A 125,416-nucleotide genomic window follows, 5' to 3' on the forward strand; every position below is an offset into this window, starting at 1 on the left:
TCCCAGACTGTTTATACAGTATACAGCAGTCTTATGCCTGCTACACACTCCTAAAAACTGAGGAGTGTGGGAGGAGGTCGCTGTATTAACGATGCAAATTTAGTACAGCGATCTCCCCACAGAGCTTTTGTGTTCTAACAGAGGGATTGCCCCCCCTCCCCCCACAGAACATACCAGTCAGCGATCACAGCCATTGGTCAGCCAGTTGGGTTCTTTCCTAGTGCCTTCACCCTGAGCCGCTTCTTGCTCCCAGTTCAGTGAGCCTTCTATTGATTTATACAGACTTTCTCCTTAAAGCGGTTGTAAACCCTATGGAAAAAAAAAATAAAAAAAAAAAAAACCTGCAAGACAAAGGCATAATGAGCTAGTATGCATCGCATACTAGCCCATTATGTTTAACTTACCTTAAAACGAAGCCCCGACACAGACCCCCAGACATCGATGCGGGCGCTGCCATGATCCCTCGTCGTCTCTTCCGGGTTCGGCGGCTTCGGAGCGCTGATTGGCCGGAAGAGACTGCTCCAGCGCGCTGATTGGCCGGAGCCGCGATGACGTCACTCCCGCGCATGCGCGTGGGAGTGATTTTTCCGGCAAGCTCCCGGCAAGTTAATTGAAGGTCCCCCCGGACCTTCAGAGCGCATGCGCCGCTCGCGCGAGCGGCTGCATGCACTGTAAATATCTCCTAAACCGTGCCGGTTTAGGAGATATTATTTGTACCTACAGGTAAGCCTTATTATAGGCTTACCTGTAGGTAAAAGTGAAAAAAAGCGGGATACAACCGCTTTAATATGGATTATATTTAACTAATTTCAATAAGGTCCAGAACCCATTTGCCCAAAACTATTGTTTTTTTATCAATAAAACAAACTATACGGATTCACACTATGGGGACTGCCTCTACTATTTCTATGTTCCACTGAGATTGCTGGGGATTACAAGGAGAGGCCTCCAGAGAGTTGGTCATTAACACAGAATATAACCAGGTGTAGCTGCTAAAGCTGGATACTCCTGTGGCAGGGGGAGAGCCGTCTGGTGAGTGTACTATCAGGAGGGTGGGCACGAGCAGAGACACTGCATGCTGTTGCACAACCCCCTGGTTGTAATATCATCAAGTAGCATTTCTTTATTGATGCTACCATAAGAACAAGCAAGGATAGCTGGAATGACGGACTAATTAAAAGGACACTGCACATTATCTAAGGATTGTTCGCTAAATGCATCACTTTTGCATCAATTTATGGTTTATATGTGATTACATAGAGTGTATAATGATTTGAGTGTAATTGGAAGTTCACTCCATTTGGGCACTATTTTAGTACTGGCACATTAGTAATTATTGCACACATTTTTGCAAATGTTGCACAATAACTTACATTTTAGTAATTTTTTTGCATATGTTGCACTATAATTTATATTGAGTTGTGGCTTTTGGAGAATGATATGCATACGGGTATATTATTGCACCTAGAGCAGCACCAAAACCTATTTAAACGCGCATTAACACCAATGCAAAAAGCTACTAAAAGTGTGTTTTTACAGCAGCTTTTTCTTGGCATTGATAGTAGCTTTGCAGCTCATTTTTTTCTAAAGCCCCGTACACACGTACCGATGGTCGGCATACAAATGTTCCTCTTTTCTCCCCGGGATGTCGGTGTCTGCTGAAAAGTGCAAAGACAGCACAAGAATTTTGTCCGCCGACTGCAGAAGTGATGTCATGTAATGGTTAACTTTCCCTGTGTTTTCTATTTTCTGAGCATGCCCAGTCTTGCAAATCTGCGGTCTGTCGGCCGAATTGTGTACTGACAGGCGAACAATCGTCCGTTCTGGTGTCGGCATACAAAAATTTTCATGTTTGCAAGAAAGACTTTTGTCCGCGGATTGTGCGCAGACATCTGTCGGAGGCACCATACTAACACGCGTACAATCGGCAGATCCTTCGTCCACCGACGTTTGTATGCCGACGATCGGTACGTGTGTACGGGCCTTTACACCCTGTGTGCATGAGGCCTAAATCTCCTTCTAGTGAGTCATTTTATTGCTCCTCCACATCAGTGTGTAGAACAGCATGTAGATCCTATAGGGAGGCATATGCACTGCAGGGGGTACAATTAGGTTATTTAGGTTTCTCAGTCAACTCTCTCCATAGTTCAATCTTGTGCTGCTTCCAGTTTTATTCATGATCCAGCTGTTAGGTTTTAAACATTAGGCTCTTTGGCGACCTGGTTTTCTTTTGCTGCTAAGCAATCTGAGCATAATTGACAGGTCAGGTTTTATGCACTACAGAATTTGCTTGCTTTTTTTTTTTATTCATCTTTGCTGTCTAGTTTTTTTTCATGGTCCAACTTTAACAAACGTAGGTGTGGAGGACACATTGTGGAGCAATCTGCAGTTGGTTTCCAGGCTAGCTTTCCATATTCAGTTCATGCTCATCATTGCTTTATTACAGACACCACTTTGATAGAAATATACCATCTGAAGAAAGTGAAATTTAAAAACATGCACACATTTGATCTCTTTCTTGCAGTGGTAAGGATATTGGTCTGTTGACATTTGAGGAGGAAAACGTTTGCTTACATTTTAGGCTGTCTTCAGTTTTAGAGGGAAGAGTTCTCATCAGTCAATAGATTGATGTTCTATGCTCCAAATGCATGCTCCGGCGTCACATTCATGCGGCCCTCCAGTGACTACACACTTCCCCACTGCCTCGATCAGAAGTGAGTCCCTGATTGATTCTCTTCTCAACTGCTGCTGGCCAGTCTCAGGGGAAAAAAAAAAAAATGCAGACCCAGGAGGACACCTACCCCCTTCGCAGATAGACGCTTACACCATGTTAAGTGTGTCAATAAAATTAAGCATCTGCTCCACATTGGCGCCTTTCTCAATTCAATTACTTTGAGAAAACTTTGTGGGGTTCAGTCATTTTCCGTGGCACGGAAAGTGCCATTTCAAAATCCCATGACTGTTCCAGGAAATTGACCATACGAACTCTGAAGATACCTGTAAGAGGGGTTAATACTAGCCATAGACTATAAGTAAAATTGTTTAACCTGCTTTTCAAAAAACACTCAGCGCTGAGAGCACACAATAGTGTCATTATGTAATGACCCATAAATCATTCAATGGACATAATAAATCAGCCCCCCCCAGATATACCTAGTGCAAACAATTTGGACAAGAAAACACTAACCTTTCAAATATCAGTCAGCAAAAAGTTTCCAAACTTGTCCTTTTTTAGTTTGGCTCAGCACAACCATTTGTTCCCATTAACTATCGAAATGACAGAATTTTGGCCAATTATTTTGTGTATGGCCAGCATAAGGCTCTCTTCTGTGAGGAAAGTGCAGCCACAACTCTGAGCTGACAGGAGAGACTAGAAGGGGTAGATCACTCCGGATGTAACCACCCACTCTTAACTTTCAGACCCAAGAGGACCATTACACAGCCCTAATCAGGACTTGGAATAGGGATACAGCAAAAACAGCATCAGAAGAAAAATTCTATGGTGAGGGTAGTTAATGCTGCTTGTACTAACCCATACTTTAGCCTATTAGCTAGTTGGAATTGCAATATATTTTTCTAAAGTCAGTTGTGGAAAGGAGACTTACAAGTTTTGCACTACCACTGGCCCATAGATTTAGTAACTTGTTGCACTTTAATCCCTTTGTAATGTAATTTCCATAAGAAAAAAAAAAAAAAAAAGTTGTGGCCTTAGTTGGAATAGAAAATGAAAAGCCAAGCAGTTCTTTGGGTACCTACAGTAATTGTATCGCACTCAACTACCCCTCAAAGTGATGGTTTAATGCAGCGCTAGGGTGTGCAGCCAACAGGGAACAGAGAAGGGAGGAAAAAAAAAAACAAACATATTTTGCAACAAAGTTTAGTGAATAGAATTTTTAATGTCGGCCCAAATTTCTTTCATAACACAATCTGATCCTCAAAGCGACAGATATCTTACAAAGCCAAATTCATTTCACGAATATTTTTCATTCAATAACTTTACATTTGCTGGTTGATGAGACAATCTAAAATATGTATGGACAGTACAAATAAAAATATAAACTTTAAAAGTATCTCATCACACAGGTTCCCTCCTTGAAATAAATAAGGCATCAGATTCAGCAATTAACAGGAACATGCACTTTTGAGGTATGCTATCAAGTCTTTCCTCTCTCCCTGCTTCTTGATTCCAGCAAAGATCATCTTTGTGCCAGGGATGTATTTTTTAGGGTTTTCCAAGTATTCATTCAGGGTTTCCTCATTCCAGGTAATACCTATAGGGGAGGAGAAGAGCAGTCAGACATTTTACGAACAGCCAGCACTAGGCTATAATTATGTAGCCTGAACAGACCTTTCTACTGATTATACATAAGCAGTTTTTGGCCCATGCTTGCATATAAAGTCATAGAATACCAAGTTTCACAGCGGTCATTCTGTATTTTTAGACTTTTAACAATGTCCCGTGTACATGGAGCCTAATTCTGCATAATCAATATTGTGATTTACAAAAATCTACCACATAAACCCTTTCCTGGCTTACCAAATTATTTTCCGAATTGAAATGTCAGCTTTTATTGTAAAAGTGAATCCTCATCACCTGCCCTGGCAACCACCCCCCCCCCCCCCCAGTACTCCTCCCTACAGCACCTCATTCATTTGAATTTAGCATGTGTTTGTGGCTCAAGTATCAATTATCAGGATCTGTGATTAGAAAGATTACAAGACCTATCTGACATTGTGTGGTACTGGCACGACAGACGGTCTGCATTGCATGGATAATCCACAGATGGTGGTTACAATGTTTTGCATGCTCTATTGCAAATAAAATGCACATCCCCTTTCATTAATAGGGGTTCATCCATTTCAAAGGGTGGATGTCCTCATACCTCAGTCATTTTATGCGGGCTTCCTGTCCGATTGTCTTCACTGGCCAATGTAGATACCTTCTCTACTGCACACAGAAGCCAGTCATCACAGCACGGGGACTGAAGACAGCGAGCAGGCAGAAGTTTTTTTTTTTTTTTTTTTTTTATAAGAGACATTGCATGTTTGCAATAAAGAACCTGCCTGTCTGCAGTTTGTGAAAGCAGAACTTTTAGTTCTGCCTTAAGTGAAACTCAAGCAATTAAAACGATTTCAGTTATAGCCCCCCCACAAAAAAAAAAAAAAACAAACTTGTTGCAGGAAAAAGCTTTTTTGGAGTCTGTAAAGCATTGCACCAGTGTCATGCAGGTCTCCTGCAGATCTACAGTATTTGTGCACGTACATCGTACGTAGGGGCAGGCAGACACTTATAGAAAGAAATCATGAGCTACCACAGCGCTGTGGTAGTTCATTCAGCACTATAAGCCAACAGCTGCAAAGAATGCGGGGGCTTTTAGTTCATTCATACACAGGTGTGCGAATGAATGATGTGACCGAATATGCGGAGCCCCGCACAGCCGTGCCGATTTCAAAAAGTGACAGTGCTACTACAGGGAGAAGTTACTCGTACAGGGAGTGAGGGTATTGGGCAGCGGCTGCAGCATTGGGAACATGTTTTCCGTTTGACCCTAAACACGGGTGAAACATGCAATATGTTCCCAAAGGTGAACTTATGCTTTGAAAAAAAACCTCTTGATTTTGCAGCCATCTACATCAAAAACATTTTTTTTTTTTTAATTTTATATATCTGTGCAGGCCTACTTGTAAAAGTAGTGTGTACCCTTTTTGCCCATTTAGGTTATACTTGCTTAATACCAAGCACTATTCTTTACCTGCAGTGTTAGGACACTTGCTGCTTGACTTAACACGTCGAAGACACTGTGGGGTTGATTTAGTAACACCGGAGTGCCGGTTCACACGTGCGATGCGGGAACCCTGCAAATCCACTGCAGGTTCCTGCATTGATTTCAAATGACAGGCAGTTCACACTGCCATATGCGAATCGCTGTGAGTGTCAATACAAAGTTAACACAACCCCCAGATCAGTTTGCATATCGCTGTGTGAACTGTCAGTTTAGATATGAATCGGATCGCATAGGTGTGAACACCTATGCGATCAGATTCTGCTGCTGACCCAAAAAGGGTCCTGTGCATGTTTCCGATTCTGATGCAAATTCAGCCAAACAATCTGTATGGTTGAATTCGCATCGCACAGATATTGCATGTGATTATCAGAGCAGTGCGCTCCAAATCACATGTGATGTCTGTCATCGCACTGTTGTGAACCGGGCTCAAGAGTGCAAAATCTGATGCAGCTGCACATTGTAGCCAATCAGCATCCAACTTCATCTAGAATTAAGCTTTGGCAATAAAACCTGAAAGCTGATGCAGTTCACCTATTTCTAGCTGGAGGCTCCTGTTAGAGCCTCAGGCAAACTGGGAACCACATGGTAGAGCTACATACCTAAAGCTAGTGATAAGGACTCCCATGGAAACAAGCCTACAAGTGTTCCAACTTACCCTTGTTTTTGTTTGCATCAGTATAAGAGAAGCCGTCGGCCTGACCAGTTTTGCGTCCAATCAAGCCGTACAGGTTAGGCCCAACCTTATGCTTGCCTCCCTTTTCACAAACATGGCACTGAGCGCACTTCTGAACGAAAATCTTCTTTCCCTTCTCTGCGTCTCCCATGACTATAATCTAAGGGGGAAAAAAAAAAAAAAAAAAAAAAGATTTCTGTAAGAATAAATTTACGCAAAGCGTATGTAAACTCCCAACAATACATTTTGACCCTAAAGCTCACCACATGCATATTACAATCCGAATGTTAGATATTGGGTACAGGCAGTCCCCAGATAAGAGGTTTGTTCTCAAGTTAAATTTGTATGCAAGTTGGAACAGGTAAATGTGTTTGCGCAAGCCCAGCCAAAGTAAATATACTTTTTTTGGATGGCATAGGGAAGGGTCAACACCCCTGTAACATTTGTCTAGTCTGTGCCCCTGATCAGAAGAGTTCACCTCACTTTGTCATTGGATTTCAAACATTTTGGGTTGCTGTGGAAACAAGGATTGGTGCTAAAGCTTCAGTGGAGACACCTCCCCCTCCCCCCATGATAACTTAAAGGAGTGAATTTCCCTTCCTATGGTGTAGATTTCCTCTCACCTACTGTTGTCTCCCTCTGTAAGCATGATTTGTACACAACATGAATGTCCAGAACTCAAGGACTTCATGTTACAATCTTTGTGTGCAACATGCTTTTTATTCACTAAAAGTTTGTACCATGTACTGTATGGTGACCCTAGTGCTTGTTTACACAAGATTTGCGATACACGTCGCCGCCACATGCAATTAATGCAGTTCCATGGGGCTTCGCTGGACACGCACCACAACCGTGTACAATTGACACCATCGCTGTAGGCCAGCAAACATAAGGCTTAATCAGGTGATATGTCGTCTTCTCACCACTTGTCAGACACCTCTGAAGAGCGATCCAAGCATGCAGCGCTTTCAGAGGAGTGACAGACTGACGCACTTGTGAATGAGCCCTAAGAAAACATTTAATGAGTTAGAGCGCAAGTAATTTGCTTTTTTTGTCAAATCCCTATCAGGCAGGCCTTTTCTCAAAGGATTAGTGCTGCTGGCTATAAGCTGGTGTGCTGCCAAAAACACCAACTTCACGAGTTACTTCCAGAGGGTGTACACCAGGAATAATCGGGGGGTTTCGACCACTTGGTGTGGTCACAGAACACCGGCCGCCTTTACACTCTGGTACATGATATAAATGGACATTGTTAAATCGCCCACTAGTTGTTCCTACCTTGGAGGTGGCCATGTTTTTGGTTACTAGCAGGCAGACTAACAGTGTCCTCTCATAGCGTGTACAGGAGTGTATACACTGCTGCCTGTTCAGCAAGTTTTCAAGATCTCCCAATTATTCCTGATATATGGGGTCACCAGAAGGGACGTGATTGAGTTCTTGGCAGAACACCGGCAACAGCAATCATTTTATTTTGCCGACAGGAAAGGCTCCCCAGCAGCAGAATAATAGCGCTGTGGGAGGGGGAAAAAACCAACCAATGTTCATTCTTTCCTTCCACCCATGAGGGAAGCAAAGAAAAATTTCCTCCAACCCAACAGCCTGGCAAAGTGGTACAAATATATATATATTTTTTTTTTTATTAATTTGTTAAATCTTGTATATCCAATATCATTTGATAAAGGTTATGTAGGGGGGGGGGGGGGGGAACGACCTCCCTTCCCTTTAAGGGAATAGCAGTCCTCCCCTCCCCAAGCCTATATAAAGTCCCCAGTGACCCCCCCCATGACCTTCTCAGGGTCATCAGGCTCAGGGAGTTCCCAGGCCAATACTGCCTCCAGATTGGTTATAATGGGGGGAAGGGTGAGTGGAAATCCTTGGCAGACATCACCCGCACAGCTGGTAATGAATGAGCCGGAAGCCGGCATTGCTGTGATGAGGAGTGGAAGGAGTCCAGTGTCCCCGGCTCTAACACCGAACCTTCCTCCTCCCCCACCCATACACATCCTCTACACCCCGGGAACGGAGCACACGATAGAAGACTCGGCCACTGAGGAATGTGCCGGCTCCTGGGGACGTGTGATAGAAGCGGGCACAACAAGGTCATACTACAACAGTGCACAAATCTCCGATAATGACAATGAGAACAGAGAGGACTCTGTATGCTGAGCAGCCCCCCGGCCGCCATAACTTACCTCACCCTGTATGGACTTCCTCCCAGACACTGTACACTGCAGTCAGCCGCGAACTTTCTACTCCCAAGGACACGCTGCGCCAAGCCCTTTGTAACCGGTGTCCGTGCAACCACGCTTACGTACGTCGTGCTACGTCTCCATCGCCCCGCCTTCAGCATCGCCTGCTAGCCAATCTCTTCCACTCCTCTCTCTTTTCATTGGTACGCGCCTCCGTAAGCAAACTAGGCTGACCAAACGTGGAGGAGGAGACGTCGGCTTTCCAGGGAAATACGAAAGCCCGCAAGCGCCGTCCAGTGACGTTGGCAAGGGCAGAGAGGCGGGGTCTTTCTAAGAAGCAGCTGATTAGAATGTTACGTGAATGGAAAAAGTGCGCATGCGTAATGCGCTCATATTATTAAAAGAGAAAATGAGGGGTAGGAATGGGTTGGAGTCAATTTAAAAGTGAGTCAGAGCACGTGTGTGTCTACGTCAGCCTTATTCAACCTGGGTGCCCTGGCAGCATGCCCAAAGATTGCCCAACAATGTATACAAGCCAGTTAGTGATTAAAGCCTGCCTTTTAGTTACACAAAGTCATAGGTTTTTATTGTGCACCATTTACTAGTGATAGACTGATATCGTTTTTTTACCGCCGATACCGATGTTTTGGTCATCGGATATCGGTATCGGCCGATATCTGCCGATATTTTCGGACATTAAATTATTATTATTTTTTTTTATATCTACGGGTACTGTAGTGGAGGGATCTGGGGGTCTAAAAGACCCCAAATCCCTCCTCTGCATTTAAAGCATTCAAAACGCCAAGTTTGGCTGTTTTGAATGCTGTAAGTTTTTGAATTAGGCACCGCCAGTACCCGGAAGTGATGTCATGACATCACTTCCGGGTACTCGGCGGCGCCAAATTCAAAGAAATGGAGACTCGGTCAGACGGCGGGGAAGGTAGGATGCCTGGGTCTACCGGTGGGACAGGAGACCCGGGCGAGCCACGGAAGGCGGCTGGAGGGGGGGGGGATGTCCCCTCCTGCTCCTTGGAATGACAGTCAAGCGTCTTCTCAGCCGCATCGGTTGTCATTACAAGACAGCTGACCGTTGGCTATGGACACTGGTACCGGGGTGATGCCTCTAGCTGCACCCCGGTACATGCACTTTCCCAAAATATCGGTAAATCAAAAGGCCGATTCCGATATATCGGGCAAAGTACATATCAGGCCCTCGATATATCGGCTGTGCCGATAATCGTCGATCCCTAGTTTTTACATTTTGGAATGGGGTGCCTTGAGTCCTTGAATGAATAAAGGTTGAGAAACACTGGTCTAGAAGTATGATTTTACATACTTTTTGATTGTAAGGGATTGTTTTAAGCTAAGTTTTTAGCACCCTTGCCTATTACCCCCTCTTGACCCGTGTACGACCACCCAATATATCATGTTTATGTGCTGAGTGCAAACTATCAACACAAACACTAAGATATCTGTTCCTGTAGAAAGATTGGCAGCCGGTGTCCGATCATGTGATCACTGTGATCGTTGTCACGTGATCCCCAATCCTTCCAGCATTTTCGGCATTCTGAACTATTTAAAGGGACACCATGGCAGGTAGGAAAGGGTTATAGCAGTACTAATGGGAGAAAAACTTTCCCTTTTCTTCAACAGTCCCCATCCTTCACGAGTGCCAGAATCTTCTCCTGGTTGCTGTTCTTTGACCGTCTTCATTGGTCAGGGCAGGATGAGGTCACTCCTGTGCAGGAAGCTGTTATCCTGGTACACAGGGACAGTGCCGGCAATGTAAAGTTAGCCACCCATGCACAGCTCAGTTTACATCGCTGAAGAAGACAGTGAGCAGGCAGGTAAGTGTATTCTATTGCACACGGCATAGCACGTCTCTTCTGCTGTAAAAAAAACCTGCCTGCTTGCCATTTGTAACATTAGACGTTTAGTTCTGCTCTAACCTGCAAAGGCAGCGGACGGGGATGTTCACATGCTGCAGTCGCAAAACTTTGCTTTACGGTCATGGCAAAAATGATTGTCCTTGTCTTGTTTGGCAGGCAGTGCTGCTGCTGAATGCGATCCATTAAAGTGACTGACCAGGCAATCATGGATGTGGGGATGAGTAGGTTGTGTATTCTTTGCAGCAAACCAGATAATAATAGCCACGACAGCATGTCCCCTCAAAAGTGTCAGTTAGGTGTCCGATTTGTCTGCCGCAATGTTGCAGTCCTGCTAAAAATCGCCATGTTTGTGTAGTCCAGCAGCCATTTTTTGTTGGTCGGGATGTTAAAGAGCAGCGGGCATTACAGAGGAGCCTCTGGGCGGCTGTGGGAGCTCCTCCTTTTCCCCTGGTGCTGACTCCTGGGTCTTTATCTTTCCCTTGGACGCCGCACGTGGAGAAAGTGCATTCTGGTGCAGTCGGTGCTACTCTGGTGGGATGGTGAGTCTGGTGGGGTACCTCCCTCTCTCTGCTGCAGGTTGTGAAGTGCTCTGTTTGCTGGCGACCTAGTGGCGCTAGCAGCATGGTGGGGGGTGTCCTTTTGCAGTGCTAGACACTTTTTGTGTGGGTTCCCCTCTTTATTGATGGAGTCCCTGGTGCATGTTTCCCCCACCTGACCCCTCTCAGAGGCTGCAGGGTCCTCGGGGTCCCAGCCATACATTGATGCACTGACAGCAGACCTGGAGTCTTTTGTGTCCTGGGTGGAGGTGGCTTTTGGGCAGCAGGCTAGCAAAAAGCACCCCCGCCTTCCCCTCTCATCAGATCCTGAATCTGACTGGGTCACTGCAGACGGGGTCCACCCTGTAGGGTCTACGGCCGTGCTCATTGAATTATTGGATAGTGAGGATGATTCCTCCACACCTGTAGCTGCGCACAAGAAGGCACTGGTGGGCGCACTGATTGTATCCACCGTATACATTCCAGGAGTAGAAAACTGGCAGGCAGACTATCTCAGTTGGCAGGCATTTGACCAAGGGGAGTGGTCCCTTCATCTGGACGTGTTTCATCAGATATGTCTCTGGTGGGGCACCCCCAAGGTGGTTCTGTTTGCATCCCGTCTCAACAGAAAGTTTGTGGCAAGGTCACAGGATCCTCTGGCTGATGCCACAGATGCTCTGGTGGCCCCATAGGGCCAGTATCTTCTGATCTACACCTTCCCTTCTCTCAAGCTTCTGCCATGGCTCTTGCCCAGAATCAAGGCCGAGGGGATTCTGGTCATTCTAGTTGTCCCGAACTGGCCTCACCGGTCTTGGTACACCGACCTGGTGTGGCTGGTTGCCAATGAGCCTCTCAGAGAATCCCTTGTCCCCAGGGCCAATCTTCCATCCTGCTTTACAGACACTGGCTTTGTCGGCCTAGCTGTTGAAAGCCAGATGCTGAAAGATAGAGGTTTGCCTGGGTTGGTGATTCTGACACTGCTAAAGGCTAGAAAATCTACCTCTAGGAAGATCTACTATCGTACATGGAAAGCATACATTTGGTGGTGTGAGTCATTTGGTGTTCACCCTCATTCTTTTTCAGTGGCTCAGATTTTGACCTTCCTTCAATGGAGTGTTGAGTAGTAATTGGCCTTGAGTACCATCAAAGACCAGGTGTCGGCCTTGGCGATCTTCTTTCAGCGACCCTTGGCCACGCATTCTCTTGTGCGTACCTTTGTTCAAGGGGTCCGACATCTGACTCCACCGGCGTGGTCTCCTTTACCAAAGTGGGATCTGAACTTGGCGCTTTCAGTTCTCCAGAAGCCTCCCTTTGAGAATATTCGGGAGATTCCCCTGCTTATACTGTCCCAGAAGGTGGCCTTTTTGGTAGCTATCACCTCTGCTCGCAGGGTGTCAAAACTTGCGGCTTTATCTTGTTGTAGCCCCTACATGGTGGTCCATAAAGATAAGGTGGTACTGCGCCCATGTCCTTCATTCCTTCCTAAGGTAGTCTCTGATTTCCATTTGAACGAAGACATTGTGTTGCTTTCCCTGTGTCCCAGGCCCAAGCATCCTAAGGAATTTGCATTGCATGCTCTAGATGTGGTTCGGGCGATTCGGGTGTATCTGGCAGCTACGGAGTCTTTTTGGAGGTCAAACTCACTGTTTGTGATCAGGGACAGGCCAAGAAAATGGCTGCCCGCTTCTTCTGTGACCATTTCCAGATGGATCAGACAGGCGGTGACTCAGGCTTATTCGATGAGAGGTAAGGTTCCTCCTTTCCCTGTAATGGTGCATTCTACTCAGGCGCTTAGTGCTTCTTGGGCGTTTCCGTCATCAGGCGTCAGTGGCGCAGGTTTGCAAGGCGGCCACCTGGATGTCGGTGCACACTTTCACTAAATTCTATAAAGTGGATGTGTTGGCATCTGCTGGTGCTTCCTTTAGCCGCAAAGCTTTGCAGGCTGCTGTTTAGAGGGTCTGCTCCCTCTTTGTGGGGTGTATTGTTCAAGTTGGGCTCCAGTTGTTTTTTGTTGAGCTCCTGTTTACCTGTTGGCTATTGTGTTTGGCATTGGGGTTTTTTTTTTTTTTTTGTCCCACCCCTTAATGTTTGGCACTGCTTGGGGATGTCCTAATGGTTCAGAATCCTGGAGAGCTGTGTCCGATCCGATCCCCCATAGAGAGCAGCGGGAGCTGTGACACCTCCCTCTCCGCACTGCAAGCTGTCATCCGCCGGCTCAGCGGGGATCGGCGGATCGATCCCCGCTGAGCAGCATGGATCCACCTACGGAGGCTGACCGTGTGAAAGAGCCCTTACCGTAAAATCCATTTCTCTGAGTTTATTGACGGACACAGCACCCACCCCTCTATGACACTGCTTGTTACAAAACTGAAGACCTATAGCAGAGAGGGGGAGTATACCACCTAGGACTGCCCATAGACATAGACAAGTTCTTTTTTCTGCCCAGTATCCTACTCCTGTAGAGGGCAATATAACCCAATGGTTCAGAATTCTGGAGAACTGTGTCCGTTAATGAACAAAAATCTGATTTTTAATGTTCTGGCGAAGTAGCCTGTTATTTTTGGATCTGCTCTGGAAATGCCCAAACCTGCATCTGAACGATCTGCGGATGAGTGGGTGCAGGAACATTGGCACCGCCAATGCAGGAAAGGTAGGAAGGAAGGAACTGTTTGCATTTGAGGATCGGCATCTGTCTCTGCGTACCTGTCAAACTCAGAATCGTGGGTAAGTCATTCTCCATTGATTCCTGCATGCTGTATTGGCCTCCATGTCTTCCCTAATGGGGACACAGACCACAATAAAAACCTGACAATGGTTCTAACCCCTCACCACTCTACCCTAATCTAAAACAAATTTTTGCCTTTATGTATACTTAACACAACTAGCATCAACACAAATGTATTAATGGCGCACTAATAGGTACCTAACCTGTTACTCCCTAAAATTAGTGGGTGACAAATATAAACTTTTTGTACAGTTGATGTTCTAAAATAAGCTCCTATTTCAGTTTGTAAAATTATATATTAGGTTCTGTTTAATCACAAAGAAACTGATCATTGTTCAAGCAGGTCAGGTTGTTGTAACGCTCACTGTACTAAGTTCACTGTCCCATGCTGCTGTCTCAGGAAAGCCCAGTCATTCATTTGACACTTGTTCATTTGGCACAGCAGCAGTAAATCAGCTGATAGGCTTACAGAGTAGTCTGTGATGCAATCACAGTTTCACTTTACAAGGAGACCTCAGGTGGCGTAGAGCGATATCTAGTAAAGGTCAAAACACTTTGTCCTTTTTTACTGAAGAGTACATAATAGAAGGAAACAAGAATTTCGAACTTGACTTTCTTAGATATCTGGGAGCCTAAATTGTAATCTTGTCCTCATTATGTATCATTACAGACCTCAGATGCAGATAACCCAATCTTTTCACTGCAGCGGCCTGCTCAGGGCCCGGTAGAGTCTTTGCTGTGCATAAGCTGCTCTCTGACAATGGTACACAGAGCAGCGTTTCTCAGTCTTTTTCAGTCAAGGCTCCCATTAAACGTATGCAAAATTTCAAGACACCCCAGGTAAATAAAACCTTGTTGTATTTCAGGACAAACTGATGGTGGAAAATGTTAATGAAAACCTCTTGATTTTTGTTTTCTATTATTACTAAAGAAAAAAATAGCCCAACATAGTAAAAAAAAAAGTTTGATTTAGCTGAATATTTTATGTCATTACCATGACCTGCCACCAACAAAAAAAAAAAAATCTCCTGATGTGCATGAGGATAAGGTAAGGGGGAAAGACTGATGTGAAGAGGGAACTGAGGACACTAATGTAAGAAATGGGCTGCGATATAAATGTGGGGGGGCTGCAATGTAAAGGATCTGAGTCACTGGATAAACTTGTGATTCGGACTTCTGCTGGATGAAAATTTTACTGACCGGATCTCTGTGAATTTTAATTCAATACCCCTGATAAAGAGAGGAGTGCATATCCACATTATGCTCAGCGGACAGCTATTATTTTGTACCAAACATGAATTGTCTCACAGCCAGAAGTCTGTCACTATAAACTGGCCCACTTTCTGATTAGTTTATTTTAATAGGGGGGTAAACTTTGATTAAGGGGGGAAATGCAGTTGGTTTTATGGCAACTTTGGTGCCCTTAGACACAGAATGGTTGTCCAGTGGCCCACCTTATGATTAGTTTATTTGAATTGGGGGGGGGGGGTACATTTTGATTAAGGGGGGCGATGCAGTTGGTATTAAGGTTACTTGGGTGCCCTTAGACACAGAATGGTTGTCCAGTGGCCCACCTTATGATTAGTTTATTTGAATCGGGGGGGGGGGGTACACTTTGATTAAGGGGGCAATGCAGTTGGTTTTAAGGCCACTTGGGTGCCCTTAGACACAGAATGGTTGTCCAGTGGCCCACCTTATGATTTCGTTTATTTGAATCTGGGGGGGTACACTTTGATTAAGGGGGGGCAATGCAGTTGGTTTTAAGGCCACTTAGGTGCCCTTAGACACAGAATGGTTGTCCAGTGATCTTTCAGATAATCACTTTATGGTTCTATGTCACCGGTGTACACCCCTGGCCTAGGTGGAGACTCAATAGTTGAGTTGGACTTTCCTGAAAGAATATTACTATTCCCATTAGGATAAGCTTACACCTGGGCTGCAACACAAATATAAAACAATCTTCTGAGCTTCAGTGACTAAAAGCTGTTCCTAACAATTCAATGAATGCAGATTTCCTTCTCAGTTGCCTAAATTTGCAAAATATATAATTTGCGGAAGCTGCCTGTGCCAAGTCTTATTTTTTAAAATTTTTACATATGTGAATGGCTGTTATGCTGGTTCATTTCCTATGAATGCACTGCTGCTGATGATGAAGGGCTAGTGTCTAGCCCCTGAAACGCATTGGATTCTGTACCAAATTTATGTTTGAAATAAAGTTAATTTTGGACTTGAAAATTTCAGTGTGGCTCTTTAATTCCACATCCAAATATTTTCTTCCCAACCCATATTGACTGTTTCAACCCTTTAGTGTGTGTAGAAGCTGTCTACCTATTATTTGGACAGTGTGATCATTAGCATACTATTGACAACAATTAAAATTTAAATCTAACACCTAACTTTATCGCAAGGTTTCAAGCCCATCAATCCACCCCTTTAAATTGCTATATAGTGAGTTTGATTGTCACTACATAGTCTTTTTTATCAATGTATGTCCAGACTCCTAACACTGTTGATTACTGATGTACATCACCCATATTTCTATTTTCTATTCTAAGATGGCCAACACCTTGTCTTGTGAGAAAGCCAATATCCTTCCAATCTTATCCATTCCATTAATATGTTGCTAGCTGGCTGCCTTTTGATATTCCAAATACCATCCCTGTAATATAAGTACTGTTTCTCCTAATATATTCATTTTTAGTTTTATCTAAATATTACCCTGATCCTATTTAACATTGACAGTTATGAAACTTGGTATCTATATAAAATGACATTGGAAATTTTATTAAAAATTGTCTTAATAAATGTATTTGATGTTTATAATTGTAACCATAAGAAAAAAAAAAATGTCATCTCTAATATGGCCACTAGAGCTCATAGATATAGATCCTTCTAGTACACATATATAGATCATCAATATACCTACCACACTGCAGAGATCACTAGAGTGACAGTACTGGATAAATATTCTGAGGCTTGATAAGTACCACTAAGATAATTGGTCCCACACTTTGGCTACCATTGTTTTATACCATATAGTTACATAGTTACATAGTTTGTGAGGTTGAAAAAAGACATCAGTCCATCCAGTTCAACCTATAATGTGTGTGTGTGTTTGCTGTTAACCGTACATTGTATACCCCTGTATGTTGTGGTCTTTAAGGTGCCCATCTAATAGTTTTTTGAAACTATCGATGCTCCCTGCTGATACGACTGCTTGTGGAAGAGAATTTCATATACTTACTGCTCTGACAGTGAAGAACCCCTTGCGTATTTTAAGGTTCAGCCGTTTTTCCTCTAGTTTTAGTGAGCGGCCACGTGTCTTATTATATTCCCTTTCTCTAAAAAGTTTGTTCCTTATGCTAGGGTCGCCAGTACAGTATTTGTACATTGATATCATATCCCCCCTCAAGCGTCTCTTCTCCAGAGAGAATAAGCTCAGTGCTTGTAGTCTTTCCTCATAGCTGATGTCCTCCATTACCCTAATTATTTTTGTTGCTCTTCTCTGGACTCTCTCCAGTTCCAGCACATCCTTCCTGAGGACCGGTGCCCAGAACTGGACAGCATACTCCAGATGTGGCCGGACAAGAGTTTTGTAGAGTGGGAGAATAATCTCTTTATTTCTGGAGTGAATCCCCTTTTTTAAACATGCCAGTATTTTGTTGGCTTTGCTTGCAGCGGCTTGGCATTGCATGCCACTGCCAAGCCTGTTGTCCACCAGCACCCCCAGGTCCTTTTCCATCCTAGACTCACCCAGAGGTCCCCCCCCCCCCCCGTGAGTAGATTGCTTTCATGTTTCTGACGCCCAAGTGCATTACTTTACATTTTTCAACATTAAACCTCATCTGCCATGTAGTTGCCCACTCCATTATTTTGTTCAGGTTTCCACATCATGCATGGAAGATATTGGCATGCTTAGTTTAGTATCATCCGCAAATACTGAGATTGTACTAGATATCCCCTCCTCTAGATCATTTATGAATAAATGTCTAGATGTGTTTTATTATTAAAGACAAATGCAAATTGAAACATATGTGTCAATGCCTGTTTGAAAAGGAAATCTGTTATAAATTGAATTTGTAGGATGCCATTGCTGCGTACCTTATAGAAATGCTTTCTGCTTGACTGTCTCTGACTTCAGTGCTTTCTAAGCCACTGGCCCATGACAAATATGCAGAACAGTTAAGTCAGGGTGACAAGAGAACCCCTTATTTATATACTTTTACCAGGCTGAATAGTGATGTACTAAAGGCATAACACCAGCATGACAGCAAGCAGAGGTATAACTTTGGGATTGATTTACTAAAGCAAATAGGCTGTTAACTTTGCAAGGAAATCTGCACTTTGCAAGAGAATGTTCCCCAGAGCTTAGTGAATGTGACTAAACTTCATTTTGGTAAGAAAACCCAATTGCATGCAAAGAAAACAGTATTTTTACTTGCACATGATTGAATGACCATCATCAGCGGAGCGTCACCTCATAAACTAAGCACTGGGGAATATTGCCTTGAAAAGTGAATAGTCTACTGGCCTTTAGTAAATCAACCTGTATATGTGATGGGGCCCCATAGCACAACACAATGCTTGACAAGAAAGGGCTGTGTGTGACATGTTAATCTGTAGTTCAAACCCACCTCAATAGAACCTACTGGGGTTGATTTACTAAAACTGGACAGTGCAAAGTCTGGTGCAGCTCTGCAAAGAAACCAATCAGCTTTGAGGTTCCGTCAAAGCTTAATCAAACACGCTGCAGTTAGAAGCTGATTGGCTACCATGTGCAGCTGCACCAGATTTTGCACTTTCCAGTTTTAGTAAATCAACCCCACTGCAACCAAATAAACCCAGCACAACGTAAAACAGGTCAAATGCAACCTATGAACTGCCATGTGTACTGCTGAAATAAAATCAATAGGATTTTTCTGACCTGAGTTTAATGTACATTCTAAAGACTAGAAAACATGCCCGCTGACATGAGCCCTTCTAGAGGTTTCTCAAATCACCATTTTTTTAATACCTGCTTGCATAATTTGCTATGTAATAGTGCTGGGCCCCCATAGTTACTGGGCCCCATATCACAGTCTGTTTCACAGTCTGTTATAGCTATAGTTACACCCTTGACTTGTCTATTTAGACAGGGCTAGCAATGGCAGCCTTCATATATCTACAGTACAGATTTATTTTACAACATATCCAGGATGATCAGGCAAACCTGTTTATTATTAGCTAATGAAAGTAATTACAGACTCTTACAACTACAGTTGTATTCAGCAGATTCTTTTATTTCTCTTGCATTGTTTATACAGTGGTTGATGCTTTTAATTATGGAAATAGTGGGAATGGAACCCATAAAACTTGTGCTTCCTTCCAGAATGGCAATTTTCTCTTAGATCTTTTGTCTTTTCTGGAAAGGTTTGGTGGAATGTTTTTTGAGCTGCAGACTTTGAGAAGGAATCTTGCAGCACAAGTAGAGTTGCATGCGGCAAAGTCTTTCCAGCTTTATGAATGGCACTTTGTGCTCTTAATGTGTTCTGGTGAATATAGTGGCCTAATATACTATCTTGTGGTTTAATAGAACAAGACTCTAGACTGGTAAAACACCTCTTTTGGAATGGTTTACTGAGCTCAGAAGTGTTTTTAAAAACAATATATGGATCCTGTCCACCTGTTAAGTCTTCATGGACTGTTTTATACTCCAAATCAGAATGGGTTGGTGTGGGTGTTAACTGTTTTCTGTACAATGCACCTGTTTTCTGACTAGAGTCTGTCATTTTGCATATATCAGGTTCCTTATGTCCCTGAGTTGAGGATAAATACTCTGTGTTTTCCTTCTTAGTTAAGTTACTAGCAATGTCAGAGGTACAAGATCTATGCCTAGGTGTCTCCACCTCATCATTCAAACTGGGTTTACATTCTACAGTTTCACTTTCAGGTCCTTCCTCTTTCACAAGAGTCCGGCGACCCTCCCTTGAGCGTGCAATACGTCCTTCTATTGGCCGTGCTTGAAGGACAGTCGATAAGAATGCTGGCTTCTGGAAAAAGTAATTGTGAAATTACATAAATGCATTTTTTATCCAACTACAAAGTTTTCAAATCTTTCAGTTCATGCAATTTCTTCTTTTTTTACAAATACGTCACTATACCCAAGAAATATAACCTAATGTCATTTAAATGAAATTACACTGGACACTGTGGATATACAGTGCCTTAAAAAATATTCATACCCCTTGACATATTCCGCATTTTGTCATGTTACAACCAAAAACGTAAATGTATGTTATTGGGATTTTATGTGATAAACCATCTCGAAGTGGCACATATTTGTGAAGTGGAAGAAAAATGATAAATGGTTTTCAAAATTTTTTTACAAATAAATATCTGAAAAGTGTAACGTGCATTTGTATTCAGTCCCCCTGAGTCAATACTTTGTAGAACCCCTGCAATTACAACTGCATATCATTCTGGGTATGTCTCTACCAGCTTTGCACATCTAGAGAGTGAAATGCTTGCCTATTCTTGGCAAAATAGGTCAAGCTCTGTCATATTGGATGGAGAGCGTCTGTGAACAACAATTTTCAAGTCTTGCCACAGAATCTCAATTGAATTTAGGTCTGGACTTTGATTGGGCCATTCTAACACATGAATATGCTTTAATCTAAACCATTCTATTGTAGCTCTGTATGTTTAGGGTCGTTGTCCTGCTGGACCTCAGTCTTAAGTCTTTTGCTGACTTTAACTTTGACCAGCTTCCTTATCCCTGCTGAAGAAAAGCATCCCCACAACATAATTCTGCCACCACCATGTTTTACGGTGGGGATGATGCGTTCAGGGTGATGTGCATTGTTAGTTTTCTGCCACACACAGTGTGTTGCTTTTAGGTCAAAAAGTTTAATTTTGGTCTCATCTGACCAGAGCACCTCCTTCCACATGTTTGCTGTGTTCCCCACATGGCTTCTCACAAACTGCAAACGGGACTTCTTATGGCTTTCTTTCAACCCGAGCTGGTGCTCTCTGCAGTTCCTCCAGAGTTACCATGGGCATCTTGGCTGCTTATTGCTCTCCTTGCCCGGCCTGTCAGTTTAGGTGGACGGCCATGTTTGGTAGGTTTGCAGTAATCGTTAAAAATTAGCGATCTCGATTCAACCCCCCTCATGATCTTAATTCGGTATTGCCACTAATCATACAGTGCAGAACCGTTCTCTGTTCAGAGCTGTCAAAAAAATAAAAATAAATAAACAGCCTCCGGCAAATGTTTATAAACAATGCTTAGCGCTGAGACATAACTATAAACATTGTATCATTTGGTTCTTTTAGCGCAAAGGGATGAATTTTCGGTCTGTAAATAAGGTCAGTTTAAAGGGGTTGTAAAGTTTCTCACCTTATTGCGTTCTATGCATTAAGGTGAAAAACTTTCTTTGCTGTAGTGCCCCCCCCCTAAACCCCCCCCCATTTTTCTTACCTGAGCCCATTCGTTTAACGGTCATGCACAAGCCCAGCAGCTCGAGCCACTGGCTCTCATCTCACTGGACAGATTGATAGCAATGGGAGTCGTTGGCTCCCGCTGCTGTCTATACAATCCAGTGACACAGGAGTTTGAGGCGGGGCTGAGTCCCGCTGTCTGTGTCAATGAACATAGCAGGAGGACTTAGGAGTGTGCCCCCCAGGGCCGATCATGGGCGGGTGCACGGGGTGCACCGCGCCCAGGCGCTGCAAGCTTAGGCAGAAGGGGGGGGCGCCGAGGCTCAAGTGGCACTCAGCCTCCCGCTGCCTCCTGCCTGCCTGGCGCCGCAGCGCTTTCAGTTTCTATGGCAGCGGAGGAATCACAGGGGATCGCCGTACGGCTGGGAGCTGCGGAGGGAGGCGGATGGAGAGCTGGTAGGTCAGAAGGAGGAGCGGAGGAATCACAGGGGAGCGCCGATCTATCCCACACCAATACAGGACCGGACAATCGTCCTGTATCTTACTTTGTGTCCTACCTCTGGGTGATGTCATGAGAAAGGGACTAAGGAGAACCTCAAATACCCATTGGCTGGGGAGGCAGCAGGAATCAGTTCAGCCTAAATCTTGCAGGCTGCACCGCCTACTGTTGCTTACACAGCCAATGCGTACATCGGAAGCGCTGTCCATCACATGCCTTAAATCTTCTTCCCGCGGTCTTCCTGTCTTGGTGTGGGTCCTGTGGGATGGATCAGCTCTGAACGGAGTTCCTGGGCAGCCTGCAATGACTGAGGTGAGGGACGGTTTTGGCCAAGTAGCTGAAGCGCCTGTTCTGCATGGTGCAGGGATGAGGTAAGACTAGAGAGTGGTTAGGTGGGGGTAGTGAATGTGCAGTATTGGGAGTCATGCATGGTGCAGGGATGAGGTAAGAGATGGGTTAGGAGGTTAGGTGGAGGTAGTGAAGGTGCAGTATTGGGGGTCATGCATGGTGCAGGGATGAGGTAAGAGATGGGTAGGAGGTTAGGTGGAGGTAGTGAAGGTGCAGTATTGGGGGTCATGCATGGTGCAGGGATGAGGTAAGAGATGGGTTAGGAGGTTAGGTGGAGGTAGTGAATGTGCAGTATTGGGGGTCATGCATGGTACAGGGATGAGGTAAGAGATGGGTTAGGAGGTTAGGAGGAGGTAGTGAAGGTGCAGTATTGGGGTCATGCATGGTGCAGGGATGAGGTAAGAGAGGGGTTAGGAGGTTAGGTGGGGGTAGTGAATGTGCAGTATTAGGGAGGGGGTCATGCATGGTGCAGGGATGAGGTAAGAGAGGGGTTAGGAGGTTAGGTGGAGGTAGTGAAGGTGCAGTATTGGGGGGAATGCATGGTGCAGGGATGAGGTAAGAGAGGGGTTCTGAGGTTAGGTGGGGGTAGTCAATGTGCAGTATTAGGGAGGGGGTCATGCATGGTGCAGGGATGAGGTAAGAGATGGGTTAGGAGGTTAGGTGGAGGTAGTGAAGGTTCAGTGTTGGGAGGCATGCATGGTGCAGGGATGAGGTAGGAGAGGGGTTGGGAGGTTAGGTGGAGGTAGTAAAGGAGCAGTATGGAGGGGGGGGGGCATGCATGGTGCATGGATGAGGCAGGAGAGGAGTTAGGTGGATATAGTAAAGGAGCCGTATGGAGGGGGGGGGGGGCATTCATGGTGCAGGGATGAGGTAGATGAGCGGTTAGGAGGTTAGGTGGAGGTAGTGAAGGTACAGTATGGAGTGGGGTATGCATGGTGCAGGGATGAGGTAGGAGAGGGGTTAGGTGGAGGTAGTGAAGGTGCAGTATTGGGGGGCATGCATGCTGCAGGGAAGAGGTAGGGGAGGGGTTAGGTGGAGGTAGTGAAGGCTGCATTTGGTGGGCACTGGTAGGCTGCATTTGGTGGGCACTGATGAGGCTGCATTTGGTTGGAACTGCTAGGCTGCATTTAGTGGGCATTGATAGGCTGCATTTGGTGAGCACTGGAAGGCTGCATTTGGTGGGCACTGATAAGGCTGCATTTGGTGAGCAATGGTAGGCTGCATTTGGTGGGCACTGATAAGGCTGTAATTGGTGGGCTGTGGTAAGCTGCATTTGGTGGGCACTGGTAAGGCTGCATTTGGTGGGCACTGTTGAGTCTGCATTTGGTGGGCACTGTTGAGTCTGCATTTGGTGAGCACTGATAAGTCTGCATTTGGTGGGCACAACTGATAAGGCAGCATTTTATGGGCACTGATAAGCTTGCATTTGATGGGCACTGGTGAGGCTGCATCGATACATTGATGTCTTGTATCATATCCGCAGTCTCTGACCATCTCTTGTATCAAGTCTGCAGTCTCTGACCATCTCCTATAGTATGTCTGGGGGCTCTGTCTAACAGACTCTCTAATAGAGGCCCTCTCTGTGTCCATTAGAGAGACCCCCCCTCCAGGTCCTATTAGAGTATTTGTTTATTGTTAAGAGATCGTGGCAGGGTCCCGGGGTAAGGAAGACTCCTTAGGGGAGCATCTCTGTGTTTAAGTCATTGCCATAGAAACATTTGTAAAGGGGAGGAGTTAGTAAGATGGCCACGCCCACGTGGGGGCGCCAGAAATATTTCTGCACCCAGGCGTCTGTGACCCTGGGATCGGCCCTGGTGCCCGCATGGGTGCCCCCAGGGAAAGCTTATTTCCGTGGGGGTGCCTGATGAAGAGGAGAAGCCAGGAGCACTGCCGGGGCACCCCAGGAGAGGAGGATAGGTAAGTATAACATGTTTGTTATTTTTATTTTAAAAATCCAAACCTTTGTAACCCTACCACTTAAAGACTAAGCCTTTTTCTGACACTTGTTGCTTACAAGTTAAAAATCAGTATTTTTTGCTAGAAAATTACTTAAAACCGCTAAACATTATATATATTTTTTAGCAGAGACCCAAGAGAATAAAATGTCAGTCACTGCAATATTGTATGTCACACTGTATTTGCGCAGCAGTCTTTTTTTTTTTTTTTTTTTAGTAAAATAATACACTTCAATGAATAAAAAAAAGAAATATACAGTAAAGTTAGCCTATTTTTTTTGTATAATGTGAAAGATGATGTTACGCCGAGAATTGCGATCTTTATTCTAAGCAAAAAAATTGCGATTCCCATTTTACCCAGTATTGTGCAGCTCTAGTTTGCAGTTGTGCCATACTCTTTCCATTTTCAGATGTTGGATTGAACAGTGCTCCGTGAGATGTTCAAAGCTTGGGATATTTTTTTTATAACTTAACCTGGCTTTAAACTTCTCCACAACTTTATCCCTGACCTGTCTGGTGTGTTCCTTGGCCTTCATGATGCTGTTTGTTCACTAAGGTTTTCTAACAAACATCTGAGGGCTTCACAGAACAGCTGTATTTATACTGAGAATAAATTACACACAGGTGGACTCTATTTACTAATTAGGTGACTTCTGAAGGCAATTGGTTCCACTAGATTTTAGTTAGCGGGTATAAGAGTAAAGGGGGCTGAGTACAAATGGACACCACACTTTTCATAACATGAAAAAATGAGGAAAATGTCAAGGGGTATATACTTTTTAAGACACTGTATTACTTTTTTTCTTTAAAGGCCCGTTTAAGGCCATTTCTAGTTGCATCTAAGCGAGTCACTGCTCTGCCATCTCGCTGTAAATAAACATCCTTTGTAGCAGATATGATAGTTTCCATTCATGTCTGTGGTTAAATGGATTGCACCTTTACACACATTGGAGGATAAGGTAGACTTGGACATAAACATATTGTTACCCTTGTAAATCAAGAGTGTTTATTTTTTACAGTATATTTAAAGCCAAATCTTTTATTTTAGTTGTAGATAGAGTGGTAAGGGGATTGAAGTGATCCCAAATTTAACATCAAGATCCACCTAGATGCATGGATCCACAGCTGGCTCAGCCTCTCAGTGAGCCACTTGGAGACTGAGCCAGTTACTCCTGCCCGCTGGAGGGGCAGAGCAGAGAGCTGGTGACTGACAGTCACCGACTCTCTGTTTACTGAAGACTGAGAATTAAGCTATCAGTGTTATTTGATTGCTCAGTTCTCGATCGTAGAGGCAGCGGGGAACAGATGCAGCATTGGACCGAAGCTACATCCACCTAGGTGAGTATTAATGTTTATTTTATAAATTCCCATACTCTATTAATGTCAGTGATTATGGCTTGACTTTCATAAAGGTAAGTCAGCGTGCGGTTTAGTGGCTACATTAAAGGCACAATTATTTTTATCACCTAATTTAGGAAATTATGCTTGTATATGAATTATATAATGTGTGCATACATGAATATGACTTACCATTTCTGTATTTTCATCTGTTTTTCCTGTTATGTTGCCAATTACCTTCTCATAATAATCGTCAAGTTGTAGTGGGTTCATTTCACCACGATCTGAGTATCAAAGAAAATTTTTGTTCAGAAAAGTGCTCAAAAAGTCTGGGATGATTTATCTGTGTCTGTACTGTTCTCTGTATGAGGTACTTGGCAAAACTCCTGATTTATGTGCAGGCCAGTTTTTTGTGACTGGTTTGGATCACTCCAAAGTGTTTGACATTACAATGGAATGAAGGCGATGTATGAGAATATGCAACAGGGAAGAGTTATGGAGCTTGTGAATATGTTCCTGGTCAAGGCTACATTATGGCTGCCAGTGCTACAAAAATAGTGTTGTAGCAGTGTAGATAAATGTGCCCGTCTTTAGCAGTACAGGTTGTACTTTACTTATACTAGAATAGATCCTGTAGTAGCACAGGAGGCAAGAGCTTGAATGAAAGTCATAAAAGCACTCCGCTCTGCTAACCTGTTGCAGGTTAAAAGTTTTATGAATCTGTTTTCTAGAGGAAAGTCTCGTACACCCTATAGGAAAATTGAGCAAACATTTTAGTCCAAGGAACAATCATTCAGATTTCATATAGTGTGTAAAAAACTTTCGACAGCCGATTCAGACTTTCCAAAAAAAATTTCCGAAGGGACAAACTTCAAAATATTTCTTGTACAGGAACAGAACAAACAATTTTCATTTATGTACCGTTTTCGTACGATTTTCATGCTCAGAAACAATGAACAACAAAACAGAAGCCTTTGTTGTACGAGAATTTTCGTACGTTATTTCTTTCCTCAGTTCCGACTTGCTGTGAAACAACAAGGAAAATCGGACAATCGTTCACCTGATGTTCTTATAGTTTGTACCCCACTTAAGACACCTAAAGGCCCCCTTTTCAGGCTTCAGCTATAAGGTGGCTGCACTAATATCATAAAAGCTGAAACACTGCATAATGGTATGAAACACGTCTTTCTAAACAATAAAACCTTTATATTATACTATAATTTTCTGACTATATTAAGGCAGAAATCAAATAAACTTTACTTTTGTCTGTAATAAATCCTTTATTATATTTATTCTTTTTTCAAATATGAATTTTATTCAGGAAGTACAGCTTAAATACATTAACATTTCAACAAGTAATACAATATCAAATAAACCTTTATTGCTCCCATTCTTTCAATGTTTACTTGGCTTATATTCCTTCCTTATTTTTCCTTTTCATCCCATGCCCCTTCCTCCCCCTTCCCTCCCCCCCCCCTCCCCCCAAAAAAAAAAAAAAAAAAAAAAAAAGGTTTAGTTAATTGCTCCACTGCCTTCAGCATGGAGGACTCACTATCCCTCCTCTCCATTATCCTCCCATCTATCCTCCTGTGAATTGTTTCCCTTCCTCAGAGACCATAAAAAGATTCCATGATTCCCATATCTTTTTATATTTCTCCTGTCTATCTTGGGAAAAAGCAATTAGCTCTTCCATTCTTCTAATATCCTCTACTCTGTGTATCCATTCTACCCTCGAGGGGGGTTGTGTTTTTTTCCAATTACCTGGAATACATGCCTTAGCTGCATTAACCAAATACGGGATGATAGAATTTTCATATCTCCTTACTGGTATCTCTGTCCCCTGTAGTAAGAAGAAAAGCGGATTTTCTTCAATTTTGTATTCCGTAAATTTTTGGATAATATTTTTTATTCCCTGCCAAAATGGTTTTATATCTGTACAGGTCCAGAAAATATGGTACAATGTACCTTCCTCTTTTTTGCATCTCCAGCATAAACCTGATTCCCTCGGGAACCATCTATGTATTTTCTTGGGTGTAATATACCATCTTGTTATAAGCTTGTAATTCAGTTCTTGGATTTTGACGCATCCAGAAGGTTTAAAGGTAAATCTTAATATCCTCTGGACCTGTTCACTTGTCAAATTACATCCTAAATCCCTTCCCCATTTTCCCGGCCAAGACAATTCCGGCTGATCGTCCGGATCTGTCAGTAGCCCGTAAGCGATTGATAATGTGTGTAGTAAGGTCCCTGGCTTCACACAGTGTTGTTCAAATCTCGTTAATGCTCTACCATAACTTTCTGGTCTTGGTATTGAGGCCAGATAGTGATGTATTTGAATTGCTTGCCAGAAAGGGATATTATATATTCCCCCTCTATCAATCAATTGGTTAATTGAAGGCCATCTTCTTTGTAACAGGAAAGACGAGGCCTGCTCAATTTTCTTCTCCCTCAAATCCCCGAACTGTCTTTTATCTAGACCTGGTGCAAACTGTGGGTTCCCCAAGATTGGAAATAACGGTGACTCGTTCGTTGTCAGTTTGGTGTATATATTTGGTTGTCTACATACCCGAAGTGTATTTCCTATTGTCAAATGGTTTTTCAAATACTTAGGTAACACCTGGTAGCACCATATCGCTCTCTTCAAGTCCACTTCTGTTTGTTCCTGCTCTATTTGTACCCACAATTTATTTTCCGAGTGGTGCCACCAGTCCAAAATTCTGGCCACTTGAGTGGCCTGATAATATGCCCGTATATCTGGGAAGGCTAGACCCCCTTTTTTTTTTGGCAATATTAAAATTCGTCTTGCTATTCGTGGTTTTTTGTAATTCCAGATATATTCCACAAACAGAGAGTGTATTACTTTGAAAAAGACACTGGGGATCTTGACAGGCAACGCTCGCAACAAGTACACAAATTTTGGCAAAACTGTCATCTTTAACAAATTACATTTACCAAACCATGAGTGCATCCCTTTACGCCATTGTTCTAATAGATTCCTCATTTTTGCAATCAAGGGCAAGAAATTGAGATCGTACACCCGCGTTAATTTTGCTGGTATGAATGTCCCCAGGTATCTCACCGCCTCTTCCTTCCATTTGAAACCAAAACTGCTTTTCAGTGCATTTACTTGGGAAATAGGTACCCCTATTCCCATCGCTTCTGACTTCCCAAAGTTGATTTTCAAATATGACATAGCACCAAATTTTTTAAACTCTTGTATTAAATTCGGCAATGATATACCTGGGTTAGTTAGTGAAAATAGTAAATCGTCCGCGTAAGCGGCAATTTTATATTGTTTCTCTTTTATCTTTACCCCCTCAATATCTTGATTTAGTCGAATTCTACATAGGAAAGGTTCTACAACCAAGGCAAAAAGTAAGGGCGATAATGGGCATCCCTGCCTTTTGCCATTTCTGATTGGGAAGGCGTCCGATAGTATGCCATTAGCTTTTACCCTAGCCGTTGGCTCTGTGTAAACTCTGGTGATTTTTTCCAGCATCTCTTTCCCTATTCCAATATATTTGAGCACAGCAAACATGAAAGGCCATCCCACCCGATCAAATGCCTTCTCTGCGTCTGTGCTCAACACTACGCACGGAATCTTTTTTTCCTTTACTACTTGTATTAGGTTGAGAATTCGGGTAGTATTGTCTCTTGCTTCCCTTGATGACATGAATCCCCCCTGATCTAAGTGTACTAAGCTTGGGAGGACCCTTGCCAGTCTATTTGCGAGAATTTTAGTAAATATTTTTAAATCCACATTTAGTAAAGAAATTGGTCTATAACTGCTGCATGAAGACGGGTCTTTACCTTCTTTTAGTATCAAAGATATATGGGCCGTGAGTGTATCTCTGGAAAATTTCCCATCTATATCTGATGCATTAAATAATCTTGCTAGATATGGGCCTAGGATATGGAACAGCGTTTGATAATATTGAGTCGTTAGGCCATCTGGGCCCGGCGCTTTCCCAGGCTTCATAGACTTAAGTGCTTGCTTTATCTCCTCGATGGTAATTTCCCTCTCTAGATCCTCCCGATCCGCCTCTATCAATTTAGGGAGCTGTGACTGATCTATATATCTTTCAATATCTTCTAAAGATGGTGGGGTTTTTTTTAAATTATACAATGAATTATAATATTTCTCAAATTCTGCTGTTATTTGTGTTGGTAACGTTTTCTTGGCCCCTTCTGTTGTGATGATATGCGGTATGTACGACCTCAATTTCTGCTCTCTTACTGTACTGGCCAATAATTTCCCACATTTATTACCTGATTCGTAATTCATTTTCCGACACCTTTGAATAGCTGCTTTAGCTTTGTATTGTAACAGGTCCGTTATCTGTTTTCTAATCAACTTCAATTCTCCCTCCACCGTCTCTGATAAGGTGTGTTTATGTTCTATCTCTAGTAAGCTAAGTTTTTCTAGAAGTTGTAACATTTGCTTCCCCCTTTCCTTTTTTATCCGTGCTCCATGCTTGATGAAGATGCCTCTCATCACCGATTTATGAGCCTCCCAGAGGGTCCCCGTCCGGCACTCCGGTTGGTCATTGATCTCAAAGAAGGCCTTCATCTCCTCTGTAAGCTCCTTAACTACCTCCTCTCTCTGGAGTAAATCCTCGTTTAACCTCCAGAAGCGTCTTCTCTGTGCCGAATTTGGTGTCAAGCTATATATTATTGATATTGGAGCATGATCTGACCATGTAATACTATCAATCTCTGACCTTTTCACTGCCTGTAGCTGAGCATGAGGTACGAAAAAAAGGTCAATTCTAGAGTAATTCCTATGTGGAATTGAATAAAATGTATATTCTTTTTCCGAAGGGTGCTGAAGGCGCCATACGTCTATCAACTGAGCTTTATGTAAAGCTCTTAAAATTCGTTTACTCATTCCAGGAGTGAGGGTAGTAGTCCCGGAGGATGTATCTACCGCTGATATCAATGGTACATTAAGATCACCTCCCAGAATTAATTGGCCTTCTGTATACCCCATCAGCTCAGCTAGAGTCCTAGAAATAAATGCATCCTGTCGATTGTTAGGTGTGTATATCGTTGCGAGCGTTACCTGCGTTTCCCCTATTAATCCCTTAACAAATAAGAATCTTCCTTCTGAGTCGTGCCTACTATCTTGATAAGTCCATGGTACACCCTTTGCGATCAGTATAGAAACCCCGCGGGATTTTGCTTGCGTATATGTGGAGTGATATATATGTGGGAAAAATCTATTTCTGATGAGGGGTATTTTATCTGCCCTAAAATGCGTTTCTTGTATTAGTGCAATGTTAGTTTTTAATCGTCTCAATTCTGTTAACAATGTGTGCCTTTTTTTTTTTTTCATGCTCAGAAACAATGAACAACAAAACAGAAGCCTTTGTTGTACGAGAATTTTCGTACGTTATTTCTTTCCTCAGTTCCGACTTGCTGTGAAACAACAAGGAAAATCGGACAATCGTTCACCTGATGTTCTTATAGTTTGTACCCCACTTAAGACACCTAAAGGCCCCCTTTTCAGGCTTCAGCTATAAGGTGGCTGCACTAATATCATAAAAGCTGAAACACTGCATAATGGTATGAAACACGTCTTTCTAAACAATAAAACCTTTATATTATACTATAATTTTCTGACTATATTAAGGCAGAAATCAAATAAACTTTACTTTTGTCTGTAATAAATCCTTTATTATATTTATTCTATGATATTTATTTTATGCTATATTTAGAACATATTTATTTAAATGTACTATTTATGATGTATTTAATGAATAATACAAATGGACTATTAGAATCCAGGTTTTACCACTGTATTATATTATTTATATTTAGATTCTCTTTAATATCTATTGTATCCATTCTACTGTCAGATGTGGGATAATGTGGGACTAGACAGTCTGGGGTAAACATAAGATGCAATGGGGTTGATTTACTAAAGGAAATTAGACTGTGCACTTTACAAAGTGCAGTTACACTCTGCAAGGGCAGTTGCTCCAGAGCTTAGTAAATGAGGTAAGGCTTCACTTTGCAAAGAATACCCAATCACGTGCAAGAAAAATTAAAAAACTGCATTTTTGCTTACACATAAATTGGATGATGGAAGTAAGCAGAGCTTCTGTTCATTTACTAAGCACTGGATCAACTGCTCTTGCAGAGTGCAACTGCACTTTGCAAAGTGCATAGTCGATTTGCCTTTAGTAAATCAACCCCATTGTTTCGAACTGTAGGGCCTTATGTGCATATGTTGGAGGAAGTAAAACTAAGAATGAGGGGAACGCAGTGGCGGATCTGGGGGGGGGGGGTCAATTGCCCCCCACCCTGAAAATATTACCCACTCCAGTCCCAAGTCCAGACTCCCAGTGTCTCTCCCAGGCTAGAAGCGGTGGCAGCGTCGAGAGCCTCTATTGTTGTAGTACTGCCTCTCCACTGGCCTATGTTCCCTGCAGTGCACTAGTTGCTATCGCTGCCTAGCGTCTAGCAACCAGTGATGTCATGACGGCCTGAGAAGGAGAAGAGCGAGCATTCAGAGCGGAGCCTTCTTCCTCCTCCACCGCGCGCCTAGTGGAGTGTTGGCTCCACCCACCTCCTCCCACCAGCTTCTCCAGGCTCCAGGCAAGGCCAGCAAGGTGAAAGATGCAAGCAGATGTACGATGCTGGCTCAGCCTGGCTGCCTCCTTAGAGCCTCAATTGCTCTTCCATGGGAGCTACTCCCTACCTATAAAAGTGAGTACAATTATTATACTCTAAAACACTCTAAAATCACACAATACAGTCAGGTATGGTTCCCATATTTATGAAAAAAAAGTACTTCTGAAAATCAGATGTAGAAAACACAGTTGCAATTTATTATTTGTCTACCCGCTATTCTATGAAGCTGGACTTGATCATTAACCACTTAAGGACCAGGCCTATTTCTGACACTTGTTTTTTACAAGTTAAAATCAGTATTTTTTGCTCGAAAACTACTTAGAACCCCCGAAACATTATATTTTTGTATTTTTTTTAGCAGCAGAGACCCCGGTGAATGAAATGGAAATTTTTGCAATGCTTTATGTCACACCATATTTGCACAGCAGTTTTACAAACGCAATTTGTTTGGGAAAAATACACTTATTTGAATAAAAAAATAAGAAAACAGTAAAGTTGGCCCAATTTTTTTCTCTAATGTGAAAGATAATGTTACGCCGAGTAAACTGATATTAAACATGCCATGCTTCAAAATTGCACATGCTCGTGGAATGGCAACAAACTTTGTTACTTAAAAATCTCCATAGGCTTTAAAAATTTCTACAGGTTACCAGTTTAGTTACAGAGGAAGTCTAGCACTAGAATTATTACTCTTGCTCGAACGATCATGGCGATACCTTTTCGGGCAGTGCCCCTCCCGAGACTAGACTCTGGATCTGCCCCTGGGGGAACGGGTACCTGGTTTTGTCAACTCAGGTGTTCTCCTCCCCGTCACAGGTCCTAGAAGACTGTGGGACCATTCACAGTCATATGCATGTATTAAAACTTTTTAACATTCAGTAACATGACTGGAGCTCCTCTTCAACATTACTGTTTATTCAGAAATGTAGAAACTATTGGGGGTTATACTGCTGCCTAAAGGAACACTGGCAAATGAAAAACAGTTACTAGCCCAGCTGCAAAACCTTGCAGTTGAACTGGTTAGGCTTTTGAGGTTGAGGTCTGGGTGTGTAAATAGGAACTCTTCCTGGCCTTGGAGTTGGGAGGTGAGCCTTTCCTGGCTGAGGTCTCTGCTTTTTCTGCTGCGACTAATGAGTACTCTTACCCCTAAGGACATCTTTAAAGAGAGTATCAGACTCAACATCAAACATCGCCTTTGTGGCAGAAGGCTCAGAGGCTGCTTAGACGGATCAGATAACAATACTGCAAGGGAGAGCATGGAGGTATGCTTAAAGCCCCTGTAGTCAGAATCAACAATCAGGATTGCAATCTGACTCATGAAATTCTGCATTAGCCTCGGTTCACATATATGCGGTGCACGAAACGCAGAAAATCCTGTGTGTTTCCCACACCGCAATAAAATCAAACCCTGTTCATGAGATTGACTGCGGGTGTGAACAAAGAACATCCAATGAACAGCCATGTGATTAGATTCTGGTGTGGCAAAAAAAAGATGTCTACACCTTTTTCGCGCAGTGCGATTTGAGCTCATACAAAATGAATGGGCTCAAATCGCACTGCAAAGAATCGCATTTGATTTGAACAGGAATGCTGTGCCATACCTGTCTGAATCACATGAGTTTTCCCGCAACACTCCTATGTGAACCCAGGCTAACTGGGGTGAAATCCTCCTGAGATAGAACTGAGAAAGGAGTCATGCCTGATGGGACTAAAGCTGATTAGGCTGTCAGTGTCAGTCTGTCCAGTGGGTGAAGTGCAGGAAGCATGGGAGCTGTTGGTGAATTGTTAATTAGAGAGCCCAGGTACAGCGGATCTGACATGCTGCACTGCAATGCAGGGGCAGGGATGTAACTTAAGGTACAAGACTAGGCCTTGAATACACATGAACTGGCTGCTGGTAGTCAGGGCTGCTGTTAGAAATCGCGGGGCCCCGTACAGACTACCTGGCAGGGCCCCCCCAAGAAAATATTAAAGATATATTTAGCCAAAATTACAACAAAATCACTATTATCAGACACAAATATAACATAACTCGCATAATTCCTGCTAAATCTAAAAAAAAAAAACTATGTTAAATAAAAAAGAAGATGAGATGAGAAAAATATACAGGCTGGGCAGTTGGAGCTCAGTGATCAGAGTCGGTTCACACTGATCCGACACGACTTCGGGCAACTAATGCAGTCGCCCGTGCACCGCGAATTCGGCGCGGCTTGCAACAACTTCACATTATGGAAGTCAATGCAAGTCGCTCCGACTTTGCAAAAAAAAGGTGCAGGAAACTTTTTCTAAGTCGGAGCGACTTAAGTCGCTCCTATTAGAACGGTTCCATTGCACAGCACGGACCGCTACTTGTCAGGCGACCAAGTCGCCTGACAAGTCGGAACAGTGTGAACCGGCAGTCAGAGAGACAGAGAGAGAGAAACAAAGTTACAATTTACAAATAAACTCCTGAGCAGAGATAAGTGCTGGGAGGGGGGGGGGGGGCACACAAGGGAGGGGGATTAGTGAGGGACAACTGTCTCTTTCTCAACAGATAAAAGCTGATAGCAGGGAGAGGGACAGATCAGATTCAGGTGCTGGAGGAAGATTTCTGTATTTGTTGTCCATCACTAATCCCCCTTCTCTGTGTGGGCCCCCCTGTGTGCTCTGGCCCCCTACAAGAGGGCTGGTGGTCCCCCCCTATCAGCGGCCCTGCTGGTAGTGATCCAGTAACAAAAAGATATTTCATAAACATGCAATTATATAAAAATCTGTGAATATAGTGACTTCATAATAGAAGAAATATATACTGTATACAGTATAGTGACTCCTACACAAAAAAATAAATAAAAACAATTGTGAAGAAGATAGCCCAAATAGCAAACTGTGCAGTGCATACACAGTTTATATAAAAATAGTGTCTTTATTTAAACAAACAATCTAATTATTGAAGTGAAGAAAACTCTTGTTCACACCTAAACACATGGTAATAAAGCTGTTACTAGATCACTACCTATACAGTGGGTATAGGAAAGAATCCCCCCCCCCTTTCAAATAATCACATTTTGTTGCTTTGAAATAAGGACAGACACAGTTTTTGTTTTATCCAGCTGTATTTACTCAGTGCAACTTGTAAAGATAAAACACCTACATGTCAGAAAAAACTTCAAAAACAGAATCACTGAGTTGGAAAAAGGATTGCCCCCTTGTATCAGTATTTTGTTGAACCACCTTTTTCCTTATTTACAGCCTTTAGTCTGTTGGGATAGTAGAGGCACTACTAACTCTGCACATCGAGACTTTGCAATATTTCCCCTCTCTTCTTTGCAGAACTGCTCAAGGTCAGTTAAATTTGATGGTGACCGTTTGTTGACTGCAGTCTTCAAGTCATTCCACAGATTTTCAATGGGGTTTAAGTCTGGAGTCTGATTAGACCTTGCAAGGACATTCACCTTTTTCTCCTTCAACCACTGCTGTGTGGTCATTTTTGCTGTGTGCTTTGGGTCATTGTCATGTTGGAAGATAAACCTTCTTCCTATTGACAACTTTCTGGCAGAGGGCAGCGGATTTTCCTCAAGACTTTGACGGTATTTTGCCCCATCCATTTTTCCTTCTATCCTGACAAGTGTCTCAGTCCTTGTAGCAGAGTAACACCCCCATAACAGGATATTACCACCTCCATGTTTTCCTGTAGGAATGGTGTTACATGGATGGTGAACTGTATTCATAGGCGTGAGCCAGGTGTGCCTGGGCACACCCTAATCACTACGTGTGGTGCCATCCCCTCTACTGTCCGGGTTTCCCCTCTGTGTTGCCCCCTCCCCACCCTGCAGTGCCACTGGCTTCCTCTTAGAGCTGCACGATTCTGGATAAAAAGAGAATCATGATTTTTTTGGCTTAGAATAAAGATCACAATTCTCTCACGATTCTCAGCGTAACATTATCTTTTACATTATACAAAAAAATTGGGCTAACTTTACTGTTTCTTCAATTCATTAAAGTGTATTTTTTCCCAAATAACTGGGTTTGAAAGACTTCTGCGCAAATACAGTGTGACATAAAATATTGCAATGATCGCCATTTTATTCTCTAGGGTCTCTGCTAAAAAAAAAAAAATATATATATATATATATTTGGGGGTTCTAAGTAATTTTCTAGCAAAAAATACTGATTTTAACTTGTAAGCAACAATTTTCAGAAAAAGGTTTAGTCTTTAAGAAGTTAAACTGCCCTCACTTAGAAGTTCATTCCTTTGATCTAGAAGGAAATTATACATTGTAAAGCATTGTGTTTATAGTTATCTAGCAACCTTAACAATGTTGATAAACATTTGCCGGAGGCTCTTTTTTTTGTTGAAAGCTGTGAGTGAGCAGAGAACGGCTCTGTAAGGCTCCATGCACACAGGGCGTCATAAAAACGTGCTCCAAAGCTGTTTACATAACGCCGGGAAACAGCAGCTGTAAAAACGTGCTTTCAGTAGCTTTTTCTACTAGCGTTATTGCACGTTTGGCCACAGTAGCTGTTAGCAGCGTTTTTTTCTGCCTCCATTCAAAATCAATGGTTCCCTATGTGAGCCTATTGATTTGAATGGAAGTCACACCGCAGGTCGGATCAGGGTGATCCGACTTGCGGTGCGACCTGCACTGTGAGAATCTTGAGGGGGAACTCCACGCCAAAATGGGGAAAAAAAAAACGGCGTGGGGTTCCCCCCCCAGGTTCCAAACCAGGCCCTTCGGATCTGGTATGGAATTTGAGGGTAGCCCCGCGCCGAAAAAACGGCGTGGGGTCCCCCCCAAAATCCATACCAGACCCTTATCCGAGCATGCAGTCCGGCATGCCAGGAAAAGGGAGGGGACGAGCGAGCGGCCCCACCCCCCCTGGATCATACCAGGCCACACGCCCTCAACATGGGGGGGTGTGGGTGCTTTGGGGCAGGGGGGGCTCTGCACCCCGCACCTCAAAGCACCTTGCCCCCATGTTGATGAGGACAAGGGCCTCATCCCCACAACCCTGGCCGGTGGTTGTGGGGGTCTGCGGGCAGGGGGCTCATCGGAATCTGGAAGCCCCCTTTAACAAGGGGGCCCCCGATCCCGGACCCCCTCCCTATGTGAATGGGTATGGGGTACACTGTACCCCTACTCATTCACCCCATAAAATGCAGTGTATGGAAATAACGACAGGAGACGTTTTGGAAAATTTATTAAAAATCTTCATCCGGCTCTTGTCCTCTCCGGGGGTCTTCTCCTCTCCGAGGGTCTTCTGCTCTTTTGCTGTCCGCCCTTCTTGTCTTCTCCTCTCCGGGGTCTTCTGCTGTCTTCTGCTCTTTTGCTGTCCGCCCTTCTTGTCTTCTCCTCTCCGGGGGTCTTCTGCTGTCTTCTCCTCTCCGGGGGTCTTCTGCTGTCCGCCCTTCTGCTGTCCAATCTTCTTGTCTTCTCCTCTCCGGTCTTCTGCTCTTCTGCTCTTTTGCTGTCGGCTGTCGGCTGTCGGCTGTCCTTCTTCCTCCGGTCCTCCTCCTCCGACGTCTTCAGCGATTATGCCGGCCTCTGGTCTCTGCAGCTTATTATATAGCCATTAGGGGCGTGGTCGCCAGATGACGTCATCGGGAGACCACGCCCCCTTGTGTCACAGATGACGTCATCTGTGACACAAGGGGGCGTGGTCTCCCAATGACGTCATCTGGCGACCACGCCCCTAATGGCTATATAATAAGCTGCAGAGACCAGAGGCCGGCATAATCGCTGAAGACGTCGGAGGAGGAGGACCGGAGGAAGAACGACAGCCGACAGCCGACAGCAAAAGAGCAGAAGACCGGAGAGGAGAAGACAAGAAGATTGGACAGCAGAAGGGCGGACAGCAGAAGACCCCCGGAGAGGAGAAGACAGCAGAAGACCCCCGGAGAGGAGAAGACAAGAAGGGCGGACAGCAAAAGAGCAGAAGACCCCGGAGAGGAGAAGACAAGAAGGGCGGACAGCAAAAGAGCAGAAGACCCTCGGAGAGGAGAAGACCCCCGGAGAGGACAAGAGCCGGATGAAGATTTTTAATAAATTTTCCAAAACGTCTCCTGTCGTTATTTCCATACACTGCATTTTATGGGGTGAATGAGTAGGGGTACAGTGTACCCCATACCCATTCACATAGGGAGGGGGTCCGGGATCGGGGGCCCCCTTGTTAAAGGGGGCTTCCAGATTCCGATGAGCCCCCTGCCCGCAGACCCCCACAACCACCGGCCAGGGTTGTGGGGATGAGGCCCTTGTCCTCATCAACATGGGGGCGAGGTGCGGGGTGCAGAGCCCCCCCTGCCCCAAAGCACCCACACCCCCCCATGTTGAGGGCGTGTGGCCTGGTATGATCCAGGGGGGGTGGGGCCGCTCGCTCGTCCCCTCCCCTTTCCTGGCATGCCGGACTGCATGCTCGGATAAGGGTCTGGTATGGATTTTGGGGGGGACCCCACGCCGTTTTTTCGGCGCGGGGCTACCCTCAAATTCCATACCAGATCCGAAGGGCCTGGTTTGGAACCTGGGGGGGGAACCCCACGCCGTTTTTTTTTTCCCCATTTTGGCGTGGAGTTCCCCCTCAAGATTCTCACAGTGCAGGTCGCACCGCAAGTCGGATCACCCCGATCCGACCTGCGGTGTGACTTCCATTCAAATCAATAGGCTCCCGTAGGGAGCCATTGATTTTGAATGGAAGAAAAAAAACGTATAACGTGGCTTAACGCACGTTAAGCAACGTTATGGAGCCTTATGGAGCCTTTAGCAGCGTCAGACGTTTTTTGCAGCTTGACGCTGGAGCTCCTGAACCCACAGTTCCTGGGTTTTTTTTGGAGCTGTAAAACGCCTATGCCACTTGGAGCTCCTAAAAGCTCTATGTGTGCATGAGGCCATAGAATAACATGGATGGGCGTTCTGCAGCTGCAAAAAAAAACGTCTGACGCTGCTAACAGCAGCTGTAAAAACGTCCAGTGTGCATGAGGCCTAAGAATCGAGGACATACAGTTTTAAGATCATGGGGGGAGGGGTGTATCAAGATCACGATTTTTTAACGATTAATCGTGCAGCTCTACTTCCTCTGCTGCTGCGGGGGATGTTTCGGATGGAGAGCGGGAGAAGGGGTTAGTAAATATGTAATTTACCAGCCCCTTCCTTTTCTAATTGAACACACTTGCTCACTGTGTTCATTCATAGCTGAATCATAGTTAACTGTGTTTACTATGCTTCTGTTTGGGAATGAACAGGAAGCTGCTCAGCACAGAGCACTTACCATTCATTCACTGCCCTGTGCAAGTGAGGCTGCAGAGAAAGACACGTGAGTTTGAGCTTTGGGGTGCACACCCTAGTGTAATAGGCTGCGCATACCTATGGCTTTAATGGCTTTCCACCAGACGTATCATTTAGTGTTGAGGCCAAATAATTAAATTTTAGTCTCATCTGACCATAACACCTTTTTCTATGTAGCCTCAGAATCTTCAAGGTGTGTTTTGGCAAAGCTCAGTCACAACTGCATGTTGCCTTTCTTTAGTAGTGTTTTTTTTTTTCTTGCAAACTTCCCATACAAGACACATTTGTGGAGAATTTGTGATATTGTTGTCACATGCACACAATGATCACTCTTTGTCATAAATTCCTGCAACTGTTTCTGGGTTGCTGTAGGCCTCTTGGTAGCCTCTCTGACCAGTTTCCTCCTGGTTCTTTCATCCAGTTGGAAGCGGCGTCCTGATTCAGGGAGGGTCTGTGTTGTACCAAATACCTTCCACTTCTTAACCACTTAAAGCAGAGTTCCACCCAAAAGTGGAACTTCCGTTTAAGGTAGGAATAACCCCCTGACATGCCACATCTGGCATGTCATTTTTTGGGGGGGTACCCGCTCCCACTTCCGCTCGGAGCCCCGCGGCGCCCTGAACGGAAGTTCTCCTCTCCCCCTCCCTCCCTGCAATCTTCTGGGACATGTCAGAGGTCCCAGAAGATTGCCGGCCAATCAAGACACGCAGCGCAACTCGCGCATGCGCAGTGCGTACCCGGCTGTGAAGCCGCAAACTGTCACAGCCGGGTGCCCACACCAGTGATGCCGGCGCCGCCAAGACCAGAGGGAAGAGGATTGAGGCTTCGGGCGGCCGCATCGCTGGACGATGGGGCAGGCGAGTGAAAAGGCTGGAACTCCGCTTTAAGGAGGAAGATTTTACCCCCTTCCTGACCAGGCCCTATTTTGCGATTCGGCACTGCGTGACTTTAACGGACAATTACGCGGTCGTGCGACGCTGTACCCAAATGAAATTGACATCCTTTTTTTCCCACAAACAGAGCTTTCTTTTGGTGGTATTTGATCACCTGTGCGATTTTTTGATAATGCGCTATAAACAAAAAAATGAGCAACAATTTTGCAAAAATAACAATATTTTTCACATTTTTTATATGAAATTCCCCCAAAAAAATGTAAAAATCAAAATTTTTTAACATTTTAGGCCAATTTTCTGCTACATATGTTTGGTAAAAAATATTGCAATAAGTGTATTTTGATTGGTTTGCGAAAAAGTTATTGCGTTTACTAACTAAGGGAAAGATTTTTGTCATTTTTGTTGTTTTTTTTTTTTTAACGAGTAATGGCGGCGATCTGCGTTTTTTTTTTTTTTTGAGGGACTGCGACATTGCGGTGAACAGATCGGACCCCTGACTGACATTTTTGACACTTTTGGGGGTACCAGTGACATTACTACAGTAATCAGTGCTATACATATGCACTGTTACTGTAAAAATGGCACTGGCAGGGAAGGGGTTAACTTTATTGGAGAAGGAGGGGTTAAGTGTGTCCCTAGGGGCATGCTTCTAACTGTTATGGGATGTGGCTGTTTGTGTAACTACAGAGATATACGATCCTACATAGCAGGACTGTATGATCTCTGCACTTACACAGGGGAGAATGACAGGCGGCTTTGTTTACATTAGCCGACTGCCTTTCTCCCTCTGTACTGGACGATCGCGAGTTACCGGCGGACATTGGATCCGCCGGTCACACGCGCGGAGATCACAGTGAACGAGCGGGGGCGGCAGTGCGCCTCCGGCGGCACACGCTCGCCCCCTATTGGCTCGCAGGCGAGTGACATACCCATACGTCACCTTGCCTGCACGGGGCTGACCGCCGCAGTATATGTACTTGCGGCGGTCGGCAAGTGGTTAATAATAGACTTTACTGTGCTTCTAGGCATTGATAAAGCCTTTGATATTTTTTTGTATCCATCTCCTAAATTGTGCCTGACTTATCCTGCAAGTCTTTTGACAGTGCCTTGCCACCCATAGTTGATTGTTTCATTCAGCTGCACTACCAGGGAGTGAAATACTCCAGGAAAGCTCTTTTCATGCTGAGCTAATCAAAATCACCAAAGCTGATCACAGTTGACAGTCAAATGGCTTTGTGTGCCATTGTGAGGGTGATTAGCTACACCTGATTGAGTTTACAAGTCATTTTAAGGAGAGGGGTGATCCTTTTTCCAACTCAGTGGTTCTGCTTTTGAATTTTTCTAATATATTGGTGTTATATCTTTTACTTGTATGGTATAGGTTGCACTGAGTAAATACAGCTAGATAAAACAAAAACTGTATCTGTCTTCATTTCAGGCTGCATAGCAACAAAATGTGATTATTTTAAAGAGGGGTCATTCTTTTCTATGCCCACTGTACATTTGTTTATTTAACATTATTTCATTATTTAATAAGACTGATGTCTGGCACTTAAGGAGGTGAGTGCTGCACATATTCTGGTTTGCTTCATGTAATTTTGTGTGAAAGTTGTGAGAGCAAGCTCCCAACAGGATTTGTAATTTGTCACTTCATGGAGATATAATTATTTTTGTTTAAATTTCACAAAATGTTTTCATATCAATCGTATGTACCTGTAAAGCTGTGGTTGTATGTTGTTAACCACTGAGATTTGATTGAATTCCTCTGTAAATTGATTGTTCTTTCAGATGGTGTTTCTTCATATGTCTTGTGCAGTGGATTAGGAGCCATAGTCTTTGGGGGAATTGGGTAGTAGATCTGGTCATTTTCATGATGGAATTTTGGGAACTAAAAAAAAAGTACTAAAGCTTATTATACCCATATTGACAGTATTGAAATAAAACATTACAAGCAGAAATATGGTAAGAAAAGTGTAAAAGATATTGTTTTTTCGAAAAAGATCACATACTTGACAGATCTCCTTATTAGATCTCCACCACCCCTCCTCTATATACCTCTCTGAACTGTTTCCCTCAGGTATTACCTTTACATCTCCCCAACTGCCGCCTATCTTTGTCTGGGAGTCTGGGACCTGCTACATTCAACAGAGAAGGAGCAGTGGGACAGCTCAGATAACTGGTACACTAAAGTTGAGAAACCAGTGTAGCACCCTTTAGTATGCAATTAGTGTGGGTAAATGTATTTTGTGACTCATGGTAGTTGCATGAGTCTGGTAAATGGGTCAGGGTTCAGATTCAGGTCGGGCTGGAAAGCTCTGCAGACCAGTCTTCTATCGTCACCCCCTGGTTCTGGAGGTCCCTGGAAACTTCTAGAAGCTAGTGGGCGGAGGTAAAGAGGCTGGGTTTGAATGTTGATTGAAGTTTTGACCAACCCCCTAGGCAGGAGGCCTGGCAGGGTGGCTGAATCAGCCCATAAATATTCTGAGCAGCAGGGGAGTCAGGTGGAAAATGGAGTGCTGAGGTTGCTGGCTTTTGACCCAGGAGGGAACCCTGGCCTGGGGGCTCTGTCTTAAGGCTGGAGCTGAGGAAAGGAAGGAGAGGAAGCCTAAGGGAGGAATCTCCATTACCTTTGGACATCTGGGCTGGCATGGAGTGATCAGTTGGAGGCCTGAACAGGAGTCTTGCCCAGCTCAGCAGCGAGTAAAGGACAATGTGAGTACATCAGCACACTCAGGGGCAAAAAAGGGGAGGGACTGCCAGACATAGCATACTTTCCAAGGACAGCGTTGTGCTAAATCCTAAAGCCTTGTCTTGGGGAGATCTTAAGAGCAGCCGGGTGGGCTGGTAGTCAAGGCAGCCAGGTGGGCTGGAAGCATCTGCAGACTGGGTGAAGTTCTGCAGAGGAGACAGGATACAGGATACCTCTGAATACAGTTTGCAACTTTGTGCTATTTCACTAAAGGGGACTGAGAGCTCCTGGTCTGTAAAGGATCTTTCCACTGATCCGTAGAGACTATGTTTATTCCTGAGGGAGTAGAGTTCAAGATCGTAATTTTTGTACATATAGAGTTATTCCTTTTGTACATGGAGAAGGAATTTGTCCTCATCTGTTGTTTCTTCAGGTCAAGTTGGGCATCCCATAATTCTTTTACCCTATCCAAATTGTTTTCCTCAATAAAACAACAAAAAAAAGCCCATTTCTTGTGGCTGGAGGCAAGCTAAAAAAAATGCATGTTGCCTGGATGTGCAAGAATAGGGGGAACCAGCGGCTCCTGCGGGGCTAGTGCTACACCAGAAATGCTCACTTGCAAGTCCAGTGTGTGCAAGGGAGATTGATGAACTCCATCTATGTGCCTGAAGTCCCAGGCTTATATTCACCACTTTGGAAGTCTCTAACTCCCAAGTAAGGAAAGTGAGCTCAAGAAGACCCCAACAACCACCACACTTAGGATGCAATGCTGGAGGAGACTGGTGAATTCCTGTTCAAGAATCTTTTCTCCACGCACTCCACATTGAGCACGTTTGGATTCTCAATTTTAGTATTTACGTGATGGGCATAGAAGAAGCATCAGGGGTCTAAAAGATTCCAGACTAAACCCATAAAAAAACATATCACCTCACTAAACAAAAATTGTATCCTTAGCTATCCTTTGCCAATTTGCACTTGTTTTCCTACCATGTATTACACATCATGTCTACACAATGTAGCCTATCTCTCCGCCATCTTTCTTCTGCATATAAACTGCATCTTCAATAGTGTTTGAAATATCTCCAACTTTGCCCATTATGAAACAGTTGAAATTTCAGATGTTTTTTTATCAGCATGTAGAAGTGTCTAGAGAGTAAAAGAGAATGAAGGAATGTTGCTGTAAAATGTAAAAGACTGGTTTGACTTTAAGGAAACATGACACTAGCCCCATAAAGTGTAATAGCTAACGTGTGATCTCCATGGAAACTGATGTGGAAGTGTAAGTAAAACATATGGAGCTTCAGTTAAGCAATCTTTACTACCTTTTCTACTGCATGCATATTGTTGAAAGACAAACTTTTCAAGTATGATGCAGCTATGTAAATGGCAGACTACATAGATGGGAAGAGCTGATGAATCTGTGGCATTGTATAATATAATGTATTTTCCGTCTTTATATCAGCTACAGGTATAGCTTATGTAAAAAAAAAAAAATCAAGAAGAATATCAGCAAAATACAGCTTGAAAAAGCTTAGTACAGATTTTTTTTTTTTTTTTTACTGAGCTAAAATACAGCACATTAAATGTAATGTGCCTATGCACACAGGCACATAAAAAGTACGCAAATCTGCTTTTTGGTCCGTAATTTACAGTATTCTCATTTACATATTGTGCAGAACAAGAACGCAAGAATAAGTATTCGCACAGTTGCGCGAAATTGTGTGAACGCATATACGCGAAACTGCGCGTAAGTACGCGCAAATACATACAAAAAAAGTCTGAAAAAGTAGATGCCTAAAGCGGAGTTCCACCCAAAAGTAGAAATTCCGCTCTTTTGCTTCCTCCCCCCCCCCTCCGGTGCCACATTTGGCACCTTTCAGGGGGGAGGGGGGAACGGGTACCTGTTTTTTACAGGTACCCTTCCCCATTTCCGGGGACACGGCGCCGCGGCCGTCCGTCCTGGAAGTTCGGCCCCCTCCTCCTTCCCCCGCCGCCGAGCCAATAGAAATACGCATGCGCAGTAGGGACCCGGCCGTGAAGCTGCAAGGCTTCATTTCAGGTTCCCTTACCGGTAAAATGGTGGCGGCAGCACCCGACAGCCGATGTAAACATCAGCTGCGGTGCCGACATCGCTGGACTCCAGGACAGGTAAGTATTCTAATATTAAATGTCAGCAGCGACAGTATGTGTAGCTGCTGATGTTTAATTTTTGGAGGGGAAGGCGGAACTCCACTTTAAACAGGAGTATCATGTGTAAGAGAACTTATAGAAAAATAATTCCCAAGACATTTATGATCTCCTGTACAACACTTATAAGCCCTGTGTTTACGATGCAAATGACAACCAGCCATTGTGGTTGCTAGTTCTGACCTATCCCTCTCACCTGTAGTACCTCACCATTAGCACACCATTGTGGGCTCACTATCCAATTGCCCATAGGATTTGACCAGTACAGTATATTTATGCATGCAGTTCCCCATGCTAATACATGCACAATCTGAGTGACCACCAAGCAATATATACAGTATAAAAGATTTGGGCACAGATCTACATGCTGATATCACAATTAAGCATGCTTATGTATTGATATCATGGACAACTTAGATCTGCAAAGGGTGTCTCTGTTGCCCCAGTAACGACGTCCATTGGGATGAAACGCGTAGGATGGAGTTTGTAGCCATGATGTCATCTTTTAATAAACTGAGATTTAGGATACTGCACAATGAGCATCCCTCTTCCTCATCATATGTGAATTTTGGTTTCATATGTGGCTGCGAGTATGTTGCCCTAGCCTTGCTGTTGAAGGTGGTCCGAGAAGCACAATCGAGAGTGTGTGCAGCTGTCTTTAATGTTTAGGTGTTTCCGGTCTGAGACGAGTTGCATTATCTCAATTCATCCACCCAATTGAGGGTTGTTTTCACCAGGGCACAGTTAGACCTTGTAATGAGATCTTAATATCTGGTCAGAGGCGATATTATTGCTCTCGGTGGAGCACAATTGGGTGATCACCTGAAGCACAGGAATCTTAGGAAGCGCATCAGTGGAGCACTTTGTTTTTTTGTTACATATAATTTTATCACTCATATTGGGACTGATTTTTTCCCTTTTTCTTTTGCTTTATATTGCTATATGGACTTTATGAATTACGGGATTATTGTTTTGTATATACATATCAATTTCATATGTGATACTGTATTTATTCTGTATTTATTTATTGTATTCACTTATGAATTAGAAGGCACGTATATGCACTAAAAGATAGTGCAACCCCCCCCCCCCTTTTTCTTTATGGAATCTGGTTAGTTGATTGTGTTTATGGCTTTCGATATACTATACTCCAGTTATTGCTACATGTAGAGCCAAGTCTAATTTTGTTCAGCTTCTTGTTTCTCAATATAAGTGTGAATATACACATTTATACAATATACTTACATGATAGTAACCTTGCTGACCTGGCCATGTCAAAGCCATCTTTTGTGAATCTGAAGGAATAGCAATTACCTCATGCCTGTATGCATTACCTGAGACATAATAGACAAAAAACAGTAACACAATGTATTCTCTGAAACAGATCTACATAATGGGTGTTAAATGAAACTGGCAATGTCTTTTCTGGCCAGCAGTATTTTGACAAACTGTTGCTGCATACTATTTCAAGCGAGGAATTACTGATGTTATTCACATGTATTATATCTGCAATATCTTTTTGCCAGTCAAAAGATTTTTTCTAGGCTTGACTTGTTCACCAGTTTGATATACTTATCAGCAAAACCGCACCTTTCACAATCATGATCTGGCCAGGCATATTAGCAGCTTCCTGAGCTAGTAGGCATGGATGAGTGCTAGCAACAACGTCATGCTCTATATATAGGTCCCTCTCGAAAAATTAGCATATTGTTTTTTGTAATGTACTGATAAACATTAGACTTTCATATATTTTAGATTCATTACACACAACTGAAGTAGTGCAAGCCTTTTATTGTTTTAATATTGATGATTTTGGCATACAGCTCATGAAAACCCAAAATTCCTATCTGAAAAAATTAGCATATTTCATCCGACCAATAAAAGAAAAGTGTTTTTAATACAAAAAAAGTCAACCTTCAAAAAAATTATGTTCAGTTATGCACTCAATACTTGGTCGGGAATCGTTTTGCAGAAATGAGTGCTTCAATGCGGCGTGGCATGGAGGCAATCAGCCTGTGGCACTGCTGAGGTGTTATGGAGGCCCAGGATGCTTCGATAGCAGCCTTGAGCTCATCCAGAGTGTTGGGTCTTGCGTCTCTCAACTTTCTCTTCACAACATCCCACAGATTCTCTATGGGGTTCAGGTCAGGAGAGTTGGCAGGCCAATTGAGCACAGTAATACCATGGTCAGTAAACCATTTACCAGTGGTTTTGCATTGACTGTGTTCATGAACTTTTGGTACCATTAACATTCTTATGTCTAAAGGGACTACTTCCTGGGAATCCATCTTGTTGAATTGAGCTGCCAGAAATCACCTACTATCAAGGTCTATTTCACTCACTCACTACAGACACTTCTTTGAATTACTAGCATACAGCAAGTAAATAGGCATACAGCAAGTAAAGTCAGAGTAAAGTTAGAATTCTTGATCTACGTGATTGTTTCAGGTCAGTGATTCAGAATGTTTTGATGTCAGTCACTCTATCAATAGGAAAACCAAGGAACCCAAATTTTTAGGAGAAGAACTCAGCACTAACTCACACATTCCCTTGTAACAAAGTTCATGTAGCACAGGTGACTGTTTAAAAAATATAGTTTTCACTGTAGTGCCCTGCCCTAGTCAAATGTAATAGGCATTGCTTTGCGGCAAAAAACGTGACCAAAAATTGCATAACTTTGAGGTCACAAAAGTGTGAAAAGGGCCTTCAGTAATCAAAGTATAGTGTGCCCCCATCAATGCAGAGTGACCACAGTGTGCCCCCTTCAACGCAGAGTGACCACAGCGTGCCCCCATTCAATGCAAAGTTACCACAGCGTGACCCCATTCAATGCAGAGTTACCACAGCGTGACCCCATTCAATGCAGAGTTACCACAGCGTGCCCCCATTCAATGCAGAGTTACCACAGCATGCCCCCATTCAATGCAGAGTTACCACAGTGTGCCCCCATTCAATGCACAGTTACCACAGCATGCGTCCGGCACCCCGCATGCAGATTAGGGGGCCGGACGCACTGGCTGCCACTGTTAGTCAGACTACATTTAGTTTTTGGCTTTGCTGTACTGCAGTAACAATCCATTTTCTAGGTCTGGCCGATTTCTGCTTGGTTTTAAGCTTGGGGGTTGATTGCTCCTGTCTGCCTCTGGAAGAAGCTTCCAGAAATAAGAGTAGGAGGATCAGCAATTGAAGTTTTGAAAATGTATCTGACATCAGCCAATCTCTGGGAGGGGGTACTCGGAAGCTGACTAAGGAGAAATTAAATGTTAGGCCTGTTCAGCAGGGTAATTCTCCTGGGGCTACTGCCCCAGAAGGCAGCCTATGTATTAGAAGAGAAGAGTTTCTGTTGCGCCTTAGCTTGGCTGGGGGCCCGATGAAAGTTTGCCTAAAGGATATTGCTGAAGGGTATAAACTGTGGAAACTGGTGTGGAGAAGGATTCTTCTTTCCCTCACCGCAGAGTGTTGCATGGAATCTGGGTGGCACACAGTTGTCCTTGGACACTGTAAGTAGGACCTGATTTAAGATATTAGGTGTGCTCGTGCTACGGGGATTGAATGTGAGACGTTGCTACATGGACTGGGATTGTTCATATAGAGTCTCAGATTAGCTGGCTTGAAAAAGTGTGATGGTGCAGAGACCAAGGTGCCACAAAAACTCAGGTGAGCTGCCCCTCACCAGTGAGATTGAGGCACCCCTGGGCTGCCACCCCAGGGGCACATACACCACGGGCTTTTTCGGTCTCAGCCCCCGGCCAGACCTCGTGTAGCCCTATCCCATCAGGAGGCATCAGAATTTTAGACAGCTTAGGGAGAACCTGCCTTCAACTGGGGACAAGCCTTTTGCAAGGCCAGATTCAACCCAGGAGGAAAGGTTCCCCCACCACCATCCGCCATTCCTTACCAATCACATCCAGGAGCAGTACTAACCGGAAAATTGGCGAAACCGGCTTTCCCGCTCCCTTCAAACTGACAGGGGCGGACCTATTCAAATCAGAAGGCAACGGACCCATCCGGCTTTCTCTGACAGTGCCTACTTCCCGGTCCTCCAGTTACGCCCAGAGCGCCCCGGTTCATTTCAGCCCCTGCCGATACTAACCATCAGGGTCCATACCAACTGATAAGAACAGATACTACACTTGATCTTAGCCAAAAGGCCGAGAAGCCTTTGTTGTGTGTCACGTTTGTCCCTTTTTTTTTGGTTGAGCACTTTGCACGACTTTGATGGCGTAGGTCCTCGGGCCTGCCCTGTAAGTCTTGGGAGGGGGTGGATATGGCCTTTTGGCTTAGTTCGCCCTCTCCCATGGGGTCTCCCTTCGGGGGAGCCCTACCTAGTACTCGGGGTGGGCTGTTTCGGCAGTCCCCCTGAAGAATGGGGTCCGCCCGGTTTCGGCTGGGTGGACCTAAGTGAGTACCTCAGTCCCTGTCAGGAGCTTCGTGCCCCGGGGGATCAGGGTCAGGGCCCTTCCTCTTCGGAGGAGGGCCATGTGTGTACGCCTTGTGCACTTTTTGTGTGTCCACGTTTGCGTGTGTGCACTTTTATATGCACCGGGTGTTAAGTCTTTTGAGTGTGTTTCACACACCACAGGCTTTAAAAAGACACTCAGATTAGCTGGCTATTCCCTTTATCTTCAACCAAGTCTGCTGCTTAGGGATTTTTTGCTCAACAATCTGTCCACCTGTATCTGTTCTGCGTTTAAAAGTATCCTGTACCTTCATCCTTTTATCCTGTTTAAGACACTGCAATAAATCTACATAACGACATCCCCTGGACTGAGTCTGTGTTTACCGGTGTGCTTGGAATTGGCGTCTGGGGTAAGTGCTACACTACTTTAGGAAAGATCTATAGAGTCTACACATACTAAATTAAAATGCAACAACAAATACAGTTCTTCTTTTATAAGACAAACCTTTTGTTTTCTTTACGACAATTGTAGGATGTCCACATGCTGGTGTCTGCGGATGGAGTGGAGTACTGCAGCGCACAGGTTCATCTGCTGGTCTGAAGCTTGGAAACACGGCAAACTTAGATATGTGGGAATGGTATGGATGTTCTGCTGGGAAATCAGCTTGTATTTGTTTCCCACTGTGTTGAAAATACAATATACCAATTTGAAAGGTGAAGGATAAAATACCTCTATAAGGAGATGACTCATTAATATGTAGAAGAAATGTTTTTTTTACTGGATGTGTTTTAATTGTTTTTAGCCTTTGGAATTTACGCATAAAGAAAAATAGTTACATCTCATGACTGCTCTGGATTTTATTTTCCTGGAATGTTGGATTTATCACATTTACCTTGAACTTTGCAGCCTTATATGCACCAAAGATATATTGTATCTACAATGTGATTTAATTATGGGACACATGCAAGAGTAGAGTATAAAGTGATCTTATTAGTATGGAAAGAAAAGAAAACAGCTGCAAAATAGGCTTTAACTATTTAACATAAAAACATATAAAAACAATAATACAAATTAGATAGATAGATAGATAGATAGATAGATAGATAGATAGATAGATAGATAGATAGATAGATAGATAGATAGATAGATAGATAGATAGATAGATAGATAGATAGATAGATAGATAGATAGATAGATAGATAGATAGATAGATAGATAGATAGAGATATACAGTATATACAGCGGGTATAAAAAAAAAACCCTTTTAAAATAATAACATTTTGTAGCTTTGCAACCTGAAATGAAGACAGACACTTTTTTTTTTTTTATCTAGATATATTTACTTAGTGCAACTAAAACAGAATCACTGAGTTGGAAAAAGAATCAACCCCCTCCTAAAAATGACTTTTAAACTCAATCAGGTGTAGCTAATCACATTCTTATTGGCACACAAAGCTTTGACTTTTAACTGTGATCAGCTGTGGTCATTTTGATTAACTTAGCATTAAAAGAGTTTTCCTGGAGCATTTCAGTCCCTGTCAACTGCAGCAGATAAACTATGGGTGGCTAGGCACTGTCAAAAGATCTCCAATACAAAGTTGTGGACAGGCAAAAGTTGGGAGATGGATGCAAACAATCTCAAAGGTTTTATCAATGCCTGGATTCCTGGAAGCACAGTGAAATCTATTATTAAGAAGTGAAAGGTATTTGGTACAACACAGACCATCATTACGGTAGATCAGGACATCACTTCAAATTGGATGAAAGAGCCAGGAGGAAACTAGTCTGTGAGGCTACCAAGATGAATGTCCTTGCATGGTCTAGTTGGAGCCCAGACTTAAACCCCTTTAAAAATCTGTGGAATGACTTGAAGACTGCAGTCCACAAACGGTCACCATCAAATTTAAAGTGATTGTAAACCTTGGTTTAAAAAAAAAAAAAAAAATAACAAACATGCCTATACTTACCTGCTCTGTGCAATGGTTTTGCACAGAACAAACCCAATCCTCTTCTTCTGGGTTTCCCCACTGGTGCTCCAGGCCCCTTCTCTTCATTGGGTGCCCCCACAGAAATCCGCCTTCCCTGGAGGGCACCTGTGTGGGCTCGCTCCCGAGTCCCGCTGCTGCGTCCATTGACACAGACAGTGGGATTTTGCCCCGTCCCCTGCATCACTGGATTTGATTGACAGCAGTGGGAGCCAATTGCTCCCGCTGCTATCAATCTGTCTAATGAGGAGAGAGACAGGGGCTGGGGCTGCAGCACTCGTGCACATCTCTGGATCGGATGGGCTCAGGTAAGAAAAAGGGGGGGGGGCTGGGGAGGAGCTGCAGCATGGAACGTTTATTTACCTTAATACATAGAATGCATTAAGGTGAAAAACCTTAAGGCTTTAGAACCACTTTAACTAAACTTGATAATTTCTGCAAAGAAGAGTGGGTAAATATTGCAAAGTCTAGATGTTCAAAGTTAGTAGTATTTCTACTATCCCAGCAGACTAAAGGCTGTAATTAAAGCAAAGGTGGTTCAGCAAAACACTGACACAGGGGGTGATCCTTTTTCCAACTCAGTGAGTCTGTTTTTGAAGTATTTTTTATTTTTTTCTGACATGTTGGTGTTATATCTTTCACTTGGATGTTATAAGTTGCACTGAGCAAATACAGCTGGATAAAACAAAAACTGTGTCTGTCTTGATTTCAGGCTATTATTACTTTAAAAGGGGGTGATTCTTTTCTATACCCATTGTATATACACCTTTACAAAATATAGTGTAATCATTTGGCAAGTTCTAATGTTCACACCATCAGTCTTTTGCAACTTCCAAATCTACAATTATCTAAATGTTGACTCACCTGAGAGAAGCAGCAGGGGGTTTTGGATACCTAAAAAAATAAATATGAAAATGTACTTATTTTGCTGTGTCGGCAGTATATACTGTAACTCTCCAACATGTACTGCACTGAATATGGTTATTTATCTGTTACACTGCTTTAATGTAATTATCACTACGTAATGGGTCAAAGTGAGCCCATAAAATAATTGCAGTTGTGGCATGGTCGTTTCAACCTTTTTATGGTTAGAACAGTTACATGCTCCCCAAAAAGCAATCCACCACAGCAGACTTTTCAGAGGGGTGGCCAGGGCTCAAGAAAACAAGCCTTAATACTTTTTTTATTGTTACCGTTGTAATGTGTTCATTTTTTGACTCACCTTCACTTTAGACAGAAAGAGTAACTAGCGCCTATAAAATGTGTTAAGTAAAAAGAAGAAAAGAGGCATTCATAACATTCCATGCATGTTACAACTATCTGCACAGCTGTAGATTATATAGCTTGATAACAATGAGTAAAAAAGTCTTTACATCAGAATCTTCATCATATGTGTATATTTTAAGCATGTTTTCTAGGAAAGAGGAAAAACTCTTTAGGGCTCTTTCACACGGCCGCTCCGATTTTTTAGTCCGCTGTGGCACTTTTTTTTCTTTCACGGACACGGATGACACTTGTGTCATCCGCTCTGTATGTCCGCATATCATCCCATTCGTTTGCGGATGATATACGGACATAATGTTAGTCTATGGGGATTGCGGATGTCAGCGGATGACACCGCTGACATCCGATTTTGCATCCGTTCCGTTTTTTAACCGCTTGCCGCCCGCCCGCCGTCATATGACGGCGGAGCGGTGCGACCATTATCCTGGGCCGCCGTCATATGACGGCGGCACTTTAAGCAGGGCAGGCGCGCGATCGCGTGCGCGCCGCCCTGCACTGCCGGTGTCGGGGTGTCCCCGGACACCCCCCGTCACCGGCAGGGGGGAAACAGCCAATGGGCGTGGCTGTTTCCCACGTGATCGGCTGTGTTCCAATGACACAGCCGATCACAATGGAGGCGCCCGGGAGATGACCGCGCATGCGTGATCGGGAGCGCGCAGCGCGGTCATGTCGGTGGCACTGTGTTCCGTAGGAACACAGCTGTCACCGGCGGTAGTAAACAGTCACTGACAGTGACTGTTTACTATGTGATCGGCTGTGAATCCATTCACAGCCGATCACAAAATGTAAACAAAGAGCAGTAACTGACTGTTACTAGCTCTTCTCTCCTCATACAGCTTCCAGTATAAGGGGAGAAGAGCTAGAAATAGTGAGTTACTGCTCTGTACACATGTAACAAAGTAAAATCACAAAAATAAATGTCCCCTCACAGTCCTTAGCCCCCCCCAATGTCACCTGTCACCCAACAGTCACCTCATCAGTGCCCAGAAATTGACACCCATAACGTTCACATGTGAGCGCAGCGATCGCGGGCAGAATCACAGCGATTCTGCCCGCGATCCGTAAATCATTGCAAATCGCGGGACGCCTGTGCGTTGCCGCTGATTTGCAATAGCACCCCAAACGCTGTGCGATGTTGCCGCCATTTCCGCCTGCTGAATCGCGGTAACATCGCACAAACATCGCATGACGCCCAAAAAAGGTACAAGAGTTTCTTTGGGGCGTCATGCGTTGTTTGCGCGATGTTACCGCGATTCGGCAGGCGGAAATCGCAGCAACATCGCACAGCGTTTGGGGTGCTATTGCAAATCACAGGCAACGCACAGGCGCCCCGCTATTTGCAATGATTTCTGGATCGCGGGCAGAATCGCTGTGATTCTGCCCATGATCGCTGCGCTCACATGTGAACATAGCCTAAAGTGCACCTGTCACCAGAGACTGCCATCAGTACCGCCGTGCACCATCGCCCGTCACCTGTCACCCATCAGTGACCATCGCCCGTCACCTGTCACCCCATCAATCACCATCACCTGTCACCCCATCAGCCATCGTCATCTGTCACCCCATCAGTCATCGTCATCTGTCACCCTATCAATCATCGTCACTTGACACCCCATCAGTGATCGTCACTTGTCACCCCATCAATCATCGTCACATGTCACCCCGTCAGTGATTGTCATCTGTCACCCCATCAATCATCGTCACTTGTCACCTCATCAATCATCGTCACCTGTCACCTCATCAATCATCATCACCTGTCACCTCATCAATCATCCTCACCTGTCACCCCATCAGTCATCGTCACCTGTCACCCCATCAGTCATTGTCACCTGTCACCCCATCAGTCATCGTCACCTGTCACCCCATCAGTCATCGTCACCTGTTTGCCATATACATGCAATTACTTACTGACCGCCTAACGACTATATGCGTCGGCCATTAAAAGCTAAATACTGGGGTTATGGCAGCAGATAGCCCCCATAACCCCGGTATTTTTTGAAACGGCGGGCGGTCGGCTTTCAGATAAGGGTGGTCCCAGTGGCGGATTTGCCACGGAATTACCCTTACGGTGCAGGGGAATAGGTGCCCCCCCCCCCCTCCTGCCGCGTCTCAGACATTTTCCCAGCTTACCGGACCCGCCGGCAGCGGGGAAAACTATCCGGTCCCGGATCCTCAGAGACAGGAAGTCGAGTGAGGGCAAGATGGCCCTCACTCGACTCCATGGTCTTGGAGGACCGGAGCTACGTCAAAAGACGTTGCCTAGCAACCGGTTTAAAGGGCCGCTTTTTTTTTTCTTTTTTTTTTTCCTCTTTCAACAATTTTTTTTTTTTTTTCTTTTTTAGTGTAGTTGTGAGGTCTTTTTGACCCCAGATCTCACAATAAAGAGGACCTGTCATGCCTATTTCTATTACAAGGGATGTTTACATTCCTTGTAATAGGAATAAAAATGATCAAAACATTATTTTTTTTTAAACTGTGTAAAAATAAAAAAATAATAAATAAAATAAATAGGAAAAAAAAAAAAAAAAACGCCCTGTCCCCGTTAGCTTGCGCGCAGAAGCAAACGCATACACAAGTCCCGCCCATATATGTAAACGGTGTTCAAACCATACATGTGAGGTATCGCCGCGATCGTTAGAGCGAGAGCAATAATTTGAGCCCTAGACCTCCTCTGTAACTCTAAGCTAGTAACCTGCAGAAATTTTTAAAATGTTTCCTATGGGGATTTTTAAGTACTAATGTTTGGCGCCATTCTGTGAACATGCGCGATTTTGAAGCATGACATGTTGGGTATCTAATTACTCGGCGTAACATTGTCTTTCACATTATGAAAAAAAAATGGGCTAAATTTACTGATTTCTTATTTTTTAGTTCAAAAAAGTGAATTTTTTTAAAAAAAAATCGCATTTGGAAGACTGCTGCGCAAATATGGTGTGATAAAAAATATTGCAACGATCTCCATTTTATTCTCTAGGGTCTCTGCTAAAAAAAAATATATAATGTTTGGGGGTTCCAAGTAGTTTTCTAGCAAAAAAAATGATTTTAGCTTGTAAACACCAAGTGTCAAAAATAGGCCCAGTCTTAAAGTGGATAAATGGACGACTTTGTGTAAAGCGCTACTTGGATGTTAGGCCTATGTATGTGGCCAGGCTGTGAAAAAGTGTTATACATGTGGTATCGCCATACTCAGGAGGAATAGCAGAATGTATTTTGGGGTGCAATTTTTGCTATGTACATGCTATGTGTTAGAAATATTGCATAAATGGACAGCTTTGTGTAAAAAAAAATGTGTTTTCATTTTCTTTCCACATTTTCCAAAAACTTGTGGAAAAAAATGACATATTCAAAAGACTCATTATGCCTCAAAAATTATACGTTGGGCTGTTTGCTTTCCAAAATGGGGTCATTTTATGGGGGTTTCCATTGTCCTGGTGCTCCAGGGCCTTCAAAAGTGCGATAGGTTGTCAGGAAATTATATGTGTAATTTGTGCTCCTAGAATGCGGGACGGTACTACTTGGATGTTAGGCCTCTGTATGTGGCCAGGCTGTGAAAAAGTCTCACACATGTGGTATCGCCATACTCAGGAGGAGTAGTAGAATGTGTTTTGGGGTGTAGTTGCAAGTATACATGTGCTGTGTGAGAGAAATAACCTGTTAATACGGCAATTTGTAAAAAAAAAAAAAAAATCTTCATTTTGCAAAGCATTGTGGGAAAAAATTACAACTTCAAAAAACTCACCATGCCCCTTATTAAATACCTTGGAATGTCTACTTTCCAAAAAGGGGTCATTTAGGGGGTATTTGTACTTTCCTGACTTTTTAGTGTCTCAAGAAATGAGATAGGCCTTCAGTACATCAGGTGTGATCAAGTGTGATCAATTTTCAATGATTCGCACCATAGCTTGTGGACTCTATAACTTTCACAAAGACCAAATAATATACACTTACTTGGGTTATTTTTACCAAAGATAAGTAGCAGTATACATTTTGGCCAAAATTTGTGAAGAAAAATGACTAATTTGCAAAATTTTATGACAGAAACAAAGAAAAATGCGTTTTTTCACGATATTTTCAGTCTTTTTTTATTTATAGCACAAAAAATAAAAAACCCAGTATTGATCAAATACCATCAAAAGAAAGCTCTATTTGTGTGAAAAAAAGGACACAATTTTTGTATGGGTACAGTGTTGCATGACTGAGTAATTCTCAGTCAAAGTGTGAGAGCGCTGAAAGCTGAAAATCGGTCTGGGCAGGAAGGGGGTGAAAGTGCACAGTAGGCAAGTGGTTAAACAGAAGAAAAATAGGGTTCTCTTCTGTTCCAAAAAACGGATCAGAACTGAAAGGACGAAAATCGGATGTCAGCGGATGGTCATCCACTGACATCCGCAATCCCATTGACATGCATTATGTCCGTATTTCATCCGCAAAAAAATGGGATGAAATACGGACATACAGAGCGCCCGTGTGAAAGAGCCCTTACACTGAGGGTCCCTTCGCACCACATGCATTGGGCTTTGTTAGGCTACTTTGTTCAACACAGACCCGGCGCAATAACAAAGTGGAATTGAAATGCGTCACAGTACTCTACAGGGCATGTTAAGGAAAGTAAAGTATTTTGGATCTTACTGTTAAAAAAAAAAATGCGACATATGCTAAATAAATACAAACAGTAAACCTGTACCTACAATATTAGTGTAGCACTACTCCCTTTGGAGCTGCTGGTTACGGGTTCCCCTGGGTTACCATTAGCAACAACATAACAGTTCAACATTTTCCCATGTGTTTTAGCTCAGTCAGGAAACAGTCCAGTAGCTTTGTTTTTTGTGTTTTTATTGATAATTTGGATAGGAGAAGGGAATGAGTGGGATACTCCAACTTATATAACTATGCACAATCTGCTGGGGCGACTGAATATTGCTGAATGCGGCAAGGCTGCTGCTTCACCTTGTCAGTAGCGGTGAAGAGGTAGTTAATGAACTATTGAGATAAACTTTACTATACTGCAGAACAATTTCATGGCCCTTCCTGGCACCCCCTTTTGTTCCTACTCTTCAGGGCTTTTACCACACGGTACTCCCTTTACTATGATACTCCCCGTGTGAGCTAGCTCCTTGATCCCTTGACTTCACTGGAGTGGTCTCCCTTCCTGGGCCAGACCCTTTGGCAAGTCCCCGAGTACTCACAGACACTGTTTTTCCTGAGAGACTCTGCCAGCAACTCCACTGTCAGCACTCTGGATCCTCTGCAGCTCAGCTCCACACCTGGTTCACTAAGCCGAATGCCTTAGACCACCTTTCTCTCACTGCAGGAGGAGAGACAGGTTATATTGAACCTGTTACACTATAAGGGGTAGGACCTCTCCCTGACCCCCTGGGGCACAAAACTCCTGACATGGACATAAGATTCAACTGGTCTGCCTAGCCAGGTGGCCTGGCAGACCCTGTTCCTCTAAATCAGCTAAAGCCGACCTCCAAATACTAGGTCGAAGGGCTCCCATGAAGAGAGACCCCCTCAAGGGCAGGGAAGGAAGGAACCAGAAGGCCACACATCCTCCCCACAGACGCCAGGGCAAGCCCAAGGACTCACACTCTTCATCCTAGTAAGAAAAAAACACACACAAAAGTGAAAGAGTGACAAACAGTGAAGAAAATAAATTAAAATAATTAGGTGACTGTGCAATTTGCAATGGCCATGCCCTGAGGACTGGGATACAAAAATTGCCCCAGACTTAGACAAAAGTGCCAAACCTAAAAGACGCAATGGATAAAAAGTGTTTGAAGCTGTGACCATGTGCGGGTTCACACTGTGAACAAGTGTTACTAAGAAAACCCCTAGGGCAACCACGCCCATGGGGGCACAGACACCGTAGACTCTCTGCCTTCCCAGCCCATGGCCAGACAAGGTAGATCCACTCAAATCAGGAACTGGGCCCATCCAGTTTTCCTGGGGGAATTACTCCCATGCCCTGACAGCCTGCAGGTGCCCTGGTTTCTGTTCCACTCAGTATTCCAGCCATGCATTTCTTTTGCAGGTGCATGGTGGTGCCATTAAATCTTCTTGCTATGGGTGCTCCAAATCATGCACCAAAGCACATAGTGACAAAGTACCAATCGTTTTGGTGCTCTCGATAAAAAAAAAGATGCTTGCACTTCTGCCCTAAACAAGACATGCAAAAAGGCATGTGCACTGCAGCACCTGCATGGGTGTGAATGGAGCCTTAGGCATTGTTCGCAGTGGAAAATGAAACTGCTAAAAAAAATAAAAACTCTAGCTTAGCTATTATATTATCAAGTTAGTCTGGTCTATTGGTCTGTTAATTATACCATTGAATGTTTCATTTCTGTTCCATTTACACAAAATCTTGCTGATCTTACCAGAAACTGAGTACTGTTCTGTGCATTATACAATATTATCAGGAAGTGTGTTAGGGCTACAGAATACCCCCTATGTGTTATGGAAGAGAGGAAAGGGAGGTGTTCTGTATTCCTAACATTCTTCTTGGCCTGGACTGACAGTTCTGTTTCTCCACACAGTATGGTAAGTGAGCATTGTTGCCCTGGGACAAAAAAAAAACTGTTCCTGGCAGGATCACCAGGTATAAATCTAAAAAAAAAAAAAAAAAAAAATCAAAAAAGAAATCTAAATCAGCCATCTCATCTAATTACCAATAAGCTGCAATATACAGTAATACAGGTTTAGATACACTTTAAAGTGGTTGTAAAGCCTCAAGGTTTTTCACCTTAATGCATTCTATGTATTAAGGTGAAAAACGTTCTGTGCTGCAGCTCCTACCAGAGCCCCCCATTTTTCTTACCTGAGCCTGATCCGATCCGATCCAGCCGCTGTGTCACTCCTCATTGGACAGATTGATAGCAGCGGGAGCCATTGGCTCCCGTTGCTGTCAATCAAATCCAATGACACGGGAGCAGGGGGGTTAGGGCAGAGCCCTGCTGTCTGTGTCAATGGGCACAGCAGCGGGACTCAGGAGCGAGCCCACATGGGTGCACCCAGGAAAAGTGGCTTTCCGTAGGGGCACCCGATGAAGAGGAGGGGCCTGGAGCATGGACGGGGCACCCCAGAAGAAGAGGATCAGGGAAGCTCTGTGCGGTAAGTATAGGCATGTTTGGTATATTTATATATATAAAAAAATTAGGATTTACAACCCCTTTAATGATCTGAGGGTTGTGTATTACTGAACAAACCCTCTCTATATGTGGAGAACTTAACATTTAAAATACTGTCAAAATTAATTATCCAATCCTGATGGCTTTTAAAATATTTTGTCACAGGAGAGGAATCAGGTTCACCTCTTAACAGGGTTTATAATGCATCTAATTTAGCTTTATGAGGAGCATTTATCATATCACCTTTCCCATTTTACAGCCATTATATGACAGCAATGATGAAAACCTTGAAACTGCCAATTTAAACCTCAAAGATCAATAGAAGAAAGAGTGTGTGGGGTGAAAATGAGTACACAGAGATTGTTTCCTTTAGGTGCCCAGTTGGTAGGATGACTACATGTTCCGGATTGACGGGACAGTCCCGCAATTGGCAGGTCTGTCCTGGGTCCCGGGCTACTTCATTCCGGGACACTGTACTGTTGTTGGCTATAGGTGGCAAGTGGCACACTGCATCTAGTGGCAAGCTGTGGGTGGCAAGTGGCACACTGCATCTAGTGGCAGGCTATGCGTGGCAAGTGGCACACTGCATCTGGTGGCAAGCTACGGGTGGCAAGTAGCACACTGCATCTGGTGGTAGCCTATGAGTAACAAGTGGCACACTTCATCTGATGGCAGACTGTGGGTGGCAAGTGACACACTGCATCTGGTGGCAGGCTATGGGTGGCAAGTTGCACACTGCATCTGGTGGTCGCCTATGAGTAACAAGTGGCACACTTCATCTGATGGCAGACTGTGGTTGGCAAGTGACACACTGCATCTGATGGCGGGCTATTGGTGGCAAGTGGCACACTGCATCTGGAGGTAGCATATGAGTGGCAACTGACGTACTGCATCTGGTGGCAGGCTACGGGTGGCAAGTGGCACACTGCACCTGGTGGCTGGCTACGGGTGGCAAGTGGCACACTGCATCTGGTGCCAGGCTGTGGGTGGCAAGTGGCACACTGCATCTGATGGCAGGCTGTAGGTGGCAAACGGCACACTGCATCTGGTGGTAGTCTATGAGTGGCAAGTGGCGTACTGCATCTGGTGGCAGGCTACGGGTGGCAAGTGGCACACTGCATCTGGTGGCAGGCTATAGGTAGCAAGTAGCATGGCTATGGGTGGCAAGTGACACACTGCCTCTAATGGCAGGCTATGGGACGCAAGTGACATACCGCATCTGGTGGTAGGCTTTGAGTGGCAAGTGGCAAACTGCATCTCGTGGAAGGCTATGAGTGGTAAGTGGCACACTGCATCTGGTGGCAGGCTACAGGTGGCAAGTGGCACACTGCATCTAGTGGCAGGCTACAGGTGAAAAGTGATACACTGCATCTGGGGGCAGGCCATGGGTGGCAAACGGCACACTACGCCTGATGCCAGACAACGGTGGCAATTGACACACTGCATCTGGTGACAGGCAACGGATACAAGTGACAAGCTGCATCTGGTGACAGACGAAAGTGGCAAGTGAAAGACTGCATCTGGTGGCAGGCAACAGTGGCAAGTGACAAGCTGCATCTGGTGGCAGGCCAAGGTGGCAAGTGACAAGCTGCATCTGGTGGCAGGCAACAGTGGCAAGTGACAAGCTGCATCTGGTGGCAGGCCAAAGTGGCAAGTGACAAACTGCATCTGATGGCAGGCAACGGTGGCAAGTGACAAGCTGCATCTGGTGGCAGGCAAGGGTGGCATATGACAACCTGCAATGGTGGCAGGCAACGATGGCAAGTGATAAGCTGCATCTGGTGGCAGGCGACGATGGCAAGTGACATGCTGCATCTGGTGGCAGGCGACAGTGGCAAGTGACAAGCTGCATCTGGCGGCAGGTAACGGTGGCAAGTGACAAGCTGCACCTGGTGCCAGGCGACGGTGGCATGCCGCATCTGTTGGCAAATAACAAGCTCAGGGTTCCCACTGATTCTGCATTATGGTGAGTTGAACTATTTTATTATATATTACAACGTACTAATAGAAAAAATGTGATTTGATCATCCTGACACTATATCAAGCATGGTGTCGGGATGATTTAAGTGCTAACACCAGCCATTCGCCTAGAAACTCACTCGCCGCCGAATTCCCTGTCAACCCGAGACTACATTCCCCCATTCCCCCCCCCCCCCCCATACTTTTTTTTGGGAAGAGGGAGAAGGGGGGTGTCCCTGAATGGAAATGTGGTCACCCTACCAGCTGGTAATTTTTTGTTCATTGGTTAGACATAGATCGTACTGTTCATTTCTGTTGTGATCCATATTGCTTACAAGTGATTATTCACTTACAGATCATCACTTTCGCGAACTGCACTTTTCTTCAGCTTTGTCAGGTCATAGTACTGCTGTATTGGGAGGCCCCTGGACAACAAAAAAGAAAGTTAGAGTTTCATAGTGTGTGATAGTTTTTTTTTTTAAACATCTAAAAATATGCCTGCTTGTGAAACAAATAATTTGAAAAGAAGTATCAGACATGGACAACATATTACAGTGCCTTGCAAAAGTATTCGGCCCCCTTGAACTTTGGGACCTTTTGCCACATTTCAGGCTTCAAACATAAAGATATAAAACTGTAATTTTTTGTGAAGAATCAACAACAAGTGGGACACAATCATGAAGTGGAACAAAATTTATTGGATATTTCAAACTTTGTTAATGTAGCGGGCATCCTCCCATTTACAATTGTTCATTAGTAGACTGTATAACATTTTGAAGGAACTCGGCTCCATCTAGTGGCCAAACTGCCACACTGCAGCTTGGTGGTTTTCATCAGAAGTTTCTAGTGGCCAAACTGCCACACTGCAGCTTGGTGATGTTCATCAGATACTACGATACCCACAATTCAGTGGGAACACCAGGGTGCATTGCTTCACCGCACAGCCTTTTGGGGGAAGCTTTATAAAGGAAGGGAGGAGCCAGGCTCTCCTCTCTCTTGTCTCCTGACACAACAGCTAGAAGGAAGCAAGTGCTGTGGGCTGATGCTGCGGACTAGGCCTGAAGCCTGAGCCTGAAGTGACGGAGTGGAAGCATTTCATCTGCAGTAAAGGAGCCTTCCCAGAGAACCCATTGATGCTCTGCAGAGACTGGTGTTGCCCACATCTAACCACAAGCGCGGCTGGTGACAGAAATCGGAGGTGGAGAGCTCGGGAAGAAAGAGGCCGTTTGGTGAGCAGGGCACATGCCCAAATCTGTTTCTCGCTTGGAAGAAAGTAACTTTAGCCGGTGCTAACTACACTTCAGATAGTACGCAGTACACTCAGCGGCCTAGTGCACCTTCCAGGAGACTAAGCATTTAAACACAAGTACATAAGGTGTCAGGGGCCTATATATGCACCACTAAGAAGATTAATACGCCCAATTACGCAGTAACATTGCGGGTGATTGTAACCTTTTTTTTTCTCACCCCTTTTGACTATATATCCTTACTTTTGGATTACAAATAGCTTGTGCACCAACGATTGCTAGCGAAGATTCCAAACCAAAAGGAAGGAACTGTGTATGGGATTCAAATAGGTTCTGCCTACCTGATACAAGAGACTAGACGTGTGTAAAGTATAGCCTGAATTGGGTAAAAGAAAGCCTATGAGTTATCTTTTAGTTGCATAAGTATACAAAAATAGCTATCTTAATCATATTGTTTATTATTGTGTCAATAACTTTATCTTTCTTAGTTGACTCTTGTGATGTCTTTTGGAGTCAACTTGTACTTTAACTCTCAGTAAAGCTACTTTGGTTAAGCAAAAGTCTGTGTGTTGCACCTTGTGTCACCCAGAGGGACTGCGGCTGGAGAAAGGTAACAAGTTATTATTACTTATTGGGGTGATATATCCTGAACTGTGTTCTCCTGTAGCCATTTGGTATTATAGTCCCATTTCGTGTCAGTTGTGCCTAGGGAGGGTTCGAGCCAATTTCAGGGGTTGGAAGGCAGGACGTAGACCCAATAATCTAATCAGCAGCTCCTGCGGGGGTGGTGCTACACGTGGGGGCTCGTCCGGGATATCTACGGTCCTGCAACAGTTCCCTCTCAGTGACAAAATCGCTGTTCGCACAGAAATGGACCCTGCCGCTGCAGCCCGGTGGTGCAGAGAAGAAAATGTCCTTATCGGCCATGGTCTGGTGATTGGAATCAAGGGAGAGAACTGGACAGAGGAACAACTACTCTCAGTTCTGAGAACATATTCCAAGGACAGGAAACTTTGGGTGATGGACATGAGGACAGATACCACCAATCAACACACCTACGCATTGTGTGAATGGAAGAAGGGGGTCCCAGATCACTTCAAGGGCACCAGTATAAAAACTATAGATCAAGTAGAGTTATTCCTGATACATCCAGAAGGTGAAGAGGAAGACCCTATACCCACTACTACAGGGGGACTGAGCACAGAAGAAAGTGCCAAAAAGGAGGGATTCAGTGCACCACCTTTGACTACCCTTAGCTCAGAACTATGCGCTGTCCTGGGGGAAATAGTAGCCAAATGTAACAAGGATCCTCCAAACTATCTGATGGCTGGATACAGGAAGCTCAGGACTTTTTCTGGGAAGCAACCTGTACCCTCAGTGGAAGATGGATTCGAGGAGTGGCTAGATAACGCTACTCAGGCCTTGGAGGAGTGGGAGATACCAGAACAGCATAAGAAGCAGCGAATCACAGAGAGTTTGAAGGGGCCTGCATTGGAGGCCGTACGCAACCTCAAGCTAAGCAAGAAGGATTGTACTGCACAAGACTATCTGGATATTCTACAAGATGTGTTTGGCCGGACAGAAAAGGTTACTGAACTTCTTTACCAACTGGAGCACTGTTACCAGAAGGAAGGAGAAAAACTGTCTGAATTCATCGGGCGTCTGGATAGGATCATACATCAGATTCTGTTAAAAAAAGGGTTGGATCCCCGGAAGGTGGATGAGACTCGAGCACAACAGGTGCTGAGGGGAGCTCAACCTCTAGACCCTATTGCTATACTGTTGCGAACTCGCCAGGACGGTGGCATCCTGGAGTACCCTGATCTGATCAGGATGGTCCGGGAAGAAGAGGTCATGTTGGATAACAAAAGGAAGAGCCAAGAACGGGAAACAACCGCCCGAGTTAGAGTGATAAGTGCGGAAGAAGGCGACTCACAAGTTGAGCTCTTAAAGACTCAGGTGTCACAGCTAATAGAAATGGTATCCATCCTGAACAGTCAGGCATCTGCTCTATCTAATAGAAACACAGAAGAGAAGCCTGCTAAACACCCTAGTTCCAGTGTTGAACCAGAACAGAAACCTAGGAGGCCGATAACCTGTTTCAATTGTGGAGGGGTAGGGCATGTCAGAGGAGTATGTCCCAGTCCAGAGGAGGCTGCCTTCAAACACCGCAAGCCGGCGGAAAACTTCAGAGGGCTCCGGTGAAGGAGTCAACCGGGCGCCCAACAGTTTTAATGGACTCCAAGAGATCCCTTAAATTTAAGAGCCACAGTCAGGGAGTAAGGCCCTCTTTAAATGCCTCTCATTCCACGACTTGGGCCGATAAGAGGCGGGAAATCAATGCACACCAGGCCCAGGAGGAGATGAGGCCCGGTAGAAACTCAAAAAGGAAAGGAGTACGGGTGCAGGTAGCTGAGCCCGGCAGAAGGGCTACTCCAAAAGAATTTCCTGTCAAGCTAGTGGGGCCTTCCCCTGTAGTCTCAATCCAAGTGGAAGGAATTTATACAAAGGCTTTACTGGACACAGGAGCCCAGGTGACTCTCCTGTATAGGGATTTCTACGATAGACACCTCAAACATCTGCCCCTGCAGAGGCTGGAAGACCTGGAGATATGGGGTATTGGAACACAAAGTTTTCCCTATGACGGGTATTTGCCAATCAAATTAACTTTTGACCCCTCCTTGGCCGGCAAAGCTGAAACCTTCGATACTTTAGCAGTGGTATGCCCTCGCCCACCAGGGGCCAATAAGAGTTCCCTCATTATAGGGACCAACACTGACCTAGTCAGGCGATTGCTGACACAACTAGTCCAGGGACAGGATGCCCCAACTCTGAAAGTTCATCCCATGTCAAGGCAGGCCTATCAACGTCTAGGTCTGGAACAGAAGGCCCCTGCCGAAGGAGTTGGAAAGATCTGGAAGCTGGATAAAACAGAGAAGGTGTTGCAGCCGGGAGAGGTGACCTGCTTGAGGGCTTCTGTCAAGCTCACTTGGAAGCAGCCAGGCCCTTTCATGGTTCTTGAATCAGGCCCATCGGAGGCACAGAAAGGGATAGAAGTGATCCCCGAAGTGATCCCATTGAAGGCATTACAGAAAAGTCATGGGAAGGTTTTGGTGAGTGTCAGAAATACTGCTACTACTCCGGTGAAGGTGCCGGCCAGGGTGCTGTTGGGCCAGGTGAACCCGGCCACCCCAGTTGCCCCATCAGATTTGAAGAGGGAAGACGGGGGCGAAATCACCATAGAGGAGCTCTGCTCTGGAAATACGGCCCTCCCACCGGAATGGAAGAAGAGAGCCAGGGCCCAACTGATTCGATGGAAAGAAATATTCTCTAGAGATGAATTCGATGTGGGGTGTGCAAAGAGTGCCACCCATAATATCCGTCTACATGAAGATAAACCCTTTCGGGAGAGAGTCCGACGGGTTCCCTTGGGTGACTTAGAAGATCTACGGGAGCAGTTGGGGGAACTCAAGAGAACAGGGATTATTCGAGAATCCAGGAGCCCGTACGCTTCTCCAATAGTGGTAGTCCGGAAGAAAACTGGGTCCCTGAGGCTCTGTATCGACTACCGAACACTGAACAGAAGGACTATTCCAGACCAGTATACCACCCCCCGGATTGAAGACGCTTTACAAAGTTTGTCAGGGGCCAAGTGGTTCAGTGTGATGGACTTGAAGAGCGGATACTACCAGATCCCCATGAACCCTGAGGATAGGGAGAAGACAGCCTTCATCACCCCCGTGGGGTTCTTTGAGTTTAACCGCATGCCTCAAGGGTTGTCAGGAGCCCCAGCCACCTTCCAAAGACTGATGGAGAGAACTGTTGGAGATATGTACCTGATAGAGGTACTGGTATACTTGGATGATATTATTGTGTTCGGCAGAACCCTAGAAGAGCATGAAGAGAGGTTGGAAAAGGTCCTAAAGAGGTTATATGAAGAAGGCCTGAAACTTTCTTCGGAGAAGTGCCAGTTTTACCAGTCCTCGGTCCATTACCTGGGTCACATTGTGTCTGCAGAAGGAGTGTCCACCGACCCAGAGAAGCTGGATGCTGTTACTTCCTGGCCGAGGCCCACAAATGTGACTGAGCTCCGATCATTCCTGGGTTTCTGCTCCTATTACAGGAGATTTGTGGAAGGGTTTGCCAAAATTGCCCGACCCCTCAATGAATTACTCAGAACCGAAGGGGAAGATGATGTTCCAGAACTAGTCAAACCAGTGAAACCCGCCATGGGGCCTAGAAAGCCCAAGGAATCTATTCAGGATCAGTGGACCTCGAAATGTGAGGAAGCCTTCATTCAGTTGAAGAAGAGCCTGACCACTGCCCCTGTGTTGGCCTACGCAGACCCCTCAAAACCCTACGAACTACATGTCGATGCCAGCAGAGATGGGCTAGGTGGGGTGTTGTACCAGGAGCATGACGGTCACCTGCGGCCCGTTGCTTATGTGAGCAGAAGTCTGATACCTTCCGAGAGGAATTACCCCACACACAAGCTGGAATTCCTGGCCTTGAAGTGGGCTGTAGTAGACAAACTGAAAGATTACTTATATGGAGCAGAATTCATAGTCAAAACGGATAATAATCCACTTACCTACCTGCTGACCACTGCCAAACTGGACGCTACAGGACATAGGTGGTTAGCCGCTCTCTCTAGCTTTATGTTCAGTTTAAAATACCGACCAGGTGTTGGGAATAGGGATGCAGACGCCCTCTCCAGAAGGTCTCATGCCCCCAACGATCCTACTGAAGAATGGGCTCACTTGACCTCAGAGGGAGTGCGCGCCCTATGTCAGGGAACGGAATTTCGATCCAGTGGAGGAGCAAGAGCCGAAGAGATTGGGGTCTCAGCTGCTGGAGTACCCAGGTGTTATTGCAGGGTGACCCAGGTTGAAGAAGGTTTGCCTAGGCTATCGAAAGGGGACTTGAGGAAGGAGCAGTTAAAAGACCCTTTGGGGAAACTTTTGCTGAAGGCCATAGAGACTCAGCGCCCTGAGCTGCTTCTAACAGACTCCCCTCGGGAAGCCCGATTGTTGCATAAAGAATGGGACCGGCTACAGATACGCCAAGGGGTGGTCTACCGAAGGGGCCCCTCTGATGATCTGGAAGAGAAGTGGCAACTGTTCCTACCAGCTAAATTCAGGGAAGGAGTCTTGGCTGCTCTCCATGACAATCATGGTCATCTGGGGCCTGAAAGGACTTTCCAACTTGTGAGAGACAGGTTTTACTGGCCCTGTATGCGGGGTGAAGTTGAAGGATACTGTCGTTCTTGTGCTCGCTGCATCCAGAGGAAAACTTTGCCACGTCAAGCAGCCCCAATGGGCCATCTGCAAAGTCAGGGGCCTATGGAACTGGTGTGCATTGATTTCCTTTGCCTGGAGCCTGACTTGAGTGGTCAAGGGAATGTCCTTGTGGTAACAGATCATTTCACCAGATACGCCCAGGCGTTTCCAACAAAAGACCAGAAAGCCACAACAGTGGCCAAAGTATTAGTGGAAAAGTTCTTTGTGCACTATGGTTTACCGCAACGCCTCCATTCAGATCAGGGAAGAGACTTTGAAAGCCGGCTGATTAAGAAGTTGCTAGACTTGTTAGGCATCCAAAAGACTAGGACTACTCCCTACCACCCACAAGGGGATGCTCAGCCTGAACGGTTTAATCGGACTCTTTTGAACATGTTGGGGACCCTGAGCTCAGAAAAGAAACAGCACTGGAGTAAACATGTAGCTGCCATCGTACATGCCTACAATAGTACTGTCAGTGATGTTACAGGATACTCCCCATACCGATTAATGTTCGGGCGGGAGGCTCGGCTGCCAGTGGACTTGGCTTTCGGCATATCACCTGATCACACCTCAGCAGCATCTCACAAGGGGTATGTGGACCGGTTGAGGAAGAGCCTAAAAACGGCCTACGAAAAAGCCCAAGTCTCATCTGATCAACGGGGGCTGAGAAATAAAAGAAACTTTGACCTGAAAGTTAGGATCCAGGATTTGCAGCCAGGGGATAAAGTGTTGTTGAGGAACTTGGGTATCCCTGGGAAACACAAGTTGGCTGACCGTTGGAAATCCCAGCCCTATGTCATCTGTAAGCAGCTGCCAAACCTTCCTGTGTATCAGATTAGGCCGGAAGGGAGAGTGGGCCCACTGAAGACTTGGCATAGGAACCACCTATTACCTCTCTCAGAAGCAGTTCGCCTACCTCCTGACCCAGTCTCACATGAAGTCCCTTCAACGTCTCAAGGGCACAGGCCAGTTACCAGATCTCAAACAGCATTTCCAGATGTGAGGGATGGAGATTCTCCAATTGAAGATCTGGAAGATGAAGAGGAGGTACCTGATTGGATGTGGTCATCTCAGTTACCAGAACCCACGACTGAGTACCTGTCTTCATCCGAACTGGTTGAAAGAGGAACCCTTCGGGCAGAAGCTCCTGAATTTGTGCCTTTCCACATGCTTACAGAAGAAGTAGCTGATGGTGAAGATCCTGAGGAGGAGGTTGCACCTTTCTCTGAAGAAGAATTAACTGCTTCTGAAACCCCAGAGTCCAATGCGTTGGGACTAGAGGAGGAAGCTCTTGAAGAATCCCCAAGAGCGGCTGGTTCCAGCACTTCTAAGATTGTGACTCCCAAAGAACAGAGGGAAAGAAGAGTCATTCACCCACCCAAAAGACTAACTTACGACCAATTGGGGAAATGCTCGGAAGAAGCTGTCCTTACTTCTAAGAGAACTCTTGATCAGCCTAGTTCTTCCACTGCAGATTTAGTGGAGGACAACCCTAGCTCACCCCCAGGCACATCTGTACAAGCCACTCAAGTGTCGGGGGTTTGTGAACAGAACCACCTTCTCTCCCCCAACAATTGGTGGGAGGTTCCGCTGTCGGCCCTGTGTTTTAATGTGCAGTTGTTGGGTTTGAACTCTGCTTCTGATAAGGGACATGGTTTACCGTTGTGCATGAGTTAATTGTTTTTTTTCCAACGTATGTGACAGGATACATGCTGTCGTTATCTTTGGGGACCAAAGTTTCTAAAGTGGGGGGAGTGTGTAGCGGGCATCCTCCCATTTACAATTGTTCATTAGTAGACTGTATAACATTTTGAAGGAACTCGGCTCCATCTAGTGGCCAAACTGCCACACTGCAGCTTGGTGGTTTTCATCAGAAGTTTCTAGTGGCCAAACTGCCACACTGCAGCTTGGTGATGTTCATCAGATACTACGATACCCACAATTCAGTGGGAACACCAGGGTGCATTGCTTCACCGCACAGCCTTTTGGGGGAAGCTTTATAAAGGAAGGGAGGAGCCAGGCTCTCTCTCTTGTCTCCTGACACAACAGCTAGAAGGAAGCAAGTGCTGTGGGCTGATGCTGCGGACTAGGCCTGAAGCCTGAGCCTGAAGTGACGGAGTGGAAGCATTTCATCTGCAGTAAAGGAGCCTTCCCAGAGAACCCATTGATGCTCTGCAGAGACTGGTGTTGCCCACATCTAACCACAAGCGCGGCTGGTGACAGAAATCGGAGGTGGAGAGCTCGGGAAGAAAGAGGCCGTTTGGTGAGCAGGGCACATGCCCAAATCTGTTTCTCGCTTGGAAGAAAGTAACTTTAGCCGGTGCTAACTACACTTCAGATAGTACGCAGTACACTCAGCGGCCTAGTGCACCTTCCAGGATACTAAGCATTTAAACACAAGTACATAAGGTGTCAGGGGCCTATATATGCACCACTAAGAAGATTAATACGCCCAATTACGCAGTAACATTGCGGGTGATTGTAACCTTTTTTTTTCTCACCCCTTTTGACTATATATCCTTACTTTTGGATTACAAATAGCTTGTGCACCAACGATTGCTAGCGAAGATTCCAAACCAAAAGGAAGGAACTGTGTATGGGATTCAAATAGGTTCTGCCTACCTGATACAAGAGACTAGACGTGTGTAAAGTATAGCCTGAATTGGGTAAAAGAAAGCCTATGAGTTATCTTTTAGTTGCATAAGTATACAAAAATAGCTATCTTAATCATATTGTTTATTATTGTGTCAATAACTTTATCTTTCTTAGTTGACTCTTGTGATGTCTTTTGGAGTCAACTTGTACTTTAACTCTCAGTAAAGCTACTTTGGTTAAGCAAAAGTCTGTGTGTTGCACCTTGTGTCACCCAGAGGGACTGCGGCTGGAGAAAGGTAACAAGTTATTATTACTTATTGGGGTGATATATCCTGAACTGTGTTCTCCTGTAGCCATTTGGTATTATAGTCCCATTTCGTGTCAGTTGTGCCTAGGGAGGGTTCGAGCCAATTTCAGGGGTTGGAAGGCAGGACGTAGACCCAATAATCTAATCAGCAGCTCCTGCGGGGGTGGTGCTACATTAACAAATAAAAAACTAATTATTCAGCCCCTTTACTTTCAGTGTAGCAAACGCTCTCCAGAAGTTCAGTGAGGATCTCTGAATGATCCAATGTTGACCTAAATGACTAATGATGATAAATAGAATCCACCTGTGTGTAATCAAGTCTCCGTATAAATGCACCTGCACTGTGATAGTCTCAGAGGTCCGTTTTAAAGTGCAGAGAGCATCATGAAGAACAAGGAACACACCAGGCAGGTCTGAAATACTGTTGTGGAGAAGTTTAAAGCCGGATTTGGATACAAAAAGATTTCCCAAGCTTTAAACATCCCAAGGAGCACTGTGCAAGCGATAATATTGAAATGGAAGGAGTATCAGACCACTGCAAATCTACGAAGACCTGGCCGTCCCTCTAAACTTTCAGCTCATACAAGGAGAAGATTGATCAGAGATGCAGCCAAGAGGCCCATGATCACTCTGGATGAACTGCAGAGATCTACAGCAGAAGTGGGAGACTCTGTCCATAGGACAACAATCAGTCGTATACTGCACAAATCTGGCCTTTATGGAAGAGTGGCAAGAAGAAAGCCATTTCTTAAAGATATCCATAAAAAGTGTTGTTTAAAGTTTACCACAAGCCACCTGGGAGACACACCAAACATGTGGAAGAAGGTGCTCTGGTCAGATAAAACCAAAATCAAACTTTTTGGCTACAATGCAAAATGTTATGTTTTGGCAGCATCATGGTTTGGGCCTGCTTTTCTTCAGCAGGGACAGGGAAGATGGTTAAAATTGATGGGAAGATGGATGGAGCCAAATACAGGACCATTCTGGAAGAAAACCTGATGAAGTCTGCAAAAGACCTGAGACTGGGACGGAGGTTTGTCTTCCAACAATACAATGATCCAAAACATAAAGCAAAATCTACAATGGAATGGTTCACAAATAAACATATTCAGGTGTTAGAATGGCCAAGTCAAAGTCCAGACCTGAATCCAATCGAGAATCTGTGGAAAGAACTGAAAACTGCTGTTCACAAACGCTCTCCATCCAACCTCACTGAGCTCGAGCTGTTTTGCAAGGAGGAATGGGCAAAAATTTCAGTCTCTTAAGTGGTCTCTCAAAACTGATAGAGACATACCCCAAGCGACTTACAGCTGTAATCGCAGCAAAAGGTGGCGCTACAAAGTATTAACTTAAAGAGGTTGTAAACTCGTTTGTTTTTTTTTTTTACACCCTGCAAGAGAAAGACATAATGAGCTAGTATGCATCGCATACTAGCTCATTATGCAATACTTACCTTAGAACGAGCCCCTGCCGTGCCGCTCACTCACCTCTATGACGGGCGACATGTCCAGTCGCCCGTCTTCCGGGATCACGGCATCCGGCCATCTGATCGACCAGAGCCGTGGTGACGTCACTCCCGCGCACGCGCGCGGGAGCCGACAATCACGGCATGGGACTCTGAAGGAACAGCACGATCGGCCGTTCCTTCAGAGCGCATGCGCCAGTGACGTCACTGGCGGCATGTAAGGTAAATATCTCCTAAACGGTACATGTTTAGGAGATATTTACAGTACCTATAGGTAAGCCTTATCATAGGCTTACCTATAGGTACAAGTTGTAGAGGAGGGTTTACTTCCTCTTTAAGGGGGCTGAATAATTTTGCACGCCCAATTTTTCAGTTTTTTATTTGTTAACAAAGTTTGAAATATCCAATAAATTTCGTTCCACTTCATGATTGTGTCCCACTTGTTGTTGATTCTTCACAAAAAATTACAGTTTTATATCTTTATGTTTGAAGCCTGAAATGTGGCAAAAGGTTGCAAAGTTCAAGGGGGCTGAATACTTTCGCAAGGCACTGTATATGGATAAAAGCTAAGTTTAGGTAAAAAAAGAAATAAAAATAAACAGGGATGGTACTTACATTTAAGGTGACATATCCCTTTTGCTAGTGCTGGCTTTTCTGGTAAGTCCTCTGCCCCCCTCCCATTCCTTTTGATGCTTTGAGTGTTAATATGAGTGCCGGACCTGTTCACTGTTTGCGTGCTCAGGGGACCGATGTGCAAGTTTGCCTTTTCGTGCAAGCACAGGGGGACGGGGCACTTAACATTTTTTTTTTTTATTTAATCATTTTTTACATTTTTTCAAATTTTTATACGGTTGCTTTAATTTTTTTTATCACTTTTATTGCTGTCACAAGGAATGTAAACATCCAATGTGACTGCAATAGGCATGTGACAGGTACTCTATATGGAGAGATCTGGGGATTCAAAACACCAAGATCTGGGTTTTTTAATGCTTTTGATTTTTTTTTTTTTAAATGGCTCTGTTGACAAAACTGGAAGTGATGTAAAGTCCTAGTTAATGGGTAGGGGGTATCCCTTTAACCCAAGGAAGGCCAGTAAGCTGCTGGGTTGCTTTTACAAGAGAGGTATCCGCCGCCTCTTAAAACGGTACCTGGGTGATGCATTATCTTGGTATGACCACGGAAAGTTCAGCGATGTACAGGTAAAAAAGATTCCAATAAAAAATACATACCATACCCATGTGCACCATGTAGTTCCATGGATTAATAGAGCCCTAAAGGCAGTGATGGGGTGGTCCCTTTCATCGACAAGGGGCACCAGATCTGCCAATCACTCATACAAGCTGAGCATAATCTTGCACAGTTGTACAGGCTCATGTTTCGTACAGAAGTTACTTTTGATTTCACTGTACACTGTGAGCTTCTCATAGTGTGTATTAGAAGCTGCAGGGAGATTACACCTATACCTTACTACTACCTACTGTAGTGTGATAATATGACAATTACAGGTTTATTTGCTTAGAAGTTACAAAGTCTAAAGGAGTGTACACAGGAGCTTTGAAAACTTGACTTATTTCCTTTAGTGTTTACCAACCAATCAGGAGCCTAGCACTCTCATTTTTAAACCATTATTTACACCGTTAACAACTTTTAAACTGTTTTGAATACTCCAATAGAAAAAATATAGTACGTAACATTCTTAACAATATACTGCTCCAAAATTAAAACGTCATTATGTTTACCATCTTCCCATAACATACATTTATAAATTGAATTCCAGGTATGGATATTTTTGCATTGTTATATTGGTCCAGCTTAGAGCAACGTAACTATGCATATAGCATACCTGTGTAATTCCTGGGGAAGCTGGTAATCACACAGAACAATAGATAGACATGTGATTCATGCTGAAAATTTACAGTGAGAGTCAATTGTGTAAAGCTGCTTTAGATTTGACTTGGTACATACAACATGCAAGAACAAGTTCAAGCAACATACTTGAGAAGCGCTTAATGAGGAAGTCAAGCATATAATCTTGGCTATTTTTTACTATGTAAGAGATTAAATTGCATTTTTAGGTTGGACATATGAACTATTTTTTTTTTTGTATATATCATAAAGACTTGTAAGAACACTTGACAGATGTTCAAAATCGTATTCTAGCTAATTCTCATACATCTGCTACTCTGGTGTCATCTAGTGGCAGCATTTTGGAATTCCAGTTAACCTACAATTCCCACAGCAATATTTTATGAGAAATATGCTGCCCTCCAGTGGTCAAATGTAAAACTTCCTTTCTACCTAAATAGATAAAAATGATTTTCAAATATATTTAGTTTTAATATATAATTACAAATGAAGATGTATATATAATCTAGGGACCACCCACTAAAACTGACATCTTTCCATCATATATAGGCAACTAATAAGAATAGCAGAGAGAGGATGGGATTGCCACCTATTTGTTTGTGTTTAGAGAGCAAACACAAATATCGAAACTGTTTTGATCTCATAGTGATTAAAAATATGAATAACTCTCCTAAGCTTTCAATGCATGCTCACAAAATGTTTTGAATCTCAATGCAACCTGTCTTTTTTATAAATAATTATAATTGTATACTGTAAGGTGTAGGACCTACTAAACTGTGTGGATCTGACTGCAATATTGATGTTATGATAAGAAAGGCATATAAAGTGGCAGAATGAAAGACCTCTCCTGGGTGACTTGGCTAAAGCCGGCAGGGACCAGCCGAATTTTAGTCCATATGTGGCCACTGCCGCTGAACATAATTTAATCTATCGATCAACTACTGTAAAACAGACCTGTTGTAAAAAATCTGCCTAATCAGGGGCCATTCATCTAGTTTTAAGTTTATTGTGGACTAGACTCTTCCATTATTCTATCTGACCCAAATTGCATACCATGGACATGGTTACAGACATTTCTACATATTTACAGAAAACTAAGTTTAGAAAATCAAGAAACTATTTAATCTGCCAAAAGGACCCAATAAAGACCAGGCAAATAGTTAAAGATTAATTTTCCTTGTGCACTGTAATACGTATCCAGCAAGCCTACAGTAGTATGGGCTTCATTCTCCTTTAGAAGTTTGTGCTCACTTATTGCTTCAGTGGCATAAGTTTCCAGAGAAACAGTTTACTGAGTTACCAGCTAGTCGTTTATCACCTTTGTGCAGCAAAGCAGAGTTTGGTCCTTGAGTTCTTTCTGCTGCTATGAGGGATCAATAAATTTCTGGTTGGCTGGCAGAATTGTCTCTTTTCATTTAGTTGCATACAGTACCCATCATATGCTGACACAAAGATAGGAAAACTGAAAATTGTTATATGATACTGTAGTTTTCCCTTAGTTTTAGGTCATAAAATTCCTGCTCTGTGCAAATCCCCCCCCCCCCCCGTATAGGAACATGACTGCATTGGATCTGGAATATATTTAAAGGAGAAGTACAGCCAAACCTAATTTAGCTGTACTTGTCCTGTGGATCACAGGAGTGCAGTTCGTTCTGCATTCCTGTGACCTGTTTTCAGCAGACAGTGGGCTGAAGCCCGCTGTCGTCTGACATCACAGAGCCGGTCAAGGCTTGGGCAAGCTTGCGAAAATAAAGTCAGATCCACCCACATGCCTGGACCTGCACCCGGCTCAGCCTCTCAACGAGCCGCTGAGAGCCTGAGCTGGCCGCCCCCGCCTCGTCCACAGTCCAGTGCTTCAGTGAATGTGGGGTGGGGGGATGGCAGAGCAGAGAGCTGGTGACTGAGAACCGAGTGATCAGCGTTTTTTGATCGCTCGGTTCTCAGTGTAAAGACCAGCAGGGGACCGATGCAGCATGGAACCGATGCTGCATCCAACTAGGTAAATATGATTGCGAAAAGAAAATACCCCCCATACTTCTCTTTTAACTCAGATGCAATTGGTGCTTAGCAGAGTTTACAGCATCCAGAAAATGAACACTTTAACAGAATAAAGTTAAAATATATCTCTAGGTAAAACTTTTTTTAATTTTAGTTTTGAATAGAGAGGGGAAGAGTTAGACCCTTTGTCATATTTTTATTGTTGTCCATGTTTATTGGGGCTATTCACATCACTGTCTATATTGGTGACACTGCATCATCTAAAAGAAAGTGGGGGAAAATCCAAAATTTTAGATTTGTCCCTAGAACAAGAAGTAAGAGCTAATCATCAATGGAGGCAACTGCTTTCTCCTTATTTTGGGAGATTTCCTTTAATTTTCTGTTGTGCCTCCAAAGGACAAAATGAACAGAAATTTCCCCAGTGGTACACAGACAGTAAAAAAAAAAAATCTGCCAAGGGTTTTAACCCTTCCCTACTGTATCCAAAGCTAAAAAAAACTTTTGCCTGTACATACATTTTAGGGCACATTTACATTTGTTATAATAAATAACCTCTTGCTGCCAATGTAAGGCACATGTGCAGTGTTAAAGAAGGTGGACTTTAATGCCCACACACTGCAAATATTCATCCATGCACAGCAGAGCTTTCTGTGCTGAGAAGAGCACAGTGACCAAGCTGTCCAGGGCAGCTCTCAGTCCGTACTACTGTGACACCCAATCACACTGGTCACACGTTTGGCTGCTCCTTCCTGCCCTTCTGGTGTACAAGCCCTGTTAAAGGAACACCAGGGCTGGAAGGGTTAAAATCAATTCTGAGAAACTATTACACAAACATAAATCATATTCCAAAAGGTGCAGCTTGCTTGAAGCCCAAAGATGGCGAGGAGTACCTTGGCCAGGGATCCCCTCCATATCCATAGTGCTTGTGTCCCTTTGCTTCCAGTGGAGGAGGTTCTGTCTTTGGACGGTGATCAGGTGGGAGGGACACAGCTCCTACCCCTCCATATTCTCTTTCTCTGCCCCATGGGAGTCTTGATACCACAGGCGTGGATGAACGATATTCATTATATCTATGTGTATAGAAAAATAATTTATTTTTGTTTGTGTATGAGCATAGGACATGAATATACAGGTAAATCATGCAAGTCCAAAAATACAAGTGGAGCATGTGTCATAAGATCTAAGTAAAGAATAATCTAAACAACAGAAATGTTAGAACATCCAGAGATGGTTAAAATGAATCAAAGAATCTAAAATTGATTAATTAAATAAATTAAATTTGATTTGGCAACTGCAGATTGCTGCCAATTAAATTATCTTTCATAGATTGGTCTAAAATATTACTTTTCTAGATTTAAAACATTGAATACTCATTTTCTGGTCTCTTTGAACTACAGTTTTTTTTATATTTAAAGCCCCACTCTGGGCTGCTGTTAAATGTACCCATTCAGAACGGTCCAATTCCCCCTACCCTTCCTCGCACTGCATGAATAAAATGCTTTTTTGGATTGGGGGGGAGCAGTTCATTGAAATACATACCTTATTCCTTGCTCCCACAGGCTACCTCTGCATCTGGGCCCCCAAAACTGCTTCACCTTGCTGCCTGGATGATCACATCTCTCTGACGTCATCATGTACAACAGACTCAGGGACAGAGAGGGCACACTTACAACCTGGGATTATTGAAGTGAATTGAGTAAGATAGTGCTGGTTGTTGGGAGAGTGAGGAATAAGGTAAGTATTACTTACATAAGTTAAAGCGTAGTTCCACCCAAAAGTAGAACTTCCGCTTTAGTTAGTTCTAACCCCCTGACATGCCACATTTGGCATGTCATTTTTTTGGGGGGGAGCAGCTACCTAGTTTTGACAGGTACCCGCTCCCACTTCCGCTCGGAGCGCCGCGGCGCCCTGAGCGGAAGTTCTCCTCTCCCCCTCCCTCCCTGCAATCTTCTGGGACATGTCAGAGGTCCCAGAAGATTGCCGGCCCAATCACGACGCGTAGCGCAACTCGCGCATGCGCAGTGCGTACCTGGCTGTGAAGCCGCAAACTGTCACAGCCGGGTGCCCACACCAGTGATGCCGGCGCCGCAGAGCAGAGAGGGAGAAGAGCGAGGCTTCGGGCGGCCGCATCGCTGGACCGTGGGACAGGTGAGTGTGTGTTTAGGCTGGAACTCCACTTTAATATACTTACCTCCCCCAAGTCAAATAAGCTTTTAACCCATGTAGTGCAGAGGTGGGGGGGGGGGATCTCATTGCATGGATAATTATAACAGCAGCCTGGGGTGGGGCTTTATTTGCTAATTCTTGAGTGCACTTTTGTATAGCAACCAGAACTTATCCATTTTTTGTCAGGATAAAATAGATTCTGGTTGCTATGAGCTAGCAGACTCTGGGGTTGATTTACTAAAGTCAAATAGACTGTGCACTCTGCAATTGCAGTTGGTCCAGAGCTTGGTAAATGAGGTCAAGCTTCACTTTGCAAAGGATACTCAATCATGTACAAGGAAAATTTTAAAAAAGCATTTTTTCTTGCACATGATTGGATGATGGAAGTCAGCAGAGCTTCTGCTCATTTACTAATCTCTAGAGCAACTACACTAGCAGAATGCAACTGCCCAGTCTATTTGCCTTTAATAAGTCAGCCCCTAGGTTACCAACATAAAAATTTCAGGTAATAGCTCAGAAAAAGTAAGGGTTTTAAATTCTTACTTGCAGGGCTCATCCTTTCAATAAATTATTTTTTATTCACTTTTATTTACTTAAAAAAACCCATCCCTCCTTGCATAGCTTTCTCTTCCACTTGGAGCCCCCCCCCTCTGCTGGGATCAGACAATTGCTCAGCAGGAGAACATCCCCTGTCAGCACTGTCTGTGTTGATGGGGGAATCGCACGAAATTTGCATCGTCTATGGCCTGCCTTAATATCACGTCTTTAGAGATACCCAAGATAACCATAATCAAATAAAAATTCTGTACTTAGGCTCCATCCAAGAAAAACAAAATGATCCATTAATAAAGTTGTTCAGATATGATAACCAACTTTAACAATCTAAGTAACTGCAGACTGCAAACAAATATGTCATGCATAAAAGAGAACACGTCATTAGCAAACAAACTGATGCAATAAAGTTTAGATATGATAACCAACTTTTACAACCTAGGTAATTGCAGACTGCAAATATGGTGTGCATAAAAGAGAACATATTGGCACTAGTAAACAAATTAATGAGATAAAGTTTTATGTTTGTACCTGTGTATAGGATAAGCTTGACCAATGGTAAAAAGATAAGACATGTATTTATTTATACAGTATATTATGTCTGTTGGAACCCCCTGGAGATTCCATTCATTTAATTCATATTTAATAGACTTGACCAGTCAAGAGTTGATGATGAATTTCATATCCACCTCCAGGAACTGCTAATGTCCTAGCAACTGACATGCAAACATATCTCTAATGCATCATACTTACAGTGCAAGGTTCCAGCAAACCATGAAGGAATTTACCAGGACTTTACAGTATGGGGTTCATTTACTAAAGCTAGAAAGGGCAAAATTAGTCATAATTCTGCAGAGAAACCAATCCGTTTCTAACCTTAGCTTGTTTAAATAAGCTTTAGCAATAAAATCTGGAAGCTGATTGGGTTTTCTCAGGGCTTTTTTTCTCAGAGAATAGGTGCAGGAACTCTCACTTTTGGAGTTACCCCTTGTCTCCGCCCCCTACCTACCTCTGAGCACCGTACCTAGGTTCCACCCTCTACCCACCTCCCAGTACTGCCCCTTTTAGAGAATACAGAATCAAGTATCATTTGTAGTACTAAGTAATTTGTATGGGATTTGTTAAAAATAACAAGAAAAGCAGTAAAATAACAACAAAGGACACCCCCAGCAACAGTAGATCCCACCAGCAACAATGGACCAAACACAACAAAATATACCCAGCAACAATAGACCCTCAGCAGCAACAACAGATCCCCCACAGACAGCATCAATAGACTCTCCAGCAGCCATTTACAATAGATGGTTTCCTCAACAGTAGATCCCTCTCAGCAACAACTGACCCCCCCCCGCACAACATAAGACCAACCCCAGCAACAACAGACCCCTCTGTAAAAATAGATCCCTTCCGGAGACAATAGGCCCCCAGCAGCAACAGTAGACCTCACCAGCAACAATAAACCCCCCCACAAAAATATATCACCTCCAGCAACAATAGATCCCCGACCAGCCAGCATCAAAAGACACCCGTAGCAAAGCCCAGTACCCCTTGCCATTACATACATTCAATGCTGGAGGTGCCGGAACTGCGTACCCCCGCGTTTCCGCTGAAAAAAAGCCCTGGTTTTTCGTCAGAATTGTGACTAATTTTGCCCTCTCCAGCTTTAATAAATAAACCCCCATGTGACAATGAGAAACTGCGTCAGTTTGTATCCTTGAGGTGAACCTATTCCCTGTAAACTTTAAAAAATAAAAGCACTACCTAAGAACAGACCGTACAAAATGCTTTCTAATAACTTTATTAGAAAGAAAAGCCCCTTCTGGGTACCTTTTTTGATTTGGTTTCACTTTTTTTGTGAGGTCTTGCCTTGCCTTGAATTTATGGCTTAGTTTCATCAACTGCCACCCTCCTGTCCAATGAGAAGTCCCCTTACTGGTCATGGCGGCAGCCTTGTTAGACAGTAAAATGGCATTTTTTAGGGCTTATGCATGAAGCCAGGACATTTTAGCCCCGGTTCACACTTGTGCGTGTGCGGGGTTCGCATGTAATGTCGGAGCGCACTGCTCCGACATTACATGCGATCGGCTGTGCGGTGCGAGTTTAGCCATACAGTTTGTATGGCTAAATTCGCACCGCAGCCGCACCAAACACGCACAGGGACCCTTTTTGGAAGCCACATCAGGATCGGATCGCACAGCGGTTCACACTTGTGCGATCCGATCCTGTGCGAACTGCACGATCGCACTGCGATATGCGATCAAACTGGGGTGTCGTTAAGATTACATTGACACCCCCAGCGTATCACATATGGCAGTGTGAACTGCCGGGGGTGCGTGTGCGATGCGGGAACAGGCTGTGGATTCGCAGCCTTCCCGCACTCGCATAAGTGTGAACCGGGGCTTAAGGTCCAGTAAGCAGATGAAACCAAATTAAAAAAAGTTCACAGATGAAGCTCTTAAAGGTTGTAGGCATCTGAAATTGTATGATTAAATAAATAACATATGGAGTACATGATCACTACAAATCAGAAGCATCACCAACATACATCAGGACATTGAGCAAATTCAACCAAAAAAGCAAATATACTGTCAAATTAAAAGAAAAGGAAATTCAACTAAAAAAGAAAAAAAAAAAAAAACAGCCATATACTTTCTAACACATTCATATTTTTCTAATTTGCATGAAGCTGTATAAAGATGTTATAATTCATGCAGATATAAATATTTATGAGTATATTAATATTAATGAGTATTCATGAAAATGTGACTAGTTTTTCTGGATTCCACAAATAACCAGTTGGCTAGTTTTGTTTCCACTGCAATAATATAAAAATTTTGTTTAGCCCCATAAAGCATCAGTCCACCATATTTTCATTTCTTGATGAATACAGGAATCCAAAATCACTGACTGGCTTTTTGTGTCACTTGGGGTTCCTCCTAGGATATACAGGTGCATTTCATAGAATGAGAATATCATCCAAAAGTTTATGTATTTATTTATAATTTATTTCAGTAATTCAATTCAAAAATGAAACTAAAATATTTTATATAGATGTGTTACACTTAGAGTTATATATTTAAGGCATTTCTTTCTTTTAATTCTGATGAATATGGCTTACAGCTAGTGAAAACCCAAAATTCAGTATCTCAGAAAATTAGAATATTACATAAAACCAATTAAAAAAAAGAGCTTTAATAAAGAAATGTTGGCTTACTGAAAAGTATGTCCATGTACAGTATAGTATGAATTTAATACTTGGTCGGGGCTCCTTTTGCATGAATTACTGCATCAATGTGGCATGGCATGGTGGTGATCAGCCTGTGGCACTGCTAAGGGGTTATGGAAGCTCAGGTTGCTTTGATAGCAGCCTTTAGCTCGTCTGCATTGTTGGGTCTGGTGTCTCTCATCTTCCTCTTGACAATACCCTAAAGATTCTCTATGGTTTAGGTCAGGCGAGTTTACTGGCCAATCAAGCACAGTAATACCATGTTCATGAAGCCAGGTACTGGTACTTTTGGCAGTGTGGGCAAGTGCCAAGTCCTGCTGGAAAATGAAATCAGCATCTTAACCTTCTTAGCGGTATTCCCGAGTGTGGCTCGGGGTTAAATTTCAGAGCCAAAAGCGGTAACCCCGAGCCACACTCGGGGTCCCGCCAGAAGCATCGCTGGATCCTGTAAAAGAGGTTTCTTACCTTTTCACCAGGATCCAGCAATGTATCTCAGCGGTATGCGGCGGATCTTCCTCCCGATCCTCTCCGTGCCCCGGCTTCCGTCTCCTGCGACGTGACGTTCGCAGGGGGGTGGAACCGGCAGCAAATTCATAGTTACATAGTTACATATATTACATAGTAGGTGAGGTTGAATAAAGACAATAGTCCATCCAGTTCAACCTGTGTAGGTGTGTGTGGCTGTAATCATCTCACATACCCCTGAATGTTCTGATCCTTGAGATGTAAGTCTAAGAGTCTTTTGAAAGCCACCATACTACCCGCAGAAACCACCTCTTGTGGTAGAGAATTCCACAATCTTGTAGCCCTAACAGTAAAGAACCCCCCACGTTGCCTGAGGTTAAAACGCTTCTTCTCTAATCGCATTGTATGCCCTCGAGTCCTCATGCAATCCCTTCGAATGAACAGCTTTTTTTCTAAGCTGGGATCCCCATTAAGATATTTATAAATTGCTATCATGTCCCCCCTCAGACGTCTCTTCTCCAGGGAGAATAAATCGAGCGATTGTAGACGCTCTTCATAGTCAAGGTCCTCCAATCCCCTAATTAGTTTAGTTGCCCTTCTCTGGACTCTCTCCAGCTCCAACACATCCCTCCTGAGGACTGGCGACCAGAACTGGACAGAATACTCCAGATGCGGTCGGACCAGAGTTTTATAAAGTGGAAGGATTATAGTCTTATCTCTGGAATACATCCCTTTCTTTATGCATGCCAATATTCTGCTGGCTTTGGCAGCTGCCGCTTGACATTGCATGCTGTTGCCTAATCTATCATCAACCAAGACTCCCAGATCCTTCTCCATTTTTGATTCCCCCAAGGGTTCCCCTCCTAACGTGTATTGTGCTTTTATGTTTTTAGTCCCCAAGTGCAAAACCTTACACTTCTCCACGTTAAACCTCATTTGCCATGTCGTTGCCCACTCTGTAATTTTGTCCAGGTCATTCTGTAGGATATCTGCTTCATGCTGTGCAGTTATTGCTCTGGCCAATTTTGTGTCATCTGCAAAAACTGATATCGAACTACTGATCCCGACCTCAATGTTGTTTATGAATAAATTGAACAAGGTTGGTCCCTGTAATGTAATGTAAAAACACACCAAACACACTGATACCGTTCAAAATAAAAAAAAATCACATTAGTTTGCCCCCCAGTGCCCTTTCCTGCAGTTTTACTGTACTTTTTATGCAAATATATATATATATATATATATATATATATATATATATATATATATATATACAGTATATATTTATAAATTTCACATTTACAAATGCAGAAATTTAGAACCATTTTGGTTGAAAGGTTTAGCACTGGGAAACACTTTTTGAAAGATAAAAAGTGCATTTTATATACAACTATATAGATCAGACCAAAATGAGGAACAGAGGGACTTTGTTCCAAATAAGGGACAATCCCTTGAAATGAGTGACAGTTGGGAGCCATGATTATATAATGGGGAATGTGATGATCTGTGGTCGCCATGTAACAATTTTGGTTTGCATCTACAAATAAACTCAGATGGGGTGATCTTCAAACCTTTTCTACATATAGTAAAGACTCTCTTTTTTTTTTAAGTCTTTATTTTTTTTCACAAGGCAACAATACAGAAAAAGCATGGTATATACAGGAGAAATAATACTAGGTAAGATTAAGGGTTCAACAGAAGGGGGACCATGTTCCCATGTAGTCTAATCACAATAGGAAATATTATCCACTGTAACAGCGAGAACCCAACTAAGAGGGGTATATAGTATGTGCAAGTTCCCCCATGGGGACCATTGGACTATGCAGTCGGTTGTCTCTGTACCTTGTGTTTTTCTTTAAATATTATGGATAAAGAAAAGAAAAGAAAAAGAGAGCAAATGGGGGAGAGAGATAAAAAAAATGTGGGGAGGAGGGGGGAATGCGGAGAAGAGCAAGACTCCGCAGTCCAGCAGTGCGACCTCCAAACTTTACAGAAGGACAATTCAACACATCAAGGAAGGGTACTCATCTGAAAATGTAAATTCATGCCAGTAGAACCACTTCATGAGGAATGTGTCCTGAAGGCCCCTCTTCGTGGCCACCAGATCCTCCATTTCTTTAATTTCTGATAACTTTTTCAGGCAAACAGAGATTAACGGTGCTTCCAACTGCTTCAGTAAAGACATTTTAATCGAACCTGGTGTGTGGCTATATATTGTTTGGTGGACTGTGAGTGGAGAAGGGGCTTAAAAATTGTGACTGCAGCCAAGGTAGAACGTGGAAATCTGGGTGTTGGCTTTTGGAGTAGTATTGTTTTTTAATATAAACTGAGTATATATGTGTCTGTGATTTGGTAATAATTTTAAGCCAATAATTTTATGCAAGCATAGTTTGATAAAGTTGTGCAGAATGAAGGACGATTGACATTTGGTTACCGTTCGTCACTGCCCTTTGCTCATTGCTCCCTTCCTTACTGAAAAAGCCCCATGTGATGCTGTGTAGATTTAGAAATATTAACATAACAAGCTCAATAAATGATTTTAAGCCAATGAAAAGCCACTGAACACTGTCTTGTCTTTGATGTGCATTTGCAATCCCCATGGAAAAAAATATATATAGATATTTATATATTTTTTTAGAGTTATCCATATTTCCTTTGGGAAAAAGATGCTAACATTAGAAATTCAAATGTAATTTACAAACAGGACAGAGCAAGGCTTTATTTTCCTTTAGAAATATATGGTCGTAGAGTCTGCTACATAATTACAGATCCCAGCTATAAATCAACAACGATCTCTTCCATATCATTTAATCATCTTTACCCAGGCTGGACCCTTCATTAGAGACCTAGGGTTCACTGTGAGGTAACACATGATGCAATAATTCAGCCTGGGCCTAATGACAGTTTTGCGGCATTCATTTGACTCAGTTACCAAGGATGACTTAATGTAATTTATCTCAGCCGAAGCAGGGTGAAGAGCAGAATACATGGAAAAACAGGTGATTTCTCCACCCTGCTTTCATCAGTAGACATTTCCTTCCTTGTTTCTGCTTGTAGGGACATCTTTTTGCAGGGCTTGATGGGACAGATAAGGCCGCATGCACACTGGGCGTTTTTAAAGTGGTTGTTAGGGGCGTCTTCATTTTTTTTTCTGCCTCTAAATGCCCCTGCATCTTAGCCTATGTGTCCATGCATACACAGGCATTTACAGGAATTTAGAAAAAAAAAAAACACAGCCACTGCGTCCAGAAGCAATAGCGCTTTGTCAGAAAGAACGATAGACGGGTGTACATGCATGTAAACGCACATTAGCTCTAGGCGTGTTTAGCTCTTGAGTATTAATTATTTTGAAGGGCCAGAATAAATTATTATCCTGGCCAATGAAATTAATTAACAAGCACTTGACGTGCCATGATGCGTTTACAAACATCAATCATTTTGTCTGCCAAAACACTACTGCCAGAAGGAAAGGTATCAAGAAGAGATGACAAATGGCACTTTTCCACTGCAAGTACCGGCTCGGCTCTACTCGGCCCTGCTTGGCCGGTTTGCTTTTTTACTGCTGGTACCGCATGGTACGGTGTTGGAACGGTTCGGTACGGTACGGTATGGTTTGCTTTTCCACTAAAGTAGTACTAAAGTTAAGTGGGTGGGATAACAACGGGGTGGGTGGGATTCTCTGACCAATCAGTGGCTAGTAGTGACTGCATGCAAAGGATTGTGGGATATGGTACCGGGTATGGTATCTGTTGGAACCACAATCGAGTAGGTACTGTTTTTGAGAGCCGTACTGTTCGGTTCCATGCAGTGGAAAAGCCCCGCCGTACCGTACTGTACCGAACCGTTCCTACACTATACCTTGCGGTACCAGCAGTGGAAAAGCACAAAAGCGAGCCGAACCGTTCGGTTCCATGCAGTGGAAAAGCACCATAGTCCAACGTAAATGAGGCCTAAAAGTTAGGCTTGGGGCAAATGTTATAATTAGCTTCAGCTACAGGACAAAGTGAATGCAAACACAAAGTGAGCTCATAGGCAAATGGCTAGAACTAGTAGGTGTAGGGATAAGGTTTTTTGCCATAACAATCATTATTTTCCGAATAAAGATCAAGTCAGCTCTTATTACTCGAAGCTGCACTCTGGCTGCAGTCTTTCCACCTCTAGCTAATCTAAAAGTCCCATATAGCTCAAATACTGCAAATTTAGAGGGTCCTTCTTTGCGTTTATGCTGCCTGAGTGATGTGGACATTCGCCATTGGCTGTTTAGCAGTGGGGTTTTCCTAAGCTCCAGAAGATTTCAGTGGCATAATGATGTCAAAAAGAGGGGGTGTCAACAAAATCGATTGGAGGCAGATCCAGTCTCTTGTAAAGGTTACCATATTTTACTGCTAGGACTGGCAAAAAAATGTTGGTGGACGCAGCTGAGTATCAAAAGATGCTAAAGGGACTTTTTAAAATTGTGAATGGGGGGAAGGGATGTGTGCAACATTTGTCTGGTTTTAAAGTGTTAATTCACCTTTACAAAAAAAACGTGCAGCTCTAACCCCATAGGAGCCCCTGAAAAGGATGGGTACTCTGTTCTTTGCTTCGACCTTCTCAAGAACCGCTGATAACACAACTTAGCATTCAAAGTGATGAACAGTAAGGACTAGGCATAAGATGACATTTGGCATCCAGATGAGCATAAACAGTAGCAAGACCACCTCAAATGCAGCAGGGAACAGTAGTAAAGTTTAATCTACTGAGTGCTGGGACTATACTGCTATACTACCACAGTGCATTTTAATGGCTGCAATACTACGTAGTCCTAGACTGACTGGGTATGCACTATCCAAAGAAAAAGATAGTCGGGGGGGGGGGGGGGGGGGGGTCAAGGGAACAAAGGGGACTTGCAGAATAATTATTACAGGAGGGGCAATCATTTTAAATATTCTTCTGCCAGCTATCATTAGGGCCCTTTAAAAGCATTGGTACAATTTACCAGTTCCGAACCACCAACCACATTTGTACATGAGATGTAGGGGGCACGCAGGTGTGTGTCCAATTACAGTGGGAGCCAATCAGCGCGTCCGCGCTGTCCTAAGGGACCTGCCGATCGTTCAGGGGAATGACAGGACAGTGATTTGCCTATGTAAACAAGGCAGACCGCTGTTCGGTCAGGGAGTAAAAGAGAGATCTTGTGTTTCAGCCAAGCTGAAACACAAGATCTCTCTTTTCCTCCATTGCATCCACTCTCCCCACAGTTAGAAAGCACTCCCTAGGAGCACACTTAACCCCTTGATCGCCCCTGGTGTTAACCCCTTCCCTGCCAGTGTCATTTATACAGTAACAGTGCATATTTTATGAGCACTGATCAATTTATTGGTGTCACTGGTCCCCAAAAAGTGTCACTTAGTGTTAGATTTGTCCGCCGCAATGTCGCAGTCCCGCTAATAATCGCTGATAAAAAGTCCAATAAATATATCCCATAGTTTGTAGATGCAAACCAATCAATATACACCTATTAGGATTTTTTTTACCAAAAATATGTAGCAAAATACATATTGGACTAAATTGATGAAAAAATTTGATTTTTAAATTCTTTTTTGGGTATGTGTTGCAGCAGAAAGTAAAAACATTTTTTTTTTTTTAAACTGTGGTTCTTTTTTTGTTTATAGCACAAAAAATAAAAACCCCAGAGGTGATCAAATACCAACAAAAGAAAACTCTATTTGTGGGTAAAAAAAGACATCAATTTTATTTAGGTACATCGTCGCACGACCGCGCAATTGTTAGTTAAAGCAACTAATTAGTACGGTATAGAGTGCAGTATGGATGTAGTATGGATTGGGTACACTTGGTGTCCTGCTCTCAGTGGGTCAGTCCCTGCTAGTAGAACTGGCAATGGGTAAATAGCCCTCTCACCTGTCCCTGGGATACTGCTGTGATCTCGTTCTGTAGGAGGGAGGCCTTAGTCTCTCCCTGAAAGTCTCTGGTGATCAGTGGAGGGAAACAGAGAGTAAGTGGATGCTCCAGTCTCCCTACAGCAATAGTGCAGTTGCTGTAATGTGGGTGGTGTAACAGCCCCCCCCCCCCGGGTGTCGTCTCAGGCTTGGATCTTTGCTGGTATGGTCTCCCGCTGGCAGGTGAATATTCAGACAGAGGTGCTCTCTCTCTAAATCTCTTGGTGCCAAGAGAAAGAACTTTCCCAGGCAGTTTAAAAAAAATATTCCCTCCACTCATCCTACTGCACAGTGCCTTTTGGGATATGTAGTGTAAGGAATCTATTCATCACATTATATGGCTGCTGTCTCAGACTATAGCTCCCAGGATTCTCAGCACTCTGCATAGAAATCTAACAGCTTGCTTGGCTTCAGCTCTCCCCCTGCTGGCTGGAGGAAAATGGTGCAGCATAACATCAGTTTCTCAGTACCGGGAGAGAAAAATAAAAGGCAAGTATCTCCTTCCCCATATTGCTGTAGCCCAGCACCTGGCTACATATGTAAAGATGAACTAACACTGTAAACCCTGTTCACCCTCCAGTCCCTGCTGTACTTAATTCCTGGAAGGCTGTGCTGTCAGTTCCCAGTCCAGGGATTTGAAATCCCTGCTCTTCTCCTTCTTCTCTGTGCAGCGCTTCTGAGATCAGTGCTGCGCTGATTAGTCCGCGCTGTCAAAGAGCATCGCTCTGCTCTGTTCTGGAAACACTGCACAGAGAAGAGGGAGAAGACAGAGGATTTCAAATCCCCCGACTGCTGGACTGGCTGCATGGGCACTGACAGCTCATCTACAATGGAGGATGGTGTAGGTTCACCTTTACATTTTTTTCTGTAAAGTTGAACTAACACTTAAAAATAATTATTATTATCTGACAATAATGAGTGTTATAACTTTGTAAGTTGAGCCAAATACTGTATGTGTTAGATTTAGATCTACTATTTGGTATGTAATTAGTACAGAGATTAGGATTTAGATTAAAGTTGAGGATTATCTCTGGTCTCTGATGAAGTCAGTTAAGCGATTATTCATGCTGATCAGTAATAACTGCCAAATGATCAACAATGGGACAGATTTTTATACTATAGGTTGTTGAAAGCCATGTATAAGTGATATATATTGCCCAATTTGTGTGGGAGATAAGACCATTTTGAGAAATAATTAGACAGTGTAGAGGTTGACCCCAGAATGGATGATATAGCAAACAGTAATTTAGATTTTTAGAACCACCTAAAGGTTATGGTGGCAGATAGTACATATGAATGTATTTAAAGTAATATTAATTTTTATTTTATTTAAATAACAAATATGTTATACTTACCTGCTTTTTGCAGTGTTTTTGCACAGAGCAACCTGATCCACCTCTTCTCGGGTCCCCCACTAGCACTCCAAGTCCCTCTCTCCTGCCTAGTAGCCCCATAGCAAGCAGATTACTATGGGGGCCCCTGAACACTGAGTAGGAATGCTCTGGAGCTGCTGCTCCGTGTTTCCATTCACACATGGAGTGCAGCTTTGCCCCGCCCCACTCTCTCCTCATTGGCTCACTGTCTGTAATTGATTTGACAGTAACAGGAGTCAAAGGCTACCGCCGCTGTCTCAGCCAATGAGGAGGAAGAGCCAAGGCTCTCATGAACACTGCTGGATCGAGATGGGGCTCAGGTTAGTTTTAGGGGGTACTGGGGGAGCTGCTGCACAGAGATTTTTTACCTTCAGGCATGAAGGTAAAAAATCTTAAAACCTTTACAACCACTTTAACACTGTAGCCAGGATATAATCATCTGGTTTCAAAAAGATCTTCTACTGATTCCAATTGTTCACTGCACAAGATTAAGCTGCCTGTCTTATGGTGGCCATACACTATACGACAAATCGGCCAAAATTCAGCCACTTGGACAGTTCGTTCCTTTTTCAGCCAGTTAATGGGCACAAATCGGTAATGGGTTGTGACAATTTTGAGCCGAAAAAAAAGGACAAGTTTGGAAATTTTCTGCCGAACGAATGATAAATTGAAAGGTTAATGTGATTGCACTAGGTATATGTGAAAAAACAAACAAAAACCTGATTCATTTATGTCCATTGAACGATTTATCGGTCATTACATGATGGCACTAAGATTTGCTCTCACAGCCGAGTGTTCGTTTTTCAAAAATGACTTTGTTTGGTAAGGTCCCCCATTGGGTGACAGGCAGGAGCCTGAAATCACTAAAATCTTTACTGTTTTCAGAATGAATGAACTTCAATTTGGTTTTATTAGAATTGTGTTGCAGCAGTACTAAAATGGGAGAGTTTTGAAGAGAATTAAATAATAAAATCATAGGTTAGAACTAAGTAGCTAAATACATACCTATCATGTTCATATATAAAAGAGAAATAATGAATTTGATTTTATGACAACAGATATAGCGGTGACTTTGGTGTTATGTAAATATGAAATATATACTGTATTTCCTTCTTTTGGTTGTTATGTTCTTGAAGGAACTCTGATCTAATACAAAATCAATCTATTTTAGAAAACCATATTTTAAGAAGTAGGGTGTCAGGCAGGGTCAAGGCTTAGAACCTGAGCTAGACGCTTGTGAAGAAATGGTTGTATGGTTACTGCTTCTCCTATCTACTGCTGAACCTTTTTACAATAGTATCAAATCACAGGTTTGTTGGGTGACAACTGAGCCTGCTGGCTTTACTTATAAATCATTCACAGTGACATTCAAGTGTATTGCGCTAAACTGCAAACTAATCTCTTGCTTTAAAGAGTGTATTTCAAAACTCTCATGTTCAAAGGCAGTTTAATCTCTCTCCACACCTAAATCATAACAAAACAGACATATGTGGTCATAATTGATTTAGCTATTCTATATGCTTTAATGATGTCAAAAAGTTAAACACACTTTAATCCTTGGATCACTTATTGTTTAGTGTGGCTTTGAACTGGAATGACAAATGCATAATGGTTACAGAACAAAACAAAGAGAAAGAAAAGGCATAATGTTGCTACTATTTTGGCAAGTGCCTTGTGCACAAATATTAAAGCTGTGTCACCGTTATCTAAGTAGTGTCACGGGCAGTAGCCAGGTTTACGGTAAATATGGGGGGGGGGGGGGAGGGGGTGTTGCACTAATAAATAAATGGACCTTGCATTTTAGAATAAGGTCTGCTTTAAAGTATTATTTTTTGTTGCATAGCTACATTGGCCCAGCTTGGACTAATGAAGGGATGCATGTCCCATACCTGAGCAATCCCAATGAAAGCTACAAATAGCAGCAGTCTTCTGGGTCCAGTGCGCTTCTGCATAGTAACCACATTGGGATGCTTCCTATGCATTGCCATCATGTACAGAATATCTTGATTTTTTTTGTTCAATGAATACAAGGCATTGGATGAGGTGCAGATGCATGGAGATGATGTCACAAGCTCTTCACATTAAAAAAAAAAAAAAAACACCTTTAGAGAAAGGTGCAAAAATACGTGCTTATTGACTTAATCTCTTCTGCCTTCTCTACTGCACCCAGGTGGTACGCAGCCTAGTACTGCACACTGCCTTCTCCTCTTCTGCACCCAGGTGGTCAACAGTCTAGTGCTGCACACTGCCTTCTTCTCTTCTACATCCAGGTGGTCCACAGCCTAGTACTGTACACTGCCTTCTCTACTGCACCCAGGTGGTCTGCAGTCTAGTGCTGCACACTGCCTTCTTCTCTTCTGCACCCAGGTGGTCCACAGCCTAGTACTGTACACTGCCTTCTCTACTGCACCCAGGTGGTCTGCAGTCTAGTGCTGCACACTGCCTTCTTCTCTTCTGCACCCAGGTGGTCCGCAGCCTAGTGCTGCACACTGCCTTCTTCTCTTCTGCACCCAGGTGGTCCGCAGCCTAGTACTGTACACTGCCTTCTTCTCTTCTACATCCAGGTGGTCCACAGCCTAGTACTGTACACTGCCTTCTCTACTGCACCCAGGTGGTCTGCAGTCTAGTGCTGCTCACTGCCTTCTTCTCTTCTGCACCCAGGTGGTCCGCAGCCTAGTGCTGCACACTGCCTTCTTCTCTTCTGCACCCAGGTGGTCCGCAGCCTAGTGCTGCACATTGTCTTCTTTTCTTCTGCATCCATGTGGTCCATAGCCTAGTGCTGCACACTGCCTTCTTCTCTTCTACATCCAGGTGGTCCACAGCCTAGTACTGTACACTGCCTTCTCTACTGCACCCAGGTGGTCTGCAGTCTAGTGCTGCACACTGCCTTCTTCTCTTCTGCACCCAGGTGGTCCACAGCCTAGTACTGTACACTGCCTTCTCTACTGCACCCAGGTGGTCTGCAGTCTAGTGCTGCACACTGCCTTCTTCTCTTCTGCACCCAGGTGGTCCGCAGCCTAGTGCTGCACACTGCCTTCTTCTCTTCTGCACCCAGGTGGTCCGCAGCCTAGTACTGTACACTGCCTTCTTCTCTTCTACATCCAGGTGGTCCACAGCCTAGTACTGTACACTGCCTTCTCTACTGCACCCAGGTGGTCTGCAGTCTAGTGCTGCTCACTGCCTTCTTCTCTTCTGCACCCAGGTGGTCCGCAGCCTAGTGCTGCACACTGCCTTCTTCTCTTCTGCACCCAGGTGGTCCGCAGCCTAGTGCTGCACATTGTCTTCTTTTCTTCTGCATCCATGTGGTCCATAGCCTAGTGCTGCACACTGTCTTCTTCTTTTTTGCACCCAGGTGGTCTGTAGCCTAGTGCTGCACACTGCCTTCTTCTCTTCTGCACCCAGGTGGTCCGCAGCCTAGTGATGCACCTTACTTCTTCTCTTCTGCAACCAGGTGGTCCGCAGCCTAGTGATGCACACTGCCTTCTTCTCTTCTGCACCCAGGTGGTCTGCTGCCAATGCTGCACACTGTCTTCTTCTCTTTTGCACCCAGGTGGTCTGTAGCCTAGTGCTGCACACTGCCTTCTTCTCTTCTGCACCTAGGTGGTCCGCAGCCTAGTGATGCACCTTTCTTCTTCTCTTCTGCAACCAGGTGGTCCGCAGCCTAGTGCTGCACACTGCCTTCTTCTCTTTTGCACCCAGGTGGTCCGCAGCCTAGTGCTGCACACTGTCTTCTTCTCTTCTGCACCCAGGTGGTCCGCTGCCTAGTGCTGCACACTGCCTTCTTCTCTTCTGCACCTAGGTGGTCCACAGCCTAGTGATGCACCTTTCTTCTTCTCTTCTGCAACCAGGTGGTCCGCAGCCTAGTGCTGCACACTGCCTTCTTCTCTTTTGCACCCAGGGGGTCCGCAGCCTAGTGCTGCACACTGTCTTCTTCTCTTCTGCACCCAGGTAGTCTGCTGCCTAGTGCGGCACACTGCCTTCTTCTCATTTGCACCCAGGGGGTCCGTAGCCTAGTGCTGCACACTGCCTTCTTCTCTTCTGCACCCAGGTGGTCGGCAGCCTAGTGCTGTACACTGTCTTCTTCTCTTCTGCACCCAGGTGGTCCGAAGCCTGGTACAGTACACTGCCTTTTCTCCTGCACCCTAGTGGTCTGCAGCCTAGTGCTGCACACTGCCTTCTTCTCTCTTGCAACCAAGTGGTCCGCAGTCTAGTGCTGCACACTGCCTTTTCTCCTGCACCCAGGCAGTCCGCAGCCAAGTGCTTCACACTGCCTTTTTCTATTTTGCACACAGGTGGTCCACAGCCTAATGCTGCACATAGCCTTCATCCGTTCTGCTTGCAGATGGTGTCCAGCCTAGTGCTGCACACAACCTTCATCTCTCCTGCATCCAGCTGCAAGCGTTGATTGTCAGAATTCCAAAGTCAAGCAGGGAGATTTATCCATCCACGCTGTTTATCATGGATGTAGGATACGGTTTTATTTTTCATTTGTTCATTGGAAAGTTAGGCAAAAGAAATCTAACAGCTTTAGTTTGGAATTCTGCTGTACAGTGGACTGCAGAAAACTGATACCAATTCAAATTCTGGTGCTTACTCTGCTTGCATTTAAACATTTAATGAGGCATGGATGAACAGCTAAAGGCTCCTATATAACAGTCTAAACAAGAACCAAATCAGTTTATCATGTGACGCACAAAACCTATAAAGCAAACAATAAACTTCCCAACAGAGACAGTGCTGTCAAGCCAGAAAGCTGCATTCGATGGACTTCACTGGCAAATTCAACAGGTATTTGTGGACTTTGCAGGGAGGATAAGTGCAGATGCATTTATAATGGGAGGCCATGGTTATACTTTAGTGAATAGAGAACTGGAGTCATTTGTGTCTTGTACAGTATATGTGTGCATAATCCAACTTTAACTATTTAGCTTCTGCTAATCTAACTATTACATAGGTGACAGTGTTTGCATGTGCACAAACTCCATAGCCGGGAGTTTGTTTACATTTTTACTCCTGGCTGCTGGACATATGTCCAAGGCTCGCCTGTCCCTCCTGGGTACTCGGGACCTCCATAACAGATATCAGGATGGAGATTGGCAGAGAATTAGTGAACATATGTTTGCTTATTGCCCCTGTGAAGAATGAACCTGGAAGCACTCACCTCTGAGCACTTCCAAGTTTACAGCTGTCAATCTTCAGCCGCTCTGGCAGGGTAGAAGCTGATCAAGTACAGTCTATGCTCAATTAGCTTCAACAGTAAGCAGAGGTGACATTAGTGTGAGCGTCTATTGGACCCCTGATGTCTCTTTAAATAGAACCACTCACCTAGGGGCTTATGAGCCCCCTTGTGATAGCAATAAAAGTTGAGTTAGTAAAAAAAAAAAAATGAATGTTCAATAAAATAATTAGTAAAGAAAAAATAATAAAACTGTCTTAAATATTGAAAGTTCCCTTCCTGTACACACACATATGAACAAAAAAACAAGCCTATTGCATGGGCACATGTAAGAAAATGACAATTGCGCCACATACATTAGATACCAGAGTGAGAGCAATAATTCTGGGACTATCATTCACTGTTGACACTAAACTGATAAGCTGTAATGCTCCGTTCACACCTGAGCGTATCGTTTTCAGGCGTTTTTTGGGGCGTTTTTCAGGCTTTTTTTGGGTGCTTTTCAGGTGTTTTTTCAGGTGTTTTTTGCAGGTGTTTGGAGGCAGGGATTGACATCTAACAAAAACGCCTGTAATCTGCTAAAAAAGAAGCTTATGCACTTTTTTGAGCTTCAGGCGTTTTGCTCCAGGTGACAAAACTCTCATATGTGGGCCATTGAAATTAATGGGATTTTGCTTGTTGGGCGTTTTGAGACTTCAGAGATGAGCTAAAGCTTAAGGCATGTAGATTGTCACCTATAGACAATTTTTTTTTAATTGCCATTTCACAGGTGTGTGCAATTTTGAGGCCTGACATATTTGGTATCTATCTACTGGAAGCAAACTCATCTTTTATACTTTAATAAAAAAAAAAAAACATATGATGTGTTTATGTGCACTAAAATTAATTTAAATGTATTTTTTAACCAAATATAAAGATTTGCTAAACAGTAGCATCATTTTCATAACATAAAAAGGGCATCTACCACCCTTTTATCTTATATGATATCTGCTTTCAAAAAATATTTTAAGTAATGTTCAAACCTTAGGCCTCTTTCACACGTCTGTTTATTTGCAGCCACAGGATCAGCGGATTTTTGCAGCTGGAATGACCAGGGCATGCAAATAGCCGCTGTTTGCATGTAGCCGCACACAGAGCAGTTACTTGTGGTTAGGGAAGGATGTCTAAGTCTGGATACAGTCAGCAGCATCAAGGCTTGGACATCTGTCTCTACCCGCAGCTAGGGATGTCCGCTGCTATTCGCATGCCCCAGTCATTCCAGCCGCAAGAATCTGCTGATTCTTGCCACTGGAATCCAGTAACTGCATGTAAATGGCTGTGTGAAAGAGACCTTATAGCTGTATGTATAATAGACACTCATCCTTATTTACTGCTTTACAGATAGAAAAGCCAGGAGAAGGAAGACGGCCCTGGAGCATGCACCAATAAAAATAAGTTAACAGAGGTAATTCCTCTATTTCTATTAAAATGGTAGCAAAGGTTGAGGGTTTTAAACCTTAATGAAGGTGAAAAACCTTCTGTGTGCTTCTCCCCCCACAACCTCCTAATACTCACATGAGCCCCCTCTCAATTCAGCAATGTGCATGGGAGCCTCGGCTGTCCAGGGTCTCTCTCTCTCCTCATTGGCTGAGACACAGCAGCGGTAACTATTGACTCGCACTGCTGTCAATCACAGCTATTAAGCCAATGAGGACAGACCAAGGGGCAAGGCCGAGCCACGACTCTATGTGTCTTATGGGGCTCGGGAGATAGCATGCATCAGTGCCCCCATAGCAAGCGGCATGCTATTGGGGCAATGGTCTAGGAGGAGGAGCCAGGAGTGCTGTCGGGGAACCCGAGAAGAAGAAGATCGGGGCTGATCTGTGCAAAACCACTCAAGGTAAATATAACATGTTTATTTAAAAAAAAAAAAAAATACGAACCTTTGGAATCACTTCAGGGATTAAGTAGAGGTTACTGTGAACTCATCAACTAATATATGAAGTCTAAAGGGGCTATTACAAAAAACGTGATTTAGGGTGAATTGCTGCTCATAATAATTATTCAGATTTCATCTTTTATTTTCTAAGAAATAATAGAAAAGAATCATCAGTTTGGTTTTTATAGGCAACAGTCCATTTATTCCCATTTTGTTCCCCTACTTGTAGCCCTTTTGCCCCTGTTCACATTGGAGTGACTTGTCATGTGATTTGACAGGTCAAATCACATGACAAATCGCATCCTATTGCCGGGAATCGTTACCGCATTGATTTGAAAAATGTGGTTCATACACTACTTTTGGCGATTTTGGGTGGGACATGATTAGATATCTGTGCATTAAGCAGCACAGATTTCTTCAAAGTCGCATCTGAAGTCGCACTGACAAGCAGCTTTGAAATTGTGCGATTTCAGATGAAGTCGCACGATTTCAAAGCCGCAGTCAATGTAAACAGGAGCTTAACTAAGATGCACACATCACTACAAAAATAGGTACTACTACTAAAAAAATGGAGTGAGTTTTGTAATATAATAACATATGGCAAATATTCTACTTTGTGAAACCAGACATTTAGTTGTCTCACATACAGTACATATCCAAGATCAGAGTTTATAAACTGTAAAATCGATATGTTTTTAGAGAAATTAGGATAGTAAATAATTGATTGAGAACACATACTGCATACCCACACCTTACCTTTCAGGGGACACTGTACATCGTTGAGGAGTCTGTTGGGGTGTCCAGAGTTCAGATGACTGCAGGGTTGGGGAGAGGTCCTGTGCACCCTCTGTCTGCCGGTAGTAATAGGACAGATCGTACTGCACTGCCATCCCTCATAGTTTAGCTGGTTATTAGAAGGAAACTGGTCAGGACTGTTTCCATGCTGAGAACACCTACTGAGATACACACACTAACAGAGCAGAACATGCACCTAGGTTACAGCCAGCCACACCTCCACCATTCCAATGTGTCACTTGCTATACTTTAACAAGGATACAGTAACAGGCACTGTCACTGCAATTACTTCCATAGGCAGCAGTGTGTACACACAAACATACATTTCAATCCATTAACAAGAAAATGCCAGTTCTAAAGGCATATGCTACATACATTTTTTTTTAATTTTTTTTTTTTTAATTGCTGCTACTTTGTTGAACACTGAAGTGTGTTTAAACCGAAAAATGTAATATATCGCAGCTTAGTCCTTGGTGGTGGCTGCACTGAGCCCCATTCACACTTACGAGTAGGGCATTTTGCAGATTCCTGTGGAAGGAATCAAAGGGTGTGCAAAAATCCACATGCAAAGCAGCCCTGGATGCAATTTGTTTTCAGCAACCTGCAGTGTAGGTTGTGTAATCCCTGCACATCCACATCCAAGAGAGAAAGAGGGACAGCTCTCTAGCTGGTGGGTGGCGTGCTGCCTCGTGCGTGGCCAAACCGAGCAGATGAGCCAACCCCCAATGGAGAGTTTATTTTTTTGGGCAATACAATACTTTTGCCCATTAAGGCCCGTACACACGTGCAGATTGTCGGACGAAAAGATTCGGCCGACGACCGATCGGCAGATTTTCGGCTTGTTAGTATGATGCTTCCGACAGCCGACAGCGCACTTTCGGCCGAACAGAATCTGTCGTGCAAGCATTAAAATTTTTGTATGCCGACACCAGAATGGCCGATTGTTCGCCAGTCAGTACAGAATTCGGCCGACAGACAGCAGATTTGCAAGACTGGGCATGCTCAGAAAAGAAAAAAGACAAGGAAAGTTAACCATCACATGACATCACTTCTGCAGTTGGCTGTTGTTGGCCGACAAAATTCATGTGCAGTATTTGCAGTTTTCAACAGACACGACAGCCCTCAGACAAAAGACGGCCGATCATTCGGCCGACGATCGATACGTGTGTACGGGGCTTTACTCTCCCCGATGTGTGGGTGGTGGGCAAAGACTGACCCCTTTCCACCCACCTGGCTGCATGGCTTCACCCCCCTTACTCCCAGGGATTCCTGTTGCTAGTCTATCTTTTCCAAGTCTGACAGCCAGGAGACACCAGTAGCACTCTTTCATTCTCTTTAGAGCAGCATGACAACCGAATAAAGACACCTCAAGGCTGGATGTGGTTAACGTTCTTTTACTGGAAAGCCTTAATTAATATGTAGCACCTGAGATAGAAAAATATTGCTAAATATAAAGTTGCGCTCGACCGAGAATACACTTAGGTGAACCACAAGATGAGATAAATATAAAGTGCATATGTGAATAAATTGAAATAAAGTGCAAATACCAAAAGTGCAAATGCGATTAGATAATTATGTGACTTTGCAATCACCTAAAAAAAACACATAAATATATACAAGTGCAAATAAACAAATAAATAATTGTGCAACCAAAAAACAGTCCACAGTGGATCACGGTGAGTGAAAATCCAGTATATAGTGTCCAATATGGAATATTTGTAGAAGATGGATGGTAAAAGCAAGTTCAGTACTTAGTAGACTCCAACACCTCCACCAAACAACAGGGTCACCTGGTGTGCACTAAATGCTTACCAGATGAGGTAGACCCCTTGATTAAAGGGGGTCAATTCAAGCAGGGACATGATAAATAGCCAGTATCAACGGATAGCCAGGAATCCAAAAGGCACCTCCAATACATCTCCAGATATCCACCTGTATATCTCGCTGGGAGTAGATTTCTCATAAACCGTGACCTTGCCTTCCTGTTGGCAGCCTTTTTAATATGTAGCACCTACCTACTGCCCTACCCCGAAAATAAGCCCTAGTAAAGTCCTTGTAAAAATATGTAATCCGTTTTGTAAAAAGATTATATAATGTCCAGTGTGTCTCCTTTTGTAACTTTATTGTCGAAAATACCTTATTTCCAGCGCCGCTGGGCGCTCACGTGACCCACCTGAGATTTTCTACTCTCCTACCGGCTGACATCAGCGGCCCCTCTCTCTGCAGTGCTTGGAGCAGAGCTAACGTCATTGGGGATCTTGGCCCCTCCCTCAGCAATGCTCAGAGCAGGGAAGAAGAGTTCCGGCGGGTAACGTGAGCACGCAGCGGCGCTTTAAATAAGGTATTTTCGACAATAAAGTTACAAAAGGAGACACACTGCACATTATGTAATCTTTTTACAAAACGGATTACATATTTTTACAATGACTTTAACTAAGGTTTATTTTTGGAATTAAAGATGTCATAATGACTCCTGAGCTGACTGACACGGTGGTTGGAAATTCTTATAAAAGGTCTATTCACATTTTTTTTATCGACTTTTTTGCACTATCTGCATATTAATTGATTTTTATGGATTGATGTATAGCACATATTATATCTATGTGGTTTATGTTGGATTTGCTTTGAGAATCTGAGGTTTTATGTTAGCGCCTGGCTTTCTTATTCATTTATTTACTTTGAGGTGGGTATCTACTTAATGGGGCAGCTTCAATCGTTTATTTTATTTAGGTTGGCGCCACATTTTACATACATTTTTTTTACACTGGTGCTATCATATCTGACAGACGGAGAGTCTACAGTGCATCTGGTCTGGTATCATGGATAGAGAAGGCTGCCAGTGGTGTTTTAGGAGCTTTGTGAGTACAGAGCCTAAGAAGTCTTTATCTGCCTTCTGCAAGGATTTCAGACAAGTTTCACTTGGAAAGGAAGTTAAAGTCCTCGGTGTGAATAGTTCAGTTTGGAAGTATGCCACTATGTCCTTTACCCTATCCAAGTTCTCCAAAGAAATAACAAAAACAAAACCCCTAGACTGGTCATTGGAGTAACTGAGTGTGCACATGGCTGTGTGAATCTACCTTGTGCCTGGCTGCAGAGCAAAAAGTGAGGAAGACCCGAGCATCATACCAGAGGCTCCCGCGGGGGTAGTGCTACAAATACATGGCTCTTCCTGGGTTGCAGACTCCAACACAGTTCTTAGGCAAAATGTGAGAAACAGTTGATAGTAGGCCCTGCTGGCGGATGCTTGCATCTTCTGCAAAAGGCCACTCACTCCCTGTAGCTCTGCTACTATTCTCTGCCTGGGCTAGGAGGGCAGGAACCGAGGGGTGGACCAACTCCCAAGGTCTTCCTCTAGCCCTGATATGACCTGCTGGAGTTTTCCTTCTCTGTTGGGGCTATGGTGGGGGACCCCAGGGCAGCCTGCTCTCCCCTCCAGGGGGGAGGAGCAGGAGCACAGCTGCTAGATGTTGCCTCTTCTCCTTCCTCTGCAGTCTGACCCACCTCCCTCCCTGGTCCTGCCTAAACTCCCAACCTTCTCCCAGGGGGAAGAGGCACCTTAAAGGGGAACTGCTCTACCACCTGCCTACACTCTGAACCAATCAGGCTGTGCTGTATGGCACAAAGGTCACAGGGAGTGCAGGACTTGGATGTGTTGTCTGGCCAAAGTGCCTTGATCACAAAATAAATGATAATGAAAAATTGTTTTGCAGGTTAGGGGCCCAGTTACACCACAAAGCGTTTTCATGTGTTATTGTGTATTATGATGCACTGCAGTAAACTGCCCATTCAAAATGAAGTTTCTACAGTGCACATGTTGTATTCTGCTGCACTGCATTCCAGTGCACATGTGTTGTTGAAGTGAATTGGGATGCCAGTAAAAATTAATAGCACAGCAGTGCAATAGCACTTTGTGATAACTGTATTTGACCCCCACCTGCCATTCTCATCAACATTTCCAATAGTAATACAGAAACCCTCCATGCTCCCAGTGGCAGGCAATGTGACAGTCCTTTGAAATGTCAAATTCCAGGCGCAGCCCAAAATAATACAGAAACATTTCCTTCTTAAGCATTCCAAAATCGGATGGCTATTATCCTTTATTGCTGGGCACAGGGTATGCGTGACAGAAATGACAAGTCTTTCTATTTTCGAACATAATTTACTGGTTCTTTGTGCATCCCACAGCTAGGACACACGAGCAAGTTTAAAATTTATTTCAGCAATCTTCTGCTATTGTAATGGATTCTTACATTCCCAGTTCCAGCAGTGCATCTCCTAGCATGCGTGGCTACATGCACCTCTTGGTTTTACCCCAGGTGTCACAGCCATGGCCAATCTGGAGCATCTGTGTATAGGCAGGTACAGTCTACTTTCTCCACTGTAGGTAGTACTCTTCTGCAGCGGCACTGTAGTTGGAGAGGAAGCAAGCGGAACATACTGTAGTTCCTCTATGGTTTCCTGGTTCACTGGGGAAGCATCCAGTTTGACACTACTGCCTCATGTAATTCTGGCCAGGCTATTTAAGGCTCTGGCTCCCAGGTTTGGCAAGTATTTGTGAGTTGGTAGAGTGTGGTTAGGTACCCTGCCTGGTAGGGACAGAACTAGTGGCAGGAAAAGGTTCCTGACAAAGAGAGAAAGCATAGGGGTTGCAACTTCTCCGGACACCAGCCTGTTTGGGCACAATGTTTGTTCATTGGATGCCAAGTCCCTACATGTGTCCAAAAGCCTGTCCTGTTGTACCTTACAGTTTCCATGCCTCCCACAGCCGTCACCTGGTCCAAACAGTCTGTAGCAGATGCTCCACCTGTGGCTCCTGGCTGTTGGAGCTGTTCCTGTTATGCTCCACCTGTCACTGCTGACCAATGGTAGTATTCTTGGTACACTCCGTTTCCTGAACTGTGCTCCTTCAAGCCCTTGCAACTGGACACTCTACTCCTCTGTGCCCTAGGAGTTAGATTCAGCCACTCTTGATATGCTCCATTTACCAAACTCAGCTCCTCCAATCCTTTGCCAAACTCTGCTCCTCCTAGTCCTTGCAGCTCAGCACATCCAATAATCTGCAGTGCTCCCATCGGGTTCCTCTGTTTCCTAGAAACTCGACTGCTTCTGCTGGTAGTTCTATCACATCTTCCTGCTATGTCTGCCAGAATCTGGGAAAGTGATCTGATGGCAGGATGCAGCTGACGCTGACAAAGTCTATGACACAACGCGTACGGGGGAGGAGCCTGCACGTCATCACGTCAATTCCCGGAGGTTACAGGAAGTGTTTTTGATGCCCTGGAAGTCCGCACTACTTGAAGTGCTTCATTATGTAAGTGTATTTTCATCTTTTGTGCATAATAAATAGCCTTATAAAGACAGAGAGCATTAGATCTCTTTTTATTTTTATACCGGATGCCTTACATACCTGGAGAGAGTATCTGGAGGCGGTGGTAGGAAGGCGCACCAGGCGACTGTGATTATCCCAGAGTGTATTTGACTCTCAGGAGTCTGTCTCTAAGGTGAGCTGCTAATCTTACACTTGTCACCAGGAGTACTTGGAGTGAAGCATGCAGCACCTTTGATCACGTTCACGGATGAAGATTTTTTCAGTTATTACTGTGTCACTTTTTTCACTGTGAATTGGGACTATTATTGTTATCACTGTTTACCTTTTGATTTATCATTTGCTATCACAGTTTGTTGATTGATTTGGATAAGATTTGGTCACTTAATATCAATTTACACACAAGGATTTATTTATTCACTTAGCGCAGCAATATTATTTATTCAATATTGTTTTGTAGTATGCTGACATCTACTGGCAGTTTTGGGCCACTACAGATTGTTTACTATATCATTTTGGCATCTTCCTCTACCCTCCCCTCCTGTTCAGTCTTAGTTAATTTAGTCCAAGCTAGGCTCTCCCCACTTCTTCCAAGCCCCTTTAGTCTGTGTAATTATTGACAGAGATTGGGCTTAGGAAAGTCATTGTCTTCTTACACTTCAAAAGACTGGAAAAACTTGTACTGCAATTAGCTGAAGTAAAATTGTGTTGGATTCAACTCCTTTGTCTTATTGAAGAGTTAAATGGATGGTGCCAAGTCAGCAGGTGACCATACTTTCCAGACAGACAGGGTCTAAGGAGGTATGTCAATGCATAAAGCAGCATCTGAAACAGAACATATCTCCTGAAATGCTGGGAATACTCACAAACTCTAACTTCCTTGCCCTCATCTGTATTTCACTGAGCTGCTATCAGTCATGCTGACATATGAACAGGTGGCACAGACAATCTGTCAAGGTGTAGGGAATTAAATTGCTGTTCATTTTCACATCATTAGTTATAATGGAGCCAGGAAACCAACAAAAATTGATATACAGTGACAGTATGCATATGACTACATGGTCTTGCTCCAATCATTATATGGTGATAGATATTATGCGAAAATTCAGCAGGTTTATCAACTGCTTTCCTGCCCAACAAAGCAAACTTTGAGCAGCATCTTAAAGCAACAAAGTGGCAGCATTAGTGGAGAATGTGTAACCAAGGAGGCAACTATAGGACTTATTCCTACTGGGACTGAGACCTTTGATTGTTTGATTTTTCTTTCACTGATTCTGATAATGGGACTTATTTTTGCTTGCACTGATAATACAGCTGGACACGGGTTTTTCTTTTGTTCAGCCAGGGGGCTGAACAAGAAAAAAACAAGTTCCTCCATCCACAGGGCTCCTCTACTGTCAGAATACACTGATAGGCCTCTGCAGCTGTTTGGAAGAAGCCTCTGATCAACAGAGGTTTTCTGTACATTTGACAGAAGTTAATATATCAACAGGGAGGGCAACACACAGATTGAAATTTGAAGAGTGAAGTTCAAACTGTCTATGTCCAGATTAACATTGGAGTTTAATTCTGCTCCCATATACACCAACTATGGGACTTAATTTTCACTTCTACTGACACCAATGATTAGGTCTAATCCTGTTTTTTTACGATTACAATAATGGTGGGGTTTATTTTTTCTCCCATTGACACTGTGTTGGAATTTATGTTTGCACTCACTGACAACAATGATTAGAACTTACACTATATTACCAAAAGTATTGGGACACCTGCCTTTACACGCACATGAATTTTAATGGCATCCCAGTCTTAGTCCGTAGGGTTCAATATTGAATTGGCCCACCCTCTGCAGCTATAAAAACTTCAACTCTTCTAAGAAGGCTGTAAACAAAGGTTTAGGAGTGTGTCTATGGGAATGTTTGACCATTCTTCTAGAAGTGCATTTGTGAGGTCAGGCACTGATGTTGGACGAGAGGGCCTGGCTCTAATTATTCCCAATGGGGTTCTATTCGGGTGAGGTCAGGACTCTGTTGAGGCCGTTCAAGTTCCTCCACCCCAAACGTACTCATCCATGTCTTTATGGACCTTGCTTTATGCACTAGTGGGCCGTCATGTTGGAACAGGAAGGGCCAACCCCAAACTGTTCCCACAAAGTTGGGAGCATGAAATTGTCCAAAATGTCTTGGTATGCTAATGCTTTAAGAGTTTCCTTCACTGGAATGCTGAAGGGGCTAAACCCAACCTCTGAAAATCAACCCCACACTATAATCCCACCTCCATTAAATATTTTGGACCAGTGCACAAAGCAAAGTCCATAAAGACATGGATGAGTGAGTTTGGGGTGGAGGAACTTGACTGGCCTGCACCTTAACCCGATAGAACACCTTTAGGACGAATTAGAGCGGAGACTGTGAGCCTTCTCATCCACTTCAGTGCCTAAACTCACAAATGCGCTTCTGGAAGAATGGTCAAACATTCCCATAGGCACAATCCTAAACCTTGTGGACAGCCTTCCTAGAAGAGATGAAGCCGTTATAGCTGAAAAGGGTGGGCCAACTCAATATTGAACCCTACGGACTAAGACTGGGATGCCAATAAAGTTCATGTGGGTGTAAAGGCAGGCGTCCCAATACTTTTGAGTGTATCCTCCCACAGACATTATTTATAGTGTTTATTTTTCTACCACTGACCAACATCGTAAGGGGAACTATTACTTACACCAGACCTCTATACATAGGTGTCACTCCTAAATATTTTAAATATGCTAATGTGACACCGGGACTTCTAGTTCTATCCACTGTGTGCAGTGTGTGGGACCTATGATTTTCTACTTCATCATTGAGTGGCTTCATATTTCTGGTTGGCATCCCCCAGCCCTTGTTGTGTGAATCAATCAACGATCAAACAATGAATCAGAGTACCTAGGTGCTTCCAAATGGAAACACAGGAGACATTTCCAAAGGATTGCGTAAAGTTTTCATAAACAAACATTTTATAATTATTCTATCTACTCCTGTACATCCTGTGCTAAATTATATGGATATAGCATCAATAAATGTTGGGTTACTTGTCACTAGGCCTAGCATATTTACACTTCATCAATATTTTATTCTCCTATGTCATCTTAGACAATAATTGGACTGTTTCTTTACACATATTTCTGTGCTAGTTTTCTTGCTCTTTTTCTTTTTGTATCTAGTTTATGTTCAGTTTATGATTCACAGGAAAAGCCTGCTTACTTAGGAAGACTTTAAGGAGTAACCATCTACAATAATAAAATCACAAATATCAGCAAACTTCATACACAATATATCAATATTTTTTAGCTGAGCATTTTTACTTATATATAAACCAACATGTCACCAAACATTATGCATATCCGTTTCTTTCACATTCGCTGGAATTGCAGATTCCACCAGACAGTGATCCTCCTGCATTGAGAAAAATAGGGAAAGGAAGGACATCCAACACGAGTGGGTTTTCTCCTTGAAGCCCTGCTGAGAAAGTGGGCCTTTCTCCTGAAACTCGTAGAGGCAAAGAAAAGGTAGATGAGGACTCTCCCCACACACAATAAACTGTATATGGCACGTTTGAGCCATTGGGGAACCCTCTAAATAAAGTAACAATTTTATAAGTGTTTTTATTATAATGTACTAATGTATTTTTACTTATGGTGTAAATAAAATTTGGTATTCCATAGTGTATCCCCCCATTACTAAGTACAATACTTGTCACTGCAAATGAAAACAAACGTCGATTTGACTTTACCAACAAATAAGAAATCAAACAAATGTCCTTAAAAATAAACATTTGAATGAAATTCTTCTAGCATATGGCCAGCTTTAGGGGTATCAAAGGTTGTCTGGCTACAGGGTATTATTAAAGAATATACAACTCCCTTTATTCATTACAACTCGTTGGGTCAATTGCACCAGTGAGGAAGACGGCAATAAAATGCTTCTGGAAATTCTAAACCTTCCTCGCTGTACTAAAAAACAAGTTCTGTATTGCTCTCTGTATTCCTGCTAGCATGATTTACCTTGCTTCTTGTACTGCTGATCGTGCATGAAGCCAGGAAAAATCCCACCAGTAGGGGTTACAAAGAGAAATATAAGCGTGAAAGAGATTTTAACCCAAACTCACTCTATTTAAAACAAAGAACATAATTTTAGCTATAGCTGGATTGTGATCCTCCAGGAAAAATGGCAAAGGCAAACTCATCTACTGAATTGGGAGCATGGTAAATTATATAACAAATGGGAAAAAACAATCAGCAATCAATCAGAATTCATTGACAGATGTATTTAAAGTGTTACTAAAGCCACAACAGTAAAATCAGTCTGTATATACAGTAAACCATACATGTTACACTCACTGTGGAACCTAAGGGGTTAATCCCCTGCATTGTGTAAAATGACTGTTTGATCCTGTATGCACAGTTCCTTCCCTTCATGCACTGTCCCCATAACATTTTCAGATAAGACAGAGTTACTGGAGTCAGGCTGCACATGCTCAGTTTATTGTGTATTGCTAGAGAGTTTTTTTTTTTTTTTTTTTTGGGAGAGTGCATGTGATGAGCACAGGGCCAGTCAACACTGTCCAGACAGAGGGTTAGGGGTACTGGATCCTGATAGGACAGCTTAGTCCAGTATGAAAACTCCTAAAAGCTTTACCAGGCACTGATAGAAGTCACAAGGCTGCTATATACTGCTGATGAGAAAAGGTATTTAGCAGTTTATATTTACTAAAATAATTGCATTTCCATGTTCTGTGTAATGTGGGAGACCAGATATAGTGAATGCAGGGTCCTGGGTTTAGTAACACTTTAACCTACTGTCGACCTCCTATTGATTTGCATTTGACCCTCAAACAGGTTTTCCACTCTTATTGACTTATGTGGGATTGCAAAACTCTCTTGAAGCTACTTCCTAAGGCCTCATGCACACAGGACATTTTGAAAACTCTCCTAGAAGCCTTTCCTCTTGGCAGCAGCATTTTATCAGAGAAAAAGCCTGACCCTTGTAAAAGTGTCTGAAGCTTTTACACGATTGTAGGACCATTTACAGACATCAAGAGCTTAGGTGTTAATTCATTTTGTTGGCCAGAATAATAAATTATTCTGGCCATGGAAAGTAATTAATGCTGAAGCACTAAATGTGCCTAGTGTTTAGGCGTGTTTAGACGTGTTTAGCAGCATTTAGCAGCGTCAAGCTTTTTTTCTGTCAAAACTCTGCTGCTCCTGGACACACTGGCAGTGGGGTTTTTCCTGCCTCTAAACTCTCCTGCCAATGAACACTGCTAAAAGTCTATGTGTGCATGACATATTGGCCTAACATGCAGGGGAGCTTAGAGACAGGAAAAAAAAGGGGGCTCTGTCTTCTGTTTTGCCAAGTGAGCCGCCTCCTAGAGCAGCAGCAATTATACCCCAGAAGAGTGACTTTCCTGGTGCTTTCATTGCAGCATATGCATGGTTGGTTTCTCCGTCAACCCACGGGACCATTATAACTCTATAAAAGAGAGAGCGATGCTCCACCCTGCACCGTTTTCTTTTTTCTGTCCTCAAAGCCACACGGGGTGATGGAATCGCCAGCCCCTGCCTCACCCAAAAAAAGTGGTGCCGCCATTTAGGTTAATGTTCTCCTGAGATGAGGTCCCGCCACTTGGGCTGCTACATGTGCTGAGAAGTGGGGGAGCCTGTTTTTCTGTTGATCTTTTTGGGGCAGTGTATGTGGGACTTACCATTTTGTCTCCACAGCAGCTCTGTGGCTCTGTCCTACTGCCAGGTTTCCTTTCTCTGTTTTCTCCTGCTTTGTAGTGTGGAGGTGCTGTCCCTGTATTTTCAGCCTATGTGAAAGCTGCAGGCGCTTAGCGCACCTATTCCTGCTTCCTTTTCTTTCTGGATGGGGCGGGTAGCTGGAAGTGTGGGAACAGCCATCTTGATGGTTCCCCACAGCTGATTTTGCCCTCACTTTTTTAAACAGGTGGGGGAGCAGGGGGAAATGGTTCTGTTTGCTTCCCACCTGCTCTGCTGCTTGCTTGCCATCCTGTTGCCCAGAGAAAGCCAGCATGTAGAGTACCCAAGGTAGGAGGGGTTTTTCCTTTGCTTACACTCTGTTGCTTTTCTCTTTTTTTTTTGTTTTTATTTCTTCTCTTAGCCGCTTCACATAGCACAAAAGATCCTCAACATATCTCTATGTATGGGGCTTCAACATATTGCTGAGTAAAATAAAAAAGAGCAGGGCCTCAATTTAAGGGATATCTCTGTGTCCCTTTCCAGCTTGCACCGACACTCATCTCGTTTCTGCATCGACTGATCTCATCAGTAGCTGTGGCCATACACATGGACACTCTTCACATTCTGCTCAAAGATCACATGGCACATCATGCTGCTAGGTGCTCTGGGTCTTCCTACAATGCGTACAGACCTCATGAGAAAGCCTGTTGGGGCTGTGGTAGGCACACACTGCCCGACAAACTTGCCTGAGAGAGCCGTTTCTCGGAAGCCTCTAGAGACAAAGAGAAAGAGAAACATGAGACAAGGGCATCTTTGAAGAAAATGATCCATGACTCGATCAAAGAGTTGGCCTTTTCTCAGATAATTGGTCCCTCAGGGATTGATAGACCAACCAGACGCACCAGAGGGACTCAGTTACAGCTTCAGGGGATGAAGCAGCAGAAGATTCCTCTACGTCTCTGGACTTCGCCATTATTGACCCCTTTATAACGGTGGCAAAAGAGGCAATGCAACGGGAGGAAACTGTTGAGCCTCCGCCAAAGTCATGGCGATACCTACCTCATCTTAAGAAGAAGACTTCAACTTTCTCCTTGATGGATGAGATCAAGGATGTTGTTCTTGTAAAGTAGGAGAAGGTTGATAAGAGACCGGTACCATATAACTGTTTCCAAAAGCTTTATCCTCTGTTGGATGTGGATGCTCAGCTGTTTGATGCAGTACTTCCAGTGGATGCCTCGGTCATGAGGATGGCAAGAAGCAAAAAGCTGCCATTGGAGAATGAGGTCTCAATTCGGAATGGGCTCGACCGCAGGATTTATGCAGACCTGAAAAAGACATACCAGGTGGCAGCAGGTGCCTGCAAGCCAGGTATGGCCCTAACCTCAGTATCCAGAGCAGTTACAGCTTGCACGTAGAATGTCGACTTAGCTCTGCATAAAGGAGTAGATACAGAGCAAATAATCAGAGCCTTGGATGAACTGAAGCTGGACTTCATGGGGGAGGCTGCATTTGACAAATTGAAATGCTCGTCAAGGACAATGCTATACTTCTGGCTGAAGCCCTGGACAGGCGACCCCTCCTCAAAGCAGACATGGTGTTGCATACTGTTCAACGAGAAAGTTCTTTTTGGGGAAAGGCCAGATTTAGCAATTACCAGAGTGACTGGTGGAAGAGTGGGTTAATAGCCCAAGACAAGCCTAGAAGGAGAAAGTATTACACAAAGAGTCCTTTCCAGCAAAACCGAGGGATATGAGGGGTTATCGTGCCGATAGAGAGAACAGAAAGGCTCCCAGTCAACCTTCCTGAGGTTGGCTAGGGCTAACTCATTCACCTCCCGCAGGAGAACTCAGATGTCCTTTTGGCTTCCTGCCAACCCACTCCTGCCCAGTGGGTGCTCTTTTAAAAGCATTCACTCAGGTGTGGGTGGAGAATTGCGTTGATCGGTGGGCGATCTCCACCATCTAGCTAGGTCATTTCTGGAAATTAAAGCGACAACCTCCTCAGGCATCCTTTCTCCCCAGCAGGATTCTAAGATCAGCAGAAAAAAAACAGAGATATAGCTACAGTATGTGCAAACATTAATTCTCCAGAGAGTGGTAGTTCCTGAGTCTGAAAGGTACTTTTTATTCTCCAGTTTTTCTTGTTTGCAAAAAAAACACGGGGGAGGAAGGCTGATGCTGGATCTGAAGGAACATTTCAAAATGGAGTCGCTAAGCACGGTTATTCTGACAGTCCAGCCTGGTGACTGGATGGTCTCCATAGACCTCTAGGACATGTACTTACATGTACCATATCACTGCCATTTTCAGGCTTACCTAAGATTCAAAGTTGAGGACACTTTCAGTTCCAGTGTTATATCTACAGCACCAAGAACCTTTACAAAAGTCCTTGTGGCATTCCTAGCACCGCTCAGAGAATAGGGGATCATAGTCCTGCACTATCTGGATGACATCTTGATATTATCTCAGGGTAATGGATGTCTTGACCAGTTTCGGTTGGATAATCAATCAGTCCAAGAGCCAGCTTACTCCCATGCAATAAATTATATACTTGGGCCCTCTCTTCAACACCCAAAACCGGTCAGTTTCTCTCCCACCGGCAAAATTCTCAATCATGAGAGAGAATGTGAGGCAGGCCTTGTCGAGCAAATCCATGTCGACATCGAGATACCTCAGTCTCCTGGAAATGTTTGTCTCATGCATGCCGATGGTCAAGTGGGCCCGGTGGCACCTCTGGACTTTTTATCTAAGTTGAATAGGAAGTCACTTTTCCAGCAAATAGTTGTGACTCTGAGGATGAAGTCCAGTCTCTGGTTGTGGATAAGGCATCAAAGCCTCTGGAATCACTACCATCTTGTTCACATCTTGTTCACATCTCCTGGACCATTCTTAGGTCTGACACGAGTCGGTTAGTCTGGGGCGCTCATTGCATGGTCCAGGAAAGATGGCGGTTTGACAACTGCAAGGTAGTATCCAATGTGCTGGAGTTGAGAGCAGCCTGGATGGCCATATCTCTTTTGGCCTCCTCTCCCTGAGAGAAATCGCTTCTGATATACATGAAAAACAGAGCGGTGGTGGCCTATGTGCAAAACCAGAGCGGCACACACACCAGATCCCTGATGCAGGAAGTGGCGCCGATCCTGTCATGGGCAGAGAGGAACCTGCTGAACCTCAGAGCAGCCTGCATTTTAGCATTTTAGAAATTTGGCTGACAACGCCGAGTGGACTCTAAATCAGACAGTGTTTGATTAGATTTGTTAGCAATGGGGTCATCCCCAAATAGATCTTTTTGGGTGGAAGCGCTAGCTCAGTCATGGGATTTCCGTTTGGCCTTCCCTCCTGTCCCTCTGATCCTACATTTTCTCCAACAACTCATCAGAGAGTGATCATGTTGTCAGTAATCCCTGCGGGGACCATGGTTCACCCTGTTAATGCATCTGTCCCTCTGGAAACCCCTCTCTCTCCCACATCTTCGGGACCTTCTGTCTCAGGGAGACTTTGTACATCCGCATACAGAGACTATGAATTTAGAGGTCTGGAAGTTGAGAGAAGTTTGTAAGAAGTAGGGTTTTCCAGCCAAGTTATCACAACTCTGCTTCAGGCAAGGTAGGCCTCCACAAGCAATACCTGTTACAGGATTTGGCATAAATTCCTCAAATTTGCACAAAGAGAGCAGTTTGACCCACTAAGACCGGAGGTTCAGAATGTGCTGCCATTTCTCCAGTCAGGCCTGGATTTGGGATTAGGCCCTAATACCCATAAGTTGCACGTTTCAGCTCTCTCAGTTCTCAAGGACACCAGATGGGCCCTAAATCCTCTGGTAGAACACTTTTGTAGAACCCCCTGACCTCCAGAGGCATGGTAGCAACCCCCAGAGACAGGTAGGGCTGACGTTTCACCTCAGAGTGCAGATTGCTAGGTATAGTGGGTCGTGTACAAGGTAGAAAGATGGGCGCTAGTCACTTTTTTGCTTGAACAAAAAGGAGTTTATTACTCAGAACAGCAAACAATTCAGGGAGAGGGGGGTAAGGCACAGGACAACCCTTAGTCAATAAAAGCAGCAGACTCCTTAGACAAAACGTAGAAAAGGTATACAGCTGTAGAGAAAGAGAGCGTTTAAGCTCTTACTGGTAATCTGTTCTTTTGAAGCAACAGCTGTGTTGCTCTCCACAGTTCTCCGGTCCATGCAAGAGTGACATTTAGTACTTCACCTCAGGGCTTCGTCCTTTCCTTTATGCGTCCAGGTGGTGAGCAGGCTCTCCCTTGCAGAGCCTCGAGCATGGTTAGGTTTCAGGCTTCAGCCCTACTCAGCAGCAGCTGTTTCTCACACATGAACCCCAGACCGCAGTCTGAGTGGGAGGACCTTGATCACTTGATCTCCCCAAATATTTATACCATTTCCCAGCATGCTCAGTGGCCACGAGAAAATCCTACTGATTGGCTGAGAAAAGTATGCATATTCATAACCTAGCTTTACTATAGCTCATCATACTAATGCCAAAGGTAACAGTGCCACCTATTGACAAGAGTGAGGAACTACAGCTAACCAAGGCTTAGGAAAAAACCCAAATGATCATAAATACTACAAGCTAGCCAGGCTAGTTACCACCTAGCACAGCTAAATGTATCAGTAGCTCCTGTTTAAGACAAGGGTGCTACACTTGGGACCAAATAGGACTTACCGATAGTGCTAAACTTTGCTTGTAGCCCCTTCCTTTGCACCCACAGAAGGCTTCTCTTTGGAAGACATCACACAGAAGGCAACCTTCCTAGTAGCTGTTACGTCAGAGCACAGAGTCTTGGAAATTCAAGTCCTAGGTTCTTGAGATCTCTATATCGTTTTCTACCAGGGTACAGGGTAGTCCTTCAGCCTAAAGGTCCCTTCCACATATCACTTGAAGCAGGAATGGGTCCTGACAGCATTCTCGAAAGAACGGAATTAATCAAAACTGCATGAATTGGATGTGGTAAGAGCATTAAAGTCCTACACATCCGCTACTCTACACCTCTGGAAGGATGAGAGATTATTGAGCAGCATCAAAGCGCACAATAGCAGGATTGATTGTGCGGATAATACACAGGGATTACGGGGCTAGTGGGCTTTCTGTTCCTCAGGAAGTGAATGCACACTTAACAAGAGGGATTTCATCTTCATGGATGGCCTTGGTATGCTCTACCCAAAGATAATCTGCAAGGCAGCAAGCTGGTCCTCGTTCTTCATGTGTATGGCTCACTACAGCCTAGAACCAGCTAGTCTTACCTCCCGGGATTTTGGGAGGAAGACCTTACAATTTTCTGTTTCATAATAGTCAATTAAAATGTCTGTTTTCTTCAGTATTCCCTCCCTGGTAGGGAGTTATATACCATGGGTATGCTGCCATGAAGGCACAAGGGAAATGGAAAATTGAATACTTTTTCCTTAATTTTCTTTTCCTAGTGCCTATCCATGGCAGCATATTCCCCTCCTTCGTTCTTATCCCTGTGGCTGGATTGAGTCTATTTATGAGAATGGGGGGGGGGGGGGGGGGGCATCACTCTTTTTTAAAGAGTTATAATGGTCCTGTGGGTGGGTCAGGGGCAGAGCAACCAACCATGCGTGTGTTACCATAGATAGGCACTAGGGAAGGAAAATTACAGAGAGGTAAGTATTCAATTTTTTGTTATCCCTCCAATGATTGCTGGGGGAAATGGGTATGATTAGGGGTGTGTTCACATTCCAAATAACCTGAACCCTTCATACTCCCATCTATGCTAAATACAGCAGTCCCTTTTGCAATTACCACACAAGTGACCACAACATAGCCCTAAAAATGTGCACCTAGTCCACGTAACTCCAAGAAAACTTAAAAATTATAAATCTGGAGGTAAAGCCTCACAGTGGTGTAAGGGAAGAGGTTAATAACTGGCAAGCTCGACAGGTTTATGATGTATAAAGTGCACACATTTATTGAAAAATATAGTAGCTAAGACCACATGTACAATGGCATGTATGGCTAGTAAGGTATCACAGTATGTATGCTTACCATCACCCATACACCACACACGTGTCACCCACACAAAACAGACAACAACAAAAACTGAATGTGCAATTCTAAAAACATGAGGCAGAAAAAGAAAGAACAAAAAAAGTCACTATATAGCATCTGGACGCAGTGGAACATATGCAATATAATGGTTGACACGGAAGAACACTGTATGGTGGTAAAGGAGGTAAATTTCTCACGTAAACAGTGACCAAATATTGCACTTAACCCATGAGTAAGCCTAGCTGATTGCTATGAGGAGATGTTCATTCTTAAACATGATGATACTCATATTCCAGTGATTGGGATTCTTGCCAAGAGCAGCAGGGAGCAAAGAGGACAGTGTGAGCACACCCAGGGATTCACAAGGGGGGAGACAGCCATATGTAGCAAGATTTTAAAGGACAGCGCTGTGCCTAACCCTTTAACCTTTGCCCTGGGAGATCTTTGAAACAGCCAGGTGGGCTGGTAGACAAGCAGTCAGGAGGGCTGATAGTGCCTGCAGACGGTGGAGCTGGGAGCAGTTCTACAAGAAAAGAGGAGATACAATTCTCCTGCTTGCAGTTTTGCAACATTTTGTGCTATTTTCCAAAGAGGGCCAAGAGTCCCTGGTCAGTAAGGGACTTGGTGACCGATCTAAGAGACTGGGTGTTTCTAACAAGGAGACTGTCTGGAAAGTTGGAAATGCATGTTGCCTGGCTGTACAGAAATAGGGGAGCCAGTTATCAGCAGCCCTTTCGGGGGTAGTGCTACATTTGGGGTTCTCGTTTGGGATTTTCCTATGGTAACCTGCATGGTCGTTGCCCATAATGACCAGCACTCAACGAGCCAAAGAACTGTTAACCTGTCATTAAGGGAGCCAGAAAAGAAAAGTTGTGTTATGCTATTGCTTTCTGGAACTGTGTGACCTTCTTAAGTATGCCGTTACTTGTGTCATTGCCCATAGCAACCATGCTGGCCTCTCGCAAATGTGAATTACAAGTGTTCAGCTGCCTGACAATTGTTGGAATTAATGACCATGTGCTTATGTATCCTGCTAACCTCAGTGAAGAATGCATGAATGCATCTGTTTTTGCCTATAGCAGGCTAGGCTCTGCCTCCAAGCTGGGGTTTGGGCTGGCTTGGAAGAATCCTTTTAGCGTTTGGGAAGGAATCTTGCTTAAGAGCAGCAGGGTGTAAGCAGGACAGAGTGAGTACATTAGCATACCCAGGAAATCACAAGGGGAGAGACTGCCACATGTAGGATTTTTTCTCTGTACAAAGGAAGGAAGTTGTCCCCGTCTGTTGTTTCAGTCAAGTTGGGCATCCCATACCCCTCTACCCCATCCAAATTGTTATCCCTAATAAAAACAACAAAAACAAGCCCAGGGACTGATTTCTGGTGTCTGGATGCAAGTTGGAAATGTGTGTTGCCTGTGCAGGAATAGAGGAGCCAGTTACCAGCAGCCCTTGTGGGGATATTATTACAATAGTGAATGCCAAAGGCCTAAAACCTTTTCCACGTTTTGCAAAAAATTAATAAATGCACCTATATTGCTAAAAGAAAATTGTGCCTTAATTATTTTTTTGCCTTGGAACTTCATAGAATTGCAACTGCAATCAATGGATTGCAGGTGCAAAGCACAGACTGCTGCAAACTCTTCCTCCAGCCCCATTTCCATACCTTTAGTTATGAAGCTGGTGGAAGTAAACAATGGACTACAAGAGTGGTGGTATCACTGCGCTCACTCTCCATTGAGATCTATGAGTCCTTCCACTTGCAAGTGGCCTGGATTCATTGTTGCTTCCCGCTAAGCTGGTCACAGACTCCGCCCTACATTTTCATGACATGGGGTATATATGCACATACCTGACTCTAGGAGAAACTCAGCCATATTGCATCCCACATACTCCAGGCCTGAGGCTCACCTCTCTTACAGTACTCATGTTTTCCTATCCCAAGGCCCCTTTCTTGAATAAAGAATGTCCACCCAGGATGCTTTATCAATGGTTTACTGAATACTGACATAGTAAGGGACTCAACACATCCCGTTTACAGTGCAGAACACATTGATGCCACCACCTCAAATTGTTAAAGTCAGCCATCCTTCCAAATGCTCTTTCATGAGTTTCCCATCCATAGGTCCTCACATGAAATCTCTCTCTCTGGGCCTGGGCCCAAAGGCCTACTACTCTCCGGGCTATAAACCTACATACTGTACAACAGGGTCGCCCATCCACCTTGTGCTTAGGGCCCCTCCCACACCAGATTCTAAATCAAAGCACTCCACCCTCTAACATCACCAAGGGGAGCAATTGAAGATTGGACTATGTTATGTGGGTAGAGGCCCAAAAAACAACCAAAACGCTGCAGGCAAAAGAAAAATGCACTTTAAGTAGGGAGGAAAGCAGATTGAGGGTGGGGTGGCGGTGGAATGGCACCATATTTCATGTTACACCCTAAATATGGGTACAATATAAAACAATGCCTAAGGGTGGAATTAGCCTTTAATTCACACAGCTTAAACATCAGGACTAAAAAAAAAAAAGACAGTTATTTTCAGCTGAATCTGTTGAGACTTAAGAGTCATATGTCTGAAAGCAAAGATTCTCAAACTTACATAAAGCTTTGTAAATTATGATGCAATTTGGCAAGAGGGCTATGAACTCTGCATTGGACTTGATGACGTTAGAGCACCAGCGACTGCCGTGGCATAGGTGAGAAGAGGCAGGTCTTACGGTGGGAGAGGAGAATCTGGTAAGTAAACTTGCTTTTCTTCTTCCCCTAGACCTAAAAAAAAGCATTCGACTCTTGCAGACATGGGTAGCCCCACTGCAAGGGAGCATTTTTTACTTTCATCTAGTTCAGAATTAGGTCATTAGAACTGGTTAATGCCTTTATAAGAATAGCACACAACTAATACCAAAAAGTGGAAATGGTGGAAAAAACACCATTCTGGGATGCTTGCAAGGTGTTGGCGGTGTGTTGCTTTACTCCAGGTAGATTAAAATCTATTTACCAATTTATGGTGCACATCTAGTTCCTTAGAATCTCACTTCACTCCGAGACATAGCCAATGTTATAAAAGAGGTATGTATTAATTTCCTCTCAAGGCTTCAACCACAGGTTTACAAAGCTGTTGACACAGCAGTTGCAGAGAGGACTTTGTGTGATTTGGCCTTAAGAAATAAACCACAACTCCTTAAAGCTTTCAAGTAGGTGTTAAAGTAATGTAAAGTGTTTCTGCAGTTTAATATCTTTTTTGGAATACTTTGTTTCCTTTTGCTTTTGAACTAATAATATACATGCATAAATTATTTAATCTTCTGTGTGTAACTTTCTAATTTAGCTTTATAATCTATTTTCTAGTTACTGGAACTGGTGCCAAATCAGTGCTTCCTAATTCTGGTAAGTTGTTTACAATTATAACCCTTGAGTACCTGTATTAAAGCAAATATGCCCCTCCATCCCCTGCAACACCCTTGGTTTTGGGAGCAGTGGCGGCTGGTGCTCAAAAATTTTTTTTGGGGGGGGGGGGGGGGGCGCAAACAAAAAAATGTAATAGGCATTGCTTTGCGGCAAAAAACGCTGTAAAAAATTGCGTGACTTTGAGGTCGCAAAAGTGTGAAAGGGGCCTTCAGTAATTAAGGTATAGTGTGCCCCCTTTCAATGCAGAGAGACCAGAGTGCCCCCTTTCAATGCAGAGAGACCAGCATACCCCCTTTCAATGCACAGTGACCAGCGTGCCCCCTATTAATGCACAGTGACCAGCATGCCCCCTTGCAATGCACAGTGACCAGCGTGCCCCCTTTCAATGCAGTGGCCAGTGTACATGCCCCCCTCAATGCAGTGACCAGCGTACATGCCCCCTTCAATGCAGTGACCAGCGTACATGCCCCCTTCAATGCAGAGATCAGCGTACATGCCCCCAATGCAGAGACCAGCATACATGCCCCCTTCAATGCAGTGACCAGCATACCATTCCCCCCAATGCAGAGATCAGCGTACATGCCCCCAATGCAGTGACCAGGGTACATGCCCCCAATGCAGTGACCAGCGTACATGCCCCCAATGCAGTGACCAGCTTACATGCCCCCAATGCAGTGACCAGCATACTTACCCCCAATGCAGTGACCAGCATACATGCCCCCAATGCAGTGACCAGCATACATGCCCCCAATGCAGTGACCAGCGTACATGTCCCAATGCAGTGACCAGCGTACATGCCCCCAATGCAGTGACCAGCATACATGCCCCCAATGCAGTGACCAGCGTACATGCCCGCAATGCAGTGACCAGCATACATGCCCCCAATGCAGTGACCAGCATACATCCCCCAATGCAGTGACCAGCGTACATGCACCCAATGCAGTGACCAGCGTACATGCCCTCAATGCAGTGACCAGCGTACATGCCCCCAACGTAGTGACCAGCGTACATGCCCCCAATGCAGTGACCAGCATACATGCCCCCAATGCAGTGACCAGCATACATGCCCCCAATGCAGTGACCAGCATAAATGCCCCCAATGCAGAGATCAGCGTGCGTGCCCCCAATGTAGTGACCAGCATACATGTCCCCAATGCAGAGATCAGCGTGCGTGCCCCCAATGTAGTGACCAGCATACATGCCCCCAATGCAGAGATCAGCGTGCGTGCCCCCAATGTAGTGACCCGCATACATTCCCCCAATGCAGAGATCAGCGTGCGTGCCCCCTTACTTACCTGGAGCAGCAGCGGCAGCAATAGGCTTCTCCTCAGTCCCCCGAACGACGGCTTCTTCTCGGCCCGGCGGCGCGTCTCCTCCAGTCCTTCCGCTCCCACCTCCTCCTCGGCCAATGGCATGGGTTTTGCCTTGTGGCCAATCAGGAAGCACATATCAGACGCACTTCCTGATTGGCCAGGGGGAGGATCGGTGCGACAATAGCGAATTTTCATTCGCTATTGTCACACAATGGGTGGGCTCAGGACGCACTGCTCTGCGCCCCGGGTCCACCCTTTGCATCGCCCTATTAGAGCCTCTGGCTCTAATCAGGTGATGAAAAACAAAAATCCTAATTGAACTCCATGCGTCCGGCACCCCTGCATGCAGATTAGGGGGCCAGACGCATGGATGGGGGCGGCACCCCTGAGCCCCTAACGAACCGGCCGCCACTGTTTGGGAGTCTCAAAAATAGGGGGTACCTGTAGTATACCACTTATAGGTTTAAGACAATCATTACTAAGAATTAGCCACAGTGTATCCTGCAATCTAATGCAGACATATATCAGTAGATTGCTGAAGCCCCAGATTTCTTGTAGGATGTGCTATAAAGCAATCCTCAGCATCAACTTTTTCCTAAATGAATCATGGTATACTGCAGGTGAATTGGTTTCAGGCGCTCTGAGAGTGCTTTGAAGTATCAGAGTGGAAAGTTAGCAGCATCACTTGGCACTGGTCAGATTCTACATAATGGACATTGTTAACCGCTTCCATACAGAGCAGTTAGACCCCCTTCCTGCCCAGACCAATTTTCAGCTTTCAGCACTCTCACACTTTGAATGACAATTGCTCAGTCATGCTACACTGTAACCAAACAGAATTTTTATCATTTTTTTCACACAAATAGAGCTTTCTTTTGGTGGTATTTGATCACAACTGGGTTTTTTTTTTTTTTTTTTTGTGATATAAGCAAAAAAAGAGCAAAAATTTTGAAAAAAAAAAACACTTTTTTTAGTTTCTATTATAAAATGTTGCAAAAAATTAATTTTTCTTCATACATTTGGGCCAAAATTTATACTGCTACATATCTCTGGTAAAATTAACCCAAATTAGTGTATATTATTTAGTCTGTGTGAAAGTTATTGAGTCTAGAAGCTATGGTACCAATTACTGAAAATTGATCACACCAGATGTACTGATGGCCTATCTTCTTTCTTGAGGCCCTGAAATGTCAGGACAGTACAAATACCCCCCAAATGACCCCTTTTTGTAAAGTAGACAGTCCAAGGTATTTAGTAAGAGGCATGGCGAGTTTTTTGAAGTTATAATTTTTTCCCACAATTCTTGGGAAAATGAAGAAAAAATTTTTTTTTTCTTTTTTTTCCCAAAACGTTGTCAATTTATAAGCTATTTCTAACACATAGCATGTACACAGCAAAAATGACACCCCAAAATTCATTCTGCTACTCCTTCTGAGTATGGTGATACCACATGTGTGAGACTTTTACACAGCCTGGCCACAAAAAGAGCCTCCACATCCAAGTAGCACCTTCAGGCGTTCTAGGAGCATAAATACACATAAAACTTTCTTACTACCTATCACACTTTTCAAGGCCCTAGAGCACCAATACAATGGAAAAGTGCACAAAATGACCCCATTTTGGAAAGCAAACACTCCAACGTATATTCTAAGCATTATGGGTCCTTTGAACATGTCATTTTTTTCCACAAGTTTTTGGAAAATGCGGGGAAAAATAAAAACTTTTTTTTTTACACAAAGTTGTCAATTTATAGGATATTCCTAACACATAGCATGTACATAGCAAAAATGACACCCCAAAATACATTCTGCCACTCTTCCTGAGTATGGCAATACCACATGTGTGAGACTTTTTCACAGCCTAGCCATATAGAGGGGCCCAACATCCAAGGAGCACCATCATGCATCCTAGCCACTTGCCTAGGCCTATTTTTTACATTTGGTGTTTACAAGCTAAAATCAGTTGTTTTTGCTAGAAAACTACTTAGAACCCCCAAACATTATATTTTTTTTTAGCAGAGACCCTAGAGAATAAAATGGAGATTATTGCAATATTTTTTATCACACCGTATTTGCGCAGCGGTCTTCCAAACGCAATTTGTTTTGGAAAAAATTCAGCCGAATCGTTTTCCATAATGTGAAAGATAATGTTACGCCGAGTAAATAGATACCCAACATGTCATGCTTCAAAATTGCGCACGCTCACAGAATGGTGACAAACTTTGGTACTTAAAAATCCCCATAGGCAACACTTTAAAAATTTCTACAGGTTGCTATCTTAGAGTTACAGAGGAGGTCTAGGGCTCAAATTATTGCTCTTGCTCTAACGATCGCGGTAATACCACACATGTGTAGTTTGAACACTGTTTACATATGTGGGCGGGGTTTCCGTATGCTTTCGCTTCTGCGCGCGAGCTCACGGGGACAGGGCGCTTTAATTTTTTTTTTTTACTATTTATTTTATTTATTATTTTTTATTTTTACACTGTTTTTTAAAAAAAATAAAAATTGATCATTTTTATTTCTATTACAAGGAATGTAAACATTCCTTGTAATAGAAAAAGGCACGAAAGGACCTCTTTTTTGGGAGATCTGGGGTCAAAAAGTCCTCAGATCTCACAAGTACACTAAAAGATAGAAAAAAAATAAAAAAAATAAAATATAAAATGAAAAAAAAAGGGACCTTTAAACTGGTTGCTAGGCAACGACGTTTGCCGTAGCTCCGGTCCTCCAAGACCATAGAGTCGAGTGAGGGCAAGCTTTCCCTCACTCGACATCCTGTCTGTGAGGATCCGGGACCGGATCGTTTTCCCCGCTGCCGGTAAGCGGGTCTGGTAAGCGGGGAAAAGGACCAGAATGCGGCGGGAGTGGGGGGGGGGGGGCCCTTATCGGTGGGATCACCCTTATCGGAAAGCCAAACGTCCACCGTTTAAAAAAATACCAGGGTTATGGCAGCTATCTGCTGCCATAACACCGATATTTAGGTTTAAACGGAGGACGTATATAAACCTTTTTGGACTTAGACATGGTGGCTGTATGAAGGGTGACAGGTACTCGGGTACTTTGCTGGGCAGGTGACAGGTACTCTGATACTGATGAGCAAGTGGCAGGTACTCGAGTACTCCGATAGGTAGGTGACAGGTACTCGGGTACTCTTATGGGCAGGTAACAGGCAGGTGATAGGTACTGATGAGTAGTACTGATACTGATAGGTGATACTGATACTGTACTGATGGGTATGGATGATCAGTACTGATACTGATAGGTGATAGGTACTGATGGGTACTGATGAGTACTGATGATTAGTGATGGGTACTGATGAGCAGGTGGAAAGTACTCGGGTACTTCAGGTGTCAGGTACTCTGATGAGCAGGTGGAAGGTACTCGGGTACTCTGATGGGTAGGTGACAGGTACTCGGGTACTCTGATGGGTAGGTGACAGGTACTCGGGTACTCCGATGACGGGTACTCGGGTACTCCGATGACGGGTACTCGGGTACTCCGGTGACAGGTACTCAAAGTACCCGAGTGCCTGTCATCAGAGTACCCTAGTACCTGCCATCAGAGTACCCGAGTACCTGTCATCAGAGTACCCGTCATCAGAGTACCCGAGTACCTGTCATCAGAGTACCCGAGTACCTGTCACCAGCCCATCAGAGTACCCGAGTACCTGTCATCAGAGTACCCGAGTACCCTTCATCAGAGTACCCGAGTACCCATCATCAGAGTACCCGAGTACCTGTCACCAGCCCATGAGAGTACCCGAGTACCTGTCATCAGCCCATCAGAGTACCCGAGTACCTGTCATCAGAGTACCTGATGGGCTGGTGACAGGTACTCGGGTACTTTGATGGGCTAGTGACAGGTGCTTTTTATTGGGGGGGCAATCAGTGTATTTGGGGTGCACTGTAATCGGTAATACACTGATCCTGTGTGAGGAGGAGAACACGGTGACAGCTAGTTACCGTGTTCTCTGTTGACATTTGTGACCGGCTGTGATTGGACACAGCCGGTCACGTGGTAAAAAGCCAATTTCATTGGCTCTTTACCTAGATCAGGGATGGGCTCTGTCCGAGGGACGAGCCTCGTCCCTGATCGCCGCGCTGCGCGCCCCCAGGGGGCGCGCATTGAGGAGGGAACAAGCGGCTCGCACTGGAGCCGCTCATGTGATTGGCTGTGATTGACACAGCCGATCACGTGGTAAACAGCCAATTTCATTGGCTGTTTACCTTGATCGGGGTTGGGCTCAGTCCGAGGGACGAGCCTTAACCCCGATCGCCACGCTACGCACCCCCGGGGGCGCGCAGTAGCGGCGAGACCGGGCGGACATCATATGACGGCCGCCCGGATCAAGAAAGGATTCCTGCCGACGTCATTTTATAATGGCGCTGTATGGAAGGGGTTAATATTAGTTGTGGGAGCCTATAAAGATAACAGGTGTACTTTAACCTGTTCTGGACCGGCACTGCAATACTTTAAGGGAAAATTTCATGGTCGTTCGACGCTGTACCCAAATAAAATTGATGTCTTTCTTTTCCCCACAAATAGAGCTTTCTTTTGGTGGTAGTTGATCACTTCTGCGATTTTTATTTTTTGTGCTATAAACAAAAAAAGACCGACAATTGTGAAAAATAAAAATTATAATAATAATATTTTTTACATTCTGCTATATAACATCCCCCCCCCCCCAAAAAACATTTAAAAATCTAAATTTTTTTAACATTTCAGGCCAATTTGTATTCTGCTACATGTTTTTGATAAAAAAATACGCAATAAGCGTATTTTGATTGGTGTGCGCAAAAGTTATCACATCTACAAATTAGGGGTAAGATTTATGTCATTTTTATTTTTTTACTAGTAATGGCGGCGATCTGCGATTTTTAGCGGGATTGCGACATTGTGGCGGACAGATCGAACCCCTAACTGACATTTTTTACACTTTTGGGGGGACTAGTGACATTACTACAGTAATCAGTGCTAAAAATATGCACTATTACTGTAATAATGACACTGGCAGGGAAGGAGTTAAAATAGTGGGTGATCAAGGGGTTAAATGTAAGCCTAGGGGAGTGTTTCTATCTGTGGGGGGGGGGGGGATGGGCTTCTGAAATGATCACAGAAACCTGTGATCCTATATAGAAGGATCACAGGCGCTCTGTGATCATTCCAGAGAGAAGAACATTCAGATGTGTTCACAATAGCTGACTACCCTTCTCCTTCAGCGGGGAGCGATCGCGGATGCCTGGCGGCATCGTAGGCATCGAGTGGGGGCGGGAGCGCGCTGGTGGCAGCGCATGCTCGCCACCTAGCAGCAGGTACGCGTCCAACATAGGGCTACGTTGGTTCACGCAGGAGGGGCTGCCTGCCACAGTAAATGTGCAGCGGGCGGTCCTTAAGTGGTTTAAGCTGAACTCCAGGAATATAGCCAATCTGTAAATGTGCTGGCACACAATAAGTTAAGTCCAACGAGATGCAT

General features: G+C 44.0%; 2 protein-coding genes across 3 annotated transcripts; both read right to left on the reverse strand.

Moving 5' to 3' along the window:
- Nucleotides 1-3,913: 3,913 nt before the first annotated feature.
- On the reverse strand, nt 3,914-8,780 carry CYCS (cytochrome c, somatic). 2 transcript variants are annotated; one of them, XM_082259584.1, is made up of 3 exons: nt 8,652-8,780; nt 6,442-6,619; nt 3,914-4,271 (listed from the first exon to the last, which is right to left on the reverse strand). In XM_082259584.1, exons 2-3 carry the CDS (start codon nt 6,608-6,610, stop codon nt 4,123-4,125), a joined length of 318 nt encoding a protein of 105 aa, XP_082115710.1. In that variant the 5' UTR covers nt 6,611-6,619; nt 8,652-8,780; the 3' UTR covers nt 3,914-4,122. The 2 variants fall into 2 exon arrangements, with proteins under 2 accessions (XP_082115710.1, XP_082115709.1); XM_082259583.1 differs by having other exon boundaries at nt 8,657-8,774.
- Nucleotides 8,781-19,096: 10,316 nt separating this feature from the next.
- SPMIP4 (sperm microtubule inner protein 4) lies at nt 19,097-98,278 on the reverse strand. Its single transcript, XM_082259783.1, has 9 exons — nt 98,099-98,278; nt 77,418-77,597; nt 62,121-62,192; nt 52,265-52,294; nt 49,920-50,095; nt 46,261-46,349; nt 41,853-42,027; nt 25,547-25,638; nt 19,097-19,827 (listed from the first exon to the last, which is right to left on the reverse strand). The coding sequence occupies exons 1-9, from the start codon at nt 98,230-98,232 to the stop codon at nt 19,114-19,116; spliced, it is 1,662 nt and encodes a 553-aa protein (XP_082115909.1). The 5' UTR covers nt 98,233-98,278; the 3' UTR covers nt 19,097-19,113.
- Between the last annotated feature and the right edge of the window lie 27,138 nt (nt 98,279-125,416).

Source organism: Pelophylax lessonae (assembly GCF_965119305.1).
Source record: "Pelophylax lessonae genome assembly, chromosome: 5".
In the NCBI taxonomy this organism is placed as follows: domain Eukaryota; kingdom Metazoa; phylum Chordata; class Amphibia; order Anura; family Ranidae; genus Pelophylax; species Pelophylax lessonae.

Bases quoted from the DNA above. Each gene is read 5' to 3' on its own strand.
- CYCS (XM_082259584.1), bottom strand. From the start codon at position 6,610: ATGGGAGACGCAGAGAAGGGAAAGAAGATTTTCGTTCAGAAGTGCGCT. The intron at 4,272-6,441 runs GTAAGTTGGAAC...CCTCCCCTATAG, and splicing joins TGATGCAAACAAAAACAAGG to GTATTACCTGGAATGAGGAA.
- SPMIP4 (XM_082259783.1), bottom strand. From the start codon at position 98,232: ATGGCAGTGCAGTACGATCTGTCCTATTACTACCGGCAGACAGAGGGT. The intron at 62,193-77,417 runs GTACTCCTCGCC...TTTGTTGTCCAG, and splicing joins GGAGGGGATCCCTGGCCAAG to GGGCCTCCCAATACAGCAGT. The intron at 52,295-62,120 runs GTAAGTGAATAA...TTATTTTTTTAG, and splicing joins GTTCGCGAAAGTGATGATCT to GTATCCAAAACCCCCTGCTG.